The sequence below is a fragment of the Gorilla gorilla genome, chromosome 21 (genome assembly GCF_029281585.2).
Source record: "Gorilla gorilla gorilla isolate KB3781 chromosome 21, NHGRI_mGorGor1-v2.1_pri, whole genome shotgun sequence".
NCBI classification, from domain to species: Eukaryota; Metazoa; Chordata; class Mammalia; order Primates; family Hominidae; genus Gorilla; species Gorilla gorilla.
This window is the reverse complement of record NC_073245.2, coordinates 50,804,242-50,947,851: the sequence shown is the minus strand read 5'-3', so window position 1 is coordinate 50,947,851 and position 143,610 is coordinate 50,804,242. Positions and strand designations below refer to the sequence as shown.

At 48.7% G+C, this 143,610-nt stretch overlaps 2 protein-coding genes and 1 pseudogene across 2 annotated transcripts; 1 reads left to right on the top strand and 2 right to left on the bottom strand.

Moving 5' to 3' along the window:
* Positions 1 to 12,711: 12,711 nt before the first annotated feature.
* On the bottom strand, positions 12,712 to 17,925 carry SLC32A1 (solute carrier family 32 member 1). The gene is made up of 2 exons (XM_004062142.4): positions 16,970 to 17,925; positions 12,712 to 14,633 (listed from the first exon to the last, which is right to left on the bottom strand). Exons 1-2 carry the CDS (start codon positions 17,357 to 17,359, stop codon positions 13,446 to 13,448), a joined length of 1,578 nt encoding a protein of 525 aa, XP_004062190.1. The 5' UTR covers positions 17,360 to 17,925; the 3' UTR covers positions 12,712 to 13,445.
* Positions 17,926 to 91,551: 73,626 nt separating this feature from the next.
* Positions 91,552 to 140,649, bottom strand: ARHGAP40 (Rho GTPase activating protein 40). Its single transcript, XM_055373231.2, has 15 exons — positions 140,464 to 140,649; positions 119,004 to 119,203; positions 115,360 to 115,580; positions 113,329 to 113,404; positions 112,681 to 112,829; positions 107,477 to 107,642; positions 104,453 to 104,544; positions 103,412 to 103,489; positions 102,864 to 103,023; positions 100,448 to 100,530; positions 98,293 to 98,499; positions 96,008 to 96,148; positions 95,062 to 95,231; positions 93,508 to 93,563; positions 91,552 to 92,448 (listed from the first exon to the last, which is right to left on the bottom strand). The coding sequence occupies exons 1-15, from the start codon at positions 140,598 to 140,600 to the stop codon at positions 92,357 to 92,359; spliced, it is 2,028 nt and encodes a 675-aa protein (XP_055229206.2). The 5' UTR covers positions 140,601 to 140,649; the 3' UTR covers positions 91,552 to 92,356.
* LOC101130584 (DNA replication complex GINS protein PSF2-like) lies at positions 127,093 to 127,692 on the top strand (annotated as a pseudogene).
* Positions 140,650 to 143,610: the final 2,961 nt, after the last annotated feature.

Here is a 143,610-nt window from a genome sequence, read left to right as displayed (position 1 = left end):
TCAGGTTAAGTAGATGGAGCAGGGGGCAGGGGACTGCCAGTTCACACCTCAATAAGGGGATTTTTTTAAAAGGAAAACTCTACAAGAATAGGAGAATGGGAGAGAGAGATTTCAGGAACTGGAAAGTATACATGCAAGTGGTATCTAGTTTAGAAAATCTGATTCCCCAGCTGCTCTGGGAAAAGCTGAACACTAATCTGTTTCACACTGTACAATGCTCAAAAGTCTCAGGAATTAGTGGCACAAGGTTCTTCTAGAAAAGAGAGTAAAAGTGGAACGGCCAAAATAAGGAGAACTTGTTAAAACTATTTTATGAAGAAGCCTGCCGAAGTCTATAGGTGCTCTTCTTTCTAACTGCCTCCAGAATTCCCCAAAAAGACTGGAGGTTTGACTCTTTGCAAAGAGTAAAACAAATAGTCTCTAAACAAGGATATCAACTGAGAACAAAATGATTAAGTCAATATACATAATGAATGCTAAGATCCCAGTCTCTTCCCCTACTTTGTTCCTGATACTCTATAAGTTCCCAAGTTTTTACCCTTCAGCGAAAGAATGGAAGAATCTTCCCTGAGATTCTTATCCAACCTGAGAGGAAAACTCTAAGTGAATTGGTCTTGGATGTTCTCCCTCAAACAGCCCATTGAGATCATTTTACGATGAAACTCACAGTCAGTAGGACTCTTCCATGGACTCTGCACCTCCCATCAGCCTCTACTAGCCCAATCAGCCTGTACTACCCCAGTCTTTAAAATGAGGTACGCTTCTAACATGAAAGCCAGAGGTTAAAGCATACAAAGATGGAAGAAAATCAACCAGGAGGCAATAGAGACTACGTGAAAAAGAGAAACCTTAAAATACTCATTATTACTACAATATCTTCAAAGAGATAGAAGAAGATATTGTATCCATGAAACAAGAAAAGTTTGCTATAGAACAGGGAGGTTAAGAGAACCAAAAGAAGGTTTCGGGGGCTTGGGGTGAGGGACAAGATAGCAGAAATGAAAAACTTCGTAGATGGAAGATAAAGTTGAGAAAATCTCCAATAAAGTATGTGTGTGTAGAGAAAGAGGGAAAGAGGAAAGAAAAATAAGAAATTTAGAGGAGCAGTTCTAATCTACAAATAATAGAAGTTCCAAAAGATAGAACAGAAAACATACAGAGGGCCATCCCAACTCAAGGCAACTTCCTAGAATTGAAGCACTTGAGTTGCTGTGTTGGGAAGAAGCCACAATGAAAGGAAACAGATCTACATGAACACACATCATGAAATTTCAGTTCCCTGGAAACAACGAGAACATCCAGTCATTTCCAAAGAGAAAGAAAATGTTTGCATACAAAAGAACAAAGATCAATTTCAAACTTCTCCTTGGCAACATCGAAAACTAGAAAACAAATGGAAAATGCTTTCAAGTCTAAAGAAAAATGGTTTCCAAACTAGAATTCAGCCAAACCCTCAATCAAGAACTGGGGTAGAATATAGACATTTAAAGATATTCAAGGCCTCAAAAATGAACCTTCCATAACCTCCCTTATATTCCAGAAGCTATTGTGGAATCTGCTTCAAAACAAGGGAGTAAACCAAGAAAGAGAAATCACGTGAGGCAGGAGACAGGAGCTGCAACATACAAGTGAGGTAAGAGAACCCTGAGGTGATTGAAAAGCCGGATCCCAGGAGGATGGCTGTGCTACAGGCACATGGGGTGCTGGCCAGGTTGGAGTGGGTCTGCTTTGGGAGAGACTTCTTCAGGAAAGGGAAACTGATACCATGTTTTGTGTGAATGAAACAATTGAGGGGTGTTTAGACAATTGGAGGAGAGTTTGGGGTTCAGTTATTTAAAAGTATTTGAGGCTGGGAGCAGTGGCTCACACCTGGAGGCCAAGGATCACTTGAGCCCAGGAGTTTGACGCCAGCCAGGGCAACATGACAAGACCCTGTCTCTACAAGAAATCAAAACAGTTGGCCAGGTACAGTGGTTCACGCCTGTAATCCCAGCACTTTGGGAGGCCAAGGCAGGAGGATTGCTTGAGCCCAGGAGCTTGAGACTAGGCTGGGCAACATAGCGAGACCTCATCTATGGAAAAAAAAATCATCTAAGCATGGTGGTGTGTGCCTGTGGTCCCACCTACTCAAGAGGCTGAGCTGGGAGGGTCACTTGAGCCTGGGATGTCAAGACTGTAGTGAGCTATGATCTCACCACTACACTCCAGCCTGGGCAACAGCTTGTCTCAAAAAAAAAAAAAAAAAATCAAAAAATTAGCTGGGCGTGGTGGTGCATGCATGCCTATGGTCCCAGCTACACAGGAAGCTGAGGTGGGAGGATCGCTTGAGCCCAGGAGGTTGAGGCTATAGTGAGCTATGATCACACCACCCCACTCCAACCCTGGGAGACAAAGTGAGATTCTGTCTCCAAAAAAAAAAAAAAAAAAAGGAATTTGAAACAAACAAAAAGGCAACTTCTTATACAATAAAAAGTTGTACAGGAAAGGAAGTGTAATCATAGTTTATTACATGCCCCAGTTCTAATTAGTACACATATCATACAATGTAAATCTTGAGTACTAAGCTAACTAAAATGATCATGTAACTATACTGGGAAACTGAAGGGGCGGGGATGTAGACTGGAGAAGAATTAGGAAAATGACTAAAACCTCACCTTCCTGAGTGGGAGTCAATAATTAAGGTCCAAAATGAAAAATAAAGAAATTGCAATAAAAGCATTTTTTGTGGGGGCAGGGGGTGGGGGAGGACAGAGTCTTGTTCTGTCGCCAAGGTTGGAGTACAGTGGTGAGATCTCAGCTCACTGCAACCTCCACCTCCCAGGTTGAAGCAATTCTTATGCTTCAGCCTCTTGAGTAGCTGGGACTACAGGTGCCTGTCGCCACGCCAAGCTAATTTTTTGTACTGTTAGTAGAGACAGGGTTTCGCCATGTTGGCCAGGCTGGTCTTGAACTCCTGACCTCAAGTGATCTGCTTGCCTTGGCCTCCCAAAGTGCTGAGATCACAGGTGTGAGCCACCACACCTGGCCCAATATAAGCATGTTATTTGGAGATGTGGAGATAAATATTAAAAGGATCAAGTGCCAGGTGCGGTGGCTCACATCTGTAATCCCAGCGCTTTGGGAGGCCAAGGCGGGTGGATCACCTGAGGCCAGGAGTTTGAGACCAGCCTGACCAACATGGAGAATCCCATCTCTACTAAAAATACAAAATTAGCCGGGCGTGGTGGCACATGCCTGTAATCCCAGCTACTTGGGAGGCTGAGGCAGGAGAATCGCTTGAACCCAGGAGGTGGAGGTTGCGATGAGTCGAGATCTCGCCACTGGACTCCAGCCTGGGCAACAAGAGTGAAACTCAGTCTCAAAAACAAAAAACAAAAAAAAAAAAACGGGATCCAGTGTAAGAATTGAAAGTAGTTGCCTCTGGGGAAGGAGAAATTGGAGGAAGGGGCTACAGAGTGCTATTTTAGTTAACTTGTAGAATTCATTGATTCTTTAAATTATGTGTATATGTAATGCAAAAAATAAAACTTAAAATATTGAAGTATGGCCAGGTGCAGTGGCTGTAATCCCAGCACTTTGGGAATCCAAGATTGGAGGATCACCTGAGGTCAGGAGTTCAAGATCAGCCTGGCCAACATGGTGAAACCCCGTCTCTTTTCAAGTACAAAAATTAGCTGGGTGTTTTGGCACATGCCTGTAATCCCAGCTACTTGGGAGGCTGAGGCAGGAGAATAGTTTGAATCTGGGAGGTGGAGGCTGCAGTGAGCTGAGATTGTGCCACTGCACTCCAGCCTGGGTGACAGGGCAAGACTACATCTCAAAAATAAAAAAAAATAAAAAAAATAAAAAATAAAAAATTGAAGTATGGGCAAAGACATATTAAACAAAAGCAAACAAAAGGAAAAAAAGGCAAGTTAATTTGAATATCAGAGAAAGTATGTTAAACTCTCCTTGATTGGGCGTGGTGGCTCATGCCTGTAATCCCATACTTTGGGAGGTTGAGGTGCAAGGATAGCCTGAGGCCAGGAGTTTAAGACCAGCCTGGGCAACATAGTGAGACCCCATTTCCACAAAAATAAAAATAAAAAAAGTAGCCAGGCATGGCAGTGCACACCTGCAGTCCTAGCCACTCAGGAGACTGAGGCAGGAGGATCACTTGAGTCCAGGAATTTGAGGCTGCAATGAGCTATGATCACACTACTGCATTCCACCCTGGGCAACAGAGTGAGACACTATCTCAAAAAAATTGTTTTTAATAAAAAATAAGTAAACTCTCCTACTATGTTTGTAAATTAGTCCATTTCTCTACATTCTATATTTGGAACCTGTGTTATTAAAAACACCAAGTTTAGAATAATCATCCTGGCATATTTTGTCATTTTTTGTTTGTTTGTTTGTTTGTTCTGAGATGGAGTTTCACTCTTGTTGCCCAGGCTGGAGTGCAATGGCGCGATCTCGGCTCACTGCAACCTCCACCTCCCGGGTTCAAGCGATTCTTTGGCCTCAGCCTCCTGAGTAGCTGGGATTACAGGCATGCACCACCATGCCCTGCTAATTTTGTATTTTCAGTAGAGATGGGTTTTCTCTATGTTGGTCAGGCTGGTCTGAAACTCCCGAGCTTAGGTGATCCGCCCACCTCGGCCTCCCAAAGTGCTAGGATTACAGGCGTGAGCCACTGTGCCCCGCTGGCAGCTTTCTTTTGATTAGTATTAGCCTGGCAAATGTTTCCATCTTTTTATTTTAATCTTTCTCCATCTTTTGTTTTAGATATATACCTTGCAAATAGTGTATAGATGGACTTTCAAATTTCAATCTGAGAATCATTGTCTTCTGACTGGCTAGTTTAGTCCACTTATCTTTATTACTGATTCATTTATTTGTACTACCCTGTATTGACTGGAAGGGCCTTTATTTTGCTCCTTTTCTTTCTTTTCCTTTTCTTTCATTTCCTTCTTTTTCCCTGACTTCTACATTGATCATGTTTTCTTTCTTTCTTGTCTTTCTTTCTTTCCTTTCTTTCTTCTTTCTTTCTTTCTTTTTCTCTCTTTCTCTCTCTCTCTCTCTTTCTTTCTTTATTGAAACGGAGTCTCGCTCTGTCACCCACACTGGAGTGCAGCGGCATGATCTCGGCTTACTGCAGCCTCTGCCTCCCAGGTTCAAGCGATTCTTCTGCCTCAGCCTCCCAAGTAGCTGGAACAACCAGCAAGCGCCACCACACCTGGCTTTTTTTTTTTTTTTCTGAGACGGAGTCTCACTCTGTCACCCAGGCTAGAGTGCAGTGGCGTGATGCAAGCTCCACCTCCCACGTTCACATCATTCTCCTGCCTCAGCCTCATGAGTAGCTGGGACTACAGGCGCCCGCCACCATGCCCAGCTAATTTTTTGTATTTTTAGTACAGATGGGGTTTCACCATGTTAGCCAGGATGGTCTCGATCTCATGACCTCGTGATCCGTCTGCCTCAGCCTCCCAAAGTGCTAGGATTACAGGCGTGAGCCACCATGCCCCACACCTGGCTAATTTTTGTATTTTTAGTAGAGACAGGGTTTCACCATGTTGGCCAAGCTGGTCTCGAACTCCTGACCTCATGATCCGCCCGCCTCGGCCTCCCAAAGTGCTGGGATTATAGGCATGAGCCACCGCACCCAGACCCGTGCAAGTTTTCTTTATTTGCTGTTTTCCTTCTACTAGGTTGGAAGTTACACATTCTCCATCCATTTGTTGTCATTCTTGTCGTTGATGGTTGTGATGGTGGTGGTGTATGAGTAACACTCTTGCTCATCATTAAGCCTAAAGTTAATTGGTATTTCTCCCTATATTTGAATTAGAAAGCCATAGAAGATAAGACTTCAATTATTCCCTCCCATCTTAGAGGTTATTTACCAAAATTTTAGTTCCACCTTAGATCCCAAGAATTGATTATTGTTAATATTGTTTTCTATGGGCAGTACTTGCTCAGGCACAGATTTGCTTCCTACATAGTCCTTCCTTGTGGGTTAAGTTTCTTTCTTCCTGAAGTCTATCCTTTGATAGTTATTTCAATGAGAGGCTGTTGGTGGCAAACTCTCACCTCCCAGACGTCTCAGATGGGTTAAGCTCCCATTATTGACAGGTGCTTCCCTACCCATAAAGTTTCCTGAATTGACATTCTTCCTTTCCTTCCCCGTCTCAATTCTCCACTGTGCTACTGGTACTTCCTGGTATCAGCTCCCATGTGAACTACTTCAGTCAAATAGGTCTGTTGCTGGGGGAATCTAACTGACGGCAGCCTCTTTTCAGTCCTCATCTTTGTTCATCAGCTTCCTCTCTCTTCAGCTTCTCTTGGTCGGCCTTACTTACTTGTATTCTTCAACTCTCCCGCTTTGAACACCTCTTCAGAGTAAAGGCTCCATGACAATTGTTTCCAAGTCTGATCTCACTCTTCTTTGAGAAGCTTCTAGGTGTGTTTCTTCTACTCCAAAATTTAGAAACAAAGAGTACCCACATGTATTAGTCCATTTGTGTTACTATAAAAGAATACCTGAGGCTGGGTAATTTATAAAGAAAAGAGATTTAATTGGCTTACAGTTCTTCAGGCTGTACAGGAAGCACAGTGCCAGCATCCACTTCTGATGGGGCCTCAGGAAGTTTTCAATCATGGCAGAAGGCGAAGCGGGAGTAAGTACATCACATGGTGAGAGCAAGAGCGAGGGATGGGGGTGGCGTGCCATGCTCTTTTAAACAAAACAGTCAGATCTCACATGAACTCAAAGTGAGAACTCACTTATCGCCAAGGGGATGGTGCTAAGCCATTCATGAGGGATCCTTCCCCATGATCCAATCACCTCTCACCAGGCCCCACCTCCAACATTGGGAATCACATTTCAACATGAGGTTTAGAGGGAACAAACATCCAAACTATATCATCACATCTCCATGCCTGCCCCAAATCAAGATGATATGTGTCCAGAGAAAGAAAATAAATAAATTCTTATCATTTTCTCCATCTTGCAACCTGTCCTTCCTCAATTCCAGGATATCATTCTCTTTATATTCTTCTCCTCCCTGTCAGAGTATGTTTTATCAATCTTGACTCCTCATTCTTTTCCTCCTTCTCTTCATTTGCTTGACTTTTTTTTTTTTTTTTTTTGAGACATAGTCTCACTCTTGTCCCCCAGGCTGGAATGCAGTGGTGCGATCTCGGCTCACTGCAACCTCCGCCTCCTAGGTTCAAGCAATTTTCCTGCCTCAGCCTCCCAAGTAGCTGGGACTACAGGTGCACGCCACCATGCTCGGCTAATTTTTGTAGTTTTAGTAGAGACGGGGTTACCCCATGTTGACCAGGCTGGTCTCAAACTCATGACTTCAGGTGATCCGCTCTCCTTGGCCTCCCAAAATGCTAGGATTACAGGCGTGAGCCTCCACATCTGGCCTGCCTGACCTTTAAATATTGCTGTTATCCAAGGTCACTGGCCTGGTTCTTTTTAAATGTTCATCCACTCTCCTGGTTGACCTCATAGTTTCTGTGACTTTAGTACTATTAATGTGTCGATAGTTTTTTGAAAATACATTATTTATTTGAACATAATTTATTAAGAACATTCTGTATATCAGGTCTGTGTTAGATAGTGGAGATCCAGTAGGGTGCCAAACAAAGAATATCTCTGCCCTTGTGGAGTTTACTATATTTAAAGTTTGTTGCTATGGACCTGTTTATGTTTCCTTCTTTTCTTCCTTTCATCCATGGACCATTTATTGGTCCACCATTCATCTATAATCCATTTTTTTCCTTCACTCACTGATTCATCTATTCATTGGCTCAACCATCCAACCCTTGACCTCAAAGCATTTACTAATCCGTCCATCTATTCATCCATCCAACCACCACCCTCCCATTGACCAAATCTTCTCAATATTAGTGGTCCCAAGCCAGTGGCACGTTGGGAACTTGAAAGAAGGAGGAAGAAGAGGAGGAGGGGGTTGAGGAGGAGGAAGAGGAGGAGGAGAAAGGTCTTTCTGAATCTGAATCTAGGGGTTTTGTGGGGAGCAGGAATCTCTAGAAAGCTCCCCATTTTATTCTGATTCACCCAGCCTGGCACCTGCCTATGGAAAGATATCTGGGGACCACTATATTACATTAGAAGCACTGTGAATATAGGAGCTTCATTTAGCTTTCCCTAAAAGTAGACCCTAAGACAAAGATTCAGATGCAGTCAATTTATGTGGGAGGTGAACCTTGAAAGTAGGGAAAGGAAGAAAAGGAAGGGGGAAAGGCCAAATAAAGATTGCTTTGATGAGCTTGTGGACACCTGAGGTTCAATCCTGTTGGGGACCCTCCAAGATACCTTGTGGAATAGACCTAAAATGGTCCCATCACAGGACAGGAGACAGGCATTTATTGCCAATTGATTGAGCACTAGGGGCCGTTAGCTGCCCGACAATTCCAAGTCATGCTCCCAAGGTAGCCTAGAAAGCCCTCAGGGAGATGAGGAGAGATGGAGGCACTGGCAGTGGTTCATGTTCCACAGCTTCAGGTAAACTTAGGTGCATCTAGGGAACATAGGGTGGGCACTGACAACTACCAGAGAGGCCATGTCTGTCTTGTTTCCTGTTGCATTCCCACACATTAGACCTTAGCCTAGTGTGTGGCCTAGAGTGGGTGCTTAACAAATATTTGATAAATAAATCTTGTTTAACTACCAGACCTTGAAACAGGAACTGAATCACACTGACAATTCCTTTAATTGTGCTCTCCCTTCTAGCTGCACCGCCTTCCCTTCTAGACACCACCAACCCCTCTATAGCATCCTCAGTCTTTTCACCCTGTTTCCATCCCACCCCCAAGAGGGTTGCTGGAAGCTTCTGGAATCGTAAAGCTCCCTCCACCCCACCCGCTATGTGACTCTGCTGGACCATGCTGCTGGGTGTCCCTGGTCAGAGGCTCTGCTCTCACTGTGCCTTCCTGGACTCCACAACTGGCAGAGATGGTGCCCAAAGCGTCACTGTGGAACCAGCTATAGTCAGACTCTTGAAAAAACTCAATCCAAATCTCCCAGGGGGGCAGAGCTCATCTCCCAGGCCTGGCCTCACATCCAGGACCAGGATTAGCATGAGGCAAGTGAGGCATTTCCTTTGGTAGCAAAATTTAAGAGGGTGCAAAAAATCCAGAAAGCAATATAAATAATATTTTAATGCAATATTTTTTAAAAATCAAAATTAATGCAAAAGTGAACCATAACGTTCAAAATAATGTGAGCAAAATAACAATATCTGAGGTAAAGAAAGGATGGATATTGCTTTTTTTGCCTTGGTCTCCAGTGTGGCTCAGATTAGTGCTGTACTGATGCTGTGCTATCTGAATGTCACTGTTACTCATCCTGAAAGCTTAAAAATTTGGGAGGGGTGGCTGGGCACAGGGGTTCATGCCTATAATCCCAGCACTTTGGGAGGCTAAGGCAGGGGGATTGCTTGAGCCCAGAGTTTGAGACCAGCCTGGGGAACATGATGAGACTCTGTCTCTACAAAAAATTTAAAAATTAGCTGAAAATGGTAGCACATGCCTTGCCTGTGGTGTCAGTTGCTCGGGGGGCTGAGGTGGGAGGATCACTTGAGCCCAGGAGGTCAAGGTTGCAGTGAGCTGTGTTCTCACCACTGCACTCCAGCCTGGGTGACAGACCGAGACCCTGTCTCAAAAATGATAATAATTATTTGGGAGGGAAATATACTGATGTCTGCAACTTTTGAATGTTGTTTTTTTTTTTACAGGTAGACTGTTGGATGGATAGATGGATAGGTATGGGGTAGATACAGTGTTGTAAACTGTTAATCATCCAGTCTAGGCGGCGTTGGGTGTGGGTGTATGTATGTTCAGTGTGGAATTCTTTCAACTTTTCTATACATTAGAAATTCTTCATAATCTTGAAAAGGAAAAAACGAAAGAGCTATGAGAAGGACACCCAAGGCTGGCTCTCTGAGGCCAAACAAGTGCAACGAATGAATCCTTGGCTGTCCAGGACTGAGTACCCCACCACACCCTCACTCATGGTGAGGATGGAGCCCACCTAGGGGCCTGCCCCCTCCTTGACCTAAGCCTCTCTCTGGCTCTTGTCCCTGAAGTCCCCTCTAGAATAGCAAGGCCTGGATCCTCTCCACTTCCTGGATGGCCCCCATGGAGCCTGTTTGGCTCCCTTCCTACCAGGTCTTTAAGTGAGGAACACTCTGTCCCTGGGATAAGACCGTGTCATATAAAAAACATGTTCAATAATAAGCATCCATCCATGTTTGGGGAAAAATGACTAAAAACTTTTGTAATGTTGAGGACCTGAAATAAAGCACTAGAAAGAAGCAATACTTATCAACTAAGCAGGAGGTGGGGTAGGGGGAGACAAGAAGCATTTAGGACTAGGGTGGAGAACCGTCCTTGCGGGCCGGCAGTTTGCGCTCTCACCGCTAGGGGGCGAGGCAGGGCGGTCTTGGGACCGTGCGATCGCGATCCTGGGTTCCGCCGGCGCACGTGGGTCTTGGTGGTTCCAGGTCCTGGCCCCAAGGCAAGGGGCCAGGTACACCTACACACTTATGCTGCGGACCCAGGTGGGGACAGCTTACAGGGTCTGCAGCACGTCCAGCCAGGGTGCCCCATAAGAACTGATGTGAGCCCTGTGGGGCTGACGCGGATTCCTCCTCTCCTTCTCAATCCGATCCCAGAATGAGCCTTGCCAGAACTATCTGCTCTCTTGGACTTGCACAGCGAGCCCACTGCGAGGAAAGCTGGGACTTCTTCCTTTCAACGTCTACCTTTACGCTTTAGTGATGGTGGAGGTGGGGGTAGATGGGTGGGGGAGATGAGAGGTGCAGAGACGGGTGCCATCCACTCCTCCTCCTTATTTCTCTCAGTAGCCTGGATGCGAGTCCGGGTATCGGTGTCCTACCGACCAGGGTTTCGGGTTTCCCTTGGGCGTCTAGGGTGCTAGTTCTCTCGCCCCTGCCACCCTCAGGATTCGCCCCCTAGGGCAAGAGACGCTGCAAGCTGAGCGCAAAACCTGGAGCCAGGATTAGTGGAGCGGATCCAGGCGAGCCCGCAGAGTTGGCGCCGCTATCCGGAGCCTGCCTAGTGTCTCCTTCGACCTTTTAAAGACGGGAAGGACAAAGATGGTGCAGCGTGACGCTCCCACCTTCCCTTCCACCATAGAAGTCCGGGATTTTTCTGAAGGCGACACACTGACTCGGAGAGCACCCCAGGGTCCGTGGACCCGCTGAGAAACCTTGGGAGTTGGGGCGGGGGAAGAACAATCAGCTCCCCACCCCACCCCTCGGCCCCAGGCCTCGGAGACGTCAGTGGTCATGGGAAGACGAGAAACTGAGGACCCTTCAGCCAGTCCCGGATCCTGAACGCGCGACAATAGTGACCCCGGGGAATTAGGCCGAAGGTAGCGGACTTCTCAGATGGCCCGTTTAAAGCATTAGAGCCACAGTGATGGCTGAGGACACCGGGTCCTATCCCTCCTCCCTTCCCACTCCAGTTCTGTGGCCGCAGAACCAGGGTGATGCGAGGTCACTTCTGTCGCAGGCGCTTTAGGGAGCACGCCCACCCGGATGCTCTGCACACACGCACACACACTTACCAAGGTTCTCACAACACACGATGCAGCCTGCCCCACCCCACATGCATATCTTCACCTAGCCTCTCACACGCCCCTTGCAAGCGGGCGGGGAGCAACACACACCCTACTTAGGCATTCTCCCTGGCTTCTTTCCCTTGCACCATTCGCACCTGGAGAAGTCGTTCCTAACGAAGCCTCTGCCTCCGTGGTGAGAGCGGACCCTGGAACCCACCCAGCCGACTTGCACTCCCAGCTCCCACCCAGAAAGTCTGACTCTGACCTTTCCCAACAGTCCCTGGACTGGCCCTCCTGGAGGCAGTGCAGGTGCTGCGCCTGGAGTGGGATCAGCACAAAAAAGACTAGATCTTTCGGGTAATTCAGGCAAACACTTTATCAGACAGGCTGCGCAAGATAGGGGGAGACTGGGACCCTACAACTTGAGGCTGTTGATTCTAGAGTCAGATCTCTTTGCTGTGGCTGTGCAAACCCCACCTTGGATTGCAGGGCAGTGTTCTCCTGGGTGGGAGATGCCTCCTGCCAGGCCAGATTGGCTCGTGGCTCTGGGGACCTGGTGAAAGGCACAGCCCACTTCTGACTTCCTTTGTAGCCCTCTTCACAATCTGAAGTCACGTTGTGGATTCCTGCCTGTCCTTGTTTATTGCTTGTCTCCACCTCACTAGGCTGTAAGCTCCAGGAAGGCAAGGCTGAGTTTCTTTCCCCAGGTTTCCAACACTGCCCCAGCCCTGACTGGCTGTTTATAAATATTTGTTGAACAAATTTATAAAGTTCTGGTACATAAAAGCTCCCCCTGTCCCTCCCTGTTTTGGGGTTGGAAGTTGAGAGCTTCCACCAAATTCTCAGATGGACCCGCCCCCAGGGGAGAGATTCGAACAAACCTCGACCTGGCAGCTGAGGGGGCCGCTACAGCACTCTCCGTCTTCAGCTTCCTCCTCACACCTGAGGAGCCTCCTCGCCGCCAACTAATCTTTGTACTCCCTAGAGCCCTCCCCGGACCCTTTAACCACAGCTGCTCACCATCTCCGGTTTTAGCCGGCGGGAGCCAGTTCCCACGCCTCCCAGCGCCAGGGGATCCCGGCTGGTACGAACACACAAACCCGACACCGGGCCGCGCAAGCCTTTGTCTCTTCTTTATTTGCGGATATAATTATGTACCGCACTCTAAATTAGAGATAGATTTTTTTTCTGATATACATTTCATCTTATTCACCACGAGCACACCACACGCACAGTAGAACAGTTCCACACCTGATAAATTGCACAAGATGAGAGTTTAGATTCCTGAAAACCGGCAGGCAAGCTGGCCCCGCCGCGGCTTCTCGCCTCCCGGCTTCGTTGAAGGAAATCGCCCACCCAAAATGGATTTCCCAGTCAGCCTTTCCCGCTGCAGGGTTGAAACGTCTCCGGAATGGGAAGCGCTCTTGCTGGAAATGGCTGGACGCTGTAGATTCCGAGCTCTGGATGGATGTGAAATATTCCCCCAAGGTCAAATTGCCACGCCTGCGAGCTGCGCCCCCTCTCCCTCCCTTCCCAACCCCCTCGATGACTGGAACCAAAGTGTCGGGGCCCCACTTGGAAGGACAGAGAACCCTGCCCGCAAATGCACCCCGCCTCCCCCCAAAACCAGGGTGTTGTGGAAAAGAAAGGACAACAGAAACGCAGACGCGATGGATCGTGAATCCCTATCCCCTCCCATCCCCCCCATCCCCGAATAATCAGAAACTAGGAACCAGAGATGTTTAAAGCTTGGCTTCCCAAGCGCGGCGGCAGGGCGCACTGGGCTGGTGGGGGCGGGGTGAGGGGAGAAGGGAGAGAGCGCAGAAGCGCGGCGGGGGCTCGCCCTTGAGCCCTAGTCCTCCGCGTTGGTTCGGTAGGCCTCGATGAGGCCCTCGAGGGAGTGCACGAAGCCGGACACGCTGCAGATGCCGCCGATGACGAAGATGGCGACGTCGAAGAAGACTTGGTGCCACAGCAGCTTGCGCCAGAGCAGGCGCAGGTGAAAGAGGCTGGGCAGCAAGAAACAGAGGCCGGCGCCCGTGAGGCTGCCGGTGAGGCCCATGAGCAGCGCGAAGTGCGGCACATAAATGGCCATGAGCAGCGTGAAGACGACGAGCGCGCAGCGCAGCGTCAGCCCCCAGGACTTCAGGCGCCCGTCGCCGCCGTAGCAGGCCGGGAAAAAGGCGCGGCTGCCTTCCTGGAAGAGCGACTTCTCCAGCACCTCGACAGCGGCAAAGAATGGCAGAGGATAGGACAACAGCGCCTTGGCCACCAGAAAGATGTTGACCACGGCGCGGATGGAGCCGGGCAGGTTATCCGTGATGACCTCCTTGGTCTCGTCGGCCCAGGTGAGGTAGGCGACGAGCGCGAAGAGGCCCTTGAGCACGCAGGCTGCGATGTGCGTCCAGTTCATCATGCAGTGGAACTCGCTGGGCTGCTGCATATTGCCCTCCAGCGAAGGCAGGAAGATCTGAGACGTGTAGCTGAACACGATGATGCCAATGGAGATGGGGAACTTCTTGACGTCGATGTAGAACTTGACCTTCTCCCAGGCCCAGTCGCGCGCCCGCGATAGACAGTAGGCTATGACCAGGATATTGATGACGAAGTGGGCCAGAGTGCACAGCAGACTGAACTTGGACACGGCCTTGAGGTTCTTAAGGAAGGCGCAAGGCAGCAGCACGGCCGTGGCGATAATGGACCAGGACTTCTGCGACACGGGCAGCCCCGGGAAGCTGTTGTACATGAGGTTGCCACTCACCACCACGTACAGGATGCACGTCATCACCAGCTCGATGATCTGTGCTACGTTCACCACTCGGCCGCCCAGCGTTGGGAAGCGCGGGGCGCAGCAGGCGTTAGCTATGGCCACGTACGAGTCCCGCACGCGCACCACCTCGCCGTCTTCATTCTCCTCGTACAGGCACGCGATGAGGATCTTGCCGGTGTAGCAGCACACAACGGCGGCGAAGATGATGAGAAACAACCCCAGGTAGCCGCCGTGCAGGATGGCGTAGGGTAGGCCCAGCACGAACATGCCCTGTGGGGCGGAGAGGCAACCAGACGCGGACGCTCAGCGAACTTGGCAACGGATGAGGGGCCCGGGGGGCGTGGCTTAACGCTGTGGCCCGAAGGGGGCGCTAAGGACACTGAGAATTGGGTCTGAGCCGCCGGGGAGGAGAGGTTAAGAGCAGGCTGCGGGGTGGATGTAGGGGAACTAATAGTGAGCCCGGGTGTCGAGCCAGAGATGGAGAGGGAGGGATGTATGGACGGATCTGAGAAGGAAAGGTGCGCTAATGGCTGGAGATAGCGAGAGGGCTAGGGTGGGAGAGGGCTGAGAATAGGGAGAAGCCACAGGAGGGAAGGGAGATACTTCGGGATGGTTTCTGGGGACAGGACCAGAATGAGGAGTTGGGGGAGGAGATGAGAAGGGACAGAAGGGAGCGTGGTCGGAAAGGGGCTCTAAGAAAGGTAGTGAGCTGGGCCTGGGCCAGTGGAAAGAGTGGGCACGGGATTTGTGGTGGGGCTGGAATGGGGCACGGGAGCTAAAGAGGGAAACTCGGGCGTCTCAGGCTCAGACCAGAGGAGGAAACGTTAAAGGCGGCAGTTGTGAGGCGAAAAGGAAATAGGGTAGAGAGGGAGAGGGGCTGAAGGTGGGGCAAAGCCCCTGGGAGGCAAGAACAGAGACAATGTGAAGACGCTTGGGGAACAGCGCGCGGGGAGGAGGAAGCAGGGCTGGAAATTGAGAGTCTTAGGACAAGGCTGGAGTTAGAGTGAGGCGAGGGCGAGACCTAAGGAAGGGGACTAAGTGGAGGCTGCGGAGGCAAGAAGGAGGAGGAGCTTGGCGGGAAGGCGCCAGGGAGGCCAGAAAGCCGAACCGAGCAAGAGTCTAGAACCAGAAGCTTCAGGGTCGGGCGGACAGGGCTGTAGGGTTTAGAATCCACACGGGGACTAAGAGCTAACGAAATCCAGGGTCCCGAAGGCCTACGAGCCTCCAGCCTCCTGCCCTGGCCTCCCTTGGGGCCTATCAAACGGAGCCTTGAAAGACTCCCCGGGAAGTCGCGGGGCACAGCGAAGGCGGGAGCTGCCCCGGGTCCGTGATCCAGCAAGGCCGTCTCGCCGGGTCCCGGAGCGGAAAGCGCCTTGGGTCGGGCCATCTGGTGTTCGGGGCCCGGTGGAGTCCTGCTTACCCTGATACATGGAGCAACCCCTGGGAGACCTCTGCTCCCAGAAAACCTGCCTTCCGTGGCCCCAGTGATAGTGCGCTCCAGGGACGCCGCGGGGCCAAGCTGTAAGGGCCCGGGGGTGCCTAGAGCTGAAGTCTCCTTCGGCCCGGAAAGCCGCGGCCTGCCAGCCCCTGCTAGCTCGGAGGTCGTTGCCAAGACTCCAAACCTGCTCCCTATGTAGGAGTCCTGCGCCGCCTGGTGGGGAGTGGGGGGTTAGGAATAAGGGGAGAGGGCCTAGAGAGCAGGGGCCATTCTTAGCCTCTGGAGAGGGCTTCGCCAGGGTCACACGGGGAGGAGCTGGCCGCCTCTTTGCGGTGCAGCCGGGATTTCGGGCGAGAGGGGCGAGTCCGTGCACAGGTAATGCCGGATTATTGCGGACTAAATGTGCTTGTGTGGGAGCATGTGTGTGCTTTCGTGTGTGTATACCTGTATGTCTCCAACAGGGCCGCACCCGAGGGAGCAGGCTGGTTCCTGTCTGCATGCATCTGTGCATGTGTGTGTGCATATGTTCAAACGAGTATTTGTGTGTTTGGTATGTGCAGGTATATGCTTTTGTTTGTGGAGCTATAGGGGTGTACGCAGGTGCATTTGGGGATAGTACTGCGGTCTATATATAGATACATGTCGTGTGCGCCTGTGCCTGCGCGTTTGTTCGTGGGAAGGGGGGCCATGGGCATGTGGTGTGCCTGCCTATGTACGTGTGCGTGTCTATGCGTGTGTGCGGGGGGAGGAGGCTCCGACCTCAGCGATTTCCCCTTCTTCTTTCCTCCCAAAAATGCAGCTGTGAATCCGTTCCAGAGTCCAAGACCAAACCGTGCCCTCCAATCCTGATTTTCTTTCTTTCTCATCGCTTCCTGCTCCCTCCCCCCATTTCTTTCACTTTTGCAGTGTCTCCGGACAGGTGTCTCAGACCGAACCTCAGCCCAGCGGTCTTGCAGCTGGTGCCGTGGGAGGGAGCGTGGGTTAGGGCGGAAAACACCGCCTGGGGGCGTAGGTCCCCGCGCAGGGCTGGGAGGGATGGAGAAAGGGAGATTCCTGGGTACAGGAGGGGGTCTCCAGGCCGAGATCACCGGGCGACTGTCGGGGGCAGAGCCCGGCACGCTGAGCTGGGAGTGGGGAGGGCAGGCAGAAATGGGAATCCCGCGCTTACCTGGATGGCGTTGGTCACGTTCCAGCCTGCCTCCCACGCCGTGATTTTGGGCTTGTCGTGGCCCCCGAACTCGCCACCACCTCCCACCTGGTCCTTGGAGCCGGAGGGCGGCAGAGGAGCTCCGCTGCCTCGCTGATAATGGATGTCTCCCTCGACGGGCGCTTCAGGGCCCTCGTCCCCGCAGGGCTCTCCCTCGGCTTTCAGGATGTCCATCTGCAGGCCCTGGCGGTGCTCAAAGTCGAGGTCGTCGCAATGCGCGAAGCCCACCGCCTCCTCATCCGTGGCCGCCTGAAAACCCATCCTGGCGAACATGCCGCTCATCTTGGCCTGGGACTTGTTGGACACGGACGTGGCCACGTTGGACAGCTTGCTGCGGAGCAAGGTGGCCATGGCGGCGGTGGGGACAGCGGAAAGGACAGAAGGACCCGAGGATGCGGGGAACGCGATGCAAGACGGCGAGGGCTGGGGGGCGCAAAGTCGCTATCTCCGCTTGCTCTCCGCCCGCCGCCCCGGGGCTCTCTGGCTCATGACCCTCGCAGCTGGCGTTCGAGGCTCTCTCAGGGCTGGACCGGGCAAGCTGGCAGCAGGTCTGGCGGAGCGGCGGCGGCGGCGGTGGTGGCTAGTGCACTGCGGAGCTGCCGCGGGGCGCGGGCTGGGCTGCGGAGGGCGGCGGCGGCGGCGGCGGCGGCGGCGGCAGCGGCGTCAGAGCAGCTACGCGAAGCTGGCGCGGCGCCCCCACCCGTGCGCAGCCCAATGCGCTCCCGCCCCTCGGAATCAGGCGGTGCGGGGGTGGGGGACTGGAGAGAGGAAATACCCGGCGGCAGGGGACGTAGGGAAGGGGCTAGGAGAAGAGAAAGGGGGCGCCGAGGGATTCAGACGTGAGCTGGGGGCAGAAGAAGGGCGCCCTTGGGAAGAAGGCGGGAGGGAGCGCGTGAAAGAGGGAGCGCCGAGGGCAGGGGAGGTGGGGGGGCGAAGTGCTGCATTTCTAGGGGAGGTGCTAAGCTCGCATCCTGGCCCTTCCCACCTCGCCGCCGCAGGGTGGGAGGGGGCCGGCGTGGGCTGATGCTCGCAGTCTCCCGCCCCCGGACCACCCCCTCCAGAGCCCGGGAGCTGTGCAGCCCCAGATCCTCTGGCTAAGGACTGGTCTGGGCGCCCCGAAAACCCGCAGGACTGAGTTGTCAGTCTCTCGCGGAGCGGGTCGTCTAGAAGTCAGTCTGTTTCCCTGGCACCCATCCTTCGCGCGTAAACCCGGCCGCGAGTCCCCCTTGAAGGTAGAAGTGGCTGGCATGGATCGCTCCCAAGGAAGCTCAGCCTCAGGCTCAGTCATCCAGGTTCTCTCCGCCCGTCCAGGGACGCCGCGAGGGAAGCGATTGTGCGGATCGCTCGCCACCAGCCGCTCTCCAAATGCGTGCAGAATGGAGGCGAAAGGTTGGCTTTTCTCTTTCTTTTCGTTTGGGGGGTCTGGAAGAAGGCAGGACTCTATGAGGACACCTCTCGTCAGCCTCCTGGCGGGTCTGCGAATGCCCACGCCGAGAGGGGCGCAGACGGGGCCAGGCGCAGAGGAAAGAAGGGCTCGCGGCGCTGCAAGGCGGAGGAAGCAGAGGCTCGCGGTGCGCTGGGGCCCTGCTCCGACGGCCGCCTCCAGGCGGTGAGAGCCTGGGCTGTTTGTGTTGATTGGGGTACGGGTGTGTGAGCGCGAGTAAGGGAGAGACCCAGAGACAAAGACCGATGCTGTATCAGACTCTGCTTGAGGTTGGATCAGTGTGGCCTCTGAGAATGAGGTTTGGTAACCGCGTGTGTTCTGTGTCTGTGTGGTTTTGCGCGCATTCCAGTGTGTGTGCCAGAGCTAGTGTGTTGGATTACGTATGTGTTCCCGAATGGGGTTGCCTGCGTTCGTGCCTGTGTGAGTCCCTTTGTAGTAGTCTCCGTGAGGGTCCACTGCTCTGAATGGGTCCCTGCGTAAGTCCCCAGCTGATGTCCTGGCCGGGCTCCTCCTGAGCAGTAAACCGCAGGGCTCCACCTGGCAGTCCCAGCCTGAATGGAGAAGTAGCGGCTGTGACTGGAAGTGGGGGCGGGGGCGGACGGAAAAACCGAAGGAAACAAAAAAGGAAGCAGCTCCCCATCTCCCCTCTCCCGAGGCCCTTTCTCCCTGGGAACCCCAGTCCACTCTTTCTCTGCAGTATTTCTAGATTAGCTCACGTCAGCGCACAAGTAGGGCGGCCCGAGGGCTTTGGCCAGAGAGTTGGAGCTGCCAGGACAAGACAGGCTTCCCTCTCTACACCCTCCCGCCTCCTGCCACCTCCTCCCATCCCAAGCCCCTCCCAGTCTCCCGGAGGAGGCTTCTCTCCAGATAGGGAACCTCCACCACATTGGACAGAGATGCTCCTAACCTCTCCCCAGGTACCCCCTTAATTTCCCCAGAAGCTCTGGAAAGCCCCTAGCTCCTGCCTGGTGGAAACCAAGACAGAAATCCTCTTCTTAGCCTCCAGCTACTAAGACCAAAAAACAAAACAAAACAAAGCAAAACAAAAAACAAAACAAAAAAAGACCCCTCCATAGAACCGTCCTCCAAATACAGACACTCCAAGTCATGACAGGACCCAGAACAAAGACAGGAAAGAGATTCTTCCTCCAAACACGGAGATCCTCTCCTCCAAGGAGGCTTCTAAATAGAAGCGATCCCCCATCCGAAATTTGCCCTATACGGAGAGCCTCGGCCCACCCCAATTCTCAGATACAGGAAAGAGAGAGAGAGAATTTTCCCTACAGATTCCTATAGACAAAGATCTCCACATCCTAATTGCCATCCTCTCCCCTTCTGTTTCTGGTGAAATTCTTTGGCCCACAGGAGATGATCTGGGCAGAGGCTGGGTCTTTGTAGGATTCCCCAGTGCCTCCTCCACACCATTACACTCAGACCTTAGGATGGCCACTGATGCCTTCTCTGACAAGTGAGTCTAAAGTGGGCTGTGACGTTTTTTCATCAGTGAGAGATGGGGTCATTTATTCCTTCATTCAGTGAACCTTTTCACAGCCCTTCCTGTGCATGTGATTCTGTTCTGGCTATTCCAGGAATTGTCAAGATGACACAAGCATAGTCTCTTCCTATACTCCCCACTCCAATTCTTGGGTCTAGGAGGGACCTTAGAAAGCCCTGAGTCCAATTTTCCTTTCTGCAATGTTTAAACCTCCCCCAAACATCCCAACAGAACCTCACATTTATCCTAGTTTTACAGACAAGAAAACTCAGGCCTGAGCAAGGAAGTGTCCTGCCCAAGGTCACACAGAATCCAGGTTAAAGCCAGGCTAGAACCCCCAGGAATCCTAAGGCTCTTTCCAGCATGCCTTGCGCTGCACTACCTCGTCTTGTCCTTACATCGTTTCTCCCTGGTTGTCGTTTGGTATTTGGCCACCTCATTGTCCAAAGAGATGAAATTCAAAATCAGATTCTAGTCCTGCTGGCTATAATTAGATGCCAGCAGTTGGGAAAGGAACTCCCATATTTCCCTCCTTTCCTGCTGTTTGTAATAAATGCCTCTTCCCAGGCTGAAGGCAGGTGTGGCAAACTCTCAAACAACCCACACTTTATTGAATAATTCTACCCCATCACATACTAATTCTATGACATTGACTACTTCCTTGACTTCTCCTAGCTTCCATTTCCTCATCTCTAAAGTGTGAAAATAAGAATAACAGCCTCATAGAATTATTGAGAAAATTCAATGAGATCTCGTATATGAAATGCTTAACAGGTGCTGCATGCCCAATACGTGATAGCAATTACTTTGTGATTGTTGTAGTGACTATACTCAACAGCCAGTTCTCATTGTGGGGCGGGGGGTGGAAATGGGAGTGCACAAGAAAAAGCCTGCGATTGGATCTGGGGGTTGAGTGAGTTGGAATGTACGCTCTTCTGTCTTTGAAGCTCTCTGTGCCTGCTCCTCACAGTCCCAAGCTGACCTGGAGAGAAGGGGAGGGAAGTCAGGAGCAGGGAGAGGGAAGAGCCCAGGAGACCAACAGGATGACTTCCCTTGCTGGTAGTGAGCTGGGCTCTGCCCTGGCGAAGCCATCAACCTCCAAATTCTCCCAAATAGCTCCTCTGGAAGGGTTCCCTAGGAGAGGATTTTGCAGTAGACTGGTCCCCTGAGTTGAAGCACAACACACACATACATTCACACAGAGCATGACAAGCCGATGGATAGATGTACAAAAACATGAGGACAACATAGAGATTCTAGTAGATTGAACAGAGCATTCTAATACATTGACAGAGCAACACACAGGTCATGAACAGGCCAGCACACAGACAGACATATGCAAGATTTGTACCAAGACTGCCTGCCACACAAAGAAATCAGGACAGACACTGGTGGGTCCCTCTGCATGGGCAGAGGCACCTGGATAACAGGCTCAGACACACAGCAGTGCAAGAACAGGTAAACACACACACACACTGACAAGCCCCCAGACACAAGAAATCACACACACACACACACACACACACCGAGACGAGTAGTCAGGACTACTCTTGTGTGATCACTGAAGGGGAAAAGAGGAGAGAACAAAGGGCAGAAAGGGGCAGGGGACATAAAAAGGACCAAGCAGGGAGATGGAGATGGAAGCAGGGCTTGCTGAATGCAGCCACCAGCCAGTGGGACACAAAAGAGGCAGAGATGCCACAGCCTTCCTCTTTTGCTGATGCCAGAACCCAGATCTTGTGACTAAGAAACTAGGGACTGGGAGGGTATGTGGGGAGAGAGCAGGAGCTCTCGCTGCCCAACCTGGGGGTGTCAGAGGGTCTCTCCTGCCAGGGCTACACAGGTTCCTACCTTCTCTCAGGACTTCCACCAAGCCTTGTGAAGCAAGGACTTCCGGATGAGGAGTTTGGATTAGGAAGGACCTGGATCGGATTCCCTGAAGCCAGGGCCCAGGTGAAATGCACGCACCCCCTCCTGACACATGAGCTCAATCTCTCTGCCTTTGATGCCTTCAGTACCCAGGGGGTTAAATGTCTGGCTAACAGAGATGGGAGTCACTTTGGGGAAATAAATAGGGTTAAATAGAACTGGGCTTATCTCCCAGAGCAGACAGCACCATGGGGGAAGGGGAGGCATGGAGCCCTTGAATTAATGGCCTGGAAAGCCAACATCATGAGCATCATTTCGGGGCTGAATGATCACAGATAGCCCCCTCCCCCTCCCCTGTAGCTCAGAGCCCTCCTTTTCCAGAGCAAAGTCAGCCTTGCAAGTCTTTTCCTGCTGAGGGGACAGGCACTGGCTTCATAAACCACTCCCACCCCCAAGTATCCTGGGGCTGGGACATTGGTGAGGTTTTCCTATAGCTGGAGGGAGCCATGTTCACCTTTCCCCAAATCAAAACCCAATTTCCTGATGCTGTGTCCCTGGGCACAAGGGAGGAGAGGGGCAGCAAGGCTGAGGAGCCAGGTGGGAGCCTATGCATGGAACAAAGACCCTGATTCTTCTCCCTTCAATGGGACAAATCAGGTGGGGCCATTGACCATGTAGGTGCTGCCCCTGTGAGCTCAGGGTAAGACATATTAAAATACATTCATGACTGTGTATGTAGTAGCAGTTTTCCTTGCACACATAATGAGCATCCCATCTCCAGAGGTGTCCAGGCAGAGGCTGGATGTCCTATCAGAGACAAGGTCTAGAGAAGTCCTGCCTCAGGGTATGGGAGGCTGCATTTCATGACTTCTGGGGTTCAAGGTTCATGCTCTCTGGGCTGACAGCTCTGAGAAGGGGTCAGAGAGCGGGAGACATGAGGACCCAGGTCTTGCCCTCAGCAGCCTTTAAAACCAGAAGCTACTTGGAACTGAAGGAGGGGCCCTGGACCTGACTTGGTGGGTTAGACCAATGGTTCCTGCCCTTTCCTGAGAACACAGCTTCAGTTATGCTGGGAAGCAGGGGCACGTCAGCCGTATTCCCCACTGTGTTCCCAGCACACATTAGATGCTCATTCATGGAGATGAATTAAGTCAATGTTACAAAGCCATTTCCCCCCTCCCAAGAAACACACAACAGCCAAAATCCAGCTCTGAATTATGAATACTGTAGCTCTTCTGAATGGATTTGTCTTTTGTGCTCACATCATCTTTTATGTAATTGAAAGTCAGTCCTACATAGGTGTGTGAGGTGTGATTTTTGTTAATCTAAGCCTTGGGGTGCACACCCAGATTCAGGGATTCCTTGCAAGAACACTCAGAACCTACCAGCAGATTCTAGGTCTCTAGGAATCTGTGGGTCACTGGTTATAACTGGGAGAGACAGCTGTATTGGGGGCTCTGATTCCAGCAAACCCTGGGACAGGGATCCTGGGCTCCAGCTGTGCAAATGGGCTGTGTGTCTGACCTCCTACACTCTCTAGGTGCAGAGCTCGCCTTTACTGAGTGCTCTCTGTGTGCCAGGCACTGCTGAAAGTACACTCTCAGGATTGTTTCCTTAAATTCTCACAATCCTGAGACTAGCCCACTGTCATCTTAGGAGGCTGCAGGCAGGGCCTGCAGGAATGGACTTGGAGAAGTGGATAACTGGATGGGCATAAGCAGGGAAGAGGACGGTTGGGAGGAGTGATCATCACTGGGGCCAGGGGAGCTGCAGGTGGTCCTTGCTTTAGTTAGAAGCCTCAAGGGTCAGCCTTTGCTGGTCAAAACCTGCCTCCACCCAAATCTAGAATAATCTATCTCACTGAGTGCTATGGACTGAATTATGACCCCCAAATCCATATGTTGAAGCCCTCCCCCTCAATGTGACTGTATTTGGAGATGCCTCTATAGAAGTGATTAAAGTTAAATGAGGTAAAAATGGTGGGATGCCAATCTGATAGGATCAGTGTCCTTATAAGAAGAGACACTAGAGTGTCCTCTCTCTTGATTTCTCTCTCTCTTCTCTCTCTCTCTCTCTGCCTCTCTTTCACTCTCATTCTCTCTCTCTCTGCCACGTGAGGACACAAGGAGAAGGCAGCTGTCTACTAGCTAGGAAGCGAGCCCTCCCCAGAAACCAATCCTGCTGGACCATGATCTGGGACTTCCAGCCTCCAGAACTGTTAGAAAATATGTTTCTGTTGCTTAAGCCACTCAGGCGTTGTCACTTTATCATGCCAGCCTGAGCTAAGACTGAGTGGTTCTGCCAGCCCTGACCTAGCTCAGCGACCAAAGATTTTTCTAGGTCACAGCCCCCATGGACATCTGGTGAGGCTGCAGATCCTTCTTCTAGAAACACACACACAATATTGCACAAGGTTTCGTATGCCTAAGCCCACCCATGGTGAGTCGATGGCCTCCAGCCTAAAAGCCCAATCTAGACATTTTTGTTCTCTTCAAATTCTGTTGAGAGCTGGAATCGGGAAAGATATCAACACTAACATTTACCAAATGCTTATTCTCTTCTAGGTTCTAAGCTAAGTGCTTCCTTTCCCTGTGTCACAACATCATGGACAAGCCTCACACTATCTCCATGAGCATGGGTTGGTTTTATGTTTAGTTTATAGGTGAGGACCCTGGAATGCAAAGAGTTTAAGTGACTTGCCCATGGTCTCACAGCTAGGTAGTGGCGGATTCGGGAGTCGAACCCAGGATCAGAGCTGTCCTTATAACCTCAGCACTCTAGGTGAGTCTGCAGGGCAGGGCTTGGGTCTCTGGGCTCCAGAGAAGCACTGCAATCCAGATCTGACTCCCCGTGGCCAAACATCTCTTTGTGTCAATTCCCAAGAATTCTCCCTGCACTGACTGGTATATACATCTATTCTGGGGCACCCCTGTCTCCCTCTTGACTACTGAGGCAACTCCTGGGACAGGGAGGTGGGAGGCATAGGGCCAGGTACATAGTAGGTGCTCTTGGAAGACCTTGTGGATTTCATTAAAGTCTGGGTGAGATCTGGCCTCAGTGGTCTGGGCCCTGTATCCTGGCTTTCCAGCCCCAAGAACACATGGCTCTTCCCCATAGGATGTCTTAGACCTGCACAGCTGATAAAGGCTTGGTCTGGTGCAGTGGGTCACACCTATAATTCCAGCACTTTGGGAGGCCAAGGCAGGCAGATCACCTGAGGTTAGGAGTTTGAGACCAGCCTGGCCAACATGGCGAAAGCCCGTCTCTACTAAAAATACAAAAATTGGTGGTGTGTGCCTATAGTCCCAGCTACTCAGGAGGCTGAGGCGTAAGAATCACTTGAACCCGGGAGGTGGACTCTGCAGTGAGCCGAGATTGCACCACTGCACTCCAGCCTGGGCAACAGAGCAAGACTACATCTCAGAAAAGAGGCTCCTGGGACACATTTATTGTTTCTCAACCTAGGCTGTGAGAGCTCTCTCTCAGAATTGGTTAATTTTATATTATATTATTTTATATTTATTTATTTATTTTTTTTTGAGACGGAGTCACTCTGTTGCCCAGGCTGGAGTGCAGTAGTGCGATCTCGGCTCACCGTAACCTCCACTTCCTGGGTTCAAGCGATTCTCCTGCCTCAGCCTCCTGAGTAGCTGGGATTGCAGGCACCCACCGCCACACTCAGCTAATTTTTGTATTTTTAGTAGAGACGGAGTTTCACCATATTGGCCAGGCTGGTCTCAAACTCCTGACCTGCAGTGATCCACCCGCCTCAGCCTCCCAAAGTGCTGGGATTACAGGCGTGAGCCACCGCGCCTGGCCAATTTTATATTATATTATTTTATATCTAAAAAACCTACCAGCAGATTCTAGGTCTCCTGGATGACCAAATACTGCTTTAATTGTCATGGGCCTTATGACAAAAGAACAGAGGGGGCTAAATGCTGAACCATATTCACTGTGCAAGCGCAATTTCATTTCACCTACACACTATCCATCACGTTAAATGATTCTTGTTCTTTTGAAATGTCTGATATTGAGGCTTTGTTTTTGTTGCAATGGTATATTGTCTCCGCTTTTCCAATTGTGTAGAGCCAGCTTTCTGTCTGTACATATTTTCATAAAATTGTAATAAAGATAATTTGTCAATTGTTGACGGGGGCTGTGACTTTTTTCCCCTTTAAACGTGGTTCCTGTATTACTCAAGCGTGAGAAGCATGCATTTAATTCATTCTGACCAAGTAGAAAATAAGCTTCACACATTGGTGCCCCCCACACAGCCCCTGCCACCTGGATGGGTCCCCGTCCTCAGTTTGGCTCCCCCACTGCTGCCTTCGAGGGGAAATATGACAGCGTAATGAACAGTTGTACGACGTGCTATAAAAAGGCAATTAAGGGAACTATTGGACTGGGACAAGCCAGCGTGACCTGGTTAATAGCTCTGAGAGGAGCTGGGCCGTGGGGAGGGTGAGATGCAGGAGGGGGAGGGGCTTGCTGTTTCTTAGTGAGGGGCTGAGGTTGTTTTATCCACTGCCTGCCAAGTACCGAGGGGTCCCCAGGCTAGACTCATGACCACTGGGTCTAGGACCAGCCTGAGGCGGACGTTGCTTCAGGGTTCAGCTCTGGAATCAACTCTGCCATTGCTGGTTGAGTGACCCTCGGCAGGTGACTCACGGCCTCTCTGCTTCAGTTTACTCATCTATTAAATGGGGATAAAAATGATCACCCTAGAACTGTGCCCCAGCAGGGGGAAGAAGGGATGGGTCATTCATTGTGAAACTGGTCAGAGCTGGGAGCTGCACACAGCATTCAAAGGAAGGCGTAGAGGAGGGTTTTACTCGCGTTAAGTAGGATCTCTCAATACAGTGCAATCTGCGGCTGTACCTCATCAGCTCCCTGGGCTTCCTGCCCTCTGCAGCCTGAGTTCTTTGATCTGATCCCCTGCAGTCACCATGTGGTCACCACCTTGAGGCCCCCCCTCCTCTTTGGACCCTTTCTCTCATCCCCTCAGCTCTTCAGTTCCTGTCTCCTTCAAATGCCACTATTTGTGAGTCACCTTTGACTGGTGACTCACAGTCAAAGGTTGGCATATGCCAACCTTTGGGATGGAGGCAGAGAGAAACCCTTCCTGCCCCATCGGCATGCCTGCATCACTCCACTTCACAGTGCTGGTGGGAGGATTGACGAGACATCACATGGAATGTAGGTAGTGAAGCACCTGGCACTTAGTAAGTGCTCAATAACCTCTGGCTATTGTTATTGTTGTCATGATTGGAAAAGGTCTGGGTTTATATTGAACACCCAGCACAGTGCCTGACACATAGCAGGTGCTCAATACATATTTGGCGAGTGAATGAATGAATGAAAAGTCCCTTGGCTCCATTGTCTGCACTCTGTGATCGAATACACTAATCCTTCTCTGAGCCTGTTATTCATTCATCAAATAGGGATATGATCTGGCCCCAAGGGCCAGAGAAGTGGCTCACCAGCTGTTAAACTCCTGCCCACCGTGGGGACTGGTTCTGTTCACCCCCACATTCATCCGTGCCTGCCTTTTGGATCTCTGAGAGCTCAGGAGGTGCCCAGCCCCCCCACACGTGTTTATTCTAAAATAGGAAACCAGCAGTGCACGTTGGTCTGAAGGGCCCCTCCCCACAGCCTCAGATGGAAGTGGCTCTGAGAGCCGGCCTGACAAAGGAGCAATCAGGGGTGATTATGGCTCATTTAGGGACAGCTTGGTGATTGGCTGAGAATCCTCAGCTTGCTCCTCGCTCCAGATGAAGAGGGCCTGAGTCCTTGGGCTCCTTCTCTCCAGCGCCTGGACAAGAGGGGGGCTGCAACAGGCAGGTGAGACACAGGAGGCAGCCTGTCACCCAGGGCGGATAGGCCACAGGCTCATGCACTAGCATTTCAGTCTGCATCTGTGGGCAGGATGCTTACCTTGTAGAGTTCTAGAGCCAGCCCTGGCCTTTTCCATCATCCAGCTGCTCCCAAGATGAAGCACAAACTCCCCCCACCCCCAGCCTGCAAGGCCTCATGTGTCCCAGCCCCTGCCTGCTTCAGTAGCCTCCTATCCAGCAACTCAACTGGATCTCCTTAGTTCCAGCTGCAGGGGTTGATCTGCTTCCCACCCTGACTCTAATTTACTCTCATTTACTCTCATTTCTGTGGTTCAGAACACACTTTATTTATTTATTTATTTTGAGACGGAGTCTTGCTCTGTCACCCAGGCTGGAGTGCAGTGGCATGATCTCAGCTCACTGCTCCCTGGTTCACGCCATTCTCCTGTCTCAGCCTCCCAAGTAGCTGGGACTACAGGCGCCCGCCACCACATCCGGCTAATTTTTTTGTATTTTTAGTAGAGATGGGGTTTCACCATGTTAGCCAGGATGGTCTCGATCTCCTGACCTCGTGATCTGCCCGCCTCGGCCTCCCAAAGTGCTGGGATTACAGGCATGAGCCACCACGCCCGGCCCCAGAACACACTTTATAGTAGACAGAGCTGAACTCAAATCTAAGCTCCACCGCTTTGTAGCTGTGTGACCAGGAAACACTTCACCTAGCAGAGCCTCAGTTACCTAATCTGCTCAGTAGGCATAATCAGTCCTCCCTCTCAAGGTGGCGGAGAGGATTATATTCAAGGTGATAATACATCTAAAACACCTCACATGCAATCTGTCCTTCATGGATATTAGCTAGTATCATCATTCATTCCTAGGTCACTGCTTAGATGTCATTCCCTCCAGAAAGCCCTCTTCGATTCCCCAAGCTTTGGGTATGCCCCTCCTAAGTCTTCCTGCCACCCTCTGTGCTTTGCCCTGGCATGTTGCACATCCATGCGGGTATGGCTGACGTCTTTCTCATCCATGTATCCTGGTGCTCAGCAAGAGGCTTCTATAAAGGAGGCTGTCCACAGGCCTGTGGACAAACCACTGTGCTGACAGCAAGGAACAGATAGAGATGCCTCTAAGGGCCTTGACCAGGGGAGGCGGGGCTGAGTCCTCAAACTGTCCAGCTCTTTGCTTCAGCAAGACCTGTCTCCTCATTCCAGCCCCTGCCAAGATGTCTTCCACCCTCCTCTCAAGCTCCTCCCGAGAAGGCTTCGTGGACTCCCCACAGCTCACAGTGGTGTATACAGAAAATAGAATTTAACCTTCTCTACTTCCATCGACTGCCTCTAAAGGTGTGAATTTGAGCTGAGTCTGTGCTCTTCTGTTCTTTTGAGACAGGGTCTCGCTCTGTCACCTAGGCTGGAGTGCAGTGGCACAATCACAATCACTGCAGCTTCAACCTCCCGGGCTCAAGCGATCCTCTCACCTCAACCTCTCAAATAGCTGAGACCACAGGCGTCCACCCCACACCTGGCTAATTTTTAAAACTTTTTTTGTAGAGGTGGGTGTCTCGCCATGTTGCCCAGGCTTGTGCTGTCTTAATAATAGTCATCATAGGCCAGGCATGGTGGCTCATGCCTGTAATCCCAGCACTTTGGGAGGCCGAGGCGGGTGGATCACCTGAGGTCAGGAGCTTGAGACCAGCCTGGCCAACATGGCGAAACCCTGTCTCTACTGAAAATACAAAATTAGTCGGGCATGGTGGTGGGCGCCTGTAGTCCTAGCTACGTGGGAGGCTGAGACAGGAGAATCGTTTGAACCCGGGAGGTGGAGGCTGCAGTGAGCTGAGATAGCACCACTGCACTCTAGCCTGGGCAACAGAGAGACACTGCCTCAAAAAAAAAAAATAGTCATAATAGTTACCACTTATTGAGGGCTTACTTTTTCCATCTAATGTGCTAAGTGCCCCTCATGTATTCTCAACCTCAGCCACTAGCTTAGGTTCAACAGGGCATTACTGGAAGAATGCTGTGGTCTCAGGTAATTATGGGAGGGGCAGACCTCAGGAGCATGGCCTCAGGACAGCCAGGACCAGAGACCCCTCTCTTCTCATTTCTGTGCTCTCAGCATGTCATCTTTTCTTCTGCTGTGAACTTCTTCCATATTGAAGTAAACATGATGCTAACCGCTCCCAAGCCTCCCATCTCATAGTTATTACTGCTGGAGTGGAACTAGCTGTTTGTCATAAGCTTGGCTTGAAAAGTCCTGGGGAAGGACTGTGGCCAGCTCAAATCAAGCACCGCACCCCCACCCGCCGATCAACTCCAATAAATATGGAATCATTGGCTGGGCGTGGTGGCTCACACCTGTAATCCCAGCACTTTGGGAGGCTGAGGTGGGTGTATCACCTGAGGTCAGGAGTTCGAGACCAGCCTGGCCAATATGGTGAAACCCCATCTCTACTAAAAATACAAAAAATTAGCTGGGTATGCTGGCACATGCCTGTAATCCCAGCTACTCAGGAGGCTGAGGCAGGAGAATTACTTGAACCTAGGGGATGGAGGTTGCAGTGAGCTGAGATTGCGCCACTGTGCTCCAGCCTGGGCAATAGAGTGAGACTCCATCTCAAGAACAAAAACAAAAAATCATGCAATTGCTGGGTTGCCACAGTCTTATAGTCAGAGTCAATGTCAGTGTCAATGTCATATAAGACTGTGGCAACCCAATGATGGCCCTGTGGATGGGGATGGGAAGAGAGGTCTCAGAGTAAGCACAGGCACTGGACAGGCAATGACAGAAGCCCACCAGATATTGCCAGATCATTTCACACACCTGGACACCAAGAAACAGAGAGCAGGATCACCTTCCTCCAGGCCACACAGCAACAAGAGCCAGAGTCAAGACTCAAACCCATATCTGTCTGTCACCAAAGCCAAACTACTTATCAGAGGTGATTCTGAGGTTCCACAGCCAATGACAGGGACCCCAGAGAAGCCACATCTGATGCAGGGAGTTTGGGAGGAAAGCTGACTGGGGAAGAAAGCCAACAAGAGCTTGGTGTCACATCGCCATTAATGGAACCCATCCTAGGGTCAGACTGCTTTGATTTGAATCCCAGCACTACCTCTGCTGGCTGTGAGACCCAGGATAAGTTATTTTACCTCTCTGTGCCCTTTTCTCAGTCTATAAAATGGGTCAATAATAGTACATTCCTCATAGGGTTGTTGTGAGGATTAAATGAGATAATGTGGGTAAAGTCCTATGCCTTTTAGTAAACACAGTAAATGGGAATTTTGATAATATTGTTATTGCTGTTGGTATACTTATTATTATCAACATTGACCATATTCAGCCTAAAAGGATGGTGGTACTCACAGGTGGGTACACAAGGCAGGAGCCCCTGCGAGAGGTCAGGCCAAAGAAAAGTGTCTGTTCCTAGCATGAGCAAACCTTGTTAAGAAAAGGGCATTTGATGGCACAGGAGGCCATGGCCTGGACCAGCCTGTCACCAGGCTCCAGGGCAGTGCTCAAAGTTATTTGAGCTTTGTACAGCCTGCTGGAGACCTCCCTCTGCCCTTGATCCTTGCAGCTGCAGACCAGGGCTGGGGTTTTCTTCTTGGGGACTCACAGCCTGGGCTGCTTTGTCTATCAACACGAAGGTCATCAAAGGGTTAGGAGGCCTTTCAGGTGTAAAAGCCAAATGAATGTGCTCATCAAAGACTTCCTATAGAGGATGACCCTCTACAGGACACAGGCCTCCTACTGTGGGATCTCTGAGTCTAGATCCCAAAGACAAGGAGAGATTCTTGTGCCTGGACAGCACCCAAGCCCCTCAGAGTTGGGCCAGCCACATCCAGCTGCTGGCTCCTTCCTTTGGCTCCAGAATCAACTCTGACCCTAGGTGCAGTTCTGTAGACTTCCCCCTACCCCGGTCCTCCCAGCCCATTGTGCTGGGGCTGTCAGTGTCCAGTGCTCCCTGAAAGCATCTGTGCTATTTCCACATTTGTCTTTATTTATTTATTTATTTATTTTTGAGATGGAGTCTTGCTCTGTCACCCAGGCTGGAGTGCAGTGGCATTATGTGGGCTCACTGCAACCTCCACTTCCCAGGTTCAAGTGATTCTCCTGCCTCAGCCTCCCAAGTAGCTGGGATTATAGGCATGCACCACTACGCCCAGCTAATTTTTGTGTTTTTTTTTTTTTTTGTAGTTTTTTACTAGAGACGGGGTTTCACCATGTTGGCCAGTCTGGTCTCGAACTCTTGACCTCAAGTGATCCGCCAGCCTTGGCCTCCCAAAGTGCTGGGATTACAGGCGTGAGCCACCGCACCCAGCCCACATTTGTCAATTACAAATGTAATCCTGATGTCAGAGTGATTATGCCTACCCCAATGTCATGGCTTATAGAAGTCTCTCTACAAGATATTGGATATTGTGATGTTTCTCAGGAGGTGGGTCTTAGGGAGAGGTAACAAGGAGAAAGCAGGGACAATATTGCTTTTTCTTTTCTTTCTTTCTTTCTTTTTTTTTTTTTTTTTTTTTGTTGTTGTTGCCTCCTTTCCCTTTTGTATCGAGGCCTTTGGGCTTCTCTTCCCCTTCCACCCCAGGGTAGTCTCCAGCCCCTCTTTGAGGTCTTTCCTAACATCTCTAGTCTCAGTAGCCCACACCAACTGTACCCCTCAGCCATCGTGGGAGCGTTCAGAGGCTACCGGCTATCAACAAGAGAGATGTGGAATTTAGAGAAACAACTTCGGAAAGCTCGAGGCCCCTGGGAATTCATCTAATGTTTTCTGGTCCAAGATCAATAGGTTGGAGAACTCCAAGCCCTTAATTATACTGACTCCTTGAGAAGATGGGCTGTAACTAGGTATTCACTGCACGCTCCCTTCCCTCCCCAGCCATTAAGCCAGGTAGATCTTACTCAACATTTTCTTGGAGCAGAAATTTTCCATTTTTTTGTTTTCCTTTTCTTGATTTATTTTTTAACTTCACATGATTTAGAAATTTACAAAATATATAAAGTGCATATAGGGTAAAGTCTCCCTGTAACTCCTCTTTCCCATCCACCCATGTTCTGACTGTCCCTAACACAGTGACTGGTTTTTGTTGTTGTTGTTGTTGTTGTTGTTGTTATTGTTGAGACAGAGTTTCGCTCTTGTCACCCAGGCTGGAGTGCAGTGCATGATCTTGGCTCACTGCAACCTCTGTCTCCTGGGTTCAAGGATTCTCCTGCCTCGGCCTCCTGAGTAGCTGAGATTACAGCTGCATTCCACCATGCCTGGCTAATTTTTTGTATTTTCAGTAGAGATGGGGTTTCATCATGTTGGCCAGGCTGGTCTTGAACTCCTGACCTCAGGTGGTCCACCCATCTCAGCCTCCCAAAGTGCTGGGATTACAGGCCAGTGACTGGTTTCTTAAGTAGCCTCTCATCTGCCTATACCACAAGTACAACTATTAATATATAAGCAAATACACATGTATATTCTTATTGTTCTCTTTTTTAACACAAAGATAAAGGATTCTACACCCTGTTGTGTACTTAGCTCTTTTTTTCACTTAGCAATATGTCTTTCTAGATCTTTCACAGCAGAATGTAGAGATTATTCAGCACTTGTAAGGAGCTGAGAATGGACAGCACTGTATTTCTCCTTTCTTCTTTTCTCTATAGCTTTATACTCTATATCTTTCCCCAAATAGCTATGCCATTCATTCATTCATTTGCTGGTTCCTTTATTCAGCATTCACCAATCTCCTGCTTTGTGCTGGGCCCCTTGCCAGGTGCTGGGGCTACAGAAATAAATTAACCCAGCTCCCCCTTCCCCAGGGCTCAGAGGCTGTGGGGAGACAGGGGGCATGAATGAGTGAGGGGGCAGTTCCTGACTCATTTTAGGTCTGTACCTTGCCTTTTCGATGCCATTAGTCTCAGTTGGATTTTTTTTTCTTCCTTTTGGCCCCACACTGGCCAGCCTGCCCATCTGGATGTCTAGGGAGGATCAATTTCCCCCAGTCTGGGGCAGTGATTTTTATTTTATTTTATTTATTTTATTTTATTTTATTTTATTTATTTAGAGACAGAGTCTTACTCTGTCACCCAGGCTGGAGTGCAGTGGCACGATCTCAGCTCACTGCAACCTCTGCCTCCCAGATTCAAGCAATTCTCTTGCTTCAGTCTCCCAAGTAGCTGGGATTACAGGTGCCTACCACCACATCCGGCTAATTTTTGTATTTTTAGTAGAGGCAGGATTTCCCCATGTTGGCCAGGCTGGTCTCAAACTCCTGGTTTCTCACCCGCCTCAGCCTCCCAAAGTGCTGGGATTACAGGGGTGAGCCACCCCGCCCGGCCCTAGGGGTGGTGATTTTTGGAACTAGGTTGGGGAACACCTAAGGATCTCTTGCAGGGAAGTGTGTCTAAGTTTTATAAAAGAATATTCACCATCAGAATGTCCATGGCTCTTCCAGGAACAAACAAAAACTCCCATTACGTCCTTAATACAAAGAACAGAAGATGATACCCAGCTGAACTTGCTACCTGGCAAGGCATGCAGAAGCCAGAGTGAGAGGATTCAGAATGGGCCTGAAATTTTGTGGATGAAAAGTTTCTTAGTCACTTGTGATGTTTGTCATGTGCATAGGGTGTACTTTATGCACTGAATCATTTACTATTTTAATGTAAAATAGTAGAACAAGGATAACAGCACCTACCCTCTGAAGCCACAGAGCTACCATGGATCGGGCTTCACGTCAAACACTGTCCTAGTGACCTTACAAGGTAGATACAACCATCAGCATCACTTTGCAGAGGAGGAAACTGAGTCACAGGGAAGTTAAGTAACTTGCCTAGGCCAAATGGCTAGTAAGTGACCTAAATGGTTCTATCTGGTTCCAGAGCCTGTGCTCTGACCACTACATTACATCACCCCCTTAGGGCCCATTCCACCTCTCTGTGTCTCCGCTTTTCTCATTGGTAACATAGGCATAAAAAGTACTCAAAGCCTGATTTGAGGATTTGAAGAGATAATGCCGGCCGGGCGTGGTGGCTCACGCCTGTAATCTCAGCACTTTGAAAGGCCAAGGCGGGTGGATCACAAGGTCAGGAGTTCAAGACCAGCTTGGCCAATATGGTGAAACCCCGTGTGTACTAAAAATACAAAAATTAGCCAGGTATGGTGGTGTGCGCCTATAATTCCAGCTACACAGGAGGCTGAGGCAGGAAAATTGCTTGAACCTGGGAGGCGGAGGTTACAGTGAGCCGAGATCACGCCACTGCACTCCAGCCTGGGCAACAGAGCAAGACTCCGTTTCAAAAAAAAAAAAAAAGAAAGAGGTAATGCCTGTACAGTATGTAGGACACTGCCTACTACACTGTTATTAATATTATAAGATTAATACCAACAATACCACTATACTCAGGCCGCCAGGGAGGGATCACTTGGGATCACAGTCCTGTCTGTAAAGACTGCTTGTGCAGCCAACAGGCAGGGAAAGGTGAGGGAGAAGGGTTCAGGGAAGCTCATTGTGTTAATAAACTCACCTCTGCGTCTCAGGCCCCTTCCCTGCTTCCCTGGAGCTCATCCTCTGTTGGGCATGCCAGGGTCCCTCTGGGCAGGGGAGTCTGTTTTGGTTCCATTTCATTACACACTTGGCTGAGCAAGGGAGGAGGAGAGCTGGCAGCAGCCAGGCAGTAATTAATTGCCTGTTTGGACTCCTGCTGTTGCCTAGCTGGGAGGACGCAGGACAGCTTGCGCCTGGGCCTGGGCCGGCTGATGACTGGGAGAGGAGAGTCCCTGCTTGCCCTGCCCCCACTCTCCCCTCTGAATCTGTACCCAGGCCAGTTTGGGACGGAACTGGCGGCAGTAGAAGCCCCATCTGTCCACATTGAGGTCCTCACCAGCATTACTAAAGACGCCCTCAGAGTGCTCTGCTGCGGGGGCTGTCTTGGAGGTAGAGAGGGTAACTTTGCTTTAGCCTCTGAGAAGCAGTGCTAGGGATGAGAAAAGCATCCTGAACTCAAAGCTTCAGAACCCTGGGTATTAGTCCTGGCTTTTCCACTCACCGGCTGTGTGACTTTGGGCAGGGCACCTGGCATCTCTGAACAACCACTTTTCTCTTCTATAAAATGGTGAGGTGGGGGCAATTATACTCTTGTGGATTTGTGCTTTTTGTACCCCTAGAATTCATTATTTTGGAGAATCATCTGCCCCCTCCCCCACCCCACCCTGAGAGGTGACCCAGGTGTAGACATGATTGAGATAAAAAATACTCTGTTACTTAAAACCTAAAGAGGCCTGAATACTGAATAATACAATTACCTGTCTTTGACAGTTGTAGGAATGAGTTGTGGAGCCATATAGCTGACAGGACTTTGCAAGCCTCAAACCACAAAGTTCATCTGCAAATAGGATAATCATCACTGTCACCATCATTACTGTCACCACCATTACCAACATCATTGCTATCATCTGGGCCCCAAAACATTTGCTCAAATGCAAATAGCATTCCCAATCATTTGGCAGTGGCTTGCAGTAGCCCTGGATTCTGATGATGAGTGTATCCTTAGTGGGAGGGAATATCATGATTACTTAGTGACATCTCCCCTGGACACAGGAGGACAGAATGCCATGGACTGGTCATGCTGTCTTCACTCCTTCTGGGTTGGAGATGAATGCTCAGGGTTAATTGACACCTCTGGTATTGGAAGCAAATATGGAATCTCAAACTAGAGACTTACAAGGACCCATAGGATACAGGTGTAAACTTACCCAATCGAAACCAGAGCTTACAGAGTCCTTCCTGCACCAAAAGTTGGAAGATTGGCCTGGACTTGAGACGGGAATTAAAGGACCCCAAGAAGCTGCTATGTACATAAGACCTGGAGTGGTCCTGAGCAGAACTGGCAGGGAGCTTAAAGGGGACAATGGGATATATCTGGCCCCAGAGGTCTGCAGTTGAGCCCCCTTGCCTGTGTGGCACACCCATCTGCTCTGCCATTGCTGGTTGAGGGATGTCTGGACTCACATCCTCCATCACCTTGGAACTTGCATTTTGGACAAGGCTGATGTCCTGAAAATTCTGCCACTGAGAATTGTTCTGATGAGGACACCTGAGAGAAAGGCTGAAGTTGGAGGCTTTTCCTCTGCAACCCTAAGGCCAAGGTCTCCCATGGCCCTGTCTTGGGCCACAGAGAACAACAGTCTCATCAGCCCTGGAGCTCTATGACTCAGGTCCTCAATACAAAATTGTCAAACTGCAACTGACTAGTCATGAACCACCCAGAGCTCGGTCTTGGAGGATCCTGAATTATCCTGACAAGCCAGGCACTGTCAGGTCTGAGCAAAAAGTACATTCCCCTGTCACTGCTATGGTTAGAAAAATGGCAGAGGTTTTCTGATTGATCTGTTTCGTGACAATGATTATGGCAATTTGGTGATGCTTTCATGAAATGTCAGTCACTTGCTAACCGTTTTGTGTTCATTATTTCACTGGGCTCTCATGACACCCCTGTCATGCAGGTATTCATATTCCGTTTTACAAAGGAGAAAACTGGCCGGGTGTGGTGGCTCACTCCTGTAATCCCAGCACTTTGGGAGGCTGAAGTGGGTGGATCATTTGAGGTCAGGAGTTCGAGACCAGCCTGACCAACATGGTAAGACCCCATCTCTACTAAAAATACAGAAATTAGTTGGGCGTGGTGGTGTGTGCCTGTAATCCCAGCTACTAGGGAGGCTGAGGCAGGAGAATCGCTTGAACCCAGGAGGCGGAGGTTGCAGTGAGCTGAGATAATGGCACTGCACTCCAGCCTGGGTGACAGAGTGAGATTCTGCCTCAAAACAAAAACAAAAACAAAAACAAAACAAAACAACAACAACAATGAAACAAAGGAGAAAACCAAGGCTCATAGAGTTGAAATGGCTTGCCCAAGGTCACATAGCTAGTAGGTGTCACCACCGAGTTTCAACCCCAGGCCTGTCTGACTAGGAGCTCAAGGGCACTACAGCCTCATCTCACTCCCAGGCATGTGCGTCGTTTTCATTCCCCAGGCATCTGAAAGTCCATCCCGCCCCTCTGCATAGGGCACATGCTAATGTGTCACTGGGAACATCCTGGGCCACTTCTCATCCACTGAAAGGGGAAAACTCATGGCGAAGGAGTGGGGGATGTCAAGTGTGGTAGGAGCTGGAGAAGGCAGAAAGCATGTGTGGAAGATAGAGCTGGAAGGTAAGATAAAGTTGCATTGTGTTCTAAACATCAGGCATAGGGAGCCACGGACTGGAGCAAGTTCATGGAGGTGGGCTCACTTCAGGTAGCTTAGGTGTAGAGTTATGTGAGGGAGACATAATTCCCCAGAGAAAGTGTTGTGGCTAAGAGAATAGGGGAAAAGGGATGTCCCAATTTGAAGGGGCCTCAGAAGAGTTCTTGGAAGGGATGACACTTGGGTTGAGTCTTGAGGAAATAGAAGGAGTTGTTTAGATAAAAAGGGTGAAGGAGGGGCATTCTAGCAAGGTCCAGAGATGGGAAAGACCTGGTGCATTTGGGCAACTGCAACTGCAAGCCTTTTGATGTGGCTGGAGCCTGGGGCAGGCCGGAGAGGGGAGCAGGGACTCCTGTCCATAAAGGGGTCAGGCAGCTAGGGTTAAAGAAGAGGAAGGGTGAGAATTTGGGAGCTGGGCTGCTACAGGGCCAGACACTTCAGATCTGGAAGGGCCTGATGGGCAGGGGCTCAGTGTCCCAGAAGTCTCCTCCAGGGCATGCAGCAGGGTGGTGGAGTGAGGACAGGAGCAGGGTTTGCAGGAGTGACAGTGCCATCAACCCACCGTATAGGGTGGGCCAGGGCATTGGGCCAAAGGGAGACTGCCCCCAGGAAAAGACGGGCCTGGGAAAGTCAGCTTTTTATACTCCATGAATCTGTGGTCTAGATTTTGGTCAGTTCATGTCATTATCACCCCCATCATGTTACTAACACCAGCATCTCTTAGCTGAATTCTGGCCAATGTCTCCAGTCTGGACTCCCTGCTTTTGCCCCAACCCCTCCTGCAGTCTCCACACAATACAGAATCTGGAGTGAGGCTGTTATGACATGGGTCAGATCCTGGCCTCCCCTGCTCAAAGACCTTCAGTGGCTCCCATCTCATTCAGAGCAATGGCCAAAGACCTTCAGGGTGGCCCACCAGGCCTTGTGGGATCTGCCTCCCCTACTCTGACCTCATCTCTTATCTTTCTCTTCATACCCAGCTTGCTGCTACTTGTCATTCTGGTTCTCTTCCTGCTTCAGGAATTGGCACTGACTATCCCCCTGCCTAGAACCCTCTCCTCCAGCATCCACATGGCTCACTCCCTCACCCCTTCAGTTTTTACTCAAATACTACCTTCTTGGTGCAGCCAAGGAGGCATCTAACACAGCTTCCCGGAGGAGGAGAAATCCAAGGAGAAGGAAACTCAAAAGGAGGCAGCTCCGACTCAGCTTCCCAACTTGTACACTGGGACACTACTGGGGCAAGGCTGTGGCTCAGTGGGTGATGAAGGTGTCAGGACTTACTGGGGTGTCTGGGAACAATTCACGCAGTTGAAATAATCCCATTTCTTACATTCTGGTCCCGTGAGTGGAAGCGGAGTTCCCCAGCCCTTTTGATCTGGGTCAGAATTGGCCCCTCTGCACAGAGGAGGGGGACTGACCACAGCTGCTGGGGGTTGGGAAAGTAGGGCTGACACAGCAGTCCCTTCAGGGTGGCTTTTAGGTGCAAGGAGACCAGTGAGGAGACTAGTACAATTATCCAAATGACAGGCAATGAAGTTGGGGCTAGAGCAATGGCAGAGGGGACACAGGAGGGAGGTGCACTTGGTGCTGGGAACTGACAAGTCAACAAAACCAGGCCTAGTCCCTGCCCACATGAAGCTTGTAATCTAGTCAGGGAGCTAGACATTTGGTCAAATAATCCAGCAAATAGCCCCCTGGCCATGGGGTGCCACAAAAGAGAGGTTCAGGTGCTGTAGCAGCCAATGCAAGGGGAAAGCCACCCAGTCCAGGAAGTAGGAGGTGATGACAGCCCTCCTGGAAGAAGAGCTGACACTTCATGGACACAAAGGCCAAGGACTGATTCCCATCCAAAGTAAGTCTCAGCCCACTTGATCCCCTCCAGAAAGCCTCCGTTGGCCTCTCCATGTGGAGGCACGTGCATCCTTCTCCACGGCCCCCTGCTCTGTACTACTCAGCATGTTCCTGATGCTACCAATGTGGGTGTCCACCAGCCCCAGCAGATGGGGCCTTTCAAAAGGCTATGGCCCTGTCCCAGCATGGTGGCTCACGCCTATAATCCCAGCACTTTGGGGGGCCAAGGTGGGTGGATCACTTGAGGTCAAAAGTTTGAGACCAGCCCGACTAATATGGTGAAACCCCATCTCTACTAAAAATAGAAAGATTAGCCGGGTGTGGTGGCAGGTGCCTGTAATTCCAACTACTCGGGAGGCTGAGGCAGGAGAATCACTGAAACCCAGGAGGCAGAGGTTTCAGTGAGCCAAGATCCCACCACTGCACTCCAGCCTGGGTGAGAGAGCGAGACTCCATCTCAAACAAACAAGCAACAACAACAACAAAACAAAGGCTATGGTCCCGACCCATTGGCCTCATTTCCCCATTTCCCAACCTCAGTTCCTAGTGCTGGCAAAAGGTCAATGCTACTAAATACTGTCACTGCCCACTATGGGGTGGGAGGTGGACACATTTGCCATCACTCTTGCTCTAGTTTGGGTTCCCCCCAAAGCCAGGACTTGAGTGGAGGTAGTTTGTTTGTGAGGTGATGGCAGAAAGAATGGTGAGGGAGTAGGAAACGGAGACCGGGCAGGGGAGGGGGAATATAGCCAGTCAAGGAGCACTAATGAGCGAGTCACTGCTGTGGGCAACTAGGGCTCAATCACATTGGAGACTCTGAGCAATATTGCAGAATGTGCCTCAGAACTGGCCCAGCAAGGGGCAGAGAACCTGGATCCTTTATCCACTGACCAACCATCCCTCATAGGTTGAGGTTGCCCTCACCCTAGGGGGGGTTGTTAAAATCTCTGGCACTTCCAGGTTGCCCTGTGAGTGGACTGCACTAGCTCTCATGGCACCAGAGGAAGACCTCAGGCTGAGAAGGATGAAGTGAGGATCCAAGATGGGCAGCTGCCAGCAGGCCCTGGGACTGTCCACCCAGGCCTGAGAAGAACTTGGAGGTGGCTGAGGGCATCAGCAGTCTGCTACCGTTCCCCACTCCAGGCTCCAGGACATTGCGTCAAGTCACTTCACAATCTTTTCTTCTGGGTCCAGACAGCTTCAGAATCCTCACTGTGGGGCCCTGGGTAGCTACCCATCATCGGGTCACCATTCAAAATGAAATTCATTTGCTATTCTAGTGAAGATCCATGGACCCATGGGTCAGACCCAAAATCCCCACCTTCCAGCACTGGGGGAAAGGCTGGAATGGTGCTTTATACACTGGGAAGTGCTGGGCACTTGTCAGAGGCTGTCATCAAACTGACCCCCAAACAAAGCCCAGGCTCTCTATTCACAGGGGCTGACCTTCGGGCAGCTGGGTCCCACCACAGAGGGGTCTTTATTCATGCAGTACATTCCTGCAGGAAATAGACAAAGCAGATGGTGGGGCTGCCCAAGGGAGACAGGCTGGGTTTATCAAAGAGCAGCAACATCTGACCATGCAGACATTGCTCCAAACACAGTCTGAGCAGAGGAATTCCATCCAGATGGCACTGGAAAGAGGCCTCCAGAACTGGAGTTGCCGGGCGGGGGTTTCGGCAGATTCTGCCCAGGCCAGCTGTTACCTCCCCTGGCCGGGGCTAAGGGGCCTTTGAGTGGAACTGCTGGCTGCCAGGCATGGCGGCAACAGCCTGTGGCCTCAAGAACAATGCTTTGGAGGTGGAAACTTCTGACAATCAATTAAAATGATCAGGCATCCAAAAGACCAGAGAGGAAGCAGGTCTACTGAGAGAGCCATCACCTGAGTAAGTAGCGACAACCTCCTGAAGTGGGGAAGAAGCTCAAACAGCCAATGGGAGGAGCAGCCTGGCAGCCCCACCCCACACCCTTGTTGCTCCTGCTGGTCAGCTGGATGCTTCAGGCTGAGGAGTTTTTGGATTTCTTCCCTCGCCTGTCTTAAGTTAAGATTCCCGAAAAGCCAACACTGAGACAACAATGTGAGTGCTAATAGCTGATTTTGCAGATGATTCCAGTGGGGGGATGCGGAGAGAGAGGGAGAGAGAGAGAGAATCCAAGAGTCCTCAAGTGAAGAACCCATAGGACTCAGGGTGCAAACTAGAGTGACCAGTGCTCAGGAGATATGGGCAGAGCACCAACGATGCCCGCTACATCACTTTCTCCATCTCCTCTTCCCTTTCTCCTTTTTTCCTCTCTTGTTTCCTTCCTTTCCCCCTCTAGATTCTTACTGTGCCTCATGTTTCTCACCTTTTCCTTGTGGATCCTGGGATCCAGTGTTTCTTAAAGTGAGGTCCCCTGACTAGCCAGGAGTCTTGGTATAAACGTAGATCCCAGGGCCCTGCTCCAGCCCTAGTAAATCAGAATCTTCGGTTATGGTCCATTTAGATAAAATTCCCCAGTGCTTCTGATGCATGTGGATGTTGCTAGTCTAACCCCCCTGCATCATGGCCACAGCAGGGATTTGCAGGTTCTGGAATCCCAGGTTCTGCCCTTGCCCCCACCTGTCCACCTGCCTCCTTGGGCTTGGATGCCACCGGCTGACCACCTTGCTTCCCTGAAGGCTTCTTCTTCTTCTTCTTCTTCTTTTTTCTTTGGAGACAGAGTCTCACACTGTCACCCAGGCTGGAGTGCAATGGCGCCATCTCGGCTCACTGCAACCTCCGTCTCCCAGGTTCAAGCAATTCTCCTGCCTCAGCCTCCTGAGTAGCTGGGATTACAGGCACCCACCACCACGCCCAGCTAATTTTTTGTGTTTTTAGTAGATATGGGGTTTCACTATGTTGGCCAGGCTGATCTCAAATGCCTGACCTCGTTCTACCCGCCTCGGCCTCCCAAAGTGCTAGGATTACAGGCGTGAGCCACCACGCCCAGCCTAGGCTCCTTCTTTTGCCCAGCTACTGGACTGGCTGCCTCTTGGGTGTTGCCTCTGCCCTGGACTGATCCTTTCTGAGATTTAAGGCTTAGACCTTTATCCAACAGTTGAGAAGTGGTGCCCATCCTACATACCATCATTCACATTCGCCACATCTGTCCAGGTGCTCCTCAGAATGGTCCTGGTCCACTGGGAGGGGAAGTCAGAGATTTAGGTCCTTCTGTGCACACAAGCAGTCACAACAAAGTGTCCCACTAAAACACAGTGTCCCATGACTTCACTGTGTGTAGCACAATACCCAATTTGCAGAGTAACACACAGGCACATCATTTACGTGTACCTTTGTACACCAGACAGCGTAATATAGCCACGTGCGAAGTCACTGATAAATTTACAGTGTGTGTGTGAGAGACAGGACTAGCTGGATTTCTCAGGCCAACTAAGAATTCCTAAGCCTAGCTGGGGAAGGTGACTGTGAAGTGCAGCGGACAGAAGTACAGTGGACACCCTGCCTGATCCAGAGGTGTGGAAGTCAGCGGCGGGTCTGCGAGGGCGGCAAACAGCAGTGGTGGATGGCGAGCGAAAGCTCAGCTCGAGCCTTAACCAACACGGACCAGAAAGAGTGTGCAGTTGCAAGATTTAGCAGAGTGAAAACAGAGCTCCTGATCGGGCTAGAGGCTCGCCATTGTTCCTGCATGGCTAAGTGCCCGGGTTCGTCCTAATCGAGCTGAACACTAGTCGCTGGGTTCCACGGTTCACTTCTGTGACCCACGGCTTCTAATAGAGCTATAACACTCACCGCATGGCCCAAGATTCCATTCCTTGGAATCCGGGAAGCCAAGAACCCCAGGTCAGAGAACAAGAGGCTTGCCGCCATCTTGGAAGCGGCCCACCACCATCTTGGGAGCTCTAAAAACAAGGACCCCCCCGGTAACATGTGCACATGAACACACACACACAGAGGCGGCCTCTCACAGTGGACCACCAAATTACATACAGTAATGTGCTGTATCACGATAACACACAGGCACAAATTGTCACAGCACAGAAAGAAACTCTTAGAGCAACACATGATCCCAGACATGTAGCCTTAGGGTAACACAGTCACAAACCACATAATACAGCTGCACAGCGAGACAGTGTCAGAAACACATACGTGTACAAACACAGAGTAATTCAGTCGATGAGTGGACTCCTATACACTGGCAAAAATAAACCCACACAGAGCATAGCTCCAGAGTAATATACGGTCATGGCATAACCACACACCCTCACACAATAACACACAGTCTTTTAGCGGGGGTGCAGAGAGGCAGTATCATACAACCCCTGATTCAGCCGCAGTCAGACAGAGCAGGATGGGCACCAGGGAGTGGGATGAAGTCTGATCTTGAGGAGAAAGGTTGGCTTTATTTGAACAGATGTCTCATAAAGCAGCCGGGGTATTATTTAGCTGCTTTCATGAGCTAATGGATTCCAGTGGCTCAGGAGCCTGGGGAATTCATTAGTGGCCCCCAGAGCACTTGCTCCTCCTTTACACCCTCCCACCCTTACTGACTTCTCACTTCTTCGCTGCAGCAGCCAGCCTCCATCCCCAAAGAGAATGCCCTATTTGAACAAGAAGGGCAGAAGCCGAACAAATATTTGCGTCTTCAGGCCTCATTTGGCACTTACTGTGATGGGAGCTTCCTTCTCGGAAGAACAAGCCTCTGCCCAGCAGATTCTGCTCAGCTTGGCCTGGGTGAGAGGCCTGGGTTCAGGCTGGGATCTCTCCTGGATCCCCATCTCCTGCTGGCGGGGGGGCCCTTTCTCTCTCCCTCCACTCACCCCATGCCTCCCCAATTGTTCACAGCTGGGCTGTCCCAAGAGTGGTCCACCCGCCGCCTCACCTCCCATCCACTTCCAACCCACTTTAACCTGGCTGCCACACGTCACTCCACCAAACTGCTTCATCCAGGACCTCCGATGTCATCCTCATTCTGCTCACCGACTCTGTGGCCTGGGCTGCTCGCTCTTGCCCACATTTGCTCCTCTCACATCTGACTTCCAGCACACACCCATCTCCTGCTTCTTTTCCTGCCTCTTAGTTTGCCTCTTCTCATCTCCTTCCCATGCTCTGCCCTTGATGTTGACACTCTCTGGCTCTTAGTCACTGACTTTCTCTGAATGCCCCCAGGAGAACTTGGGTACGTCTACATTCCACACCATCTACAACCCCTTCTGCTGGTGGTCAAGAGTGGTGATTAAGAGCACAGACTCTCTAGACTGCTATGGCTCAATCCCTCCTTTGGCACTTGCTAGCTGTGGGGCATTGCAGAAGTTACTTTGCTTTTGTGTGTCTCTGTTTTCTCATCTGTAAAATGGGGGCAAGGATAACTTCTACCTCATAGGGTTCTTTAATGGCTAAATGAATTAATATATAAATAAAGAGCTTATGAGAGTGCCCGGCACTTAGTAACTGCTACATAAAGGATGGCTGTTTTCATTACTCCCAATGTAGTGATAACTTACACACCTGCACTTGTAACAGAAGAAAAATATGCTTTGCTAGCTAACCTTGTGTGTTGGAATGCAAAGTAAAATGAACAATTGAAGACTAATAGATGCCCTCAAAAGCATAGGCAGAGGTGACTGAGAAAGTCTCAACTTATGAATAACTTATACACAAACATCACGGTTTCCCCACTGGGAATATCTCCCATAATTGTAGCCGGTGTCCAAGATGGCCCCAGTGATTCTCCTCTCCTGGTATCTATGCCTTTGGGTAGTCCCCTTTCACACTGACCAGGACTGACCTGTGTAAGCAACAGGATATGGCTGAGTACAGTGGCTCACGCCTGTAATCCCTGCACTTTGGGAGGCTGAGGCAGGAGGATTGCTTGAGGCCAGGAGTTCAAGACCCACCTGTGCAACATAGCAAGACCCCCATCTCTACCAACAATAAAAAAGAAAGAAAGAAAAAATTATCTAGGCATGGTGGTGTGCACCTGTAGTCCCAGCTACTCAGGAGGCTGAGGCAGGAGGATCACTTGAGGCCAGGAGCTTGAGGTTACAATAAGCTATGGTGGAGCCACTGCTGTCCAGTAGGGGCAACACAGCAATATCCTGCCGCTTAAGAAGAAAAAAAAAGCTTATGAGACATTGTAGAAATAATGAGATGTGACTTCCAAAGCTATCTCATAAATGATATTGCAGTTTCTACCTTGCTCTCTCTTGGATCGTTTGCTTTGGGGGAAGCCAGTCACCATGTTGTGAGGACACTCAGGTGCCCTAGAGTGAAATCCATGTGAGGAGGGATTGAGGCCTTTTGACAACATCCAGAACCAATTTGCTATCCAGATGAGTAAGCCACATTCGAAGCAGACCCTCAGTCCCAGGCAGGCCTTCAGAAGACAGCTGACATCTTGACTGCAAACTTATGAGAGACCAAAAGCAGAACCATACAGCTAAGCCACTCCTGTACTCTCAACTTATAGAAACTGTGAGAGGTAATAAATATTTATTGTTGTTTTAAGCCACTAGGTTTTGAGTGTTTTTTGTTTTTGTTTTTGTTTTTGTTTTTGCCCAGCAGAAGATAATACACCCACATTCTCCAATTCAACACTCTTGGGAAGTGACTAAGCAAGAAAGATTTTTTAATGCTATTATACACCTTAGAGAGAATGAACAAGACCTGCCTCATCTTCATTCATATCTCTGTTTCCACAATTGAGCTCCCGAACTCTGCCCCTTACCCTCTGTGCCCCTGATGTGAAAAATGTTGGTGTATGGGTTGAAGGCAAGATGAGATTAGTAATTCTTAGGCCAAAAAGTTGAATATGTTTGCAGAATTTGTCTAATTTACAGGCTCTTGACTGGGCTTATGGAGTACATGGACTTCTAAAATTGTCAGTGGAATGTATATGCAAGGACACTCTTCTGGGGAGAGGCCTATAACTTCAATAAGATTTGTAGGCCAGGTACAGTAGCTCATGTCTGTAATTCCAGCACTTTGGGAGGCCCCGAGGTGAGAGGATCACAACAAAGCAAGACCCTGTCTCAAAAATAAAGGGGGGATTGTAAATGTGTCAGGACACTAAAATGTCTAGAACTACTGACCCAATGTAGCACCCATTTAAAAGTTTGGACAGCAAAAAACAAAAACAAACAAATAAAAAAATAAAAGATTGGACAGTAACAATGAGGGTCCAGAGAATGTTAAAAACCAGAAATTCATAGGGAACCATCAGCACCCCAAATATAATAGCCAAGAGTGAATTCAATTGGATTGAATTCTAGAGCTCAAGGGGATAACTATTATCTATTTTGCTTACCATAGGCTCTCTAGATCCTAGCACTGTGCCTGACACATAGTAGATGCACAGTAAAAATGGGCTGGGGCTGGGCACAATGGCTCATGCCTGTAATCCCAGCACTTTGGGAGGCTGAGGTGTGAGGATCACTTGAGGCCAGGAGTTTGAGATTAGCGTGGGCAACACAGTGAGACCCTGTCTCTACCAAAAGAATTTTTTTTTATTAGCTGGACATGGTGGTGAATACCTATAGTCCCAGCTACTCAGGAGGCTGAGGTGGGAGGATAGCTTGAGCCCAGGAGGTCGAGGCTGCAGTGAGCCATAATTGCATCGCTGCACTCTAGCCTGGGTGATAGAGCAACACTGTCTCAAAAAAAAAAATTGTATAAATACCACCCATTCCCTTGACCAGCCCTAAAAATGTATTGGATGAATGAATGAATGAGTGAATGAATGAAGTAAATAAATGAGGGCAGCAGAGGGACAAAGGATGCATGGGCAGGAAAATATTTGACATGATGAGTCAGGGGATCTTGGCCAGTTAGAAAAGAAACAGACCAAGCAAAGGGCAAGCATTTTGGTAGGAAATGGAGACAGAAAGAACTAGAGATCTTAGTGATGCTAAAGAGAAGGCAGAGTGGAATTAGAGAATGAAGAACACAGGAGCTGTCACCAGAAAGTTTAATATTTTCGAGACGGGTAAGTTGTGGGTGATGACAAAGTCTAGAATGTGTCCGCAGGCACGAACTGAAGGGGTAAGGGGGTGGAGGTCATTGGAGTTGAGAGGGTCAAAAAAAACTATGAAGCCAGGGTGCTGGATGGTTGTCCAAAGCAACATCAAAGTCATCCATAATGGTGCCAAAATACAAGCTAAATAAATAATCCTTTGCATTCTTTCTGCATCAGCAACAAATGAGGAAGCAGAGTGAGGTTTGCAGATATACGTAAAAGATCAGAAAAAAAGGCAAGAACAAGAACCAGTTGAGAGACAGACATGAGAGAAAGAAAACAGGAGGGTATGAGAGGTGAGCCCATGAGAAATCACAGTCTAAGCATAGAAGAGGAGGGGAACAGGGGGATGATCTTGCCACCTGGGGAGTCAGGCAGAGCAGACCTCCAAGCTGAGACCCAGTAGTGCTCCACACTGTACTCAGTGGGCCTGGTTAGTGGGGGGTAAATCTCAGATCTCCCACCGCCCACTCCTCACATATATTTATCTCACTGGAACTTCATACCACCTGGCAGATCTGATAGTTACAGATGAGTAGCCCCAACTTACAGTTGAAGAAACTGAGGCCAGGGAGTGAAGTGACTTGACTATGATCCCTAAATCATTCATCAAGCTGGGGTCAGGGAAAGAACTAGGACCTAGGTGTGCTGAGTCCCCATTTCATGGCTACTGGGGCTATGGTAGGGAAAGGGTGCACAGCAGTGGGGGAAGGGATATAGCCAAGCCAGGGCAGTGGAACCCATCCCAAAATATGTCCCCAAGTGTAGGGTCAACAGCTTTGTTCCAGTGGGGTGGAATGGGAAGACACTAGAAAATGTGGGAGCCCTTCCACACCCAACCTTTTGATTTCTCAAGAGTCCAGTGCTGGAGAGAGGCTGTTAGTGCCGAATCCATGGCCTGCATAAACCACCTCGAGAAAGCTCTGCTCTCCCACTCCACTCCCTTAGCAGCGTCTGTGGTGCAGGGAGCTGGGGAGGGAACTGCTTGTCTGTTATCATCCACTAACACCTGTGCTCTAGAGATAACATGATTAACTCCAGAGAACAGTGGTCAGAATAGTGGGTGCACAATGGAGGCCACGGGTCCCTGGGTGACAGGAAGGAGCTCTGGGGGCCTGCTGGGAGGAGGGGGTGCTGGTGAGGTGCCAGGGGTCAGAGACACACTTTAGATCTTGCTGCTTTGCCCTGGGGGCTCCATGCAGGCCTTTCCCTAGGCAGAGGGGTCGCCCATTGTTTCCTTATCTCTGGGAGCCAGCGACAGCCTGTCCTCCAATGATGCTGATCATATGGTATTGTTATCACCCTGTGCCTGTCACCGGCCAGGGCCGTGGGGCTGTCAATTTCTGACAAACAGCACTTGAGCGCTAAAGGGAATCTGTTCTTGGCCTTATCTCCGACCGGCATATCCTGCTGTAGCTTCACATTTGGCCCCTGTGGGGCCATCACTTTGCCAATAGCAGTCCCTGGGGCACCCAGATAAGTTGCTAGCTGCCTGTGCCCTGGGGCTCTAGTCAATGGCTGTGGGGACTGGCAGTGCCCAGGCTGACATCTCTGGTCCAGGTCAGCATCAGCATCTCCGGGGCACTGTGGCCAGAGATAATGGCCAGAGCCGTGGCCACACCACAGGCACAGAGATTAGCTTGGGGAATGTCCCCAGCTTCAACATTCAATAGCTGTGTTGTCTTTTCATTTGCATACAGTTTGAACAAGACAGAAAAAAAAGTCAGCACCATGGACAGCGTCCTGTGAGGCCTTTCATTAAGCGAAAGAAAGCAGGGAAGAAAGGCGGAAAGGAGAAGGTAAGGGAGGGAGGAGAAAGGGAGGGAAAGGGGGAAGAGGCAAAAGGAAAAGGAGAGGAAATGGTGATGGTAGGGGAGGGAGAGTTTCTTTGCTGGCCAAATAATGGTGTGGTATTTTTTAGTCTCTACTTTCAGCTTGGCCAGTGGTTGAAGAAAAGACTATTTGACCAAGGAAGGTTAATTGAAATTAAAGGTTCTTCTGACCTTAGATAAAGAAGGATATGTGGCCAGGCATGATGGCTCACAACGGTAATCCCAGCATTTTGAGAGGCTGAGGCAGAAGGAGTGCTTGAGTTCAGGCAGATGAGACCAGCCTGGGCAACATGAAAAAACCCCGTCCCTACAAAAAGTACAAAAATTAGCGGGGCATGGTAGTGCATGCCTGTAGTCTCAGCTACCAGGGAGCTGAGGCAGGAGGATCATTTGAGCCTGGGAGATTGAGGCTGTAGTGAGCCAAGATCCTGCCACTGCACTCCAGCCCAGGGTGACAGGGCAAGACCCTGTCTACACAATAAATAAAATAACATAAAAATAAATTAAAATTTGTTTAAACTTAGCTGGGCATAGTGGTGCATACCTGTGGTCTTAGATACTTGGCAGACTGAGGAAGGAGGATCTCTTGAGCCCAGAAATTCAAGGCTGCAGTGAGCTATGATTGAGCCACTGCACTCCAGCCTGAGTGACAGAATGAAAATCTGTGAAAAAAAAAAAAAGCAATGAGATACTCCACACCAATAGAAACCAAAGAAGGAACTTGGAAGCAATGACGACAAACACAAAGTAAGCATTTGTTGTGCTCCATGCTAAGTTACTTACATGCCAGAACTCAACTCATTTAGCCCACCCACCACCCTTATGACATAGTTGCTATCAGATTCCCCATATTACAAATGAGGAAACAGAGTATGAATGGGGTGTAATAACTAGCCTGAAGTTGCACTGCCAGCTGATAGCAATGTCTGTGACCTTGGGAGGAAGTAGATCCCAGCTTGACTTTCCTTCCATTTCACTCCTTTCTGATCTCCTTTCACCTTGAGTATCCAGTATCTTTTTGAATTTTTAGTACGAGTTGGCTTCTTAAACTTACTGGTTTACATGCCCCTATGTTTGCAAAAGGAGAGTACTCGGTTTCATTTTTTAGCTTAAAACACTTTTTTGGATTTTCCAGCTAGGGCATGGTTTGCTTCCATGAGGCAAAAAAGGGGCTATTTGGGGAAGACCTGAGGTCTGACTTGCTGCCCATAGTCATACTGTGGCTGATTCCTGAGGAGGGGGCAAGACTTGAATGCTTGAAAATGGACCTCTGAGATTGTCACATGCAAGGTTATCTCAGGAAACTCCTTGTGTGTTTGGCTGATCTGAGGTAAAGATAATAATCAGAAAGCCCCCAACGTCAAGCTCCAGCTTTGCTGTCAACTTTTCATGACCTTGGGAAAATCCCCTTTTCTCTCTAGACCATACAGGGAACTCATGGAGGCCCCTTGTGGTCACACAGGGCAGATACTTGCCACATGTTATTAATTAAGGATGAGTTTTCTCCATCTATTTTTCTTTGGAAATAAGAAGGGCTTCATTACTTTGTAGCATAGCCTGATCTGAGTGCCTGAGCCTGTGTTTCACACGAAGGTGACACTCAGCGTACAAGGAGATGACAGAGCATGTGCTACTAGGGAGATTAACACTGGATGGGAAGAAGGTAGATGATTGGCAGATGGAGGAAGGCTTACACAGCCTTGATAAATAAGAGTTGCCATACACTGTAACTCTTTGGGGGAAGCTCAGAGATCCTCCCTAACGCACCCTTCCCCCTCCCCCCAACACACACACATTTAAATCCTCAAGGACATAATTCCTGAGCTACAGAACAGGGCTTTTTTTTTTTTTTTTTTTTTGAAATAGAGTCTCGCTCTGTCACCCAGGGTGGAGTCCAGTGGCGCAATCTCAGCTGACTGCAACCTCCGTCTCCCAGGTTCAAGCAATTCTCCTGCCTCAGCCTCCCGAGTAGCTGGGATGACAGGCACGTGCCACCACACCTGGCTACTTTTTTTGTACTTTTAGTAGAGACAGGGTTTCACCGTGTTAGCGGGGTTTCACCATGTTAGCCAGGATGGTCTTGATCTCCTGACCTCGTGATCTGCCTGCCTCAGCCTCCCAAAGTGCTGGGATTATAGGCGTGAGCCACCGCACCCAGCCAGAACAGGGGCTTTTGATGGAAGGAGATAAGATGGCTTCACAGCTCTTCTTCCCCATGACTTTCTCTGATGAGCCCTCTTTGGGGCTTCCCTCTGTCCTTATGGATAGCTTCTTTCTTGGCACATCCTGAGGCTGGTGCTCAGGGCCTCTTTAGCTTGGGGGAGAGAGCAGTTGGCATGGTTTAGTGAGTATCACAGCAGTCTGGTAGATATGACTTAGGGTATGAGCTACAGAATGGAAAAGGGTCTTCTTTTATTTCTTTATTTTTAAATTTATTTTTATTTTTAAAGTAAAAATAAAGATGGCATCTTGCTATGTTGCTCAGGCTAGAGTGCAATGGCTATTCACGGGCACAATCATAGCTTGCTGCAGCCTTGAATTCCTGGGCCCAAGTGACTCTCCTGCTTCAGCCCCTTGAATAACTGGGAATACAGGCATGCACCACTATGTCTGACTGACAGGGATATTTTGAAGAGAGTACCAACTCATAGAGAGATAGAATGTGCTCAGCAGTGTAACCTTTGCAGATAAAGAGAGATCCAGGTTCAAATTCGGGCTTGATGACTCTAGTTGTTTGACCTTGAACAAGTTGCTTCAGTGTCTTCATCTGCTTGGGAGAAATAGGTTTGAAAGATCTGTTAAACCTCCAAGTTGACAAGTCAAGTAGGCTGGGCCTCAGAAGAGAGAATAGGACTGAAAAAATAAGCATAGGAGCTGTTGTCTATGGATGATCTTGTAAGTCATGGGAGTAGATGAGTTTCCTGCAGGAAGGTTGGGAGAGAGATGTGTTATCTTGGGCAAGTTATTTAACCTGTGTTTCAGCTTCCTCATCTGCAGAATGGGGATGATAATAGTATTTACCTCATTGTTCTGAGAATTGGACTTAGATAGCTCATGTTCAAGCACTTACAGTCTGGTAAATGCTTAATAAAGAAGGATGATATTATTAATCCTTACCCAGCACTTCAAGGCTCATGTAATCATCCCCATTTTACAGAGAAAGAGACTGAAGCTCAGAGAGTCTAAGGTCTCATAAGTTGTAAGCAACACATGACTATCTATAAACCCATGCCACACTGCTCCTGTTCTTGTAGGAGACTACCATATAGACACAGTTCTTAAAATGCAAGAGGTGAGCTATATGAATCTGGCTAGAAAGGGCAAGGCTGATCCTCCAAATGGCAGTGGTAGGAGATTCTGGGTTCAGAAGAAGCCATGGTAGGGTAGAAACTACCATGATACTTTTAGGATAAGTTCCAAGGACAAACTCCATATTATGTGCACACCCAGTTCCCTATCTCCCACATTTAACCCCCAAGTTGATAAATGTTTTCCGTGATTCAGTTCCTCCCAGTTCCAGAAGCCAATGAAGAAAGGTTCGTGCAAGGAGTGAGTCCCATTTGCAGCCTCAGATGAGCCAGTGAGGCAGAAAATGTAGATAATAAAGAGAGTTAATGACAGGCCTCTCCAGCTTCCCGAGCTGGCCCTTGGGGAGAAGGAGTCAATGAGCTCCTGTCACTGCTGTGCCGGATTCCGGATTTCTTCATCTTCTGTCTCCTGCACAGTCCCCTTCCCTGCCTGGCTTGCAGCCTTGGCCACTGATTGCAGCAGTTCACACTGGGAAACAAGACCACAAGAGATCTGGGGTATCTCTAGGGCAGTGGTGAGATGTGGGTGGCAGGAGGCAACTTGGTTTTCTTAGCAAAGATTGTACAACTTCCCCAGCTCCCCAGAAAACAAACTTCCTTAGGAATCACATGGAGATGACATACAAGGAAGGTCCCACCCTGGAACTCATTGTTAATACCACTAGTAAAAACTGTCACTGAAGTGGGAGAGTTAGAATGTGTCAAGCGCTACACCGAGAGTTTTATATATAGTACCTCATTTAGTCCTTACAACAGCCTTTCAGTGATTATATTATTATTATCCCCATTTTACAGATGAGGAGACTGAGCCCATAGAAATGACATTATTTTCTTAAGGTCACACAACATGTAGTTTGCAGATCTGGAATTGAAATCCAGGCCAATATTACTCCAAAGTCTAGGCTGGATTGCTTCTGTCCTTACATATTGTCTTGAAAGACAATCAGTTTCATTAATTTATTCAAAAATTACCCAGTCTGTCAGAGAAATGGTCCTAAGCTAGGTGTCTCTTACTTCCTTTGTTGGGAGCTCTATGCCTTTAGCAATAAAATCTTGGGTTGTGTGCTTTCTTGATACTAATTGAGTTGCATGATTGACATTCTAGAGTTTGTGGTCAACTAGAATCTTCAAATCTTCTTCATGTGGACTAGGGTTAAATCAGAGGACTGTATTCACACAACACACAATGGTTTCAAGAGGTTTTACTGCCCTGGGAACCTGATATCCTTCCCCTCAGTAGTTCAAAACAGAGATATTGCATTTAGAATGGTTTTCACTTTGTTTTCTGTTTTTACTTTTTAATCAAGGTATAAGTACACAGTAAAGTGTGCTTATTTCAAATATATATCTAGTTCAATTAATTTTCACCCATATAGAAATAGAGAACATTTTCCCCATAAGATTCCTATTCAACTCCTCTACCCCAGAAGTAACCACTATGGATTTCACTGTTTTAATTTGAAATGTTCATTTTTGCAAAATATCAACTTTTACAAAAGGAGATTTAAGTCTAATAGAATCCTTTCATCCCAGCAATTAACATTGTTCATTCTTCCTTTTTTTTTCAGTTGTTGCTAAGTTTTGAAAAGCCCTTTTACCTTATGAGATCGATGACTACCCACATTTATGTTTTCTAGGTTTTATCTATGTTTAAAAAAACATTTTATTGCAGCCATAAAAAGGAATGAGATCATATCCTTTGTAGGGACATGGATGAAGCTGGAAGCCATCACCCTCAGCAAACTAACACAGGAACAGAAAACCAAACACTGCATGTTCTCACTCATAAGTGGAAGTTGAATATTGAGAACACACGAACACAGGGAGGGGAACAACAAACACCAGGGCCTGTTGGGTGGTGGGGGGGGGAGGGGAGGGAACTTAGAGGACAGGTCAGTAGGTGCAGCAAACCATCATGGCACATGTATACCTATGTAACCAATCTGCACGTTCTGCAAATGTATCCCTTTTTTTAAAAAAAGAAACAAAGAAAAAAAAGAAGCACAAAAATATGTTATATGTTTATATTATTTACACCTAGGCATTTAATTCAGTTGGAATGTATTTAATGACTGCTCTAGTGTGAAGGTCAAAATAATTTTTTCTCATCAATTATCTTTATACCATTATTGACAAATTGTTCCCTTCTAAGTTGATCTTTGAAAGTTCTTTTATTATAAATTAAATTCTTATGTGTAACAACTTTCCCATCCTTAAATTGGGTTATTAATGATGCCTATCTAACAAATGAGGGCAAAAACCAGATTATGTGTGATAAAGTAAGTGTAGCATCTTAAGACAGCTTAAGTTTTTGCACACAGTGGCTTCTCAACAAGTGTCAATTTTAATCCATCCGCCTACCCCCCAGACCCTCTCCCACACATATTTAAGGCACTGTAACTATGGAAAGAACTTTCTAATAAAACTGTAAAACAGGCTAACCCTGGAGATCAGATGTGCAGCCAGAAGTCAGAGCGCCTCTGATTAACATGTTTTTGAGAGATTCTATTTCTTTTCTGAGGACCCAGATCAATGACTCCCAAATGCCAGTTTTGAAGCTGATGACAATGCATGGTGATGTTTCCTGTGTTTCTCAATGAAATTAGAAAAAAGGGCAAACAAGGAAGTTTTTACAAAACCATTCTAAATAACTGTTCCTTATTCTGAGATTATGGCTTTCCTACTTATTAAGTTTTAAAATGCCTTTTGTTTTATTCAAGCATTGGAGAGAACAGGTGATAGTTGTTACTCTTAAATGTCTTCGCTTGGCATTGTCCTTGATGGCTTGCAATTTTTCTGGTTCACAAAATCCTGAAATCTCACAACAAGATCAATTGTGAGGTTGACTGCAACATCACAAGAAAAGGATCCAATAATTCTGGTTGACATTTTTCCCATTTTTCAGAGCACCATACACTATACATAGTAGGTGGTCAGCAATCATTCATTCGTTCAATCCACAAAAGTTACTAATCATCTGCCTGGAAGTTTGTTTGTCATTGGCCAAGAAGAAACCCATAAAGCAGGGCAAACTTGATTGGGCTGAGAACTGTGGACCAGGCATTTACCTCTGGGCGTTGTGCATACATTCAACCGCTCCTCTCGCCCAGCCGTCAGCACCTCGGACAGCTCAGCCGCAATTACCCGGGTCTCTGAGGAAACCTAACTAAACATAGACAAAGGCATTTTTACATTATCTTTTCTCCGCTTCATTATTTAAACAAGCGCCTCCTGTTCATACACAAGCCTTCCTCTTCGTATTCTTAAACCTCCCTCTCAGATTGTTTGCCTCGCAGTTTGCAATTCCCTAGCAAAACGGCCAGCTCCAATCTGAGCTGCGGAAATGCCAATTTTAATTAAAAGTGCAATTTTCAAATCCACCCAAAGCTCAGATAGGATATGGCACACTTGATGCCCTGTGATCTTTCTGGCTGCTTTGTTGATTAAAATGGGTGTCGCTCTAAGTGCTTTGTCAAATCTTCACAAAAAGGAGGAGAAATTGACATTTACACCTTTATACCGACAAGAAAGTGATATATTAGATTCACCCCTACTGCCACAAAGGCTTCATTGTGGCTTAAGGGCAGAATTAGGCCAAAAGGTCCCCAGTGATAGCTCCGTTTTGATGCTTCAACCTTGAGGGCTCTTTCTTCAGCTGGTGGTGATGGTGGTGGTGGTGGTGGGAGTCGCTACACAATGTTCCCATTAGCTTTCCTACCCCTCTCTTCCCACTCAGTGCCTCTGCAAGGACTTTGAGTTTCTGGGGTAATTGTTCCTAATTTTGGTGGATACAAGGACAATCTAAAAAGCTCTCTTAAAATCTAGATTCCTTGGCCCCACTTCTAGAGATTCTGACTCAATAAATAGGTTTGGGATGTGGTCCCAGAATCTGAATTTTAATGAAGCACCAGATAATTCTGATGAAAGAAGTCTTTAGCTCATACTCTGAGAAAATGTGTTCTGGTAATTCCCAGAAAGTTGTCCACAAGGGTCTGAGCTATGGAGTGGGCCAGGGATTAAACCCTGGGCAGGGAATCTAGAAGCATGACCCTGTCTAGCACTGACACTTGCATTCTCATATCCTTGGACAACTCACTTCCCCTCTGTTATCATTTATCATTTTCTATCTTTATAAATGAAGGATCATGCAAGAGACACACTTAATCACTTAATATGCAAAGATCTTCAGCAAATCAGTAATAAAAAGGGAAACCACCTGATACAAAGATGAATAAGTGATATGAATAAGCATTTCTTGGAGAAGAAAATACAAACAATGAACAAACATTTGAGAAAATAACCAACCTTAATAGTAATCAGATAAGTGCAAATAGAATAAAATAAGTTTTGGTGTTGTTTTTATTTCTGCTGTTTTTCTGCTTTGCTCATCTGCTCATCATATTGAGGGAAGAGAACGTTGTGAGTTGACAGCAGCCAGTGTAGGGTGTAGAGAAATGAGAATGTCCTATGTCATTGGTGGAAGTGTGAAAGACAACAACATCTTGAGAAGGTAATCTGTCAGGACTTATTAAAATAGAAAAGTGCATTCTTTCACTCACAGTTTAGCTTTGGGGATTTATCCTACACAAAGAAATGCATTAGGACATGTAGATATAAGCAATGGATGTTTACTGAACATTATTTGTAGTGGCAAAAAATGGAAATTACTTAAAAGTCTATCAACAGCGGACAGGTTGAGTAAATTCTGCTACATCCAAACTGGGGAATATTATACAGCTATTGAAAAAAAAGTCTATTAGATCTGGAAGGGCTGATCTTGAATGATATCCATGATCTATTATAATGTGAAATGTCAAATCACAGAGTAATGAGCATAGCATGATCCCATTTTTTGAAACAAAAAAGAAGAAAGCTCCAGACTGTTTTTGTATATATGTGTATGAGCTCCAGACTGTGTTTGTACATATGTGTATGAGCTTGGAATAATGTGTGGAAGAAAATATGCCAGACTATTAATATTGATTTCTTTTCTTTTCTTATTTTTATTTATTTTTTGTGTGTGATGGCTTACCGCAACCTCAACCTCCTGGGCTCAAACGATCCTCCCACCTCAGCCTCCCAGTAGCTGGGACTGCAGGTGCACGCCACCACATCTGGCTAATTTTTCTATTCTTCTTAGAGACCAGGTCTCTCTATGTTGCCCAGGCTGGCTTTAAACTCCTGGGCTCAAGCAGTCCTCCCACCTCGGCCTCCCAAAGTACTAGGATTACAGGAATGAGCCACCAAGCTCGGCCTTAATATTGTTTTTTGTTTGTTTGTTTATTTTGTTTGTTTGTTTGCAACATGAGATTATAAGGGAAACCATAATACTTTCTATATTCATTTCCACATTGTATAATTGTTCTGAAAGAATATATTACTCTTATAAATGAACAACTATAAAGTTGGCTTGAGAGCTAATCAAAAGTGAAAAAGTCCTAAGGGCTGGATACAAGAGACCATTGAGATACTTCCCAGCTGCTACAACCTGGGAACACCCATCTTCTTCCCCAGATTGGGATCAAGGTCCATTTATGTTAAAGATTCAGAGTCACCTGGAACCAGGCAAGATCCTCATGGCAATGTTCATTCTAGTGTGCCCACTGCAGAGTCCATCTAGGAGAGACCCTGGTCCCTGAAGTTGGATTTTGGGGCCAGATAGCACCTCACAATCCTAACCCATCCTGGGGACTTGCAAGTGGAAAGACAAAGCAATGCTGTCTCTCTTCTCAGGTTCTCCCAGAGCATCACCTGACTCCATTTTACCCTGTGAAATTCACACCCAGGCCCATGTGGGGTTCTCTGGAAACTAAGGAGAGATCCGAGAGGCCAAAATAGATGCCCCTTTATCAACTAAGATGAACCCAAACATTAAGGAAACAAAGTTACCTATTGGTTAAGGGATCAGGTCCTGACTGGCCTGGCACATTTCTAAATTCCTATAGCTCTAAGCTCCCTAACAATAGGAGCTATCAGACCCCTCCTAGCTCTGATTTACAACCCAGACCACTACAGCTCTGACTAGACAGAGGACTGAGCTTGCATTCTTTTATCATAAGCAATTGCAGACCTTAAGCCATTTTCAGCTAGCTTATAGAGGCTGTGTGCAAACTGTCTTTCTGTCCTATAGTTCACCTTTTGATATAAAGAGCCAAATTCTACCTCATTTTAATGCTAAAACCCCACCCCAAAGTGAACATGGGATGTATGTTACATACGTATTTACCTAGTGTGCGTGGATGTGCTCAGCTCCCCTCATGAATGTATATACCTTTTCCCCTAAACCTGCTGACTATGTATGACTCTATTGTGTAACATGGACGCTGTGAGGCAGAAAATCCAACCTGTCCTTTCTCTCTTCAAAGAGAGAGCACCTTTAATCCATGCTGGAGACTTTCTCTTCCCAGCTTACAAACTGATATTACCTATAAAGCTCTTTTTTACTGTTTAGCCATCTGGTGGTCTTCTGGATGACAAAGCCATGCCATATCTCATGGAGATGATCTAAGAAGCATCCAAAAGACTTCAGGTCCTATGTGGCCCTTGGTACTGCCATTGTGGGGTTGCCTATTCACCACACAGAAACACAGCCAAGAAGGATGCTGGCACCAGAGGGTCCCCTGAGAGCCACCCTCAGCCCTCCCTTGGTGTGCCAGGCTTCTCACAGTTATGTTCAGAGAAGGACCCAGTGACTCAGGCTACAATGATGCTTTTTTGCCTCTTTTAACAAAAATATTGAAATATATCACAAGCTTAGAAACATATAAAAGATATAAATGTGCACAATTTATTTAAAAATTCTAAACATCTATGTGAGCACCACTCAAATCAAGACATATATGTCGCCTGAGACTCCCCATGTGATCCACCCCAATCATGCCCCTTCCTCCCCCTGAAATAAAACACTATGGTCAACCATTTTGTTGCTTTCTTTTATATATCTACCACCTTAGTAAATATCCCAGGACAATATTTCAGCTTTGTCTGCTTTGAATTTAATATAAATGAAGTCATGTTGTATGTATTTGTGTCAATATAAAAATTATCCATGTTGTGAAGTGTACTGTGGTTCACTGATTTTCACTACTGTATAGTATTCTGTTGTATGATTACACCACAATTACTCATTCTGCCTTTGATAGGTTTTTGGTTGTTTCCAGTCATTGCCTATTACAGACCATGCTGCTCTGATTATTATGTATATGTCTCCTAATGTTGTATACATACAGAAGTATCTCTAGACATAAATGGAATTGCTGGGTTGAAGGGCTTGCATATCTCCAAATTTACTAGATAGTGTCCAACTGTTTACCCAAATGGCTATACAAATTTACACTCCCACCAGCAGTGACAAAGTTCTCAGTACTACACTATCTCACCGGAATTTTATGGATGCTCTTTCTCTTCTAAGAGTCTTTGAAGATGCTGGTCCTTCTTCTCACAGTATTTCCTTTCCCTATTTTTTATTTATCTTGTTAGCTCTAGGTCATCATTAAGGACTCTTCCTCTTGTAGCCTTCCCTGACTCCTTCAATCTTGGCTATGTGCCACCCCTGGCTCCCACAGCCCCCTATATTGTCCCCTCTATCATAGGTATTAGACTGTATTGTTATGCCTGCTCCCTTCCCTATCTTGCCCCCCACCAGACTGGGGACTCTCTGAAGGCAGGGGTGTATCTTGCTCCAGTGCAGTGCCTGGCACACACAGGTGCTCAATTCATGATTGCTGAATAAACAGGTAAAACTAATTTCTCTTCTCAACCCATGGTTCTCCTCAACCATCAGGAAGCCAAGTGAGTATTAAGGCTTTTCAGAGAAATGTTGCCAAAACAATAAATAATAACTCTGGGGAAATTAATTGTTAGATCTGGCTCTTTCATTAGTAGCTCATCAAAGGACTGTGAGCCCCCAGTGGGACTCTTAAAAATAAGTAACCGATCAGCATGGAAGGAAGGGCATCCTCTTCCCAGCACCCCCTGCCACTACCACCACCAACACACAAACAGACACACCTCCTGCGAATTGCAGGGCCTGGCCATTTAACACAGTTATTACCAACTCCCACTTAGTGAATTATGAGCAAGAGCCTCGAGAGAGCTTTCAAAGATCTTCAAATGGATGTTTAAAAGCATGCGATTGCTCAGTCAGGCTCAGCTAATGGCATTTATTACTTGGAGGATAGGGTATTTACATAAAGCTGGATTTTTATTATAATGGTCAAATCGTTCCTGAGAGGGAGGGTGGAAGGGAGAAGGAAGGGTGAAGGTGTAAGAACCAACTTCAATTCCATTTGAGCAGATGTCAAATCCTCTATTCCCACTATAAGGCTGGTTCTCTCAGATGTCAGCATAACAATCACTAGGCCGAGTCTTGAGTAGGGTGACCCTGGCACAGGAGTGGGCAGATCAGAACATGGCACTGTGTTCCCCTAGAACAGAAGACTCAGGACCCTGGACAGCTCACAGTGTCCGCTGAGGATCTGTTGGTCTGTTCTCAGACAGTTCATTCTTCCTAGGGTCCTTCCACTGATGTTTTAGTGGAGGTCCCTCATTTATCCCCCCCTCTAGTCTGGAATGGAGACAACCAAGGGCATTCACTCTCTCCTGGCTTCACCAGTGGTCCTAGGGGTCCCCATGTACTCCTCTGAATGACAAGGGGCGAGATGAAGATGAGTTGAAGTTAGTTATTATTGGCCTCAAGGAGCTTGCATTAGTTGTCTATTGCTGCATACCAAACTACCTCCAAAACTTAAAGGCTTAAAACAATAATGACATATTATTTTCTCATGATTCTGTAGATGAACTGGGTGATTCCTCTACTGGTCTTGCCTGGATAACTCATGCAAATACAGTTGGCTGGTGGATCAGTTGGGGCTGAAGGATCAGGCAGTGAGTACGTGTTTAATGGAGGAGGTGATTAGGGGATGACTCGGGAGATGAATGTAATGTATGTTCTCCAGGTAGGAAAGACTGAGAAGAAAATTTTAAGAAGAGGAAGCAACATGAGAGCAAAGGTATGAAACAACAGGCGGCTGTTTGAGAGCCATGGGAACTGGCAAGTGGTTCCCAATGACCAGCTCATAAAAGAGAGTTGGAGGAGAATGATTTCAGATAACTCTGGGGAGGCAATTAGGGCATTGGGTATCATGTAGGACAATTGGCCTTACCTCATAGGTGTTGAGGAGACCTGGAGTGATAGGTGTTATTTAAATGAATTATACTACATTCCAGGCACAATGCTGAGCATTGGAGATGCATCATTATCTCACTTAATCCTAGCCATTATCACCATTTTACACATGAATAAATTGAGGCTTACCCAAGATCACACACACAGGTGTCTAGCTCCAGAGTAGTTGTTTTAATTATTATATTCCATAGCCCTTCTGAAGGGGCTTAGAGTTGGGAGTGTAACAGGTAATGAGGAATGGAACAGGATTAAATTTGCATATTAGCAAAAAAAGGTTGAAAGAGGTGTGGGGAATTCCATAATTAAATAAACACAGAGACTATTGAGTTAAACAAAGTTTATCAGAAACCTGGTACTGCTGGACTTCTCAGAGCCTTTAGTATGCTAATGTGCACTAGAAAGTAAGCCCTTTTATTGACAGCTCTATTCCCAATACCCCAAATAGTGTCAAACATATAGTAGATGCTCCATAAAAGTGTACTGAATTAATAAATGAGTGAATGAATTTATGTTGGGAAGCTGCAAAGGCTTCCATATTTCAAAATTGTTTATAGAAATATGAGGTGAGAGCTTGCCATACACCAGATCCCAGGCAAAGCACGAGGACACGAAGATAAGTTGACATGCCCATGCCCTCAGGAAGTGGCTAGTCAGAAGGTATTTTCTCATTTTACACAGGATTTAATTTTTATGTAATTCTTAACAATCTTGTGAGCTTTTCTATCTCATGAGAAAAGTAAGGCTCAGAGAGGTGACATGACTTTCCTAAGGACTTAGAGCCAGGATGAAAACTGCCAGCACCTTGCCTGATGGATGTTACCCCTGCATTGGTGGAGGAGAGAAAAGTGGTGGATGGCTTGGAAGTTACCACCCCATCTATACACTAGAATCCTGAACAACCACAGGCCAGGACCACACTGTCCCTTCAGACAGCATACCTGAGATTGTCACTGTTTCTTCCTGCTATGGGAGCCACTTGTTTCTCCGTAGCTTGACCACCCACGATAATTCTGAGGCAGGGAAGCAGCTAATGCGAGGCTGTGACTAGGTCCACCTAGGCCCCTCAGTGGGTGGACTTTTCCTACAGAAGGCCAGTCCATTGCCAACACAAGCCCTCTTGCTCTGGGTGCAGGGGAAGTGGTGGGGGAGTTCCCTCTATCATCAAAGGGCCCTGTACCCTGTGGTCACACAGTCACACATACAGTGTGACTATATGTGATAGTCCACACATGCACAGAGACACATGCACACACATACACAGAACCTAGACTCTATGTGCACACACACACAAGCGCATCCCTAACAGAGCATGCAAGTTCATGTACACGCATATTCTCATATACAGAGAGCAAACATACAAATGCACAGAGCAGGCCCACACAGGTGAGTTTGGACACACATGCATAATCACATACCTGATAGCCATCAATCACCCCATGCTGCAATTCCTCTCTGGAGGGAGAGAGTAGGAGGTAACTGGAGAGGAGAGGGTGCTGAGGCAGAGGGGCCTGGGGGAACTAGTGACATGCTGTCCTTAGACATGACAGCTCTGGCCAAGGCTGGCTGTTTTAGAAGGTCTCTCCCTTCAGCCACAGGTTGGCTGTTGTACCATCAGTTGGGAGGCCCTAGCAGACCTGGCCTCTTGTAGATTCTAGCTCTTGTAACAAAGTAGTCATCTTGACAGGTGGAGGAACTTAAAAGAGGTTCTCCTAGGACCAGGGGCACTTGTACAACCCCATTTAATACTCCTGAAATAAGTTGAATTAACCCCATAATTTTAGGAGCCAGAATCATCCCATCACTTATTTCTTTGAATCAAATGTGGTCAGTTTTAAATCCCCATCCACCTGGCCAAGAAGGAAATTAATTTGTCCTAATGAAGCTTCTTCACCACACCCCTACCCCTGCCAGTGGAAGAAAGGTCACAAGGGTTTATCCAGAGCAGGTCATGTGGGGAGAATCCTCTTTTCTTCCATTTCCACTGGCCACTGCTGAAATGCTCATTGTCCAAACTCACATAGTCCCTTGAAGACAGTTGCTTCTGAGGCTTGAATGTCAAGCATGAGCACAGGGGCCCCTGCTGGGTCTGGAAACCCTGATGCCCTGGACCTTTGCTGGGTCTACCCTTCCTAGGGGCAACTTCTCTATTGGCCCAGGTAGAGAGCTGGTGTTGATGGCCAGCTCTCCTCATTCTCTCCATCCTTTCATTCACCAAATGTTTACTGAGGGCCTCCAAAGGGTCAGGCACTGGGCAGACAGTGATGAACAGGAATATCTTCAAAGAACTCCCAGGAAAGGCAGACAGTAACTGCATAATAACCCTCAGATTGGCAATGTCTGCCAACCCTCTCCTCCCAGATGGGGCTCTGGAGGCATTCAAATCAGTCCACTTTTCTTTGCCATTGCACTCTGTTGGGCATGAGCTGATCATCTTCAGCTGCACCCAAGTCTTTCAGGGCCCTCCTACATGAGAGTGAATTATCTGCCCCATTCCCCAGAGGCTGGGCAGCCACCACCTGATGGAGATAATAGCAGAGTTCCCTTCATCATTTCTCTAAGGGAGGCCCAGACCCTTCCTACAGGGAGGCTTCTAGGTGGTCTTCCTGAGCACACCAGGGTTCTAGAAGTGAGTGTGCAATTCTCTCTCTCTCTCTCACACACACACACACACCCCACACCCCAAATGAGATTCTTACAATAAGTTCCTAGAGCATAATCAGTTAAAAGAACCATTGAAATATGCCTTCTTTTATAACCCTGATTCTCCCACACAAACTAATCTACTCCAGCAGACTTAATTCAAATGAACTGCACGTTCTCAGCACTATAAAAGTGACTTTATCACAGTCAAGAGAGAAAGATTAGAAGAAATGAATATGTGGGTGATTGAATACAGGATGTCCAGTGACAGGGGATGGAGGATGCGGATTTGCTATCTTGGTTCAGCCTCGGTTTATGATGATTGAGAGGGCTGCCCTCTCAATGGGCAGAGGCAGGATGGCCACAGGGTAAACACCGCTCCAGCCATGCCTGGCAGCCACCATCTGGCACTGAGAATGGCCAGCCTGAGCTGGCCTGGCCACATCCAGCCTCCTGCTGAGGTCAGCTTAAAGGAAGCACAGAGGTGGGATCTGGAATCAGCCTGTCTGGGTTTGGACACCAGCTGTCCCACACAATAGCTGTGTGGCCCTAGGTAAGCTGGTTTACCTCACTACGCCTCACTTTCTCCATCTGGAAAATGGGAATGATTACCGCGAGGGCCTCACCAAGTTTGCTCTGAAGATTGAATGTTGTAACACACACATGAAGTGGAGTGCTGGTCCCACAGTCAAGGACTGGCCAGGTAGACTTAGTATCAGCATCTCTCTACTCAGCCAGACCTCTGCTGCTGTTCTGGGCCTGGCTGGGGCAACATGAAGCCTCTGACCCTCTGAGAAGAAATCATCTAAGTTAGGAGGAGCCTTGGACTGGGTGTGGGGATGCTTTTGACCCTTTCCACCAAGCCATAGCATCCAAGTACTGTGCTGTGACTTGGTAATAGTGCAACCAACTTAGGTTCAGATCCTGGCCCTGCCGTTTACTAGCTGTGTGAATTTGGGCATATCATTCAACCTCTCTGGGCCTCATTTTCCTCATGTGTGTAAATGGAGCCACCAAGAGTCCTTACTTCATAGGGATGACATGAGGACTAACTGAGATAACCCATCTGCAGCAGGCAACACAGCCCTGGTGTGAAGGAGGCACTCAATAAACATGGGCTATTATTAATCCATTATCCTGATGGTATCTCACGGTACTGCTCCTCACATTCTGACTCTAGATTTTATCTACTAGGCTGTTTCGTTTTGAGATGGAGTCTCACTCTGTCACCCAGGCTGGAGTGCAGTGGTGTGATCTTGGTTCACTGCAACCTCTGACTCCTGGGTTCAAGTGATTCTCCTGCCTCAGCCTCCCAAGTAGCTGGGACTAAATGTGCGCACCACCACGGCTGGCTAATTTTTGTAATTTTAGTAGAGACGGGGTTTCACCATGTTGGCCAGGCTGGTCTTGAACCCCTGGCCTCAAGTGATCCACCCACCTCGGCCTCCCAAACTGCTGGGATTATAGGCATGAGCCACTACACCCGGCCTAGATTTTATCTACTAGGTTGTGAAGCAACTATCCATCCATTCATGCATTTATTGAGCAAATTGCTATTTAGTGCTCAGCTCAGAATGCAGTGATGAACCAGCAAGGCCTGGACCCTGCACTGCCTCATTCATTCATTCATGCATTCTTTCCGCAGAGACTAGGCAATGGTGTCCCAGGTCCTGGAAATACTGCAAAGAACCGAGCAAAGTCCCTGTCCTCAAGGAGCTCACAGTTTTGTGGAGGAGACAGAAAAGAAACCAATAGACAAATCCAAATACAACTTTGGGTGGTCAGTGCCGTGAAGAAACAGTGGGTAGGGTATGGGGATGGGGAGGGTCTTACAAAAGGTGGTCAGCAAACGCCTCTCAGAGGAGGGGACGCTGAACAGAGGCCTGTGTGAAACGAGGGCGTACTTACGTAGGTGTGGAAAGTACAAGGTTAGGAAGGGGGTGGGAGAACGAGGTCTCCCTCATCTGCTCAGCCCAGCAACCCTCATTTCTTCCCAGTTTCTCAGAGAGACGTCCCCCCGCCCATATGGTCACGGAAGTCAGAATCTTAGGGGTGTCCTCATTTTCCCCCTCACCCCTAAACTTAACTAGCTACTGGTTCTGTAAATTTTACTCCCTAGTCTTCTTTTGCGTTCTATCCCCCAAGACCTCACCGACATTTTCTCCCACCTGGACCACGGCAGTTACCTCGTCCTCCGACCTGGACTCCAGTCTCAGTCTCCGCCTCCCAAAAGCCAAAAGGACCTTTGCAGAACACAAATGTGAGCAAGACCTCTGCCCACCTCCACCCCCAGCCTCCCTGCAAATCCCTGCTGTCCTCAAGAACCATCCCAGACCCTTTGCCGGAAATTCGAAGCCCTCCAAGACCTAACCCCAACCCCATCCTCGGCTCCGTGCCTCGTGGACTCTCCTCCAGGAGGCCTTCCCGGATCCCACGGGCTGGGTTTGAGGGTGCCCCGGAAATCCTGCCCGAACCTTAGATATGGGTGTCTGCAGTGGATGAAGGAACGGATGGCTCCGGGAAGACTGGGCTGGGAGTCTGACTGAGCACAATTCAGTTTAAAACTCCCTTCCCACTCCCACCCAGGGAAACAGGAAAGGGGGGCTGGCGGCGCCTACAGTTTGCATTCCTGGCGTGGGGCGAGCGCGCGACGGTAATGATCCGCAGCTGGGCGAGCAGCGTGTTCGGCCTGCGGAGACACCAGACCACCGGCGGTCGCCGTGCTCACTGCGCGTGCGCGGCTAGCGGGCGGGGCGCCCCTGGGCTCTGGGGGCGGGGTGGGGACGGCCTGGTGTGTGGGTGAGGGTGTGGGGGCGGGACTTGGTGTGGATGGGCGGGGCTTGACGCGCGGGGGCGGGGTCTGGTGTGGGTGGGCGGCAGCGGACGCCTGGGACCCGGCAAGCGCCTGGCGCTTTCTTCCGGACCAGCTGCTCCGCGCCTCTCCGCTGTCATCAGGCGGGCGAGGAAAAGCCCCGCGTTCGCCGGTCGGCGCGGAGCCGAGCAGAAAATTGTTGATTCAGAGAAAATGAGAGCATCACGACTAAACAATGGCGGAAAGCGGCGACGACGCCGACAGGGCGTCCTAGCATCCCCTCCCTCCCGCTCGCGGGGACCCGGGGAGCGAAGAGAGAGCTGAGCTGAGGGCCCGCGCGGAGAAGGGGGCGAGCGCCGCCAGCTCTGGGCTGGAGGCTGGGGGTACCGGCCCCAGGGCTGCACCCTAAAGCCCTGAACTTAACGTCCCTCTCGGCTCCCCAGAGGCCCCGGATCCCGCTACCCTGGGTCCAGCTTTGAATGTTTCCGGACTTAGGGCACTGGGGTTGGGCCATCCTTTCTGACTGCAGGGGCGCATGAAGCCCTGACTCCTCGCCGTGGCCAATAAGACCCCGAGTGATCAGGCTCCAGCCTCATGCCGCACCACGGCGCCCCTTAGTGTAACTCACACGTTCGTTGTCCTTTCTGTTCCTCAGACAAGCCCATCGCTTTCCTGATTCCCTCTGCCTTGGAAAGCTGTCGACCCACTCTTTGCATGACTAGCTTCTTCAGGTGTCAGCTTAACTATCACCGCCTCCAAGAGGTCCTCCCTGACCCTCTGATCAGAAGTGGAGCCCCACCCCTCCGTTATTCTGTATGATAGCGTCCTGTTCATTCCGTTCTTTTTCAAGGCGTGAAGTAATTTTGTAATTAGGTAGTTTTCCATAAACTTCATAAGATCAGGGACCTCTTCTTTACAGCTTTCCCAAGTTCCCATCTGAGTTCCTGGAAAGTCTTAGGTTCTGAGCCCACCCCTTCTCCCTCCCGAGGATGTGTTTCTCACAGCAGCATTTACATATTTAAAGCCAGGACACAGCCCTAAATTGTGTAGGGAACCTAAAATCCAACCCTGGAAGTGGTGTATCCGGTGAGGTCATTAGGGTTGATTTTCCCAGCTAAATAATAATAGGCCAGGTGCAGTGACTCAAATCTGTAATCCCAACACTTTGGGAGGCCGAGGCAGGAGGATCGCTTGAGCCCAGGAGCTTGAGAGCAACCTGGGCAGCACAATGAGACCTCTTCTCTACAAAATAAATAAATTAGCTGGGCATGGTGACACGCGCCTGTAGTCTAAGCTACCCAGGAAGCTGAGGAGGGAGGATCGCCTGAGCCCTGAAGGTGGAGGCTGCAGTGAGCCTTAATTGCACCACTGCACTCTAGCTTGGGCAACAGAGTGAGACCCTGTCTCAGAATAACAATAGTAATAGTCATGATCATCATAAATATTACTAACTTAGCACTCATCCTGTGCCACGCCCTGTACTGGTCGTATAAATGTTAATTCAATTCATCCTCATATCAATCTCAGCTTATTTGTGCTTTTAAGCACTGCCAGATATGCCTCCGCCTGGAGGGAAGGATATGGTGTTCGCATTAAACGGGGATTGCTGACAGGGGTTATGGGGAGGCCCAAGAAGATGCAGGGCCAGCTGAGGGTCCTGCTACTTGGTGCCCAGCATTGGAGACTTGACCGAATTCAAGGCCAGGCTCCTCTTTTTATAATCTGTGTATCTTGGGAAAGTTACTTAACTTTCTCAAGCCTCAGTTTTTGCACCTTAAACGGGGTCAGCCTGGGGATATCCCCTCCTGGCCTGATTGGGATTCAAGTCTAAACCAAGGGTAAGAAAGCATCGTCCATGTGACGGTGACTGGCCTAAAAACAATTTGCTGCTGATGATTGCAGAACCCCCTCCCCAAACTGCAGTTTAGAAGCCACACAAGCAAGTAAGTAAAGATGCCTAATGAGTAATAAGAGCAAACACTTACCTGGTTCTCACTGTGTCTTACTGCTGTGCCAGGTGCTTCACGTACATTGACTGATTCATACCTCAGAACACACTTGCCGGAAAGGCATTATTATCCTCATTTTGCAGAATAGGAAGCCGAAGCACAGAGAGGTTAAGTAACTGGCCTAAGGTCACCCTGTGGGGAGTGGCAGAACTGGACTGGAACCAGGCAGCTGGGCTTCATCATCAGTCCCTTCAACCTTTTGCTGCATATCAAAAGTTAGTGTTCACACTTTTAAGAGGGCAAACTAGATGACCCAGTGGTTGCAACTCCTTTGGGGTGAGTCCCCTCTCTTCACCGAGGCCTGATTTTTTTGTAGTAAAAATCTTCTAATTATGATGACAAAGCTGAATGTTTTCAGGCAAGATCTTGTTTACTGTCATCTCATATGATTGTGTTTTTTTTTGTTTTGTTTTATTTTGAGACAGGATCTCACTCTGCTGTCCAGCCTAGAGTACAGAGGTGTGACCTTGGCTCACTGCAACCTCCCAGGCTCAAGTGATCCTCCCACCTTAGCCTCCTGAGTAGCTGGGACTATAGGAGCACTCCACTACACCCATGTAATTTTTAAAATGTTTTGTAGAGATGTGATCTCGATACATTGCCCAGGCTGGCCTCCAACTCCTGGCCTCAAGTGATTCTTCCCCTTTGGCCTCCCAAAATGCTGGGATTACAAGAGTGATTGCCCAGCCTACAAACAAGCCATTGTTGGCAGGGAAAGGCACATTTTAAGGATTGACATGGTGGGACAGGAAGAGCCCTAAGCTCAGAGTCAAAAGGACCTGAGCACTAACGCTGGTTATGACATGGACTTGCATACATATCCTTGCACTCCTGGGTCTCCAAACACAACAACTGGAATCATTGCTCACAGTGTGCTAGGAACTATGACAAGCATTTTATATGCATCACAATAAGGCTTGGAAGCTTGGATTATCACCCTCACTTGGAGGACGAAGAAACTGAGGCTCGGGATTGTAGACAGGGGGTGGTCCTTAGACCCAGGAAGGGAAGCCAACACTGCTCTCTAGGCAGGGAGGGAGAGGCGGGGCAGCCTGGTCTCTTTCACAGCTAAGAATAGTTAAAAGGCAATTACGATGCTAATTTCAGCACTAATGGCTACAGCAGCTGAGAGAGCGGGAGCTGAAAGGTGCTGTTAGCAGAGAGTTGCTAGCCAGGGCCTGCAGACAGTCCCCTCTCCCTGGAGACCCCTGGGCCGTGGCTGAGTCACAGCAGAGACACTGGCTCATTATGCCCTAAATAAAGCAGCCACTGCCCCTGGACAAGGCTCAGCTCTTCCAGGTCCTTCCGCAGTGTCCCTCAGAGTGAAGGGAGAATAGCCAGCAGTCTGGGAGGGCACTGTGGACCTCATGCGTGATAAAGATGCTCAGGAAATCCCGCTTTTCCCTCCCCCTTTCCCTCCCTTCCTGCAACAAGCACAAAAACAATAACAACAACAAAATGTGTTTGTCTATTGGAGGCAGGCTGCCTGTGGCTTACCAGCCATGTGGCTTTGAGCAGTGTATTTTATTTCCTGTGCCTCAGTCTCATCTGTAAAATGGGGTTGACAACAATAGTACCCATTTCATAGGGCAGTTCTCAGGTTTAAATGACACAGCTCCGGTAAAGCCTGTGGCATGATGCTCACACTCAGTAAGTGCTCAATCAAGAGTGAGCTGCTGGAATGGGGGTAACGTCGGGCAGTGTGCTGGGGATGTCATGCCAAGATGTACAAGGTCCTGGCCTTGTGCTGGAAGGACAGCTAAGCCATTAGAGAACAGCTTGAGAGGTAATGGGGAGGGCTGAGGAGGCAGTGGGGTCACAGCGATGGAGAGTGGCTGGCAGGGAGAGGGCTTTACAGTGGAAGTGACATCTCAGCCAAGGTCACTAGTGAGTTTGAGTTCAAGATGGAGGATGCTTTCAGGAGATTTCTTCTCCATAACTGTCCCACCAGCAAACCCATCGGTGCTCAGCAGAGCCCACTCGTCAGTCACACACATGCTGTTGTCTGTTTCTCAGAAATCAGGACTCAGTTGAGGTCAGGAGTTTGAGACCATCCTGGCCAACATGGTGAAACCCCGTCTCTACTAAAAATACAAAAATTAGCTGGACATGGTGGCACGCTCCTGTAGTCCCAGCTACTCGGGGGGCTGAGACAGGAGAATCGTTTGAACCTGGGAGGCGGAGGTTGCAGTGAGCCGAGATTGCACCACTGCACTCCACCTGGGCGACAGAGTGAGACTCAGTCTCAAAAAATAAAAATAAAAAATAAAAAATACAGATTCTAGTCCCACCTCCAGAATTTCTGATTCAGTAGATTTAGGAGGGGAGCCTCATAATTTGCATTTCACAAGAGTTTCCAGCACACAGATGCTGCTGGTCAGGTGACACTTTGGGAACCCACTTCTCTAGCCTCGTCTCCTCCCACTACACCCCATGCCCTCTCCACACCACCTTTTCCCCACTCTATACCTTTGTCCATACTCATCCCTCTCAACTATTCCTTTCCCCATTCTTACCTCTTATCTGTATGGAAAACTCCTACTCATCCTTTGAAACCCAATTCTTATGCCACTCTTCCTGGGAAGGTTTCTCTGACCCTTCTAGGTATGGTTATTTCCATCTGCTTTCTCTCTCTCTCTTTCTTTCTTTCTTTCTTTCTTTCTTTCTTTCTTTCTTTCTTTCTTTCTTTCTTCCTTCCTTTCTTTCTTTCTTCCCTTCCTTCCCGTCCTTCCCTTCCCTCCCTTTCTCTCTCTCTTTCTCTCTTTCTTTCTTTTCTTTCTTTCTACAGGTTCTCACTCTGTTGCCCACACTGAGGTACACTGCCACAATCATTGATCGTCACAGCCTCAAACTCCTGGGCTCAAGGGATCCTCCCACCTTAGCCTCCTGAGTAGCTGGGACTACAGGCACTCACCACCATGCCCAGCTAATTTTATTTTATTTTATTGTAGATACAGGTGTCTCCGTATGTTGTTGCCCAGGCTGGTCTTCAACTCTTGGCCTCATGTGATCCTCCCACCTTGGACTCCCAGAGTGCTGGAATTACAGACATGAGCCACCATGCCATGTCAGGCCCCAGAAAAGGTTTTTACAGATACATTTATTGGAGTGGAGTTTCTCAAACTTGGATGTGCTCATGAATCGCCTGGAGATCCAGTTAAAGCACAAATGCTGATTCAGTTGATTTGGGGTGAACCTTAGCTTCTGCCTCTCTCACCAGCACCCATGTGGTGCCAAGGCTGCTGGTCTGATGCTGGTCCAGTGCAAAGTAACTAGAGCCCTTCTCACCCAGCGTTGTCATGAGCTGTGGATGTGCCTGCCTCTAGTATGTGGTGTGCCATTGTGCCTCTCATCCCAACCCAGCTTTCAGTTACATCACGTTGGTGGCTTGAAATCGGCCATAGTGAAAGTATCTATATCACAAAAATCAGCAAATGCTAAAAATCAAGCCCTTTTCCCTGGAACACAGAAACGTTTTCAGCACACAACTGCCTCCTACTTACCCCCGACTCCCCACCCCAAACCTAGACGTTTCTTGAGAACGAAGACTTTCCTTTTATCAGCTGTGTGTCTCCAACGGTTAGGCGGCTGTTTTCTCAACTCCGGCTGCGTGTTAGAATCAGCTGAGGAGTTGTAAAACAGTGACTCCCAAGCATGAAGGGGGTGGGTGGGTAGAGCCCAGACATCAGTATTAAAAAGAGGCCAGGCGTGGTGGCTCATGCCTGTAATCCCAGCACTTTGGGAGGCCGAGGCGGGCGGATCACCTGAGGTCAGGAGTTCAAGACCAGCCTGGCCAACATGGTGAAACCCCATCTCTACTAAAAATACAAAAATCAGCCAGGCGTGATGGCGAGTGCCTGTAATCCCAGCTACTTGGTAGGCTGAGGCAGGAGAATCACTTGAACCCAGGAGGCAGAGGTTGCAGTGAGCTGAGACCACGCCATTGCCCTCCAGCCTGAGCAACAAGAGCAAAACTCTATCTCAAAAAAAAAAAAAAAAAAAAAGAGCCAGGTGAAAGTCTGACCCAAGAATACAGAACAAGATGATGGAATTTTGAACTAAATTGACTAGAAGACATTTTAAAACAAAACTAAACTAAACTAAAAACTAACCCTCTGAAGCTGCCCTGCTGGTTTATAAGGAGGTCTATAACTCCAGTTTGAAAAGTATGAATGCATGCCTGGGGTCCTCTCTGCTCTAGCCCCCACAAAGCCTGCCTGAACAACCTGTTTTCCAGCCTCTCTCCTTGTCTAAGTAGGTGCAGAAGAGTTAGTCACAGAGGCCAGCAGACAGCATGGGCTCAAGAAGCACAGGCATGAGACAGGTACCTGCATTCTCCTCTCCCCACCCACTGTAGACACCATGAATCCATCACCCCGGAGCTCAGACTTCGCCTCAGAATCCCTCCCATGTGGCCCAGGAACCTATTTCCAAATATGCAGAGGTGATACCTGAATTCAACACTGTGTGGTCTGAGTAGCAATGAAAATTGCCTTCCCCACCTTCTTTTGTGACCCCTTTAATTATAGGTGGTTTCTATTTAATTGTCTGCTCTTATCTCTGGGCTCTTGGTTCTGCTCTCTGCCTCTGTGCCGTCTCCTGATGCCTCCAGTTCCCCGGTGTGAGTGGCATTTTGCTTTGGAACTGGGCACAGGGCCTAGCATACATCAGGTACTTAAACCACATGTGTTGGTATTTGAGAATCTATGAATGGAAAACTAAGCTCTCCTGGTGTTTTGTTTATCTATTATTTCATAACAAGCTACTTCAAAGCTTACTAGCTTAAAGGGAGAATAGTTTTATTTGCTCATGATTCTGTGGGTCAAGGACCTGGTCAGGGTTCAGCTGGAGGATTCTTCTGCTTCACATGGTATTATATGGCTTTACTCATGCAACTGGTAAATGATACAGACTTAAAGAGGGCCGCTCCACGTGGCTGCTTGGGCTTCCTCACATCATGGTGATAGGGTTCCAAGAAGGAGCATTTCAAGCCGCAAAGGTAGAATCTGCTAATTTCTTAGGCTCAGTCTCAGAGTTATACAGTGTCACTACTGTCACATTCCACTGGCCAGACCAGCCACAGAGCCAGCCCCAATTTAAGAGGAAGGGAAATGGATTCCACTTCTTTTTCCTTTCTTTCTTTCTTTTTTTTTTTTGAGATGGAGTCTCGCTCTTTCGCCCAGGCCGGACTGCAGTGGCGCGATCTCGGCTCACTACAAGCTCCACCTCCTGGGTTCATTCCATTCTCCTGCCTCAGCCTCCCAAGTAGCTGGGACTACAGGCGCCCGCCACCGCGCCTGGCTAATTTTTTGTATTTTCAGTAGAGACGGGGTTTCACTGTGTTAGCCAGGATGGTCTTGATCTCCTGACCTCGTGATCCACCCGCCTCGGCCTCCCAAAGTGCTGGGATTACAGGTATGAGCCATCACGCCCAGCCTGGATTCCACTTCTTCATGGAAGGAGTGGCAAAGAGTTGGCAGCCATCTTTAACTCACCAAATATTGGGAGTTTACGGGTATGGGACCCAGTAGGTGCCCAATAAATATTTCTTAATGAATGAACAAGTAAACTGCATTGCCAGAACTGGCTGGGCTCCCCCAGTTCATGCCTTTTCACCCAGATCCCAGGCCTGTCCAGCATCCCCTTGGACAAACTGAGACTTCACTTCTGACCCAGCTTCACATTGCAGCAGTAGGGTGGTGGGTGAATTCCTACCCCCAGCCTGGCATGGGTGAGGCAAGACGGGGATGAAGGCCTTAAGAGTGGGGATCCCACAGCAGGGCATGGGTCGGGGCTTCCTACAAATGAGCTACACTTGGGGGCAGGGAGCCTGGGCTGCCCTGGGCCCAATTCCATTTCATGGAGTTGGAGAAAATGCTTTTTTTTTTTTTTTTGGAACACTAGAGGCAGAGAGCAATCTGGGTTGCTATGCAACCAGAGCCTGTGCCCAGCTGATAACACCAGAGGAATTAACTGTCCTTGTCCTGCTCAGGCTCTGGAGGAGGGGCTGACGGCTTTCCAATGCCTCTGCCTCAGCCCTGCCAGCTGAACCTCTGGCCCTGTTATAAATGTGGGAGCCTGGAGCCAGGTCCCAGCCCCCTCTCCTTGCTTCACAAAGAGCAGCCAGGGGGATCCCCTTGTCTCCTGCCAAGGGGGCACCTTGTTACAGTGTGAGGATGGGGCTGCCTGAGGATCCCTTAGACTCAGGGTGTCTCTGTCCTCTTTGATCTACTAATGAGCTATGAATTAAAGACAAACCTGAACTCAGAGGGAGTCTTTAAGAAGGGGCGGGCTTGGAGTGAGGACAAGATGGGCAGAATGAGGCCAACTCCTGGGGCAACAGAGACACATAGGTACAGCTTCACCAGGGACCAGCCAGCACTGACCACACAACCCCCGAGGTCCGGGGAGAAGCAGGTCCGGAGAAGGCAAGATGTCCTGGTGGGCAGGGGAGCTGTTTGCAGGGCGGCAGGACTTTGGCATCATTGGAAGACCAAGAACACTCATGTCCAGTGTCTGAAAAGCTGAGGGCAGCCTGTTGGGGGGATTCAGGGGGTGAGTGGGCGAGACCCCGGGGGCCGTATTTAGTGTGTTCATCCCTACACTAGACCGGTACTCCTTAAGGGCAAGGAACGTGTAACATATGGGATTCAGAGTCAGACCTGTGTTCAAATCCAGCTACTCACAGCTGTGTGACCTTGGGCCAGGCACTTCACCTCTGTGAATTTCCATCTTCTCAGCCACAAAATGGAAATAATCATATCTACTCTCAGATTTGTCATAACAATGAAAGAGATCATGTATCAGGTTGAACCACAGTAAACTTGCATTTTGTGCGTAAAAACTGGTGGAATCTTGGCTCTTTCACTTGGTTCAGCCTAAAATGTCAAGCACTGAGCACATAAGATCATTCAGTAAACAGAAGCAGCTATTATTGTCTTTTGTTGTGCTAGGTGGTCCAATGTGCATGTTCAGTGAATGAATGAAGAAAAAGAAAAACAGGATCAGGGCTGAACAGGGGCTAAGTTGCAGCTGGCTGCCCCCAGGGCCCAAAAGATGCTGACAGGCATTATAAGAATCCTCGCCTGGGCCGGGAGAGTGACCCGATGACTCCAGGAGGCTGAGATCACAGCCCCTGCCTGTCTGCTCTGGGCATGGGAGAAGCATCGCTCCCCACCCCTTGCCTTCTGTGTTTATTTCTCTTTCTTGCCCCACTTACTGGGCAAAAGTCTTGTTTTCAGGTTACCATGGTTACCATTTACTTGCACACTTACACCATGCCAGGCTCCAAGCTAAGCACTTTGCAGGCATTAACTCATTTACTCCTAACAACCACCTAACTTGAGTCTTATTTTTTTAACCCTTTGAGGTAGGGTTTTAAATTTTATTTTAGTAATGTATAGTTTACATGCATACAATTTACACACTCATTTTCAGCATCCAGTTCAATGAGTTTTGACAAATGTATATTTCCATGCAACCATCACCACAATCAAGAGGCAACATTTTCATCAACCCCAGAAAGCCCCCTTGGAACCCTTTGGAGTCAGTTCTCCCACGGATTGTCCCAAGAATTCTCCCCTCCTGCAGCCCCAGGCAACCACAGCTGTGCTTTCTGTCACTGTAGATTCATTCTGACTTTTCCAGCATTTCATATAAATGGAATCATACATGTCTACGTTTTGTGTCTGGCTTCTCTTGCTCATCAGTGGCTTGTTCCTTTTAATTGCTGAGTAGTTATGGACTGAATTGTGTCTTCCTCAATCCCTCAGAATTTGTAGGTTGAAGCCCTAACCCCCAAGGTGAGTGCATTTGGAGATAGAACCTTTAAGGAGGTAATTAGGTAAAAGGAACATCATAAGGGCTGGGCCCTGGTTCATAGGACGGGTGTCCTTATAAGAGGAGCAGGATGCCAGGAATGCAGGCACACAGAGAAAAAGCCATGTGAAGACACATCTGCAAGCCCAGGTAAGAGATCTCAGGAGAAACCAGCCCTACCGGCACCTTGACCTTGAACTTCCAGCCTCCACAACTGGAAGGAAATGCATTTCTGTTGCATAAGCCACTCAGGCTATGGTGTTTTGTTATGGCAGCCTGAGTTGGTGAATGCAGCAGTGTCCCACCAGGTGAGCACAGTTTCCTTATCAACCAGAGGGAGTGGTTTTATAGGTGAGGACAATGAGACTTAGAGACCCCCAGCTAAGGTCCCACAGATCAGCTAAGAACTAAGCCCTGGTCTGTGTGACTGTGGGATCTGTGCTCCAACTGGACAGAAAACAACATAGGCAGGGAACTCTTTTGAAGGCTGGGGAAGTAAAGTGCCTGGGGGGGTCCTGCCTGCACCTGCTGGAGCCCAGGGAACCCTGCCTGGTGGGAAGACACAGGTAAAAAGGAGATACCCTGGGAGGGTCCTGCCAGGCCTCTAGTCTTTGCCCTCAGACACGAGGACACATTGACTGGCACTCGGTAGGAGCCCAGCTGGAGGGGTGGCAGTGCCCCCAGGCTGGGGAAAGCAGATCCAGTGACTTAGTGAGGGATAGAGACCATCCTGGGAAAGATTCTGGTGAAGACTCTGCCCTGCCTCCCTGATCCTCAGTCTACTCATCTGCAAAATGAGGATGAGAATTTGCCTTTGCTGATCTCACAGAGGAGGGAGGAAAGAAGAGGGTGAGAGGAACAGAGAACCTCATCCTGCCACACCAAAAGGTTGGATGGGAAGAGTGATCACTCCCATTTCACAGATGAGAAAACTGAGCTCAGAAAAGTGATGGGACACTGGGATCTGGGCCAGCCCACCAAGCAGAATACCCACTGCTGATTGAAATGCTGCCTCCCAGCATGGACTGCTGGACCTTTAGTACCACAGGACAGAGATGCCATGATCAATGCCTGCCTCCCCTGTGGGCAGGAAGGGCATGAAGGCAGGGGTTCTGTCCGGTTTTGTTCATCTTCATATCATCTAGTAGAGTTCCTGGCACATGGCAGATAACCAGCCAATATTTGTGGAATGAATGAATGATAGCCAAAAATACAAAAAATTAGCTGGATGTGATGGCACACACCTGTAATTCCAGCTACTCGGGAGGCTGAGGCAGGAGAATTGCTTGAACCCAGGAGGCGGAGGTTGCAGTGAGCTGAGATTGCACCACTGCACTCCAGCTTGGGCAATAGAGCAAGACCCTCTCTCAAAAAAATAAGAAATAAAAATAGAGAAACAGAAAGTACAATGATGGCTCCCGGGGTGGGTGTAGGGAGGGATGCAGAATTCGTGTTTAATGGGTACAGAATTTCTGTTTGGGAAGATGAAAAAGTTTTGGAGGTGGTCACGGTTGCACAACAATGTGAATGGACTTAATGCCACTGAATTGTGCACCCGAAAATGGTTAAAACTGTAAGATTTTTGTATGTATATTTTACCACAACAAAAATATACATACCAGCCAGGCACGGTGGCTCATGCCTGTAACCCAGCACTTTGAGAGGCCCAGGCAGACGGATCACCTGAGGTCGGGAGTTCGAGACCAGCCTGACCAACATGGAGAAATTCTGTCTCTACTAAAAATACAAAATTAGCTGGGCGTGGTGGCACACGCCTGTAATCCCAGCTACTTGGAGGCAGAGGCAGGAGAATCGCTTGAACCTGGGAGGCGCAGGTTGCGGTGAGCCGAGATCACACCATTGGACTCCAGCCTGGGCAACAAGAGCAAAACTCTGTCTAAAATACATATATATATATACACACGTATATATATATATATACACACACACACATATATATATATATACACACGAATATATATATATATACACACACATATATATATATATACACATATATATACATATCATAACATTTGCTGTTTTAGCCCTTTTGACTGTGCAATCCAGTAGTGGCATTAAGTCCGTGCATATTGTTGTGAAAACATCATTTTAAAATTACAAAAACAAGCATGGCTACATTACAAAATAAAATGTAAAATTCATGTGAATATTTGAGAGGAAATCATAAAATTTCACAAAAGAGCAACTTGTGTGGCTGCCTTGGAAGCTCTGAATGGCAGCTAGTTCTGTCTCATTCATGGCAGTATCCCCAGGTCCCATCACAGGGCTGTAGACAGAGGACACCATGAGAACATTTGATTTTAAATGTCAACTCATATTTTAATTAATTAATTAATTAATTAATTTTTGAGACAAGGTCTTGCTCTATAGCTCAGGCTACAGTGCAGTAGCGCGATCATAGCTCACTGCAGCCTCAACCTCCTGGGCTCAAGTGATCCTCCCACATCAGCTTCCTAAGCAGCTGGGACTACTGGCACATGTTGCCACGCCTGGCTAATTTATTTTTACTTTTTATTTTTAGTAGAGACAGGGTCTCATCCTGTTGCCCAGGCTGGTCTCAAACTCCTGGGTTCAAGCAATCCTCTCACCTTGGCCTCCCAAAGTGCTGAGATTACAGGCATGAGCCACGGCATCCAGCCTTCAACTTTTATTTCAGATACATTCAGGGAGCACATGTGCAGGTTTGTTACACGGGAGTATTATGTGATGCTGAGGTTTGGAGTATGGATCCTGTCACCCTGGTAGTGAGCATAGTACCCAATAGGTAGTTTTTAACCCACCCTCCCCCTCCCCCATAGTAGGCCACAGTGTCTACTGTTCCCATATTTATGCCCATGTGTGCTCAACGCTTAGCTCCCACTTATAAGTGAGAACATGAGGTATTTGGTCTTCCGTTCCTGGGTCAATTTGTTTAGGATTATAGCAAGAATAGTGTTTTGAATGGATGAATGAATAATTGAATGAGCCAATGGGTAGAGTTCATGTTTGCTCCAAGCTCACCTGCACTTTCCTCTTCCCTTGGGGCCCTTTTTTGGGAAAATGTCAGGGAATATTGTCCCACAGTGTTTCTGACTCAGAGGCATTTCCTGAACCCAGGCCTTCTAGAGGGAGTGGCTCAGCCCCTGAGGATTGGCACCAGCCTGGGTGATGGTCAAGGGCTCTCCTGCCCTTCTCTAGGCTCCACTGTACTCCAGCCTGGGCAACAGAGCAAGACCCTGTCTCAAAAAACAAAAAACAAAAAACAAAAAACCAGCATGGCAATAAACATTCTATTGTAATTTCCCAGATTTCAAAGGAATCTTTTTACTCATTATTTTAAAAGCCTGCACAAAACTTCATCTATTCAGCCAGTCTCCCTATGTTTCGTTTCATTTCTTTTCGTTTCTTTTCTTTCTTTTCTTTTCTTTTTTGAGGTAGGGTTTCGTTCTGTCACCCAGGCTGGAGTGCAGTGGCACAATTATAGTTCACTGTATCCTCAAACTCATGGATTCAAGTGATCCTCCTTCCACTTCCTGAGTGCACACCACCATGCCAGACTAACTTTTTGATATTTGGATGAGACAAGGTCTTACTATGTTGCCCAGGCTGGTCTCAAACTCCTGAGCTCAAGCCATTCTCCCTACTAGCCTCCTAAAGTGCTAGGATTACAGGCATGAGCCACCACGCTGGCCCTTATGTTTTGACATTAAATTGTTTCACAACTTTCCATGTTAACCATATTAGTTATGATGAGTTAGGAAGCTATTTGGCCTGGACCCTGACATCCTAAATCCTGGAGCAACACCTACAAGCCCTGCAAAGTCACCTTGGAGATACAGGCACCAGGGACAAGCCAGGTCATACTTAAATTTTATAATTCGTGGCGGCTTTGGTCCCAATGTCTTCTGTGGAAACCCAGATCTGCCTCCCAATTCTGGTCTAAGTCTACTTCAGCCAAGGGGATCTCTTTCTTCTATGCCTGGGGTCCTGCAGACATAACTCCTCCTGGCAATGGAGCACAGAGGCATCAGCAGCCTGGATCTTCTCTTAAAGTTAAATTGTGCAGCCAGCATAAACAATGCTGAAAGAATTAGCTTCACGATATAGCCTTTCCACAATTAGAGATTATTTCCTTAGGCTACAAATCCAGATCAACTGAGAGGAAGAATCTGAATGTTTTAACTACTCTTTGAATGCAGTAAAGTTCGAATAGAAATGAAAAGAGGGGACATGTCCTGTAAGGTGCTTTTCCCAGTAGCCCACCTAATCTGCCAGCCTTGTCCTTCACTTCCTTTACCAAGCATGGTGAGGAATACAGAAGCCAACCAGGCCCAGGGCTGGTCTGCTCAGAACCCAGGCCAAGAGGAAATGTGGGCACCCACGTCTGTGAAGCAGGAGGAAACCCACTTCATGGGATTGAAAGGGAGGAAGCCTGAAAAGCTCTTCCCACAGTTCCTGGTCCATGCTGGGACCCAGGAGATGCTAGCCATTGCTCTCAACTCTTTAAATTTTAGCTCTCATGAAAGGTCAAAGCGGGTCTAAGTCAGGTGGCCATAGAGTATAGGGTTCTTTTGTTTTTGTGTTTTTTTTAGAGACAGAGTCCTGTTCTGTCACCCAGGCTGGAGTGCAGTGGTGTGATCATAGCTCACTGCAGCTTTGAACTCCTGGGCTCTAGTGATCCTCTCACCTCAGCCTCCGGAGTAGCTGGGACTACAGGTATGCACCACCATGGCCGGCTGATTTTTAAATTTCTTGTAGAGGCGGGGTCTCCCTTTGTTGCCCAGGGTGGTCTCAAACTCCTGGCCTCAAGCCATCCTTCCATCTCGGCTTCCCAAAGTGCCGGGATTACTGGCGTGAGTCACAACGCCCACCCAAGGTGCAGGGTTCTGTGAAAGGAAAAGGCAGACAGAATTTGGGGTATTTTTTTTCTTTCCAATAGAGAAGAAAAATCTCACTGAAGGAGGAGAGTGGGGTCTTGGCTAATCATAATCTCTTTGCATTTCCCCATCCCCACCCCTGGTTTAACATCAGCTGCCGCCCCCACTCGCCTTCATCCCATGTGCTTTGTGCCCCCACCCCCGTGACTCATACTCCTCAGATCCATCAGGGCCCAATTGTTCTCCAGGCCTCCGGTCCAAAGCTCTTGATGGATTTAGTAATTGGGGTAATTACGGTAATTTTACCTTAAAGACAGGCAGCTGCAGATTTTCTATTGGGGAGCCCCCTCCCTGGGCCTCCTGCCAGCCAACGTACAGGAACAATGACAAGTGGCTCCCACTCCCCTGCCCCAGAATGCAAAGTGGTTGGGGATGGGGGTGGGGAGTTCTCAATAGAAGGCATCTCCCACCCTCTCAGCAGCCCTGGGAGGCAGGCACGTGACAGCAGCATGGGTTTGCCAGGAATCGTTTTCCTTTCTACCACCCCAGCCTTGGAAAAACCAGGAAAAGGGGACGACCCCCTCCCCCAGCCCACCATCATTCCCTGCAAGTCTGTGGATGAAGTCCCTTATGGATCCCTAAAAGCTTCAATTCCACATATCCTGTGATCTCCAGGTGTGAGGAGCAGGCAGGAATGATGGGTCCTTGGAGGTGGTGGCCCACACCTGCCCACAGCCAGGTACCAGGCAGCATCGTCCACCGTCCCTGGAGCAAGAGCCTGGGCTGCCCTGCCCCAAGCGGCAGACTAAGGAATATTCACCCCTGTCCCTGTGCTCTCAGATGCCAAAGAGCCAAGAGCTAAGGAGGACTTCGGAGGTGGAGGACTTGGGAGGTGGGAGAAGCTCTCTAAGCTGATTTCAGCTTAGAGAGCTTCTCAGAGAGGAGCAACTTGAATTAGGCCTTGAAGAATGTATGAGACTCCTTTGGCGTGCCTGGGGCAGTGAGTCCCAAGCCTGTCTCTGGAACAGATTAGCAGCACAGTCTCCTAAAGGAGGATTTGGGGGCTGCATTTAGGGGAGCTGAGGGTAAGCCTTGGGCATTCTCAGAATTCCCAGGCAGGGCGGCTTGATAGATGTAAATGTTTCCTGTCTTCCTAAATCTCTCAGGATCCATTTGCAGCCCCTGCCCACTCTGCCCCCTGCCCGCTTGCCTTCTCTCAATTCCAGCCACACCAGCTATGCAGAGTCCATCTCAGGGCCTAACATGTTGTTCCTTCTGCCTGGGATGCTCCCTTCCACCTCTCACCCACTCACCTTTCAAGCCTCAGCTTGATATCACTGCCCCAGAAACCTCCTGGGAAACCCCAGATCCAGTCCAGCCACCACCCCCCAACCCTATGTGTTTGTGTCTCCCTGTCCTTCTTCATTGCATTTACCGTATTGTGAGTATAGAAAAATGTGTGTGATGACTGATTTCTTTTTCCACCCGAGTGCAAACTCCAAAAGGAAGGTCTGTGTGGTGTTGAGTCAATGTTCCATTCCCAGTGCCTAACTCTCAATAGACATTTTTGTTGATTGCACGTTGAAACTTTTCAACAGGCAGAAACTGGAGTGGTGGGAATGCATTCTAAGAAAAGGGGCCAATGTATGCAGAGGCTGTGATGCAGGAGCAGACAGTAAGTTCAGAGGACACTGGGGCCAAAAAGGGGAGGGGAGGGGGAACAAGGAGGCAGGCAGAACAGCTGGGAGGGGCTCTCTCTGCTTCATGGGAGTTAGGGCTGGGCTTTTGGGTGGCCCCTGCTAGTGATGACGGACCTTGGTGAGAGTGAATCTCCTGCAAAGGTGTCTCCTGGAGACATTGTGCCTTGGAGCAAAGGGATGCTTGAGTTGGGGAGCTAGGGGCTGGGAGAAGGGCGGAGGAATCAAAGGTCAGATAAGGGACATGGTACCCTACATTAGCCCCACGGGTTTGTAGAAATTACTGAGAACATAATTCTAGTTAATTGAATTTCCAAATAAGTGAAGTGATACTGTCGACCCAATCCAGATCTCTCAAGCTTGTGACTTCAGTGTGCTCCAACAAGTTCCGCGGATGGAGTCTTCCCTCCAACACACACAGGCTGGACGTTCAGGGGAATGACCACCCAAAGCAGCCTTGAGCAGTAACTGACCATGGTGGGGGCTTTTTTTTTTTTTGACAGGATCTCGCTCTGTCACCCAGGCTGGAGTACAGTGATGTGATCATGGCTCACTGCAACCACTGCGACCTTGACCTCCTGGACTCAAGTGATCCTCCCACCTCAGCCTCCTGAGTAACAGGGACCACAGGCATGTACTACCACATCCAGCTAATTTTTAATGTTTTTAAACTGTAGAGACGGGGTCTTCTATGTTGCCCCGGCTGGTCTTGAACTCCTGGACTCAAGCCATCCTCTTGCCTCGGTCTCCCAAAGTGCTAGGATTATAGGTGTGAGCCACTGTGCCCAGCCCAGAGTGGGCTTTTCAATACTCCTGCTTCCTTGCTTCCCAGGGGTAACCAACCCTGAGAAGTGTCTCCACGGTCTCCCTGGGTTCCCCAGTGGGATTCAGCTCCAGTCAGCCACACAGTAGCTGGTGCGATGCGGTAGCTGGTGTGACGCAGTAGCTGGTGTGATGTGGTAGCTGGTGTGATGATGCGCTGCTTATTGGCGCCTTCCCTTCCCTGTCTCATGTCTCCACTCCCCTGCTGCTGTTTCCTTCGCCTCCCACATAAATGACTTTCACTGGAGTCCTTGTCTCACTGCCTGCTTCTGGGGACCCACACTGAGACGCTGCCAAGCCAGGGGATGCCCGCAGGGCACTCTAGGGACTTCCTAATGGAACATCCAAGGCCTGGGCTCCACTACTACCTTGGCCAATACAGGCAGAGCACCCCTCTGTGCGGTCCACATGTGCCAATTGGCCTCACTGTGGCCTTTGTGGCACTAGGCCTTTGCGACACTAGGCCAGACTGGTGCTCCCTGTGTCCTGGGGCTACCTGCAGTTGTTGGGGACAGGCCTCTTCGGGCCACCAAGAGGCATGACCAGTGTGACATGGGAGCATCACTGAATGGCCAGAGAGGGCTCAGCCCTGTCCTCCAGCACTAGGGAAGTGGAGGGCATTCGTAGTTGCGGAATTTGTCAACTTGTCCTGCTTCTCACCTCCCTCCTTGGGGGTCCCATTTCTCCACCTCGCCCACCTCCCACAGGGGCCAATGAATGGCCCGGATCCTCCTAGGATTGGACCCCAAAGGCCCCGCCCACACTTCTGGCCAGCCAATCACTGCCTCCGTTGAAGATGGGTACAAAGGGAGGGGTCTGGGTGGAAACCGAGAGAGGAGAGAGAGAGAGGAGAGAGAGAGAGAGAGAGACAGAGAGAGAGAGAGAGAGAGAGAAAGAAAAGAAAAGAAAGAAAGGAAGGAAGGAAGAAGGAAAGAAAAGAAAGAAAAGAAAGAAAGAAAGGAAGGAAGGAAGGAAGGAAGGAAGGAAGGAAAGAAAGAAAGAGAGAGAGACTAGAGAGAGCTCCTGGGGAACCTGATTCAGCTCCTGGGGAACCTGATTCATCCCCTAGCCCAGGCTGTCCCGACAATCCCTCTGACCTGCACACAACGAAAGCGTCGACAAGGGCTTTGGCCGAGATCCTTCTCTTCCTTTTATCTGCAGAGCTCCTCTCCCAGCTCATCCCGTGGCTGGCCCCTTCTCATCATTTTGGTGTCGGTTCAAGGGTCGCCTCCTCAGAGAGGTCACATCTGCCCCACCCCAGCACCCACGGCTCCTGTCCATGCTGATGGCGTTCTATTGCCAGAACCTAGGACTCTGCCTAGATCCTCCTCTGGCTGAGGAGGGTGCTGAGCCTGCCTGGGGGACCAGGTAGAAATGCCGGGGGGCAAACGCCCTGGGAGTAGTCCTCCACCAGTAAGTGGTGGGGGTTGGTGGTTAACACTCTCCCTTCTTTACTCCACGTGTCAGCGGCGTATTCTACACGGCTTCCCGGGAACCCCTGCAGCGTGGAGTCCCAGTTGCCCAAAGCCGTAACCTGCTCTTTAGCACACTTTCACTGGCTTCTCCCCTCCCCACCTCACTTCCCCATTCCTCCACTGCGTCTTTCTGGGATCACCTCCCAAATAAGCACCCTGCCCTCTGGTTCCTCGTTCAGGGTCTGATTCTGAGGACACTCAATCTAAGACCCTTCCCTGGCCCCTCAAAGCAAAGATTCGCCCACATTCCCCACGTCCTCTCTCCTCTCTGTTTTACTTTTCTCAGCAGAATTGTATTACAATATAAAATCTTTTCATTTCTAGGTTAGTATATCTCTCGCTCGCTAGTCTGTGAGCTCCACAAGGGCTGGGACCTTCCTTGATTTGCTCATCACTGTGGCCCCAGCCTAGCCCAGTGCCAGGCACACAGTAGGTGCTTGATATAATTGTTGCGTGACTGTAGGTTTCCTCATTTCATCCTCATCATCCTCTCTGGTGATCTAGAAAGAGCAAACTGAATCTCTAGGAGCATAGAGATTCAGTTTGCAAATTACCTGCAAATTTTGGTTTGGGCAAATTACCTGCAGCTCCATAGCAATAAATGCAGCCTCTCCCAGGAAAGCACACACCTGAGGGCCAGGTGAGAGTCCGCCCCTGCTGAGGCTCATTTCCACCCTTTGTCCAAGGAAACTCTCCTGGTTGAAGACATCTTTACAAATTCCATCCTCCTTCCTCTCAGAAGATGGAGGCAGCTAGTAGCTTCTATTAACTTACTAAGACTCCTATAACAGACACCACAGGGTGGCTTAAACAACAGAAGTCTATTTTCTCACAGTTCTGGAGGTAGGTAACCCAAGATCAAGGTACCAGAAAATGTGGGTTTTGGTGAGGCTTCTCCTAGCTCGCAGACAGTTGCCACTTCACTGCATCCTCGTGCCGCCTGTCTTCTCTGCTCTCGTGGGGAGAGAGAGGGAGCTCTGGTGTCTCTTCCTCTGCTTGTGAAGACACCAGCCCTATTGGATGAGGGTGCTACCCTTAGGACCTCATTTTACCTTCATTACTTCTTTAAAGGCCCTATCACCAAACACAGTCACCTTGAGAATTAGGGATTCAACATATGAATTTTGGGAGGACACGATTCCATTCACAACAGAGCTCCTTAAGAGAAACATGATGCCACCCCATGCTGGCCCAGACTGCAAAGAGCCCGGAGGAGCTGGGCACCCACTGTGAGCTATGCTAATATAGCTAACCCGGCGGTAGAGCTGGTGCAGGATCATCAATCATGACGATGCCACAGAGTAGAAAAAGATGAGCCCTCAGATAGCACCGAAGATGAATGGAGAAACTGACATGTGATTAAACTGGGACCCTATGCTGGTGGCTGACAGCCCACTCTGAGTGCAAAGTTAGCACAGCAGGGCCTGGGCTCTCAGCACTCACAGAGGCACCTGCCTCACCTCCTGCCAAGGGTAAAGGATTTTCCCTCCAACCACACTGCATCCTGTCATCCAGACCCTGGGAATGAGTGAATGAGGTGTGCAAGGGGACCACCACAGGTGCTGGGAAGCACAGGAAGATCGTACCATTAGTCACTATTTTAGGCTGTCTGGCCTTTGCTAATAATTAATAATAATAATGAGAGCACTGCTGAGCACTTGCTATAAGTACTTCAGATGCATTTTCTCATTTTCATACATGAACCCAGGGAAGTGAGAGTTAAATAAGGTGATAAGGGCAACAGCTTCCAGAGCAAACAAAGGGACAGAGAGGGATTCATCCATCCATTCATTCATTCATTCATCCAGCCAATTTTTATTGAGCACCTACTAGTACCATTATATCCACATCATATCCAACATATCCATAGAAGTGAGAAAAGCCCACATAGTCTCTGCCTTCATGGGGCTACATCCTAGTCAGGGAGATAGAAAATAAAAAACTGACTCAATAAGATAATTTAGGATAGTAATAAATGCTAGGAAGAAAATTAACTAAGGCAATTCCCGAGAGAGTGACAGAAGAAGCAACTTCAGATAGGGTAGTCAGAGATGGCCTCTCAAAGGAAGGGACATCTGAGCTGAGATCCGAAGGCGAAAGGAGCTGGCCATGGAAGTAGCTGGGGGAAGAGTGTTGTGGACAGAGAGAACAGCAGGTGCAAAAGCTCAAAGCAGGAATGAACTTGGGATGTCTGAGGAGTTGGAAGGAGGCTCATGTGACTGGCTCTGCAAAGTAAGGTGGGGGGGAGTATGAGTGAAGTGGTGTCACAGACATAGGGCTTCATAGGTCAGGGTAAAGAGTTGGGATATTTGTTTAATGGGATCCCTCTGGAAAGTTTTCAGCAGGAGGGCTTTCAGTAAGATTGAATTTATATTTTTAAAGGCCCACAGTGGCTGCTATATATGAATAGAGAGGAAAGCAAGAAGGGAGAGCAGTTAAGAGGCATGGAGGCCATCAAGGCCTTGCACCATCTGGTGTCAAGATGTAAGCTCTTAACTATTTTAGATTATCATCATTCTCATCAGTCACCACCACCACCACCATCATCACCACCACCACTGCCACCATCATCACCACCACTGCCACCATGATTATCATCAGTAGCACCACCAACACCACCATCATAATCATCATCACCACCACCACCACCATCATCACAATCATTATCATTACCATCATCAACACCACAACTAACATCATCATCATTTCCATCACCACCACCACCATCATCACCACTACTGTCACCATCATCAACGCCACCACCACCACCACCATCATTATCATCAGCAGCACCACCACCACCATCATAATCATCACCACCATCATCACCACCACCATTATCATCACCAGCACCACCAACACCACCATCACAATCATTATCATTACCATCATCAACACCACAACTAACATCATCATTTCCATCACCACCACCACCATCATCACCATTACCGTCACCATCATCAACGCCACCACCACCACCATCATGATCACTATTATCCAAGGCATCGAGATGGTAGTAGTTTGGATTAGGATGATAGTAGGAACAAAGGAGTGAAGTGGATGGATTGGAGTATATTTTGGAGGGAGGTCCAAAAGGCTTGTGGGTAGACCATGGGAGGTAGAGAGGACATTGGTGAACAGAAGTAGCAACTCTGGCTGAATCCCTTGGTATCTCCCCAACTTAAATAATTTGTCCAATTTTCCTACTGCTGTTCTTGACTCTTCTTGCTGTCACCTATCAGGCACTTGATCTTGCTTTAGGAAATCATGGTGTGACTGAAAAAGCCCCGGATTTGGAATCAGGCATCCAAGTTTCTCACCCTGCGTGTGACTTTGAATCCATGGTTTAACTTGTCTGAAACTCAGTTTCTTCATCTGTAAAGTGGAACTATGGTAACACTCACCTCATAGGATTGTGGGGCTAGTGCTAGGCTAAATTCATGCTTCATTACATCTTGGTTCTTCAGATGGGGCTGCTAGGGAAACTGAGGCTGCTCAGAGGCTCTTAACCAGCTGCAAGCTTCAAATGCTCTATTGAGGAATTCCAGGACAAATGTCAATCCCTCCTTACTAGGTTTCCTTGGTTTAAGAGAAATACCTTCTCTCATTCTGAGATTATTTGTATTGTGGGATGGGGGAGGGAAGAGGGGACATTGAGGAAGTGACCATTACCAAAAAACTTTTAAATATGGGTATTTATGGCAAAACAGTTCATATTTATGGTCTAAAATAGTAGAGCTTGCATCTTAACACCAGATTAACCTGTCACTTATCAGCCATGCAGACAAGTAATGTTAACTTTCTGAGCCTTGGTTTTTCCTCTCCTATAAAAAGGGAATAATAATGTGTCACATAGGGTTGTTGTGAGAATCAAAGGAATTAATATCTGTAAAATGCCTGGTGCATAGTAACTGCTTAGTGACAGCTGCCATCATCACCATCATTGACCAAACTAAGATACTGGATTATTGTGAAGACCAAACTTGTCAAGCTCTTGGCATCATCACCATCATCAGCGGCAACAGCAGTAGCATCACCATCATTATCATCACCATCAGCATCATCGTTATTATCACCATCATCGCCATCACCATCATTACCATTATTACCCTCACCATCATCATCATTACCATCATCATCATCACCATTATCACCATCAGCACCGTCAGCAGCATCGCCATCATCATAACCATCAAAACCATCAGCAGGATCACCACCACCAGCAGCAGCAGCATCACCATCGTAATCACCACCATCATCACCATCAGCAGCATCACCATCACCACCATCAGCAGCATCACCATCATCATCACCACCATCACCATCGGCAGCATCACCATCATTATCCCCACCATCATCACCATCAGCAGCATCACCATCACCACCATCACCATCACCATCAGCATCAGTATCTCACCATCATTGCCTCACAGGATGAAGCAGCTTCTGTTGATGCCCACCCATAACCCTTCAGCACTTGCCATCTGTGTACAGTGGCCAATGTCTAGTTGCCAGTATCTGTATCTCTTCTTGAGGGCTTTCTCTGAATGTTGGAGCACACTGTGCCTGCACACTGGCAGGCGGAAGTACCAGGAAACAAATACCTATACTCCTCAGGAGCAGCTGTCAACCAATGACTCACAGGAGTTGAATAAACACACTGGCTCCCTTGCCCCTTGGGTAGGGTAACTCTGAAGGACATCTTCCATACTGTTTCTCAGAGTTCTCCAGTGGAATTAAGCTCGAGATGCCCCCAGTGGTAGCTTGCTTGTGATTGGGCACCCTTTTATAGACTGCCTCCCCCTCTTTCTCTCATATCCCCACTCTCTTGCATTTCTTAGGACCACTATTTGCATTTGAATCTTTGCCTCACATTTTGCTTCTGGGGGAACCCAAACCAAAAACACTGGATTATTGTGAAGATTAAATTTGTGAACCTCTTGGCACATAATTAAATGCTCTGTAAACTCATTGTTAAGTGAACAAATAAGCGAAGCCTCACCTGGCCTTAGGATACAGACCCAGGGCAGAGGAGAAGAGGAAGGGTGAGACTTGGGACTGTAGGAGATGAGAGGATTCCCAGAGAGGCTGTCCCTGCAATGCCCCCACCCTTCAGCAATGGGTGTCATTACTCCATGCCTCCCCATTCTGAGTTCTCTTCCTGCCCCCCCGCCCCTGGTGGTTGTGGGTTCAAGGCGTGGCTGGATCACATGGGCCAGAGCCCTTTGAGCAGCTCAGCAAGATGCTCTCGTCACCAAGCTCCCATGTCAACTCGCTGGAAGGACAACACCTACCGAGCACTGGACTGGAGAGAAAAACAGGCAAAGTAAATGTGACATTGAACTTGTTGTGCCTTTACTGTTTAAACAATTACATTTACATATTATATCATATTACAAAATGACAAGATTGTACAAATCAACATGTAAAGCATGAGAGCTGTGAAGCAAAGTCTTCCTCTGTCCATTTCTCCCGGGGCTGGTCATGGCTACAATGTTGGCTTCCTCTCCCTGAGGCCCTAGCCCCTCATCCTGAAAGGATTCTGAGAGGGCAAGGGTCTTGTCCAAGGTCACAGAGCTCTCCTGGTTTTGTCTCTGGTGCTGCTGCTGCTATACATTGTAGGGCCACTTTCGAAGCAATTTTGCCTGGGGGGGAAAGACCCCAACTACCTCTTGATAAAGGTGCTGCATTTCTAATTTTCCTCCAGTCTGGAGGCCACAGACAGAAGCCCATGGAGATCCAAGCGCCACAAGTGGTGGCATCATACAGCAAGCTTGGTGTAGGAAGCAACTCTCTGGAGGGCTGGGGGGTGGAGGGGAGTGAGGGCATTGTGTGCATGGTTAAAACATGAGAGCTGTGAAGGGAAGTTCTTCCTCTGTCCAGTTCTTCCAGGGCTGATCATGGCTACAGTGTTGGCCTCCCCTCCCTGAGGCCCTAGCCCCTCATCCCCTCTGAGTGGAGAGAGCACCACCCCTGAGTCTATTTCTGAGGGGTCTGAGAGGCATTTCAGAGAAGGATGCCTTGGAATAAAACTCAGACCTTCCCCTGGAATAGCTTTGTTCTCATGCTGGGTACATGGACACAGAGCCAGCGGGGGAGAGGAGGAGGCATCCAGGCTGCTCCTGAGACTCGCAGGGTTTAGGTGGGGTTCTGTTTAAGGACCCACTCACCATGCGGGTTGGCACGGTACAGATCTAAGAGGTAGGCATCTGGGTCCAGGCGATGCTCATCTGTGGGAAGAAGGGGTGAAGGAGGTTGAGTGGGAGGCTGTAGGAGATGCTGTTCCCCTGCATAGAGCCCTTCACCAGGCAGTGCACTGTCCCCTGGCTGTATGCATCTTGACTGCTACAGCTCACAGCTACCTCTTTTGCTGGAGAACTGAGCTCCGCTGAGGGAAGATGCCTTGCCAGAAAAGTGACACCCCCTTTCCCCCGGGGAAGCCCATGGTCGATGACTGACGGACACAGACGTACTGAAGACCAGTGCCCTTGCCTCAGAATGCAACAACTCTGATGTGATTTGTACTCTAGAGCCACCTAGTGGATCAGGCCAAGCTCCAGGATGCGAACACTCCTGGCCCCTGCCCCTTCCCTATCCTTCTTCACTCTGTCCCTTGGAACCCTTTTCCTGAGGGGCACCCCCTCAATGCATCGTGTACTACTGAAGACATGTCTTAGCTTCTGCTTCTTGGCCAGTGGCCCTCAAAGTGTGGCCCCCCGATCAGCAGCATCTGCAACTCCTGGGAACTCATCAGAAACACATATTCTTAGGCCCTGCAATCTGTGTCTTAGCCCTCCAGGGGATCCTGAGGTTCTGGTAAAGTCTGAGGATCATTGCTCTAGAGAATGCAAAGGGAAACAGCTGCCCATCCTTGCTTCCCACAGAGCCAGGGACCTCCCAGAGCTGGATATGTGTTTGCAGAATTCCTTAAGGACTCCTTGGCCCCTAGGCCAGGGATGAAGTCCATCCCAGCTAGGGTGTCCCAGAGGCGTCGGTTTCACTGGTGCTACTGCGAATCTTCACACTAAACAAATCTTCTGCATCTCTCTGCAAGCCTGAGGCCAGCTCTAGGCAAAATACAAACTCCAGGATAGGCTCCTAAGACTTGCACAGGCTAACCTTTAACCTTACAGCAGGACTCCACCTGGTTTCATTGAAGACAGAGACCTGAGGGGAGGGCTCATCTGCAGACCTACTCTGGCCTCCCACAGAAGGGCCCAGTGAGCCTTTGAGGTCAAAGAACTCCCAGAGACCCGGGCTCTGTTCCCGTTTCCCACAGTGGAACTTACTGATATTCCCTCCAACTTCATAGAGGAGGATGTTGGCTGACTCCATGGACCTATGGCTGTAAAACAGAGAGAGAGAAAAAAAAAAACTACTGCCTTTTTCTTCTGGAAACATCAAGACCAACAACTGTGCATGGCCCCCAGCCCTGGAAAGGGCAGTCCTCACTGATTTTTGGTCCCGCTGGGGAGAAGAAGCATAAAGACCCTCCTGAGAGAGCTGGAGCCAGTGACAGAGTCCAGCACAGGGGCTGGGGAGAGGTAGCTGGAGGGCACGTGGTGAGGCTCAGCCAGGGGTGCACCCCGCTGCGAGGCTCCTTTCTTCTGGGCATCAGAATGGAGACTGCGAAGGCAAGGGAATGAGTGGTGACAGATGGGGACAGGAGCCTGCTGTGAGGGGAAGATTTTGAGTCAAGATGGATTATGGACATTGTATGATTACATATGATAATGATGCCTATCATGTAAGAATCACAATTATTATATGATAATTATGGGTATCCTGAGTTCAATTCCATGGCCTCTTTTCTGCCATTGGCCTAAGGCAAGTCCCTTCTCTTTTCTGAGTCTTAGTGCTCCCATCTGTTCAAGGAGGAGCTGGACCAGATATTTGCTGAAGATGACAGTCTGAGGGTCCCTTGTGCCAATGCCAACAAGGAAGCTCTTGAGGTCTCAGGCTGTTTCCGGTACCCTAGGAATGATGGCTGCACATCAGCCCCCGACCTTCTTCCAGATCCTTGGCCAGGCTCTGCTCCTTGCTGCAGGACCTTTACTGTGCAGTTTTCTGTGCCTGGAAACCTCACCTCGCTCCCAGATGACACCAGCTTCCTTGGCTTCCAGACACATTGTTCCCTGCATTTCTTATGAAACCTAATACAGTTTGTAACTTGATCTTTGATTCATGACTATCTGCTTTATATCCAGCTCTTCCTCAGGACTGTGAGCTCTTAAGAGCAGAGCCTCTGTCTGTTCTTTTCATGGCTAGTCTATAATTCTCTTAATACATGGTGGGCCAGGTGCGGTGGCTCACGCCTGTAATCCCAGCACTTTGAGAGGCTGAGGTGGGCAGATCACTTGAGGTCAGGAGTTTGACACCAGCCTGGCTAACATGGTAAAACCCTGTCTCTACTCAAAATACAAAAAAATTATCCAGGCATGGTGGCAGGTGCATGTAATCCCAGCTACTTGGGAGACTGAGGCAGGAAAATCGCTTGAACCTGGGAGGAGGAGGTTGCAGTGAGCCAAGATCGAGCCACTGCACTCCAGCCTGGGTGACAGAACTAGATTCCATCTCAAAACAAACAAACAAACAGAAAAACATGGTGCCTGGTGGTAGGCGTTCATTAAATACCTATTAAAATGAATGAGTGAGTGGTGGTCATCATGATTATTACTTGGAGCCAAGAAACTCTCTAAGATTGGAGAACCCATCTGACCACCCCAGAAAGGGAAGGCCAGGTCAGGCCAACAGTATGTGTAACCCCCTGGTGGCCTTCAGCTCTGGGGTGCAGAGACCTCCCTGCAGGGAAGAGGCTCCTGCCTCCAGGAGGTGCCTCTTACTGTAGAAGGAGGCTGTCCATGTCCTCACTGTCTTCTTGACCCTTGGAACCAGGGCTGAGGTGCTCTGTGAACTGCCTCAGCACGTGGGCCACTTTGGTGCTGGGGGTGAGAGGCACCTTCAAGGGGTCCTTGATAGGCCAGACCACCTGGATCTTTGCCACCTTGGGAGTCTGCAGAGAGAGAGAGAGAGACAGAGAAAGATCCATATACATAGGAGTCAGCTTGCCTGGAGTTCAAACATGGATGCATAAACACGCATACATGGCACCTACACAAATGCCCACGCTGAAAATCACAAGATGCACACACACGCACACCGGCCACTTGGGCACAGATCACAGACATACACATTCCAGATGTGTGTTTGTGTTTCTATGCCTATGTTTGTGTTTCTATGCCTGTGTTTTGCACTTGTACACACAGCAGGAGTACATGCAACGCACCCACAAACACAGACATGTAGGTTTGTATAAAGACCCATCACCCACACATCGTGCATGGTGCAGCCTCGACGCTCATCAGTTTCTCTAACCGGGACTTTAATAAGGAACCGTGTTCAGGACCCCTCCTAGGAATACTCAGTATTTTTGGAAGGCTCTTCCCTTCTACTATCCCCCACCCAGCCCCAATCACCTCACACCCCGCAGAGCGACTCCCATTTTCCCAACCCTCGGCCAGGTGCTGCCTAAAAATGGGGCGGCGGTGACGGTTTCTAGGGGAAGTCTCCGAGTCACTCCATTTCCCCTCCCCAACCCGCTTCTAAGCCCTCGTTTCGCAGCCACGCCTCCTCGCTCCCCGTGACGGCGCCGCAGCGCCCCCTGGTGGCCTCACTGGGCCGTTGCTGGCAGCCCGGTAGCGGGGACCTGGAGGAAGGGAAGCACCGCGCCCCAGGTGCCCTCCTGTCGCCTCGGCCCTTCTCCACCTGTCTGGGGTCGGGGGCACTCACCGCCTCCAGGCCGTCCCCCGCCTTGTCCCTGTCTGCGTGCATCCTCCGCAGCCAAGTCTTGAGGCCTGCGTCGCAGAGCTGGGGGCGCCTGCTGCTACTGTCGTTCAGTTTTCGCACCTGGGCGACCAGGAAAGAGGCGACCTGGCCAGAAAGGATCAAGTTTTGGCAGGGGGATAGGACTTCTGGGGGCGAGAGGCAGAGCCCCCTCCAGGGTCATCGTGGCCTCTTCCCTGGCACAGCGTCCCACAGGGCTTGGAAATATGCATTTGTTGGACACGGGACGGAAGCACTGGTTTGGTGGAATGAGGAGGGGGCATTCAGCCCCTAAAGTGGACATTGGAGTAGGGGACCCTGAGAGTGGAGCCCACCCTGAGGCTTAGTGGATAGTGGTCCCCTCGACAGAAGCTGGAGGGTCCTGCACCTGCTGAGGGATAGCTGCTCACTGGCACACTCAGGCAGGGGTGTCCCCAAAACACACCTGGAGCAGGCTCTGCTCTGAGAACCCCCAGACAGCCCACACCGGGGGATTCCTACAGAGACCTCCAGATCAACCCATGCCTCTCTGTGGGATCTGAACCCAGCAGAGTCAGAGAGCCCAGACTCCATGGACCCTGCTAATAACATGTTTCTGTCTCCCAGGGTCTGACGAAACTGGAGTGGATTCTGAATTCCCCTCTTTGCTATGTGTGTGCTGTCTAAAGGTGACACACACGGGGAAGAGCGAGGGTGATGGGGGTTCTCCCCTTTCACTTTTTCTACATCTATGTTTTCTGAAGCTTTTCTAACAAGAAAACATTCAAGAATTTCTTGAATTTTTAAAGCGTCCTCCAATAAAAAGAAGTATTACAATCCAATGTCTTTTAGTAGCAACATTATCTCAAAGGGCTGAGTGCAGAGAAGAAAGGAACTATGGGGGTGTAAGGGGGGTATGAGGGAGGAGTAGGGGACTTTCGGCAGAGGAGTTGACTCTTGAACTAGGAGGTCTTGAAGAATGAGCAGAGGACACCAGGCTTCTGCCCTTAGAAAAAAAAAAAGGGAAGGGAATTCCAGGCAGAGTAAACTGCATAAGCAAAAATTCAGAAGTGTGAAGTACTAGATTAGTTTGGAGTGCCAGCTGGCATTTGCTGTGTTTAGAACACAGAAGAGTGCCCAGGCAGGGTAGGAAAAAAAGTGGGAACAGTCAGAGAGGGCTTCACTTGCTGGTTTCTGGAATAGGAAATCTAACCTAATGACCATGGAAGAAGGGAGGGATAGGGGGAAGGACTGTGGGTGGATGGATGGGTAGACAGTGGGATAGATGCATGGTTTGGTAGATGAGTGGATGGATGGATGGGTAGATAGTTGGATAGATGTGTGGTTTAGTTGGATAGATGCATGGTTGAGTGGATGGGTGAATGAGTGGGTGGATGGATGGATTGGTAGATGAGTGGAGAGATGCATGATTGGTGGATGGGTGAGTGGATGATAGATTGGCGTATGGCTGGATGGGGGAGTTGGAGGAGTTAATGGATTGATGGGTGGGTAAGTAGATGGGTGGGGGGGATAGGTGGGTGGGTGAGTGGGTGGGTGATGGGCAGTTGCATAAATGGATGGGTGGGTGGGTGAGTGGGTGGATGGATGGATGGGTAGGTGGGTGAGTGGGTGGATGGATGGGAGACTGAATGGAAGGATGAATGAACAGATGGAGGGAAGAGGCTACGCATCGCTAGGTGAGAAAGCAGCCTGGTCAGCAGTGGTAGATGGTGCTGCCTTGTGTTCACAGGAGTCTCAAGAGCTGGAGGGGTCTCTGTGCTAGGGGCACCATGCATGCTGACACCGCAGAGGGGCCTCCCTCCTGCTCTGGCTCCTCCCCTTGCTGTCACTTGTTACTCAGGGCAAAGCTCACGGTGGGGGCAGGAGGGCAGGGGTATCCCTGTTATCTGGTTCTGGGCTCTGTCTTAGGCAGGCCCTGTGATCCTGGGCCTCAGGGATGGGCCTTTCTCAGCAGCATAAAAGCTTTGATATGAAGGAATTATTTGCAGGAGTTGGGGGAACTCCTGCAATCTGGGGTAGACCAGATGGCAGCAGACTGACTGAGAGGCATGGCAATGGAGACAGAAAGTGAAGACACTTCTTCTTGGTTACTAAGGCAGGGGGAGGAAGAAAACACAGGCCTGTGCAGAGGCCAACAAAGGTCCTGGAAGGGACACACTAGGGAACTGAAAGGACAATGCCCAGGCTCCTGGAGAGCAGGGGCGGCAGGGCAGCTGCACCCAGAGGGATACCCAGCGCCCAGCAGCACTCACCGTCCACAGCAGATCCTGGTAGTGCACCATTATCTGCACCACCTCGGCTGCCCCTTCTGCCAGCTGCTTCTCCTTGCCTTTGGGGAGCTTGGGGGGCCGCCCTTGGTGCAGAAAGAGGTTAGGGGCCATCACGGTGGAAACATTCCTCAGAGTCATCTTGTTGTGCTGTTCCCGGGCCACCACCTTCCTGAGGAATTCCAGCAGTGCCTAGGGAAGGGTGCAGAGCCTCCCTCAAATCTCAGCCCATCCCTGGCGCCTCCCCACCATCCCCAGGGCATTCTGATGAATGATAAGGGGGTGCTAGGAAGGAGCCAGGAGCTGGGAGGGCAGCAAGAGGGGCTCCCGTTCCAGTTGTGTCACCGGCCCACTCCATGACCTCTCTGTGTCTCCGTTTCCTGCTCTGCAGTGTGTCCAAAACTCTTTCCCTCCCCTGCTCCCTCAGAGACTAATGAGACAACTGGGTCAGACTTCAACTTCCAGGTAGAAAAGGGCCACAGGTCTGGAACACGGGTCATTTCCTGGTGAGGCCCAGGATAGCTCCTTCTTTCTGGAGTCTGGGTCTACCCAAAATGCAAAGGAAAGAATAGAGAAGCAGAGATGCTGGGAGAAGCAGAGACGCTGAGAAGAGCAGCAGAAAGTGATGAGAGCTACCATTTACTATGTATTCTTTGTGTTCCTGGGCCTTTAGTTGGTACATCTCATTTAATCCTCACAGAAACTTTATAAGGTAGGTGTTTTTTTTGTTTTGTTTTTTGTTTTTTTTTTTGTTTTGTTTTTTTGAGTCAGAGTCTCACTCTGTCTCCCAGGCTGGAATGCAGTGGTGTGATCTTGGCTCAGCTCACTGCAACCTCTGCCTCCCAGGTTCAAGCGACCCTCCCACCTCAGCCTCCCAAGTAGCTGGGATTACAAGTGTGCACCATCACACCCAGCTAATTTTTTTATTTGTAGTACAGACGGGGTTTCACCATGTTGGCCAGGCTGATCTCGAACTCCTGACCTCGTGATCCTCCCGTCTTGGCCTCCCAAAGTGCTGGGATTACAGGAATGAGCCACTGTGCCTGGCCAAGGTAGCTCTTATTATTGCATGTGTTTTATAGATAAGGAAACAAGCTTGGAGAATGTGCCAAGAGTCATATAGCCAGTAAGGACAAAGGGACGGAGTGAAGAAGGGAGGGAGTGAAGAAGGGAGGGAGGGATGGATGGATGGAAGGATGGATGGATGGATGAATGGAGAAAGAAAAGATTAATAGATGGATGAATGAGAATAAATGGGTGGTGGAAGGAAGAATAAATGGAAGGGAGGTGGGAGGGAAGGAGGGAGGGAGGGAGGAAGAAAGGAAGGGAGGGAGGGAGGAAGAAAGGAAGGGAGGGAGGGAGGGAGAGAGGATAGGAAAAGAGGACACATATTGAGTACCCTGCAAAGCATCATCTTCTACCCCATGATTCCTCATGAGTTAGCTTTTATGATTTCCAAAACAATTAGACAAGATGCTATTAATGCTATTATCATCCTCAGTTTACTGAAAAGGAAGCAGAAACTCAAACAGGAAGACCCGGGGCCTCCTCATAGGCTGATCCTGGAGGCACATCTTGAGTCTGACTGAAGGACAGTCAAGACAGTACAGGGAGCTGGGCCAAGGCCCAGCATCCATTCCCATACGACAAGGGGAATTTGCTAAGGGTCTGTTTCCCAAACTGGTTCTGCATGGAACACCAGTGCCATGCAATGCTTTCCACAACAAAAGAGGTCTGTGATCAACTGAGTTTGGAGAGTGCTGCATACTCTAATCCCACTTGGAGATTCTCTCAAAGCCTCAATATACCAAAGGCTTTGAGAAGTCCTGGGGAGAAAAGTATTCTTAACCTTGTTTCATGAACTCTGTTTACCCATCCATGCTTGGCCACAAGGTGCTAACACCTGTTAGCACCACGTGGAACTGACGCTCTGCAGTGCCCACTCCGGGACTATCCCCTTTCAGGACTCATCTACTTTCTTTAAGAAAAAGTCTCAAGAGAGGTTTGTGTGGGTCATCACTGAACCCTAGCACCTGGCAGAGTTGTTGAATGAATGAATGAATGAATGAGCACATTTGAAGCCATGGCTGTGGCTGTGGGCTGAGATGGCAGAGTGGTGGTGGTGCATGGTAACTCTTACCTTTAAGGCATTTCTGTTGGGTTCTGGGAGGATGAGGATGAGCAGGTGAAGAACCTGCAGGCGCTGCTTCAGGTTGGGGATGTCTGTGGGAAGGGAGGGACCTCAGTCTCCATGGGAGGCTCAGGGACTCCCTCCCTCAGTCTGGCCTCTTCTTGGGGAAATTCCAGAGCTGGAAAGCCAGGGGACAGCCAGGAATCCCTTTTTTTCATAAGGTGTGGGACTATTTCCTTGTCTAATGTTGGCTCAGACAGAGCCCTGACCAGTGCTGGTGGAGAGGTTCACTTGCTATACTTTGTGTAACAAAATAAACACACGCATGCATGTGCAGGCAAGCACATGCTGCACAGACCTAGATGCAGTCCAGGCTGCAGCCCAGGGTCAGAAATGCAATGAACCAGCAAATCACCCTTAGGAAGGGAGACAGAGAGCTCAGTGGGCCCAGATAGAAGGTTTTCATGAAACCCTCTGTGTTGTGAGGGTTGAAAAGGAAAAGCTGTCTCACACCTGGTGTCAGGATCTCCGGGGAGAGGAGGTAGGTAGGAGGAGGTAGTAGTTATAGATTCAAAGAAGGAGTTCATCAGAGCCAGACAAGACCCAGCAGCTGAGAGCTGGCTGGAACCTGGAGAAGAGCTGCGTAGGAGACAGAGGCTGAGCACCCTGGGCGCCAGGCCTGCGACCCCATATGACCTACCTACCTACCTTCCTTCCTTCCTTCCTCCCTCCCTCCCTCCTTCCCTTCTTTCCTTCTCTCACTTATCAACAAATATCTATCAAGTACCTGTCAGGTGCTGTGCTCAGTCTAGGAATCTTGGACACAATAGTAAAGGAGGAAAACAAAGTCACAGGCTCATGGAGCTTACATTTCAGAGAGGAGACATAATACACAAGCAAAGAATAAATCAGAGTATGATGGGCATCATTGCATCATTATAGAGGCTGGCAGGCAGCATGATGTGTGGGGTCACGGAAGGCCCCTCGCAGACACTGACAGCCAGCTGAAACTTGAATGGCAGAAAGCAGCCAAATGAGGGTGGAGGAAGGTTCCATTCAGACACAGCAGCAAGTGCAGAGGCCCCAGGGAAGGAAAGAGGAGGGGGAATAGCAAAGCGAGAGAGCCTGGCCAGACAGTGGGGAAGGAGGGGCCCAGGAGGAAAGGGGGCCAGAAATAGGCAGGACCTGAGCCGGAGGAGGTGGGCCTAGTAAGAAGTGGAATCTTATTACAAGAGTGCTGTGGAGGGTGGGCAACAGCATAGGGAAGGAATCTGATTTATGTTTTGCAATGAGGTTGAGGCCAAGCCTGATGGTTCATGCCTGTAACCTCATCACTTTGGGAGGCCAAAGTGGGAGGATCGCTTGAGGCCAGGAGTTTGACACTAGCCTGGGCGACATAGCGAGACCCCCGTCACTACAAAAAAATGTTAAACAAGTATGCCAGGCGTGGTCTCATGTGCCTATATTCTTAGCTACTTGGGAGGCTGAGGCAGGAGAATCACTTGAACCCAAGAGTTCAAGGCTGCAGTGAGCTAGGATCATGCCACTGCACTCCAGCCTGGGTGACAGAGCAAGACCCCATCTCTAAAAAAAAAAAAAAGAAAGAAAGAAAGAAGAAAGAAGAAAAGAAAGAAGAGGAAGAGGAAGAGGAAGAGGAAGAAGAAAGAAGAAGAGGAAGAAAAGAAGAAGAAAGGAAGAAAAAGAAGAAGAAGAACAACAACAACAACAACAAACAAAACACTGAGGTCGTGAGAATCAAAGGTCAGAGAGGACCTCTCAGGATCCCTGTCCCTAGCTTGGGGGTAGAAATCAGACTGCCTGAGCCTTGAAGCTTTTTGGAGAATTCAGAGAGACAGGGAGAACCTCACGGTTGTGAGTGAGATCTCAGGAGAGCTGCTGTATTTTTTTGAGAAAAATAGAAGTGACTATCTTTGTTCATTGCGGATTGTGAAGAAGTCCAGACAGGAACATATATATGCAGACTATACATACAGCAAGGTCCGTGCAACACATGCTGATCTGCAGATGTGTACACAGATGGACATGCACACACATGTGTGCCCACAGATACACAGGTAATGATGGTAATAAGCTCAACCCCATGGATGTCAAGATGTGAAGGAAACTAGTCCACTCATCCATGTGAGAACTAATAGGGACTGTAGTGTGCAAAACCTTAGCCTCGTCTCCTCACACACCTGCACACATGCCATACAACACACGCAGGACACGCATGCACATGCGTATGTGCACACATTGGGCTCACATGCTCAGACTTGCTTCTTCCCCCATCAGTTGGACATTTCTGGAACAGACATTTCCAGGAACACGGAGTCCTGCCTTTGCATGGCTTCCCCTCTCCAACCAAGGCCAGTGACAGCCAACTCTCCATCTCTGCACAGGCTAAGGGCTTGGGCACACTCACTAGGCACCACGGCGAAGGCCGGGAGGTACTCAGCTGTGAGCAAAGGTGTCGGCAGCTTCCGGATGAACTTTTTGAGCAAATCAGAGGCATCATTGTGATGAACCTCGTCCCAACTAAAAAGGCCAGCATAGAAGTCTCTCTCCAGTTTCTGTTCCAGCCCCTACAGGAAGGCGGGGCATGAAAACACAGTTGGCCCAGGGCTCTGGTAGAAGTTGCTCTACCACTTCTCTGGGGCTTGGTTTCCTCATCTGCAAAGTGGGGACAACAAGAGCACCTCCCTCGTGGGGTTGAAGTAAGGACGAAATGGTCTAATGTGTGTGTCACTGAGCACAGAGCTCTGCTCATTAAACATTGGTGGTCTGACTCCAGGGCCCACACTCTCTGCCACCATGCTCATCATGCCACCTTCAGCCTCTCAAACCCTCGACCCACACAGAGACCAAAGACAGATCACTGGCGAGTCAGGGACTGGTTTCCCTCCCGGCTTAACATACATGTGAGCATGGGGGAGATGCAGCCTCAGTGAAGCCAGGAAGCCAAACCATTACCTTGACCCTGGCCTGGGATCCGGGCACCCTGAGAATGCCTTCCATGTCCAGTCCTCTCTTTTCCAAACAGGACAGCAGCTGTCAGAAAGAGAAACCAGCATTTAAACCAGGAACCGCTGAAAAGCAGGATTCAAAATGGTGTGTTTGTCTCCCATGAAAATCAGAAAGAGGGGAGTACCAGGAGAAGGGTTTCCTTCAGAATAATATTAGTTTTTGTGACCACTTCCATGAGCCCAGCATTCTGAGAGCTTCATATACATTTTTCTCATTTAATCATTGATAAGAGGAGGATACTGTTATCATCATCCCAATTTACAGATGTTGAAAGGGAGGCTAATGAAAGTTCAAAAATCCACCCTTGACTTTAAGATTCAGAAGTTAAAAAGAAAAGAAAAAAAAATCCACCCCAAGGATCACTTGAGGCCAGGAGTTCGAGACCAGCTTGGGCAACATAGTGAGACCCTGTCTCTACAAAAAAAATTAAGACAAAAATTTACTTATTTATTTATTTACTTATGTATTTTTTGAGAGAGTCTCGCTCTGTTGCCCAGGCTGGGGTGCAGTGGCGCGATCTCGGCTCACTGCAAGCTCCGCCTCCCGGGTTCACGCCGTTCTCCTGCCTCAGCCTCCCAAGTAGCTGGGACTACAGGTGTCCGCCACTACACCCGGCTAATTTTTTTTTTTTTGTATTTTTAGTAGAGATGGGGTTTCACCGTGTTAACCAGGATGGTCTTGATCTCCTGACCTCATGATCCACCCGCTTCAGCCTCCCAAAGTGCTGGGATTACAGGTGTGAGCCACCGCACCCAGCCAAGACAAAAATTTATAAAATAAAAACAACAACAACAACAACAACAACAACAACAAAAATCCACCTTAGGTCTCTGAGCCAGCAAGTGCCAGAGCCAGAATTTGAACCCAGGTCTGCCTGATTCTAAAGCCCATCCTTTCACCCCTTTGCTGGATGTCTCCTGACAATGGTCCCCTGAGCCAGCCTCTGAAGGATTAAATAAACCCAAGCTGGGGGCGGGGGCGACTTACGGCTTGAAGGACCAGCGGGACCTGTGTGCTGGGGAGGACTTTGTGGTCAGCTTCTAGCAGGCTGTCAAGGGGCACACCAAAGAGGCGAGTTTCTGCAGGAAGTCAAAGAGCAGAGGCACATTTCACTTCTTGGAATGATCACTGGGCTCCGACCTACAAGATCTCCTGGGCAACTAGAATCAGACCCCTTTTCCTGTGGAAGGACTGAGCTCTCTAGAGAATGGTTGGACCCAAACCTCTCCTCTTGAGCAGAACATTTGGCCTCAGCAGTAATGTTTTCATTAAAACATTACTGCTGAGGAGATATGTCTCAGAGCAGAAAATCTCAGCTGGTTAAAGAAGTATTGAAAGGGCCGGGTGCAGTGGCTCAAGCGTGTAATCCCAGCACTTTGGGAGGCCGAGACAGGCGGATCACCTGAGATCAGGAGGTCGAGACTAGCCTGGCCAACATGGCGAAACCCTGTCTCTACTAAAAACCCACAAAAAATTAGCTGAGTGTGGTAGCGGGTGTCTGTACCCCAGCTACTTGGGAGGCTGAGGCAGGAGAATCGCTTGAACCCAGGAGGCGGAGGTTGCAGTGAGCCAAGATTGCACCACGGCACTCCAGCCTGGGTGACAAGAGCAAAGTTCTGTCTCACAGAAAAAAAAAAAAAAAGGTATTGAAAGGGAAGCATGCTGCTGCTCCAGAAGGCACCAGGTATAAAAATGTAACAACAGTCCTGGGTAGAGCTCTGGCTCTGCAGGATGGGCCAGGTCCTAGAGAATGTATTCCCTGGGTCAATCTTAACCACCCTGGCTTGAGGTCTTCTCAGGCAAACTCCTGCTTCCACATTTTCTCCACACCTTCCTCCTTTCTCCCTTCTCTGGCCTACCCCACCTCTGCTAGATTCCTCCCCCTGGTCTTTTTTAATTCACCATCCTCTTGTCTTTAAAGAAACAAACCAAAAAACCAAACGAAAACAAACCAAAAAATCACAATGCATAATGTTGACAATGATGCAGTGAAATGAACACTTTCATACACTGCTGAAGGGCAATATTATCTCAGGAACTTAACTCATAAGTATAATCTAAAGTAATCTAAGATGCATTCAAAAGCATATATACAGCAGTAGTGATTGTGTCTTATAATAGGAAAGACATGGGCATCAAAAATGTCCACTAATAGGAAAATGGTTAAATATATTAGAATACATCCACGAGGAGGAAAATAGTGCAGTGATTAAAAATCATGTTTTCACCAGGCAAGGTGACTCACGCCTGTAACCCCAGCACTTTGGGAGGCTGAGGTGGGAAGATCATTTGAGCCCAGGAGTTCGAGACTGGTCTGGGCAACATAAAAATACTGCATCTCTACAAAAAATACAAAAATTAGCAGGGCATGATGGCACATACCTGCAGTCCAAGCTACTCAGGCGGCTGAAGTGAGACGCTCACCTGAGCCTGGGGAGGTTGAGGCTGCAGTGAGCTGTGATCATGCCACTGCACTCCAGCCTGGGCAGGACAGAGAGACTCTCTCTCAAAAAATAAATAAATAAATAAATAAAAATCATGTTTCCAAGGAATATTTAATAGTTGTGGTAAATGTCACTGTTGTTCTAAATTCATTACCCCTCTTTGTATCCACACCCTCTGCCATGTGAATTTGCAAATCTTCCCATTAGGGAAGCACAGCGTACTTCCTCACCCCTTGCTAGGCCATGTGACTAATTTGGACCAATGGCATGGTAACCCACAAGATGCAAGCAGAGGCTTAAAATGCATTGTGTGGTACAGTTTGCCCTCTGAGCTTCTGCTGTCACCATAAGAACATCCTCCAGACAGCCAGCTGGTCCCAGGAGGATGAGAGACCTGTGAGCAGACCTACACTCAGCCAACAACTTGGAGCTAAGCCTAGATCAGCCAAGCTATGCCCAGTTTACCCACAAACATGTGAGCAAGAGTAAAGAATTCTTAAGTCATGAGTTTGGGGGTTGTTTGTTATGTAGCATTATGACAACCACTAAATGATACAATAACTGGAAAATGTCCATAATTCTATTATATATAATATTCTATAATATAGATCTATAACTATAATATATTCTATTATATATAATGGAATTATGAAACAGGGTCTCATAGTTCTATATAGATAGAATGAGACAGAGTCTGTCTCTGTCACCCAGGCTGGAGTGCAGTGGCATGATCAAGGCTCACTGCAGCCTTCACCTCCCGGGCTCAAGTGATCCTCCCACTTCAGCCTCCCAGGTAGGTGGGACTACAGGTGTGCACCAGCACGCCTGGCTACTTTTTTATTTTTTGTAGAGACGGGGTCTCACTATGTCACCCATGCTGGTCTCAAACTCCCAGGCTCAAGTGAGCCTCCCACCTCGGCCTCCCAAATTGTTGGCATTACAGGTGTGAGCCACTCCTCCCAAACCATAATTATATAATATTAGATGAAAAAAGGATACACACATATACACACAAAGGAAGATAATACACTAAAAGTGCTTTTCTGAATTATATTTTTTCCTTTTTGTATTTTACTCTATTTCACAAATTTCCCACAATGAGCAGGAATTGTTTACATATGCAGAAAAAAAATTGTAAACAGAAGGAATATAGAAGCTGAGCATGCTGGTCAGGCGTGGTGGCTCACACCTGTAATCCCAGCACTTTGGGAGGCTGAGGCAGGCAGATCACAAGGTCAAGAGACCAAAACCATCCTGGCCAACATGGTGAAACCCCGTCTCTACTAAAAATACAAAAATTAGCTGGGCATGGTGGTGCGCACCTGTAGTCTCAGCTACTCGGGTGGCTGAGGCAAGAGAATTGCTTGAACCCGGGAGGCGGAGGTTGCAGTGAGCCGAGATCACATCACTGCACTCCAGCCTGGTGACAGAGTGAGACTCCGTCTCAAAAAAAAAAAAAAAAGAAAGAAAGAAAGAAAAAGCTGAGCATCTCTTGCTGGGAGAGTCCGTGTGCAGCTCCCTATGAGGACTGTGGCCACAGGGCTTTCCCTGGGCCGGGGCTGCTCACCTGCCGCTTTCCACTTCCCCGCCTTGCTCCTCTTCAGGTCCAAGCCGAGGATGTCACAGAGCGCGGTCAGCTCTATGAGGGCCAGAGAAGGTACCTTCCTCATATCCTGCAGGGACAAGTCTCCTATCCTCGTCACGCCAAGTCTGCCTTTGGGGACGGTAAACTTCTATTAATAGAGAGGGAAGTAAAGACAATTTGTCAGGCTATGTGTCTGATGTGTATTTTGGGGCTCCCCCTTCTCCCCAGGGCATTTAGGCAGAAGGAAGAGCAGCGTGGATAAGAGCAAGCACTCAGGAGGAGTCCATCCTCAAGTCAAGTCCAAGCTCCACCTCTTGCAAACGGAGTGACATTCTGAGGCTCTGATTCTCCATCCATAATCATAAAATAGAACCTACCTCAGAAGGTTTTTGCATGTTTGTTTGTTTTTTTTTCTTTGGAGACACGGTCTTGCTCTGTTGCCCAAGCTGGCGTACAGTGGCATGAACACTGCTGACTGCAGCCCCGACCTCCTGGGCTCAATTGATCCTCCTGCCTCAGCCTCCTGAGTAGCTGGGACTACAGGTGTGCACCTCAACACCTGGCTAATCTTTGTATGTTTTGTAGAGACAGGGTTTCTCTATGTTGCCCAGGCTGGTCTCAAACACCTGGGCTCAAGCAATTCTCCCACCTCAGCCTCCCAAAGTGCTGGAATTACAAGCATGAGCCACGGCAACGGCCTCATAAAATTTTAGTGGGAGCAAATGACCTAATGGATATAGAGTGCTTGGTACAGTCCCAAGCACATAGCGAAGCCCCAACAGAAACTGTTTTCACTGCCTGCCCTCCCACAAGAGGACCTGGAGAAGAGGGATCACCCCATGGGCTTCTTATTATTGCTTCTACTCTGGTCCTTTGTTCCTCTGCCTCACCGGGTCTGTCCCCAGCCTTGGCCATGCCACCGGCAGAAATAAAGAATGCTCAACCATGCCATCTAGAGGCCACCTTGGGAATCTGCAGGCAGCTCCAGGCTTTCCTGCCGCCCAAGGTCAGAGAAGGCAAGCGGGAGGGCCAGGCTTGCTCAGCACTGCCTGGAGGGCGTGGCCGGACCACTTCCCAGTGCCCCTTTCGACTGCTCAAAGGGAAAGAAATAGTAATTGATGCTTATAATACAGCCTAGTGCTTGCGGCATGGGCTATGGAGTCACATCCCCCGGGGTTCAAATCCTGACTTTACCTGTGAGTGCACGCAAATAATTTTACCTGTGTGTTCATCTGCAAAATGGAAGTGATAACAGTATCTACACTTCACAAGACTGTTGGTGAGATTAAATTCAATAAAGTGTATGAAACATGGTGCCTGACACATAGTGAGTACTCAATACTTATTACTACTTTTTAGTTTATTAACACAATTATCACTAACTTAATAGAATGAAATTAAATCAAATATGTGAAGTACTTGGCATAATGCTTAGTGTGTGGTAAAAGATCAATATGTGATGTCTTTAGCATTATTATTATTATTCAGAGGACAGTCTTGCTCTGTCACCCAGGCTGCAGTGCACGGGCACAATCACAGCTCACTGTAACCTTGAACTCGGCTCAAGTGATCCTCCTGCCCCAGCCTCCTGAGTAGCTAAGATTATGGGCACACACCATCACATCCAACTATTTTTTTTTTTTTTTTTGAGATGGAGTCTCACTCTGCCACACAGGCTGGAGTGCAGTGGCATGATCTCTGCTCACTACAATCTCTGTCTCCCAGGTTCAAGCAATTCTCCTGCCTCAGCCTCCCAAGTAGCTGGGATTATAGTTGTGCACCACCACACCCAGCTAACTTTTGTATTTTTAGTAGGGATGGGGTTTCACCATGTTGGCCCAGCTGGTCTCAAACTCCTGACCTCAAGTGATCTGCCTGCCTCGGCCTCCCAAAGTGCTGGGATTACAGGCATGAGCCACCATGCCTGGCCCACACCCAATTATTTAAAAATTTTTTTTGTAGAGATGGAGTCTTGCTATGTTGCCCAGGCTGGTCTCGAATTTCTGGCCTCAAGTGACCCTCCCACCTTGGCCTTCCAAAGTGCTGGCATTACAGGTGTGCGCCACCATGCCTAGCCCTTTAGCATGATTAATTATTATCATCATTCATAATTTAATGGAGAAACACTGTCAAAGAAAAAGACAAGATAATGTTGAATATTAATTATCTCTGATGTTTTAGAAATAGAAACTCATTATTAAAAAATTTTAGGCCAGGCGCAGTGGCTCACGCCTGTAATCCCAGCACTTTGGGAGGCCGAGGCTGGCGGATCACGAAGTCAGGAGATTGAGACCATCCTGGCTAACACGGTGAAACCCCATCTCTACTAAATATACAAAAAATTAGCCAGGCATGGTGGCGGGCGCCTGTAGTCCCAGCTACTCGGGGGCTGAGGCAGGAGAATGGCATGAACCCAGGGGGTGGAGCTTGCAGTGAGCCAAGATTGCACCACTGCACTCCAGCCTGGGCAATAGAGCAAGACTCTGTCTCAAAAAAAAAAATTTAGGCCGGGTGCAGTGGCTCACACCTGTAATCCTAACACTTTGGGAGGCTGAGGCGGGCAGATCACCTGAGGTCAGGAGTTCGAGACCAGCCTGGCCAACATGGAGAAACCCTATCTCTACTAAAAATACAAAAATTAGCTGGGTGTGGTAGCACATGCCTGTAGTCCCAGCTCCTTGGGAGGCAGAGGCACAACAATCACTTGAACGTCGGGGGTGGAGGTTGTAGTGAGCCGAGGTTTTGCCACTGCACTCCAGCCTGGGCAACAGAGTGAGACTGTTTCAAAAAAGAAAAAATTAAATAAATAAATAAATAAATAAATAAATAAATGTTATTTGATGTACTATGATTAATGGAAAATATTATCACTAAGAGAAACTAGGTGCAGAGTACGTGGGAGTTCTGTTTTTGCAACTTGTTGTGGACCTAAGAAAATTCCATTTGAATGAGTGAAAGCACTCTCACATTGGAATAGAGGCTACTGCAGGGGGTGGGGCTGGTTTCCTAAGCAGTAGAGAGTGGTGGTCAGTTGGGAAGGCTCCAGGGTCAGGCTGCCAGGTGTTCCTGTCCTGGCCTTTGTGGGAGCCACTTCTGTCACTTCTCCTCTCTGAGCACCATGATATGGTTTGGCTATGTCCCCCGCCAAATCTCATCTTGAATTCCCATGTGTTGTGGGAGGGGCCCTGCGGGAGGTAATTGAATCACGGGGGCAGGTCTTTCCCAGGCTGTTCTCGTGATAGTGAATAAGTCTCATGAGATCTGATGGTTTTAAAAAGGGGAGATTCCCTGCACAAGCTCTCTTCTCTTGTCTGCTGCCACATGAGACGTGCCTTTCACCTTCCACCATGATTGTGAGGCCTCCCCAGCCATGTGGAACTGTAAGTCCATTAAACCTCTTTCATGCCTTTATCAGCAGTGTAAAAACAGACTAACATATGCCACTTCTCTCTTTTTTTTTTTTTTAGGTCTTGCTCTGTGGCCCAGGCTGGAGAGCAGTGGTGCAATCATAGCTCACTGCAGCTTCAACCTCCAGGTACAAGTGATCCTCCTGCCTCAGCCTCCCAAGTGGCTAAGACTACAGGCCTGCACCATCACACCTGGCTATTTCAAAAATTTTTTGTAGAGATGGGGTATTGTTATGTTGCCCAGGCTGGTTTCAAACTGCTAGACTCAAGCAATCCTCTCGCCTTGGCCTCCCAAATTGCTGGGATTACAGGCATGAGCCACTGTGCCTGACCCTACTTCTCTTTCTTTCTATCATATAGTCAGGGAGCAATGAGGGCACTGGAAGCCTTGGGAACAATGCCCTGGGCCAGGGCAGCCCTCAGTAAAATGTTACCTAAGATTGCATCGACTGCATCATCACGTGGTCAAAGAAGAAACACTTCCTTTAGTAATAGAGGGACTGTGAAAGACTATATTTACTCCATGAGAGAAGTCAGAATAGTGGTTATTCTGCAGGGAAAGGAATTACCTGGGAAGGGCATGTGGGCACTGAGGGGGTGGTGGGGTAGGAAGTTTCTTTCTTTCTTTCTTTTTCCATATTACAAGCCATCAAGCAAGGGAGGAAGTTTCTGTACTCATTTGGTGGTATTTACACGGGCATACACACCAAGATGTACCTGGTAAATATCTGTGCACTTAACAGCAAGTTATAGTTCAATCTTTAAAAACCTAACTATCAATGATTACATCCTATTTGGAAGGAACTATGCTGGGATAACTGAATATTTTGGGAAAAAAGAACGACCAGGTGCAGTGGCTCACACCTGTAATCCCAGCACTTTGGGAGGCTAAGGCTGGAGGATTGCTTGAGCCCAGGAGTTTGAGACCAGCCTGGGCAATGTAGGAAGAACCTAACTCTAAAAAAATTTTAAAAATTAGCTGGGCATGGTGGCATGCAACTGTAGTCCTAGCTACTTGAGAGACTGAGATGTAAGGATAGCTTGAGCCTGGGAGGTTGAGGCTGCAGTGAGCTGGGATGGTACCACTGCACTCCCGCCTGGATGACAGAGTGAGACCTTGTCTCAAAGAAAAAAAAAGAAGGAAAGAAGGAAAGAAAGGAAGAAGAAAAGGAAGGAAGGAAAGAAGGAAGGAAGGAAGGGAGGGAGAGAGGGAAGGAGGGAGGAGAAAGAAAGGAAAGAAAGAGAAAGAAAGAGAGAAAGAAAAGAAAAGAAAAACAAAGAAAGGAAAGAAAGAAAGAAGGAAAGAAAGAAAGAGAAAGAAAGAAAGAAAGAAAGAAAGAAAGAAAGAAAGAAAGAAAGAAAGAAAGAAAGAAAAGAAGGAGGAGAAGGGAAGGGAGGGAGGGAGAGAGGGAGGAAAGAACAGAACTAAAATATTGGGTCTCTCTCTGTCACTCCAGGCACTAAAATTAATTTTAAAAGTAACTAGAAAAACATGTTGATGGACAGTTATGAGCTTGCTGGAGGAGGGAGGGCTTTCTAAGGATAAAAACAAAGAGCATGGAGACAATACTGACAGGACTGTTAGACTGTAAGCATCCTGCTCCCCAGTCTTGATACCCAGCGGTCACTCAGTAAATATTTGTGGTACGAATTAAATCAATGAATGAATTAACAACTTTTGTGCTGGATGCCTGTCAGTATGGAAGGTGTGAAGAGATGGGTGCTGGTGCCTGAGCACAGGCGGACCTAGCCAACCAGCCCTGTGGACAGCATCCTCACCGGCAGGGAACACTTGCCCCAGGCAGAGGTGCCTCCCCGGGATGGCCTGCTCCTCTGCAGGAGCACCGCAGCTTGTTCTGAGTAGGCAGAGTCCATGTTGAAGGCTTCTTCCCTCCCAGCCTGCTCCTGCAGCCCCCCAGTCTCTGCTGCTGCGGGGCGGGGGAAACAAAGCAGAGAAAGGCAGTGAGAACTGGCTGCCAGGAAGCAAGTGCTTGGGTTCGGGACTTAGGCCCTTAGTCCTAAGAAGTGAGTTCCCAAGCTCAAGTTCAAAGCCCCAGGATCAAATCATTAGGTTTAGGGCTCAGGCTCATTGCCCAGGAAGTGATTTCCTAGCTATGGCCCATTGCCCCCAGGAAATGATTTCCTAGCTAAGACCCTCACTGCCCCAGGAAGTGATTTCCCAGCTAAGGCCAATTGCCGAGAAAGAGAATTTTCCCATCTTGAGCCCCATGGGCCTGATGGCAACAGCTCACTTAAGGGCCCAACCTGTCCCCTCAGGGCTCCTCCCTACTGCCCTTGAGCAGGGAAGGCAGGGAGTCAGCAGGAAGCAGGAAATACTGGGAGGTGTGCACATTCTCTTACTTCACAGAGCAGCCCTTTATGCAGCCTGGAGGATTCTCAGGGCCCTGGAGAATGAAGACCACTTACCTGGAGGAGACTTAGAGGCCCCGGAACTGAGCTGGGCCCCCTTCATACCGGAGTCCCCATTCTCTGACGACATTTTCTATGCAAATTACAGACAGTGCCCAATTAACTCATGTGGGAAGCTGACAATGCTCACACAACCCCGGGAGACAGAAGCCACCCACAACCCCTTTTCACAGATGGAGCCACTGAAGCCCAGAGAGGCTGAGTTACTTGCCCAAAGTCCCACAGCTGCTAAGTCGGGGAATGGGCACTGGGGCCCAAGTCTGGCTGGCTCCAAAGCCTGTGATTTTAATCACTGTTATGCCACTTCAGAGGTGCTCCAAGAAAGATGATGCCCACAACCTATCAGGCTTCAAGTGTCAGCAGGATACACAGTGACAATAAAAAAGTATTTTGTGCCAGCCGGGCGTGGTGTCTCACGCCTGTAATCCCAGCACTTTGGGAGGCCGAGGCTGGTGGATCACGAGGTCAGGAGATAGAGACCATCCTGGCTAACACGGTGAAACCCTGTCTCTACTAAAAATACAAAAAATTAGCCGGGCATGGTGGCGGGCGCCTGTAGTCCCAGCTACTCGGGAGGCTGAGGCAGGAGAACGGCATGAACCCGGGAGGCGGAGCTTGCAGTGAGCCAAGATGTCGCCACTGCACTCTAGCCTGGGCGACAGAGCGAGGCTCAGTCTCAAAAAAAAAAAAAGGATTTTGTACTGATGATGAGGTAGGAGGTGGGACTTTGGCTGAAACAAGGAAGAGGCAAAAACACCTCTCCATAAGACATGCCCACAGTGCCATGACAGTTTACCATTGCCATGGCAACACCTGGAAATTACTGCCCCTTTTCTAGAAATTTCTGAATAACTCACCCCTTAATTTGCATGTAATTAAAAGGCAGAACTGCTCCTGAGCTGCTGCTCTGGACACACAGCCTATAGGGTGGTCCTGCCCCTGAGCTGCTGCTCTGGACACACGGCCTATCAGGTGGCCCTACCCCTGAGCTGCTGCTCTGACACACGGCCTATCGGGTGGCCCTGCTCTGCAGCAGCAGTCACGCCACTGTATCACTGCTGCCTCCATAGTGTTGTTTTCTTCTACCACCAGCTCACTCTTGAATTCTTTCCTGAGTGAAACCAAAAGCTTCCAGAGCTAATCCCCAATTTAGGGGCTTGCCTGCCCTGCATCAATAACAATTATATAGAAAGAACCTAGGCTTTCAGGCTCACCCAAGGCTCACCCACAGTGGCAACAGGCATATATGCAGTGGCATGCATGGGAGATGAAGACCTACATGCAACATAGGGACATAGTGGAAGGCAGGGAGACATACGTGTGCAAGCCAATGCACTCTAAATACACACACCCCAACACACACACACACACACCAACACACCCCCACACACACCAACACACCCCCACACACACCCCAACACACACACACCAACACACACACACCAACACACACCCCAACACACACAACACACACAACACACACACTCAACACACATACCCCAACACACACCAACACACACACACCAACACACACCCCAACACACACAACACACATGCTCAACACACATACCCCAACACACACCAACACACACACACACATACCCCAACACACATACCAACACACAGACACCAACACACACCAACACACACACCAACACACATACCAACACCCACACACCAACACAACCCCACACCCCAACACACACAAACACCAACACACACACACCCCAACACGCACACACACCAACATGCACACACCAACATACACACACCCCAAAACACACACCCCCAACACACACACACCCCAACACAGACAACACACACACCAACACACATACCCCAACACACACACACCCCAACACACACACCAACACACAGACACCAACACACATACCAACACCCACACACCAACACACACATACACACACCAACACAGCCCTTCAGCAGGATCACTGCATCTCTTAGGCTGTGGCGGCAGCACAGAGATCCCAGTCAGACAGGGCCTGCAATGACCCATATGCCACTTACCCCTGAATTGAAGACCCCAAAGACATCCCTGACATCTCTGACAGGTGTCTTGTGTTGTCTTCGCACTGAGCGAGCATAGATGTCCAGCCGGCGGCACACAGCGGCCACCTGGGTCTGTGTCAGGGTGGACAGGAGCTCCTGGTGATCACCATCCAAGCCCAGGCCACCAAGGAGGCCCGACAGGCCTGTGTCCTGCAGCCACTGGGATTCAGCTTCCCCTTCTGCCAACAGAAGTAGAACCCAGATGAACACACACAGCTCTGCACTCAGCCACTCGTGCTAATCAAAGTTCTGCAGAGAAGCACACACTCACCTGGACACAGGAGTTTCTGCATATCTGATCGTGAGACCTATTAACACCAACCAGACTCTCTGGGGGAGAAGATCTAATGAGCCTTCTGAGAATTGGTGGCGGGGTGGGGGGTACTGATAGCATTAGCCAGTGTATGGATGTCAACCCATAACATAGCAATCCCTGGAAAACAGAGGTGGGTGAAGGGCCCTGCATGTTCGGATTTTGGACCCACTTCTCTCCAAAGTAATGAACCCACTTATCCAAAATCTGGCAGAGACCACTACAGGGTCACATGGTGTCCCTTTGGGAAGTTGGTGCTGGGTGTTGATGTCCCTTTGGGAAGTCCTCCATATTCAAGACCTTATTTGTGTTGGAATTGTCCCCTCTACTGTGCTTCCTAAGGAAACTGTCATAGTCCCATAGCAAAACCATTAACTGGAATGGGAGGGTGTGTTGAGATTTCAGGATCTCGGGTCTTACCTCCAGGGATTCTGTTCCAGGAGTTCAGGCCTCGGGCCTGAGAATCTGCACTTCGAATGTCTTCCTCAGATTATTCTAATGCAATAGGGTCTTCAGACCACACTTGAGAAACACTGGCCTTATCATGGGGGAAATGGACAAGAGCCCTTACTGGAAATTGAACACATGTGCAAGAGGATTGGTGGGGTGTACAGTTGTACCCAGTGTTGAACCAGTTAGTCAACAAGGTAATAACTGTTTTAAAAACTCAAACAAAACTGCTTTTATGGCAGCCTGGGTTTTGCAAATAATCCAAGTCTTCCCCCAACACTTTCCCTGCACTTGGGAATCAGAACAGATGCCTCCAGGGCAGTTGCAATGTTGTGGGTCCATTCCTGACTTGCGCTGGCTGGTGGAGGTACTGATTCTATCATGATGCCAGACATTTTTTTGTTTGTACAGGATCCTTTCAATAAGCCACTGTTTCTTAAAATGTAGGCATTCACCTACCACCTTTATAATTTTTATCTGTATCTAATTATCCCTGTAAAATTCCTTACCAAATATATCCCCTTAATCACGGGCTACATTTTTTACTAAAACACATCTATTTTAAAAGGAAACAAGATCCCCACCATAAATGGAGCATCCAACATCACCTGCCATGAGTAGACATTGATGGGAAAAATAAATTATTAACAATCCCTCTCTGGTTCAAGTTGGTGTCTGAATAAAAAGAAAAGATGACCGGGCATGGTGGCTCATGCCTGTAATCCCAGCACTCTGGGAGGCCCAGGTGGGCAGATCACCTGAGATCAGGATTTCAAGACCAGCCTGGCCAACATGGCGAAACCCCATCTCTACTAAAAATACGAAAATTAGACGGGTGTGGTGGTGAATGCCAGTAGTCCCAACTACTTGGGAGGCTGAGGCAGGAGAATCGCTTGAACCCAGGAGATGGAGGTTGCAGTGGGCTGAGATTGTGCCACTGCACCCCAGTCTGGGTGACAGAGTGAAACTCCGTTTCAAAAATTAAATAAATAAATAAAAAGAAAAGAAAGGAAAAAAAAAAAAACCAGTCTTGGCTCCATGCCACTCAGGATCCCTCAGCCCTGTGAGTCTAAAGAAGCTCCTGTGTTTATTTAGTTGCTCAAAGTGGCTTCTCTCTGACCCACTCTGACTCCACTCCCTGTGTATTGTTGGAAATTAGATGGCCAGCCACATCATGATGCCAGAGAGGCCACATGGAGGACCTCCTATGCAGGGCATCTCCTGAAACCACTTCTAGTGTAACCAGGGATTTTTTTACATTCACACTTGGAGGCACTGCATGTGACTATTAGGCCCTTAGGAGGTCTGCATCACCACGTGGTCTGTTTTGCCAACCAGGGGCAAGCCCAGCTGAATTACATGCCAAACCAGGAAGGGTTCCATGTGGAGCCCTTTCATTCCCTCATCTGCTGAACAAGTAAGGATGGAGGAGGGGAATGTGCTTGGCTCTGTTCTAGGCACTGTGGACACAGCAGTGAAAAGGGCCGATGATGTCCCTGGCCTCATGGAAGTTACATTCTAGTGGGGGTCACAGACACATGCACAGTGAAGTGCACTAGGTAAAGTCAGGCAGTGATCATTGCTGCAGCAACGAACAGAGTAGGGCAGGGGCAGGGGTGCTATTTTATGTAGGATAGCTGGTGAAGACCTCTCTGAGGAGGTAACATTTGAGCCCAGTCCTGACTGAAGAGAACAAGCCATGCAGATGCCTGGGGCAAGAGCATTTGAGGCCAAGGGAGCAGAGAGGACAAAGGACTTGAGGCAGGAAAGTGCTTTAAGGGTCAAGGACCAGCAAGGAGGCCCAAGGACAGAAGTAGAGTGACAGCCAGTCAGGGTGGGAGGAGAAGAGGCAGAGAGGAGGCACGAAGCCAATTATGTAAAGCCTGGTAAGTTATGATCTGGTGGCTTTATAACATGTCCCCAAATTCTTTGACTCTCACCCCATCAAAGGGTGGAGTCTAATTCCCCTCCCCTTGAACATAGCTGCATGCAGGGTAACAGAATGCAGCAGAAGCAATGTTGTCTTTCTTCTAAAGCTGGGTCATAAGCAGCAAGACAGCTTCTACCCAGCTCTCTCTCTTGGTCTTGTGCTTGGAACCCAGCCGCCATGCTGTGAGGAAGCCCAGGCCACATGCAGAGGCCTCATACAGGTATTCCAGATGATAATCCCAGATGAGGCCCCCTGATGGTCACATCCACCACCAGGCACATAGATGAGAAATCTTTTGAGATGAGTCCAGCCCCAGCTACCATTTGATTGTAACTGCATGAGAGGCCCTGAGCAAGAACCACCTAGCTGAGCCCACTCAACCCCTCCAACAGTGAGGTATAGTAATAGTCATAATAACTGATTATTGCTGCATTATGCTTCTAAGCTTGAGGTGGTTTGTTACACAGTAGTAGATAATAGGGACACATAATTGTCTATTACTCTGAGATAGATGGAGAGATATTTGAGGATTTAGAGCAGAGGGCTTAGAATTTCCCTAGAACGTTAGGTCTGTATATAGGAGACTGTTTTGTGTTCACTGTTGTATCCCCAGTGCCTAAACAGTGCCTGGCACATAATAGGCACTCAAAAAATATTTCCTGAAGGACTTACTCTAAGGAGGGACATAATCTAATTTACATTACTAAAAGATCGTCTTGACTATGGCATGGAGAACAGACAGTAAGGATCACGGGTGAAGCAGGGAGAGCAGTGAAGAGGATACTGCACCAGTCCAGGCAACAGAGAAAATGCTGTCATGTTCTGGTTCATATCTGGATCCTCTGACATTTCTCTGCCTGGAATCAAGCCCTCCCACCACCCCTACAGGCCCCCGCCAGGGTCTCTCACCCTCTGGAAGCTGGCCTTCATTCCCGCCACTGTCCTCTTCCCTCAGCTCATCTCTCTGTTGGATCTGTTCCACCTCCATCCAAAAGCCATCCATGCTGGAGCTCTCCACTCCAGTGGAACAGCCAGCAGAGCCAGCAGGGTGTAGTCGCAGGAGATTCTTCTGGGGAAGCTGATCCATTCGGCCTGAGGAGGGGCCAGAGCTGTAGCAAGTGGGGAAGGTGCAGGGAGGTCAGCAAGTCTCTGCTTATGATGGGGGTTGTGCTGAGGCTTGTGGCTCTCCAGAAATCAGCCTGGGGCCCCTGAGGGCTAAGCAAGCTTCCTAGGCATGTTTCTCAGGGTGATCTCAGTAAATTGACTGGTGACCCATCACCCCTGCGGGATCCTTGGAAACCAGCAATGCTGCAGGGGACAGAGCAGGGCCAGAATGCTCTGCTTGCTTCCACCTTCTTGGTCAAGGCGAACAGTCTTGAACATACCTACGGTAAAGGCAGCATTCCCAAGAGGGGATTAAACACCAGGACAGGCGAGGAAATGACAGGGCAGTGTCTCGTGGATCTCACTGAATTTTTACCCAGAAAGTCTCCTGTCTCCTTCCCTCACACCTCCTCCTTTGTGAGTCTGGCTGCCAAGCCCTGGGTCTCCTGCTTGTATCACAGGAACACCTCATCTCCTCCCCTCTCCCAGCCAGCTTCGAACAGAGCAAGTACCTGATCACAGAGGGGCTATACATCACTGAGCCAATCTCATTCTCTCAAGGTGTTGAACCAAGGGCAGAGGGGTCAGTATCAGGCACGTGAACTGGAAGCTGTGTGGGGCTGGAGTGGCCAGTCTTCCAAAAGAAGCAGAGAGGAGACCCTCTGCAGGCATGGAGGGATGTGGGGTAACCTAAGCTTGATTTTCCAGGTCCCAGTTGCAGCTTTTCATGATCCAGGCTATGAGGTTTACCCCTAGAGCCCCGACTCCCACATCCTTCCCTCTAATCCCCCTCTTCTTCCCGAGCTACACTCAATGAATTTCTGCTTCATGCAATCAAAGAATCTCAGGGTAAGACAGTGCAAGTCTCCTGGTCCATATAAATGAAGTCCAGGACTTCAGATGAGCTTAGGGACAAAATGTCCCTGTTGCTGGCCCAAATCCTTGAGAAATGGTAGGGTTGGTCATAATGGCAAAAATACTAGATTGGAATCACCTAGACCCTGACACATGCCAGCAAATAGACCATAAACTACCCCTGCCAGAAGAGAGGGAAGAAATCCATTTCCCCAGTTTCCTCAAGTGGGAAAAATGTATATTCTGCAAGTTCTATAGATATTTAAGCTCCCATGTGGAAACCAACAAAAGGCAAAGAAAACCAATAAACATAGGTGGTTTGAACTGCCCTATTAAAAAACAAGACTCATTTGGATTAAAAAGGAAAAGTCATCCACATGCTGCCTTTTTTAAAAAAAAATATATATGTGCTTTTCTGTTTTTGTTTGTTTGTTTGTTTGTTTTTGTTTTTTGAGGCAAGGTCTGGTTCTATGGCCCAGGCTGGAGTGCAGTGGTGCGATATGACTCACAGCAACCTCCGCCTCCCAGGCTCAAGCCATCCTCCCACCTCAGACTCCTGAGTAGCTGGGACTAGAGGCACACATGACCATGCCTGGCTAATTTTTGCATTTTTTGTAGAGACGGGGTTTTTGCCATGTTACCCAGGCTGTTCTCGAACTCCTGGGCTCAAGCAATCCGCCTGCCTTGGCCTCCTAAAGTACTGGGATTACAGGAATGAGCCATTGAGCCCGGCCTTAAAACATATTTTTGTTAGCTATATTTTCCCTTATAAAATCAATATGCAGTTATTGTAAAAATTCCCAGCAATGCAGAAGTGAGCAAAGTAGAAAATCAATCATTCTCCTGTGGCTACGACCACGTTTTCCATGCTAACACTTTGGTGTGCAGATATCTCATGTTTCTCCCCAGGCATATTTAACCTAAAGGCAGGCACTCTCTTCTTCACTCAGGGGACATTGTTTTGGGCTCATGTCAGCCAAGACACAGAACTCAAGTCCTCCACCAGCCCCACAAGAGTCCCATGCACGCTAAGCATTTGATAGCTCTTTGCTGAGGAGCTGGATGCTCACAGGAAGGCCCCCACACAGCGCATTTATTTGAAATATCCCCATTTCCTTTTGATGGAGATTTGGGTTGTTTCTATTCATCAATATCACAAATAATACCATCTGTTACCTTTGTTCCTTTGTACAGTAGAAGAGAATCCTAGAAGTAGAATTGCTGAATCAAAGGGTTTGTGAACTCTTGTCACATTGCCTCTAAAAAAGGACTATTTTATTGGATGTTTGTTTGTTCTGACTTTACCCCTGCTGCCTGCTTAGCCCCCATCTTGTGGGATCCCATCCCCTGGAGTCCCTGAAGTTGTATTTTGCCTTCAGCCTATGACCTCACTCACTGTTGTCCCCCAGTTTCTGGAGGTGTAATCCAGGACCTAGGGCCGGCTCCATGGATGTGCGACCTGTGCAGTCACACAGGGCCCGGGTTTGGAAGCAGCCCACACTTGGTTCAGAGAACTGCTGTCACCATCTCAAAATTCTTAACAATGTTTGAATGAGGGACCCATGTTCTTTCTGCACATGGCCTTTCCTGCCAGGATTTTACCGTAGACCCTGGCTTGTGGCTTCCTCCCAAGCGTCCTGCCCACACAGAGCTCAACTCCGAGTCCTAAACAATTCCATCCTGAAACAGACTCAAAATGTGGTAAAGCAAAGAAACCTCCAGTCGGCCAGAGCCTGAAGGAAGGGACAGGGCACAACCTCCTGGCAACGGCTCCGGCATTTGCACAGAGCAGAAGCTTCACTGGAGACCAAGTCCCAGTTAATTATAAAATTGGCTGTTCTGCTCTATTTATGCTTTTCAAGAAAACTGCCAGTCAGTGCCTCCTGCGAATCTGTTTGGCACCCCATGCTGGGGGCACAGCTCCGTTTCTTTGGTTGCTTTGCGATTCGCTTTGAAATTACCAGCATCTGTGTGTTTTCGTGACAATTTGAAAACTGCAGCGACTAAACCCAAGCAAAATTGTCAACACTATCACCATTTGATAGCTAAGCAGTGAGGGGGCAGCAATTATTTCTTTGGAAGAACATTCTGAGGAGGTCAGAGAGGGGAAAGAACAGAAACAAAATGAAACACCCACAGTGCTAAAGGTGTCATTGTTCCAACATCACATTTTGCAGCATGGCGGTGAGTACCCCCCTTCTAGGAAGAGAACGATAGGAAGAGAACACATCCACAAAAGGTGTTCAGAACCTCACAATATAGCTGATGTTTTGTTTGTTTTGTTTCCAGCGCTTTGTTGAGGTATAGCGCATGCAGAAAAGTACGCAGGTGCTAAGTATACAGCGTGGCCTCCAGTTGTAATTTGGTTTTTAAACCTTTACTGAGTACTTACTACATGCCCAGGGGCAAACATGTTCAAGCATCAGTTCATTTCTTTTTATTTGGAAAGGGTCTTGCTCTGTCTCGAAGGCAATGGCGCGATCATAACTCACTGCTGCCTGGAAGTCTTGGGCTCAAGCGATGCTCCCACCTCAGCCCCCCAAGTAGCTAGAATTATAGGCACATGCCACCATGCCCAGTTAATTTTTGATTTCAGTAGAGACGAGGTCTTGCTATGCTGCTCAGGCTGCCCTCAAATGCCTTGACTCCAGTGATCCTCCCAAAGTGCTGAGATTCCACATGTAAGCCATCAAGCCTGGCCAAACCTCAGTTTAATACATCAGTCCCATGTGGGCATGCTATTGTTTCCAACTTACAGGCAAGGAAACAGACCCAACAGGATTGGGGGACCCACCAAGACTTGTCCCATTGGCAAGTGACAAAGCCCGGATATGAACTCAGGTTGAAAGCCCCACTACCAGGGCACTTAACTGCCACACTAGATGATTTAGGGAGGCCCCAGGTGTAAATGAAGTAATCTGAATGCATTTTTTCTTCCCCACTGTAGACACTGTGCCCCTCTCAGAGTTCCCTGTCTCATCAGATGGTTCCATCAAGCACTCTGAGAGCCACTCCTCACACCCTTTTTGGTGTCTCCACACCCCATGAACCCCTAATGAATTTTACCTTTCATACAACATTTCTATCCACTAACTTCTGAACCACCACTCTGGTCCAAGCCACCATCACTTCTCGCCTGGACCACAGCCTCATCGCAGTCTTCCTATGTTTCTTCTAGATATCCTTCTCTGGTTCAGAAAGATCTTCCAAGCTCACAATACTGGCCTTTCACCGCATCTAGGAATCCTCATGGTATCCCAGGACCCTGAGGATAAAATCCAAATGCCTTACGAAGGCATTGGACTGACCTGCCTATGCTTCTAGCCTCGTCTCATGTACCTCCTTCTTCCCTCTGCCTGAAATGTCCTGTCTCAGACTTAAAGTCACTTCCTCAAATACAACTTTTCTCATCCCTAACCTGGATTACGTCTCTGCTATTTGCTTTTCCATAACACATTCATTTCTGCTGGAACTATTTCTTTCTTGGCTTCTCTATTCCCTGCTGTCTCCCCAGTGCCTAGAACGCTGCCTAGAATACAGTATTTGTAGTGGATATCACGTATGGTCCCAAAATTCTTTTACAGTTCTCCCATGGGGAGGTGGGTCCTATGTCTCCTCCCCTTGAATCTGTCGGGCTGTGACAGCTTCAGCTAACAGAACACAGCAGAGGTCAAGCGATGAGACTTCTCTGTCTGGTCATAGTGACCAAGCTGATCCCACCTGGCTCTCTCACTCTCTGCTTGCTCCTTGGAATGGGTTGCTATGTTGAGAAGCTCAGGCCAAGTGCCAGGTGACATGCAGGTGCCCCAGTCAACAGCCCTAGCCGAACCTCACCCTTGAATCATTTGAGTGTAGGTGTCAGACACATGAGTGGAGAAACTTCCAGACAGATGGCTCCAGTCCCCAGCATGAAGTCACCCCCAGCCATTCAGTCTTCCCAGGTGATACCCCAGACATCATGGAGCAGAGAGCAGGTATTCTTGCCCACTCTGTCCCAATTCCTTACCCATCGAATCCCTAAGCGGAATAAAATGATGGTTGTTATGTGCCACTAAGCAATAGATAAACAGATCTGTAAATTTAGAAGTCAAGAACTTTGGGCCGGGCGCGGTGGCTCACACCTGTAATCCCAGCACTTTGGGAGGCTGAGGTGGGTGAATCATGAGGTCAGGAGTTCAAGAACAGCCTGGCCAACATGGTGAACCCCGTCTCTAGTAAAAAATACAAAAAATTAGTGGGCGTGGTGGCGGGCGCCTGGAATCCCAGCTACTCAGGAGGCTGAGGCAGGAGAATCACTTGAACCTGGGAGGCAGAGATTACAGTGAACCAAGATCGTGCCACTGCACTCCAGCCCAGGTGACAATGTGAGACTCCGTCTCAGGAAAAAAAAAAAAAGTCAAGAAATTTGGCTCTAGTGTCAACTGGGTCTGAATTTGAATCCTAGATTTGTTGTTTATTAGCAACGTCACCTTGGGGAGTCCCCAAACCTGGCTGGACTTTAGCTTCCTCATTTTAATATGAAGCTAACAGAGACTACCTGGGGCAGTGTAGTGTAAGAGCCAATTCACTCATTCAGCAAATGTTTATCAAGCCCTTACTATGGCCAGTTACTAGGAAGCTAATACACCTAAGGTGCTTAGAATAGGAAGTCCTCAGTCAATGTTAGTTTGATCAATATATGTTGCTTCTGGACTCTTCCTATCTGAGATTCAGACACAGCAAGTGGCTCACCCAAGACTGCCCAGCCAGTAAGTGGCCTCTAGTTCCTGTCCTGCAGAGTGGTCAGGGGCTTACAAGCACAGAGCATGGAAGAAATATATTCCTGCAGTGAGTCAGAGGGCCGGAGCCCTCACAGAGGCTTAGAGCCTTCCTGAACGCAAAGCCCTTCTCTCCACACACATGAACTTTCCCCCCGGGTGGCCTGAAAGATGAGGCAGGTCCTAGAAGTCCTCGGCTCCCATCCAAGCTCCCCTGCTCATGTTCTGTGCAGCTGTGGGCATGTCCCTTTTTCTCAATGGACCTCAGCTTCCAAGTCCGTAAAATGGGAAGACAGGGGTAGAGAAGGGGGCTTTGCAAGATGATCTTAGCGAGACCCTTGCCCGTGAGGTCATAGCAGGCAGTGAGAATAATATGACAGTGGAGCAAAGGCCTTTCCCAAGGGCAGGGCTGCAGAAACCCATGCAAAGCTGAGAGTCACAGAAGCAAGAGCCTGCTCAGCGAAGCCGAGAGCCTGTTCAGGGAAGCTGAAAGCCAGCATGACCGAGGGAGCAAGAATGCGGGCCATCGGGATGAGTCGGTGGAGGTGTGGCTGTGCCTCCTTTCCAGCAGCCAAACCAGGTCAGCTCAGCCTGGACCTGCTGGGGCAGGGAGAGTGGCCTGGCTTCAGCAACCCAGCCAAGGGCTTCCCCCAAAAGTGGTGAATAGGGCTTTGGGGGCAGCCTTCAGTTCCACTGAATCTAGGAAGTGGAGGTTGCAGTGAGCAGAGGCTGTGCCACTGCACTCCAGCCTGGGCAACAGCGTGAGACTCCGTCTCAAAATAAATAAATAAATAAATAAATAAATAAATAAATAGAAAGTTCCTCAAGCTCAGTACTAACAGCATGTCAGGAGGATGATCCTTTGCTGTGAAGGAGGGCTGTCCTGTGTATTGTAGTAAGTTTAGCAGCATCCCTGCCCTCTACCCACTAGATGCCAAAGCATCCCTCTCAGTTTTAACAATGACGCATGTCTCCAGACCTTGCCAAATGTTCCCTGGGGAACACCATCATTCTGGCTGAGAAACACTGCTTAGCATGGATTAATTCATTTACTCTTCACAACTTCTTATCATCCCATTTCACAGATGGTCAAACAGAGGCACAGCGACAAAGTGACTTCTGCAAGGTTACCTGACTAGTAAATGGCAGAACTGCATTTGGCCCCAGGAAGTCTGGCTCTGTAGTCCATGTTCTCAACCACTGTGTAATAAGCCACTTGTACAATGGTCTTTCCTCAATTGTGAATGTTTTCTTTTCTTTCACTGGCTGGATGCAGCCTGTGGTTGGTAAGGGAATACCACCAGCCCAGATGTAGCCCCAGCTCTGCCTCTGATCAGCTGAGCTCTTATCCCTATCACCTGAGCCACAGAGTTCCTGGACTCTTTTGAACACATCTCTTGCCCCATAATTATTGTTGGGTAATGATATGTTGTGGAGCGATGAATTGAGATTGTCCCCAGTGGGGCAGGCTGGAAGAGCAACAGATAGCTGCTGCTGGGCAGTGCCAAGCTTTACTTTGCTGAGCAGGGAATCTGGGGGAAGGTGAGAAGCTTGGGGTGAAGGGAAAGGAGGGAGAGAGGTGGGTGAGACAGCTAGCCACCATCAGGGAGTGGCTGTGTGGGATGCCATGTGCCTTTGGCTCTGGGCAAGCCCCGGTATGCAATGTGCCTGGGTGGTGGGGTGGCCCTCTCACACCGCTATCAACACCATGAGAAGAGCCATCCCTGGACAGCTGCCGCCTGGGTCCCAGAATGAACACATATGGCACAGACCACAGCCCAGTAAGCAGGGAGGAGTAAGTTCAGCTGGACCCATGGCTAGAAATGGAGCTGCCCAGCAGAGCCTAGGGTAGAGCAACTAATCCCCAGCCACCTTCAGACACAGGAGCGGGAGTACACAATCGTTGCTTCGGGAAATGATTGCTGCTGGGTTTGGGGATCATTTGTCACACAGTGATAGCTGACAGGGACAGCACGCTATTGCACAACCCCAGCAGCTCTGCCAGAGGTGCAGTAGCCCACTCTCTGCCACTCACACCATTCCCAGGTGCCAGGTGCACACGCCACTGGCTGTGTGCACGCTCCATGTTCCACCCTATCTCCAACCCCCAGATAAAGAGACACATCCGGTTCTGAGTCAGGAATCAATAAAGGATAGAAATTGGGCCTCTTAGAGCAGAGATTGAAAGGCAATCTCGGGGAAAACGGTGGCTGCGGCACCTCCTCCGGGACGCTGAGGGGCCCAAGGAGACTGTGAGGCCCGAGCCGGCCACTCGCGCCGCCATGGACGTGGCCGAGGTCGAGTTCCTGGCTGAGAAGGAGCTGGTTACCATTATCCCCAACTTCAGTCTGGACAAGAGCTACCTCATTGGGGTGGGTACCTGGGGCCTTTTAACCCTGGTTTACCAGTGGAAGTACCCCCATGGCTGGCAATTAACCTGAAACAAAAGCAGAAATGTTGACTGTTCCCTCCGGAGTGGATGAACATAGAAAAGTTGGAGAAGATGAGGGATCATGAATGAAAGGAAGAAACTTTTACCTCAATGCCCAGCCTTTACTACATGGAACTTACCAAGCTCCCGTTAAATCATGCTTCAGACAACATCCCGAAGGCAGATGAAATCCGGACCCTGGTCAAGGATATATGGGACACTCATATAGCCAAACTCCGAGTGTCTGCTGACAGCTTTGTGAGGCAACAGGAGGCACATGCCAAGCTGGATAACTTGACCTTGATGGAGATCAACCCCAGCGGGACTTTCCTCACACAAGCGCTCAACCACACGTACAAACTCGCACAAACCTCCAGCCTTCGGAGAGTACTCAGTCTCAGGACTTCTAGAGAAAGGCCTGGTGCAGGCGGCTTGCTGGGGGATGTGATGCTCAGGACGTGATGAGGTACTCATGGTTCTGGAGCTCTAGAGACACTTTTGAATGCGTGAAAAACGTGCGATGGTGCAAGGAATGGATTCATGACATTGTTGGAGAAGCAACAAGTTTGTGGTTCGTCCTTAAAACTTAGCTCTCTGGGACATTCTTCAATTCCACATCTACTTCTAGAAATCAGCCTTTTCTGCCCCCTCTTTTGAGAAAGAAAAAAGCTTTAGGCAAATAAGTTATTGTCCCTAGCAGATCCACTTGGGTCTCCTGCATGGAAACCGTCACCTTGGGTAAGTGTTCAGTGACTGGTAGGTGTAGATATAGCAGGAGTGGCCATGTGGCCAATGGCTTTTTTCCCCCTTCTTGATCCTGATTTCTTGGGCTAAATTTAGACCCTCCTATAGAGATGGGTCACAGAGAAGGATGGTAGATGGTGCAGCTAATGATGCTGACCAGTGCTTATCCTCTAAGCCCCGATCCACAATAAAAATGGACCCAACTCAAAAAAAAGAAAGAAAGCAAGAAAGAAAGGCAATCTCAGGGCCCAGCCATGTGCGTATGGGTACGCCAGGGAATTGTGGGTGCACAGTCACTCATGAATGTGTACATAGCCATGTGTGCCTATGAAGAGGGTCTCTCCTCTGTTGCCTCAGGACTTGCCAGGAGGTTTGGATTCTTCATGCCCACCCATATCACTCAGATAACTTAGTACATGATGACTACATAAATGGTGCCCCTCTGAGTGTAACACTCTTATGCAGTGCACAACCTGAACATCAGGACACAGCAACACTCACATCTACGAAGCAACCCCTGTGGCGACAGGGTTGGGATGGGTGGGAATGAGATGTTATAAAAGGTAAATCTTACCTTTACATTTTTGAGTATCATCTTAACTGAGCTCCTAAAATCCCTCTATGGCTACAACTTTCCCATTAAGACAAAGAAGACTGGCTCATTCTGGACAGTGTGACCATTCTTTGAATTATTAAACGATGCTCGCCATATCTCTTTCACACAGCATTTCTGCTAGAGCTGATCTGTGGGTTATGAAAGTCACAAGCATGGCTATTTTGTGTTATAGACAACAAGAATAAAACATTCTGAAATGTAATTAATGTAATTTAGCTTCCTGAATCACACAGGAGCCTGGGCTGGGAGACAGGGAAGGCACAGCTATGGGTGCCCCCTTTAGCTGTTCAAGTTGGGCACAAATCAGAACAGAGGACCCACGCTGGGCCCAAGAAGCTGCATCCTAGGTGTGGAGACCTGGCCCAGAGACCTTCTCCAGGGCAGGGTGCTTCTCCACCCTGCCCATGGGCTGGAATCTCCCAGTAAGCTTTGCCAGGCCATTATGCCCAAGCAATGCCCCAGCCAGACCAATGACACCCAAACTGCTGGGAATGGGACCTGGGCACCTATTGTTGATTCCATTGTGCAACCAGGGTTGGGAAGCCAGGAGTATCATTATGTTGCTGGGGTTCAGAGAATTGCATAGGTTTCAAGAGTTGGGTGGGAACTGATGGATTGCATCAAAATTCTCACATAGCACTCTGGGAGGGGCAGCCTGCATTTTTTAGATGGATGGGGGAGATTAAGGTACTGCCCATGACCTCTGAGATGACAAATATTCCCAACAGAAGATCAGGATCTACCAATCTCCATCTGAGATAGCAAACTGCATCCCCTCACCACGTCCCCAACACACACACTGGATTTTCACACCTTTTAAATCGCTTGCCATCATTTGAAAATGAGGAGGCCTCACATTTTTAAGTCCTCTAGTTCCAATTTCCCTTGGGAAAAAATAATCAGCAGAGATGATAATCCTGGGTCTGTGTCTCTAAGTGACAATTGGCTGAAGCCAAGTGGTGGCTGCCTCTTAAAACAGGCCTCCAGCCAGCAGCGCAGCCCTGTGGTGCTTGCCAGAGAAGCTTCGAAAGTCCTTAAGTTGTGTAGGCTTTCCCCGATCCTTCCTTCGAACAAGATTATAGACATTTGTGTGTCCCTTCCTGAGTCACATAGATTGTCATCTTGATTTGTACTGGCCAATATTGTAGCCACTAGCCACCTGAGCCCTTGAAATATGGTATTTAGTATGAATGAGGAGCTGAATTTTTAGCTCCTTCCTTCCTTCTTTCTTTTCTTTTCTTTCCTTTCCTTTTCTTATCTCTTTTCTTTTCTTTTCTTTCATTTTGAGACAGAATCTCACTCTTTTGCCCAGGTTGGAGTGCAGTGGTGCAATCTCAGCTCACAGAAACCTCTGCCTCTTGGGTTTAAGCGATTCTTCTGCCTCAGCCTCCCGGCTGGAATTACAGGCACCTTCCACCACGCCCAGCTAATTTTTGTATTTTTAGTACAGACAGGGTTTCTCCATGTTGGCCAGGCTGGTCTCAAGCTCCCAACCTCAAGTGATCTGCCCTCCTCAGCCTCCCAAAGTGCTGGGATTACAGGTGTGAGCCACCGTGCCCAGCCAACTTTATTTAATTTTAACTAATTTAAATTTAAAACTAGATACTTGTTTCAGTTACTGGAAAAGGCCTAAATATGTTTAGAACAACTTGGGTACACAAATCTACTTTTCTGGCTGTATATTTTATGAAATCTAAATATACATTAAGGATTTCTGATGAAAATTTAGCATCCTATCGGAGATTGCTGGAAATGAAAAATACACACTGGATTTTGAAGACTTCATATTTGAAAATGTAAAATATCTCATTAATGTTTCATATTGATTACATGTGAAAATATTCCAGACATATTGGGTTAAATAAAATGTTGTTTTTATTAAAATAACATTAAGCATTAATGTTGTTAATTTGATCATATTAGAAGTTTTAGACCAGGCACAGTGGCTCACACCTGTAATCCCAGCGTTTTGGGAGGCCGAGGCAGGAGGATCATCTGAGCCCAGGAGTTGGAAATCAGCCTGGGCAACACAGCAAGACCCTATCCCTACAAAAAAAAATTACAAAAATTAGCCAGGTGTGGCCAGGCACGGTGGCTCGTGCCTGTAATCCCAGCACTTTGGGAGGCTGAGGTGGGAGGATCACGGGGTCAGGAGATCAAGACCATCCTGGCTAACACGGTGAAACCCCATCTCTACTAAAAATACAAAAAAAAATTAGCTGGGCATGGTGGCGGGCACCTGTAGTCCCAGCTACTTGGGAGGCTGAGGCAGGAGAATGGCGTGAACCTGGGAGCTTGCAGAGAGCCAAGATGGTGCCACTGCACTCCAGCCTGGGCGACAGAGCAAGACTCCATCTGAAAAAAAAAAAATTAGCCAAGTGTGGTGGTGCATAACTGGAGTCCCAGCCATTCAGGAGGCGTGGGCAGGAGGATTGCTTGAGCCAAGGAGTTTGAGGTTGCAGTGAGCTATGATTGTGTTACTGCACTCTAGCTTGGGTAAAAGAGTGACACACTGTCTCTAAAAAAAAAAAAAAAAAGTTTTAAATAGGCTTAGTGTCCTCCATAAACCAAAAATAAAATCCTAAGCCCCCCAGCCAATAGAACAGACCCACTCTCTTGGCCAAGGGAATCACAGGGAAACCTGCAACACTGAATTCGTAGCCATGATGGGTTGGGAAGTTGGACACACCTCATTATACGCTCCTCCCTTTTGTAGTTTAGGCACAACATCTGACGAGCATTAATGTTAAAATAGACATCACCATGGCCAGGCATGTTGGCTCACTCCTGTAATCCCAGCACTTTGGGGGGCGGAGGCAGGTGAATCACTTGAGACCAGGAGTTCGAGACTAGCCTGGCCAACATGGTGAAACCCCATCTCTACTAAAAATACAAAAATTATCCAGGTGTGGTGGTGGGTGCCTGTAATCCCAGCTACTTGGAAGGCTGAGGCAGGAGAATCACTTAAACCCCGGAGGTGGGGGTTGCAGTGAGCTGAGATTTTGCCACTGCACTCCAGCCTGGGTGACAGAGCAAGACTCTGTCAAAAAAAAAAAAAAAAAAAAAAGAAAAGACATCACAAGATTGACCAAACAGACTTTTTGTGACAATAAGATAACCAATTATAAACAGGACCTATGGCTGTGCCAGACAAAGGCGAACTCACACACCCCTACGAGCAACTCTGACCCAGTATATTGGTTAACAGACTTCCTTCTCTTAAACATTCCTTTCTGCTGACTCCAAATTTTTAGACGAAGCTTCACTCCTCTAACCAATTGCAAATTAAAGAATCTGAATCCACATATAACCTGTAAGCCCCGGCTTCAAGATATGCCGCCTTTTCCAGCCAAACCATTATACAGCTTCTATGCTTTGAGTTATGTCTTTGCCTATAACTCCTGTCTCCCCTAAAATGCATAAAACCAAACTGTAATCTGACTGCCATGGAGACACCTTCTCAGACCTCTTGAGACTGTGTTCCCCAGGCCAGGGTCTCTTACATTGGCTCAGAATAAACCTTAAAATATATTACAGAGCTTGGTTTTCCCATTCACGCCTTGGTTCCACAATCCTCACCATGCCCTGAGATGTTACACTCTGCCACGTGACTCCCTGGGGGTCCCACTTAACCCTTGTAGGCACCAGAGTTTACAACTCCTGGTCTATAACATCTTCCTAGCTGGTTTGGGGTAGGGGGGTGGCGCAGTAGGGGGAGCTTTTTAAAATCTTACGTAAGTTGTGAATCCTCTCTCTGGAGAACCACACACACAGAGAGATGCATAACATTTACCAAATAATTTTAGTGGTTCTCGGATCTTTGAAGGTCCATCCTTGAGCCCCGGATTAAGAACATCTGGTCTTTAAAGCCTTCAGAAAAGACCAGCAGGAAGAGCATCAGGCTGGTTGCCATGGTTACACCTCCTCTTAGGCTGGCCTAGGGGTGAGGCATGGCTTCATTATCCCTGTCTTTGCTGCACATCTTCACAGGGAGGTCCTCATCGCTCACTCTTCCATTGCGCACTCAAGGGCTTAAGAGCCAGATTGTCATCCTGCCTTCAGGTCTCCTGGCCCTGGGGTTGCAGCCGGGCTCAGGGCTTGAAAGCAAACTGCAATCCCATCTCTCCTCTGCCCCACTCTCTGCTCCAGCCAGTGTGAGCTACGTATACCTCTCAGAGGCACCAGGCTCCCTCTTGCCCTGGAGTTTTGCCCAGTTGGCAGCTACTGTCAGGAACACCCTTCTCCTTCCCATCCTTGGCCTGCTCAGTGCCTACTTTGGGACTCAGCTCAGGCATCACCTCCTCCAGGAAGCCTTCTCTGCAGCCCTCCTACAGGCGTTGGGCTCATTGATGTCCTGGCACTTACCGCCCTCCATGGTCATTGCCTGTTTGTTTTCTCCTTTAGACTGGGATCTCTTTGAGACCAGAGACATTCTTTTTATTATTGTATAAGCCCAGCTCCCAAAACAGAGCAGATATTGATAAATATTTGAAGGATTAATAAACTTAACCCAGTGCTTCTCAAAGTGTGGGCCCCAGACCTTCAGTATCAGCATCAGTTGGGAGCCTGTTAGGAATGCACATTTTCAGCCCTCGCCTCAGAACTACAGAATTAGAAACTCTTGGGGTGGGGTGCAGCAATCTGTGTTTGCACAAGCCTTCCAGGTGACTCCAAGGCACTGATCTAAGCCCCAGGTTGGAGGGAGGCAGGATGACTCCTGGGGGTGGAGGCAGGGGACTGAAGTTTGGAAAAGCAATATGGAAGAGTGGCTGCGGGTAGGCAGAATAACCCCCCACTACCCACTACTCCCTGGAATCTGTAAATGTGTGTGTTACATGGCAAAGGTGGGATGAAGGTTGCAGATGGAATTACAGTTGCTAATCAGCTGATTTTGGGGAGATTATTCTGGGTTGCCTGAGTGGGTCCAATGAAACCACTAAGGTCCTTAAAGGGGGAAGAGGGAGGCAGAAGAGTGAAAACCAGAGAGATGGTAGCATGAGAAGGACTCAGCCGGCCACTCTTGCCTTTGCAGATGCAGGTGGACCACAACTTAAGGAAGGCAGGTGGCTTCTTGAAGCTAGAAAATTGATCGTCCCCGAGAGCCTCCAGAAAGGATCACAGTCCTGCCGACACCTTGATTTTTAGTACTTCTGACACCATTTTGGACTTCTGACCTCCAGAACTCTAAGATAATACCTTTGTGTTGTTTCAGCCACTAAATTTGTGGCCCTTTGTCACCGCCCCAACGGCCCAAATTAAGGCCACTAAATTTGTGGCCCTAAGTCACCTTAGCCACTACAGTGGCTAAGGACCAAGGCCCTGAAGTCACACTGTCTGGGCCTAGGTCTGTCCTCTTGATGTGCGGCCTATAAAATCAGGGTGATTGTGTGATAGTATACAGAAGGCAGTGAGGATGAAATAAAGTAAGGCCTGTAAAACATTCAGCCCATAGTAAGTACTCCAAAAACATGAAAACACAAGGCTGCCAGCAGACAACAGTCCTCTTAAGATGGGGCAAACAGCCCGAGGGGACAGAGTAGTAACTAGAGAACAAAAGGGGGAGTGGGCTGAGAAGAGGCTTCCTGGAGGAGGTGGTGTTGAAACTCAGTTTTAAAGAAACAAGTCAGTGAATGTCAGGGAGGAAATGAGATATGCAAATCTCCCAGGAAGGGGAGCAGGTCTTTATGCTGGGAAGTGCAAAGGAGTTTTCCCCGGGTGGATAGGAGTCTGTATTAGGGTTTAATGAGAACAAAGGCAGTAAGAAATAAATGGTAGTGCAGAACAACTCTCCAAACAAGTTAAAATCCAGAAGCTATAACAGAAGAAAGCTGAGTTGATTACATCAAGACTTAAAACTTTTGTATGACAAAAGACCCTATAAAAAATGTCATAGGACCTTTTTCCTCAACTGAGAGGAAATATCTGCAACAAATGATAAAGTGTTACTATTCAGTCTATATATATATAAAGAGTTCCTGGAAAGCAACAAGAAAAAAAATACCCAAAAAATCTACTGGGAAAGTTGGCAGCAGATAGAAATCCACAAGTCACAGGAGATAAAATGCAAATGCCCTATGTGAAAAGATGTGGAGCCTCGCAAGTAATCAGGGCAATGCAAATTAAAACAAGGATGAACTCTATCAGATTGGCAAACACAGAAAAGATTGCCAACACCCAGTACTGGCAAGTATCGAGAAAAGACCTTCTCACACTTGGATGAGCATCTGCTGGTCAATTTGGATAGAGTCGGTGATGCCTGACAGGAGGGGAGGTGGAGAAGCGGCCTCCACATTGCAGGCAGGGTGAGGACCCCAGGGTTGTGAAGGGCGGCAGCCTAACCGCTTGGTGTAATTAACACCTTCACCTCTGCTTCATTGTGAGAAAAGAGGGAAAATAGGAAGCTCCATCCGAAAGGACCTGCCCTTCACTGGTTTGTAAGCAGGATCTGAGGAGGCCCCTCCTGCTGGAGAGCCCTGGAGGAAAGTGGTTTGCAAGGACTTTTTCCTGCAAAGCTGGTCAGAAGCCCCCAGCGGCAGCCTGGTCCCCTGGGCTGCGGATCTGAGGTGGCCGTTCCGGGTTTCGAACCAGGAGGATGTGTGAGTGTGAACAGCAGCCACTATCTGAATGGCACTGATTCCACAAATGAAGGATCAGGCCCAGAGAAATGAAGGAACTTTCCCAATGATGAGTGGAGGATTTAGGACTCAAATGCAAATTTTTCTACTATGCCAAGGAGTCAGGAGTCCTGAATGTACTTGTCTCATGAAAACAAGCCTGTGCTATTTGGAGTCAGCTCCAAGAACTTGCCCTTTGACCACTGATATCTGACACAAATTGTCCCATTTCTACATGGTGGGCACTGTACTAAGCCCTCACATGCATTAATGTCATTTTATCCTCACAACAAGTCTATGAAGCAGGTACTGCTGTTCACAACCATTTTACAAAAAAGGAACCAAGGCTCAGAAAGGTTAAGTAACTTCCCCAGAGGTCCACAGCTGGTAAGTGGTGAAGCTGGGCTTTCAGATTCAGGCTGTCCTTCTACCCCTGACATATTTAAACCATGTGTAGGTGATTTATTCAGCGGTTGCGTTCACATACAAGGGGGTGTATCTGGAGAGATCAGTTGACATTGACCCCAGTGGCAGAGACTTGAGCTACACATGAGCAAAATATGAGTGAAGGTGAACCTTGTAAAGGTGATTGATTCTACAAGCTATCTGTGTGCAATCAGCCAAGTCATTTAACCCATTATTGATTAAGGAAATCTGGCTGGTGCACTAGACTCAAAATGGGTCTTTCTGCCTCTCTGATCTGCCTTTGAACTCTGCCAGACACTGAGCATGTGAAAAGATGCTCAGCCTCACTAATAATAATAAAAAGGGCAAATTAAAACAAGAGACAGGTTTCTCCCAATCCAATTAGCGAAGACTAAAAATGAACAATAATGTCTGGTCAAGAATGTCATGTATATTAGGAAACAAGCTCACACCCACTTGGTGAGTCTAATTGGGTACAACCTTCCTGGAAAACCACCCAGAATATGTTTCAGAATTTTAAATGTATACACCTTTGGACTCAATGATTCCTATTCTGAAAATGTATCATAAGTACACAAAGATATATGTCCAAGAACATTGCAGTATAGTTTATAATAGCAACCAAAAGAGAAAAAGAAGCAACCTAAAATTCCATCAACAGGAGGCTAGTTAACAAAAGTACTGTCCAGTCATAAAATGAAATATCACACAGTCTTTAAAGAGGATAACATAAGGGCAGGTGTGGTGGCACATGCCTGTAGTCCCACCTACTTGGGAGGCTGAGGCAGGAGGATTGCTTGAGTCCAGGAGTTCGAGACCAGCCTGAGCAACATAGGGAGACCCCATCTCTACAAAAATGAAAAAAATAGCTAGGCGTGGTGGTGCATGCCTGTGGTCCCAGGATCACTTGAGCCTGGGAGGTTAAGGCTGCAGTGATTCCACCACTGCACTCCAGCCTCAGCCTGGTCAACAGAGCAAGACTCTGTCTCCAAAAGAAAAAAAAAAGAATAATGTTGATTTCTATGTCTTTCCAGGAAAAGATATTATAAAGATGGAAATGTCATTTATAAAATAGTATACATAATACAAACCAATTCACGTATGTAAGTACAATTATGTGCATGGATTGGATCATAGATATACTTTACATATACATGTATGTAAATATTTATGAAGCACAAAATCCTATAGGATGTACACTTAACTTCTCACAATTGCTGTTCTTGTGGGTTGGAGGTAGGAGGGGCAGGTGGATTTCACTTGCTACTTTTTTTGCATTTTTATACCAATCATGAATTAACAGAAAATATATTTCTACAGGGAGCAAGGATAAGGGGAATCCCAACAGAGTCACCTCACTCCAACTGGGTCTTTGAGGCAGCTCCCAAGGCCAATATTGCATGGTTTTAAGATGAAGTCCACATAGACAGTGAATTCGGTGTCCTCCTCACATTATGGGACGTTCTGTTTGATGACAACATTGACTCTATTCATCCCTGCTCAGGCCTTTCTGGTCAGCATTTAGTGTATTATGTGGTAGTGACCAGTGTTATGTCTTCCTCCTGGACCAGCCTGTGGACATCTTAAGGGCTGAGAGAGCATCTTATTCATGCCCACACCCTCATATCCATCACAGGACTTCATGTAGAGGCAGTGAGCATTTCATTCATCAGGCAAATATTTCATGAGCACCTACAACAAGCCAGCCCTGTGCCAGTGCTGGAGAGCTGTGGGTAAACAGAACAGATCCGGGCTTACATCCTGAAGGTTGCCGTCCTGCTGGAATTTGTTGAATAACTAAATGACTCACAAGCAAGGGACCAGTGAGATGAACAGACTCAAAGGATTGGGGGAGCTGACCTAGTGACCTTGTGAGCCAATACACAAGAACATTGGCCTGGAGCAAACAGACCAACCTTGTTCCAGGGAAGTAGTTTTCGCTTTTTTTTTTTTTTCTTTGGCAGTGGAATATCTTCTCAATAAACAAAAGAGGTAACAGTGATATTATTATAAGCTGATTTTATAAGTTTAATTTAAAGCATTTACTGATCATACAATCAAGATAATTTTAGTTGACAAAAAACATTTGGGATACCTGAGTGGAGGTAGTATTTTTACTAGATGTTTAATACTTGAAAGATATAATAAAAATTAAATTCAAATAAAATGTTTGCAGAACCCTGGTTTAAAAACCACTGTTCTGGGCCAGGCGCATTGGCTCACGCTTGTAATCCCAGCACTTTGGGAGGCTAAGGTGGGTGGATCATGAGGTCAGGAGTTCGAGACCAGCCTGACCAATGTGATGAAACCCCGTCTCTACTGAAAATACAAAAATTAGCCAGGCGTGGTGGTGCACACCTGTAATCCTAGCTACTCAAGAGGCTAAGGCAGGAGAATCACTTGAACCCGGGAGGCGGAGGTTGCAGTGAGCCGAGATCATGCCATTGTACTCCAGCCTGGGCAACGGAGTGAGACTCCATCTCAAAAGAAAAAAAAAAAAAAACACCACTGTTCTGGAAGTAAAAATGTTGCTTTTGTTGTTTCGTTTTCAGTAATAAAGAGAATGAATGGTTCAAATTTTAAACTCCCTTAAGTATTATCCATCTGTTCATTCAACCAGTAGCTATTAAGCACATTCAGTGGGTCATGAGCTCTTATAGTGAATTCAATATTAATTGCCTCAAAGATCACAAGGAACCAGGAGATTAAGGGAGGGTGGTGGTGGAGTCAGGGGAACAGCCATAATAGGTAGGTAGATAGGTAGATAGATGGATGGACGGACGACGCATGGTTGGATAGATGGTGTGATCAGCTGAATAACAGCTCCCCAAGATGTCCGCATCCTAATCCTCAGTATTTGTGAATATATGTTATCAGGCAAAGGGACTCTGCAGATGTGATTAAGCTAAGGATCTTGAGATGGGGGAACGATCCTGGATTAGCCAGTGGGCCCAATGTCATCACAAGGATCCTTATCAATGAAAGAGGGAGGCAGGAGAGTCAGAGAAGGAGACATGGGGATGACTGTGGAGGTCAGAGTCAGAGAGATGTGTGAAGGTGTTACAGAGCTGCCTTTGAAGACGGAAGAGGACCATCAGCCAAGGAATGTGGGCAGCGGCAGAAGCTGGAAAAGGCAAGGAAACAGATTGCTAGAGCCTCCAGACAGAATGCACCCCTACAGACCCCTCGATTTGGGGATTTCCAGCATTCAGAACTGTCAGATAACACATTTGTGTTGTTTTAAGCTACTAAGTTTATGTGATTTGTTATAGCAGCAATAGAAAACTAATATAAATGAGAGAGAGAGACAGAGAGAGATGATAGATAAGCTTATGTGACTTGTTATAGCAGCAATAGGAAACATAGATAGATGAATAGATAGATGGATAGATAGATTAGATATGGAATAGATAGATGGACAGATTAGATATAGAATAGAATAGATAGATAGATAGATAGATAGATAGATAGATAGATAGATAGATAGATAGACAGATAAACAAACTTGTCTTTGGCTTCTTAAAATTGATTCTCATTAAAATCCTATCCTGAGTAATTTTTGCCTGGGATGGGACAGAGCCCCAAGCACATAGGAGCTCAGCGAACATGCTGTATGAATGAAATGGTCTCACTAAGCTCCCCCTCCCTTTCCTGAGCCTAGAAGTTGTTCCCTTAAGGGAATTCTAGGACTCAGTTGTCCTACGATCAGGATCACCTACTCCCTGAATCTGCTTTCTGAGTACAGACCATGTCTAGTCTTCAGGTCCTTGGGTGGCAAATGAATGGGGCAATGGGGGTCTCCTGCTGCAGGTGTGTTCCAAGCTAGAACACTTTTGGAGGGCAGGGTCTATTAAGATTCTAACATTCCTTTTAAACTTGCAACTACAAGTCTAGGATGTGAATTTTACCCATGCAAGTCCCCAGAGATGTTCATTGCTGTATTGCTTAGAATCGTTAAAAATTGGAACCAACCTAAATGTCCATTAGCCAGGAACTGATTCAAATTAACCAAAGATATCCATAAAGTTGGATCCTGGCAGGACACTAAAGTGAATGAATTGGATCTTTATGTTACTGACATGTAAATATGTCCATAACATTAATTGAGGGGTTGCGGGGGAAAACCTTACAAGCACATGTAACACAAGAGCCTATTTGTGTAAAACTATACAAGTTTAGGTTTATATATGTCAAAAAGTTCTCCCAAGGTATATGTCAAAACTTTAACAGTAGTAAGTTTTCAAGAATGAACATATGTATTCCTGTACGGTATTCCTGTACTGTTTGACTTTCTATAATAATCAAATTGTAATATGATGTAATCAGAGTGGGGGAAATGACTATTTGAAAATTCTGGTCTGGCTGTCAGTGGCAGGCTGAGCAGGAATAAGTGGTGACCAGTTCTCAGCCGAGGTGACCACACGGCCACACTGACCCAGAAACTTGACCCAGAGACTCCTGAATCTTGAGCCCCTGGGCCCCCTAAGACTCTCTACACCCAGAAGAAGAGGAAATGGCACATACTGGCGTCACTCATGGTCTCTAAGAATCTGAAAATCAGTGACCCCTGCAGGAGGCCAGTAGCCTGAACCCAGGGCAATGCTGTGTCCCAGGAAGGCTCTGGGTTTGGAGTCCCATGGACTAGGGCTAAAAGCCATCTCCACCACTTGACAGCCAGGTGACCGGGCTCTCCAAGCCTCTGTTTCCTCATCTGTACGATGGAGGAAGATTCTTGCCTCACAGGGATGTTGTGAAGACAGACCGCACATGCCCCTGGCGCATAGTAGGGCCAACTTCCCTCCCGCTCCCGTGACCCCTGTACCTGCAGCCCAGGTCGGCCCAGCGCTGGGCGCAGCGCCTGGCAATGCGGGCCCGCGGGATCCGAGGACACGGTGAGGCTAGGGGCCCTGGGGCCAGCCTCTCCATCTGGGCGGCGGGGAGGAGGGCAGGCTCGGCCATGGGCTGGCACCTCGAGGATCCCGGTCGGTCGTGGTGCTGCCGCCGTGGGGCTGACTCGATCGGCAATGTGAGAGGGAGGAGTGAGGTAGGGCCCCCGTGGCGCACCCAGTTACCAGACACCCTCATGCAGGACTAATGTTCAGCCTCCTCCTGGGGCGGGGCTGGCTTGGCCGGGGCCACCTACAGGCAGGCACTCGCCGCACACACACACACTCCTGAGTCCCACCCGCCTGACTGGAACTGTGAGGCGGAAACGGCGCCTTTCAAAAACTGTCATGAAATATGATTTGCATGGCCACTATTATTACCTACAGCCATCCCGATTTCAGAGTAAAACCACATGAATAAAGCACCTGGCTACTATGGGTGGAAGAAAGTGCTCACGACCCAGGGGTTTTTATCTGGCTGGGCTATTCCCTCTGAGGCTTCTCTGAGCCTCGGTTTCCTCCTCTGTGAAATGGGGATGGTGACATTTGCCAGGAGACAGGAAACAAGCAAGCAGGAAGATGCCAGGGTGTAAAGAGAGCAGGACCTGGGCACGGGGGCGGGAGGATAGGAAGAGAGCAGGAAATGGGAGTGGCAAAATGAGGGGGCGTCCGGAGAGCCTCCCGGGATTGGTCTTTTGGCTGGGATGTAAAGGAGGAGGAACTAGCTGGGGAAAGGCTGGGTAAGGGGGAAAACCCAGGGAATTTAACCCCCTCATCTGTAAAATGAGAACTCATTCATTCACTTAGCAAATCTTTATGGAGCTATGTAGGGGCCCTGGGGGAAGGCGACCAAAGTGTCTGAAAGCAAAGAGCAGGAGAGTGTGGACTCAGCTGAGAGGAGAGCAGAGGCTGAGTGTCAGGGTGGGGAGTGGGAAGGGGTTTCCAGGTGCCGACAAGGACACAAGCCAAGGTGTAGCAGTAGGGCATTTGGGGAACGTATGAGAAGCGCTCCTGCCAGCTTCCCTGGCGGTGTCCTATTCCCTGCATCCATTTTGGACCATGAGCCCCTTCTCTTGCCCTCTGGCCAGGACTGAATGCCATAGACTTCCCCAGATTGCCTGGGCCCGCCCTGCCCTCCTCTAAGCCTCCGGGTGTCAGTGAATCTTTCCAGGAAGCATATTCACCTGTACTCCAAGAAGAGAGGCCCCAGTGTCCTCCTCAAGGAGGGCCCCCAAGTCTACGGGTCCCCACAGTCTGAAGCTCTGTTCTGGCCTTAGGGAGGCAAGAAATGGGCCCCAAGAAACTGAAAACAGGGTCCCACTGGAGCCATAGAGCCCAGGAGCATGCATGATTCTGGCGTTAAAGACAGGAGAGGCCTCGCAACACAAAGGGTCCTGAAAAACCCCAAGTTTCAGGTGGCTGTCACTGGCTGGAACCTGCAGACTAGGGCTGTGCAGAAGACCACCCATCCACTTCTCCTGAGCCTCCTCCTGAGGAGGAGACAAGGGAACCATGCCACTGTGAGGCCAAGGAGCTGGGGTCCAATATGTAGGTGAATTATCAGCCGAAGTGGGTGCAGAACTACTTTGGGAGCCATAGGGAGTTTTGGGTGGGAAACATGGTAGGTGCTTAATAAAGGTTGGGTGGATGGATGGATAGATGGATGCATAGATAGATGGAAGAAAGAATGAAAGATTGGTTGGGAAAATGGGGGATGAGAGAAGGGATGAATGGGAAGGCAATTGAATAAGAGGATGATGGTTGGTTTGATGGGTGGATGGATGGATGGATGGATGGATGGATGGATGGATGGATGGGTAGGTGGATGGGTAGGTGGAAGAGCGAATGGCTGTGGGCATGAATATGTGAGAGCGTGAGTGAATGAATGAATCAGTGAGCCATTAGGTGAATGGGGGGAAGAGTAAATGAGTGAATGAATGAATAAATGCTTGAGTGAGTAAACAAGTTAGTACCTGGGTAAATGAACTTCTAGTCCAGACTGAAAACCTAGTTCATTGTTACCTTCCTTAGGTGCAAGGAACCTTTCAGAAGAAAGCAGGAAGGAAGAGAGAGTGGCCTGAATCTTGGATGACCACACTTTCAAGCCTCTGTAAGGAAGTGCCCTCTTCGCTTCCTGGAGAGTCACGCGTATGCTCAGAATGAAGCCTGGAGAAGTGAGTGTACCCACGCTCAGGGCAACATTCCTCACCCCCGGCTGAGCCCTGTCCCAGCCCCCCACCTGGAGTATCGGCCAGGCCGGTTAGGTCACAGTGGAGTGGCTCAGACCTGTTGGCCCTGCACCCTGGCAGCTCGCCAGCACCTCCCCAGGCAGCCTGCCATCAGCTAGGCCTCTCACTATCGCAGAGACTCATTCCAGGTCCCTCAGACCCAGAAAGTCCCCCAGGGCCTGTGTGCTGTGTGCTCAGCATTTCCTCCCTGGCTTTCAGCCCCCACTCCACACTACAGCACAGTCCTATGTAGTGTGATGAGGTGGAGCCTCATAGGCTTCAGGCTGATCCTCAGCTCTGCCACTTAGGCTGTGTGACTTCAGGCAAATGCCTTAACCTCTCTCAGTCACAGCTTCCACATCATTTAAATGAAAACCTTGCCTGGCTTGAGGGGTGGTTGTGAGGATTTGGTGGGATAATACACATCAAGCACTTAAATGGGGCCTGGCACACAATGTACACAGAGCATCTAATTTCCAGGTGCTCAGCTTCTTCCTTTTTCTTTTCTGAGACTGGCTCTCACTGTGTCACCCAGGCTGGTATGCAGTGGTGTGATCATAGCTCACTGCAGCCTTGACCTCCTAGGCTCAAGCGATCCTCCAGCCTCAGTCTCTGGATGGAGCTAGGATTTACTAGGCGTGTGCCACCACACTCAGCCATTTTTATTTATTGTTTTGTAGACACACGGGTCTCACTATGTTGCCCAGGCTGGTCTCAAACTCCTGGCTTCAAGTGATGCTTCCACCTCCGCTTCCTAAAGTGCTGGGATTACAGGCATGAGCTACCATGCCCAGCCAATTTTTTCTTTCAAAAGTAATTTATGGAATGAAGTGCAAGCCAAGCACTGTGCTCACA

What these genes read in the sequence shown, in the direction of transcription:
- SLC32A1 (XM_004062142.4), bottom strand. Translation starts at nt 17,359, where the DNA reads ATGGCCACCTTGCTCCGCAGCAAGCTGTCCAACGTGGCCACGTCCGTG. An exon ending in ACGTGACCAACGCCATCCAG is followed by an intron (nt 14,634 to 16,969) that starts GTAAGCGCGGGA and finishes TCCGCCCCACAG; the next exon opens with GGCATGTTCGTGCTGGGCCT.
- ARHGAP40 (XM_055373231.2), bottom strand. Translation starts at nt 140,600, where the DNA reads ATGGCCGAGCCTGCCCTCCTCCCCGCCGCCCAGATGGAGAGGCTGGCC. An exon ending in TGAAGGCCAGCTTCCAGAGG is followed by an intron (nt 115,581 to 119,003) that starts GTGAGAGACCCT and finishes TTCTGTTGGCAG; the next exon opens with AAGGGGAAGCTGAATCCCAG. An exon ending in GGGGAAGTGGAAAGCGGCAG is followed by an intron (nt 104,545 to 107,476) that starts GTGAGCAGCCCC and finishes GACTTCCTGCAG; the next exon opens with AAACTCGCCTCTTTGGTGTG.